The 114,399-nt window shown below is 43.1% G+C and overlaps 4 protein-coding genes across 5 annotated transcripts in view; all 4 read left to right on the forward strand.

The window, feature by feature from the left end:
- The first annotated feature begins 1,758 nt into the window (after positions 1-1,758).
- LOC115646448 (serpin B4-like) lies at positions 1,759-15,358 on the forward strand. Of its 2 annotated transcripts, none has more exons than XM_030552278.1 (8): positions 1,759-1,841; positions 4,230-4,412; positions 6,056-6,127; positions 6,798-6,941; positions 9,080-9,197; positions 9,988-10,130; positions 11,606-11,761; positions 14,394-15,358. In XM_030552278.1, the coding sequence occupies exons 2-8, from the start codon at positions 4,245-4,247 to the stop codon at positions 14,796-14,798; spliced, it is 1,206 nt and encodes a 401-aa protein (XP_030408138.1). In that variant the 5' UTR covers positions 1,759-1,841; positions 4,230-4,244; the 3' UTR covers positions 14,799-15,358. The 2 variants fall into 2 exon arrangements, with proteins under 2 accessions (XP_030408138.1, XP_030408139.1); XM_030552279.1 differs by lacking the exon at positions 14,394-15,358 and adding an exon at positions 11,858-11,959.
- A 21,086-nt stretch (positions 15,359-36,444) lies between these two features.
- Positions 36,445-49,203, forward strand: LOC115646447 (serpin B10-like). The gene is made up of 8 exons (XM_030552276.1): positions 36,445-36,609; positions 38,877-39,054; positions 39,699-39,815; positions 42,957-43,091; positions 43,505-43,622; positions 44,618-44,760; positions 46,951-47,118; positions 48,448-49,203. The coding sequence occupies exons 2-8, from the start codon at positions 38,887-38,889 to the stop codon at positions 48,850-48,852; spliced, it is 1,254 nt and encodes a 417-aa protein (XP_030408136.1). The 5' UTR covers positions 36,445-36,609; positions 38,877-38,886; the 3' UTR covers positions 48,853-49,203.
- Positions 49,204-52,597: 3,394 nt separating this feature from the next.
- Positions 52,598-95,046, forward strand: LOC115645022 (serpin B10-like). Its single transcript, XM_030549430.1, is given in 15 exon segments — positions 52,598-52,750; positions 53,642-53,818; positions 55,311-55,400; positions 58,634-58,771; positions 60,345-60,462; positions 61,084-61,226; positions 62,759-62,926; positions 64,421-64,819; positions 80,137-80,268; positions 80,270-80,314; positions 82,994-83,131; positions 88,674-88,791; positions 89,029-89,171; positions 92,726-92,893; positions 93,622-95,046. Coding segments are annotated over 14 exon segments (2,373 nt in total). The 5' UTR covers positions 52,598-52,750; positions 53,642-53,650; the 3' UTR covers positions 94,027-95,046.
- Positions 95,047-105,573: 10,527 nt separating this feature from the next.
- LOC115646452 (leukocyte elastase inhibitor-like) overlaps positions 105,574-114,399 on the forward strand; it is a 14,763-nt gene continuing 5,937 nt past the window's right edge. Inside the window, exons 1-3 of the mRNA XM_030552288.1 lie at positions 105,574-105,735; positions 108,654-108,830; positions 114,061-114,198. Coding sequence (XP_030408148.1) covers positions 108,663-108,830; positions 114,061-114,198 — 306 coding nt within the window. The 5' untranslated portion in view covers positions 105,574-105,735; positions 108,654-108,662. The remainder of the gene's footprint in view (positions 105,736-108,653; positions 108,831-114,060; positions 114,199-114,399) is intronic.

The raw sequence follows: 114,399 nt of genomic DNA on the forward strand, positions 1-114,399 counted from the left end.
ATTTTAAACAAAGCTTTTGAAATATTTTGAAACCCTTGTTTACTTTACATACAACAGTAATTTGGTTATATATTATAGACTTATAGAGAGACCTTCTAAAAATGTTCAAATGTATTACTGGCACGCAAAACCTTAAATTAGAACGTATACATGAAGACTTGGCACACCACTTCTGAAAGGTTGCTGGCCCCTGTCCTAACTCTTTGAATTCAGGGGAGAGATTAAATAAACTGGGTACACTAGTGAACCTCCAGGTATATTGAAAATATTCCCACCTGCCTGCAAGCACTTTGGAAGTCCATGCTTCTAGGAAGCAGCGCACACCTTTCTTCTTGGTTCTGCTTCCTGAATGGGAAAAGAACAAACATGAAATAATGTTACATAAGGGTTTATTTATTTTATTATACTCACTATGACTGCACAAACACATTCCATCTAAATACTGTCCTGTTAAATATAATATGATAAAGCTGTGTGCTAAAATGTAACCCCAAAGAAGTTGCTTTTATGGTATATGTCTGCACAGACACACTTTCAAGAAAAGGGCTCCTTCACACAGCTAACAGACTTGGATTTTCAAAATACAAGACCAACCTATGGAGAATGAAGGTGCCTGTTTATTTCAGAATTCCTTTTCTGCTATCTTGGAGTGAGGGAACTCTTGGCTGTACATGAGCTGTTAATTTTCATGGTGGGTCTCAGCATGAAATAAACAAACAAAAAACCCTTTGATTTAAAAAAATGTTTCTACACTTCAGCATCCAGTGCACTGAATGCAGATCAGTTTGTGTATCAAAGGATGTCCTTTAGTCCAGCCTTTAAATTAAAAAGGGTTACTAGCCCTCATCCTTCAGTACACAGAGCACTCACAGCTGCCTTGAATTAGAGAGAAGCTTCTGACATGAGAATATTTTAGCGCTCATTCCATGCATTCTTTGACAACCCCATTTTGGGAGTCTTACATCCTCCACTTAAACATTTGATATTGGTCACGGCTGGACTGGAGACCGAATACCAGGTTCAGTTTGATTGTTTGTCTGATCTGGCATGGCAGTACCTACATTCCTAATGGTTTTAAATGAGGATGTGGAGTCACAAGATCTAATTGATCCCTGCATTACTCCAGTTTTACACTGATACGCCTCAGCTGATATCTATGGAGTTACACTGTTTTAAAACTGGAATAATGCACTGGAGAATCAGGCCACACAGAACACCCATCCAGCAGAAAGACAGACATTTGTGTTGTTTGGTGTAAGTTAAACACTAGCTGTCCTTATTTTAAACAAAAGAGAGTTGCAATGGACAACATCACCAGCCATTCTTACAATAGGCTACTTGGTGTTATTTTTGCTTATCCTATGTCTAAAATACCAGCTCTTATAAGATCATTGTATTCATCTTCTAAATCTCTAAGATTTCTGTTTAAAATACATACAGTGGATCAATAATCTGATCAAACTTTACAACAATAATTTCTGGAAAGTGGTTGGGAGGAAGAGAAGCCTTAGGTAGGGAAACATATTGGGCGCTAGGAGTGAAGAATATAGGCTAGAAGGAAAGGAAGGTGCAATCTCATTTTATTTCTAAACTTATTTATTGCCAAACAAATATATGGTATGTCAACAATCAAGACAAACATTACAACAGAAAGTTCTGGAAATTGGTGGGGAGGAGGTGTAAGTGTAAGTGGTGAAACAGATAGACCTGTAAGAGTGGGTGATGTCGGCTAGAAGGAAGTGCAACTGTTCTATATATCTAAACATGTCAATTGCCTAACAAACAGACCCAGAACTTGGCCGAGGACACAAATAATTCCTTCTCTCTCAAAGGACTCTAAGGTAATATAGATATTTGTGTAGACACAATTAGCTTTCTTTGAAACTTATTCTGAATTAGTAAAACCCTAGGCAGATTAAATGATAACATCCATGTCAGGCAGTAAAACATGGCTTGAACATTTTCATCGTGAGTTTAGTTTAGATTTCTGTTTTTAGAAACAGAGTATAAGTATTATAAACTTGCAGAGTTTTAAGAAAAGATGGTGATATGGGGCAAGATGAATCAAAGGAAGAATTTTCTTGAGTAGACGATAATCTTGTTCCTTAAAGAATTGGATAAATAAGGATAAATCTCTGCACGTTGTAGTTCTTTCTCTGAGATGGCACAATACAGAAAATTTGTGGGCCAAGGACTAAATTGTTGTTCACCTGAGGGGGAAGAAAAAAGATATTTTTAGTTTGCCACCTTCTTGTTTGACTTCTCATGACAAAAGAATCCATGACTTAATATGTGTTTGGGTACTCCATAATGAACCATGTTGATAGTCAGAGAAACCTAAGAGCCCAAGGCCTGAGAACCAGATGATCAAAGGTATTTAGGCAACTAAAGATGTATATTGGTGTGTACTGGGATTTTCAAAAGCACCTAAGCAGGTTAGGCAACTAAGTCCTATTGAAATCTATCTTTAAATAATAATAAAGACCATGCATGATTTGTGTGTCAAACAAGTATTTGGATAAGGATCAATTTACAGCAGAGACTATAGGTCAGATATTCTAAGGCAGTCTGGAATTATTGTCATCTAGAAACATTTTCCAGTTTCTGAGGAAAGTTTGTTTGCCCCTATACAGAGAAAACAACACAAGCTGAAGACTAAGGTAAAATCATGGACCTACTGAATTCAACTGGAGTTGTGTGTTTGTTGTCAACTGAGCCAGGACTTCACCCCAAATCCCTGAGGGTATCAGATTCTGATAGTGAGTAGCAACTCACTGCTTGAGTAGTCCCATTGAAATGAACAGGACTACTCCAGGAGAAAGTCCTATTCAACATCTGTAAGGGTCTTTGAAATTGGACTACTATAAGAGGAAGGCACTACTCAATTTCAGTCCACATATCAGAATCTGACCCCTAGTATTTTCTTAGTCCTTAATCTGGCCAAACTTTTCACCAACTCCAATGGGAATTTAGACAGTACAAGTTCTGAATAAAGACAAATTAAGGATTTTTTTTTCATGATAGTACTGAATTCCATATTGATGTACAACATGTTTATAGGAAATGAAAAATGTTGTAAGTCCATCTGGCAAATCATTAGCAAAGGAGAACATTAAGATGGGAAATTCACAGGTTCCTGCAAACCAAAGTCAGCAGGAAACCACAACTAAATTGCAGTTGTCTGAAAGAGATACTGTTTTACAGCTATAAATATGGAGGATATTTATGCCACCGCCTACATACTGGGCTAAAGATAAAGGGGGGCCAAGGAGCACAGCACTAGCCACTTAACAAATCCAACCTGAAATGTTTTTTTTGGCCCAAACTCTTTGGTAAATTTGTGTCAAATTTGTGAATAGTTGCAGGTCGACCAAGATTACATTTTTTAGCAGATAAACTATGTGTCAGAAAAACTTCATGCAGGTCTTGTTATCTATTTGTGAAAGTCTTGGAATACCTCCCTGGGAAGAAATCAAGGGTATCCCTTTTCACAGGTAATGGAGACAGATTAGAGTATAATGTTCCTATCAGTTAACCCCAACTGGAAAAACATTGCAATAAGTAGATGTTCACACATCTTACATAGTGTATATTTCTTTTACAATAGAATAAGCTGATTCAGTGATACCTTATCACGTATTAATCAGATCATTCTCTACCCATTGTCTGTTGTTGTTACCTAGACATCAGGGGTCAAACTGGGCTCTCATTTATGCCTGGGTATATCTGGTTAACTCCTCCGAAGTTGGTCTAGCTATATCTGGATGCAAAAGACAGCCTAATGTGGCCCTGATCACATACAAACAGAAATGAAGCATCCAATAATCCCTCTCAGGAAGCCTGATTTTGAACTCATACTGCTGTAAATCATGAGTAACTCCCCTGAAGTCAGATGGGGAGATGCATCAGCGTGTTTCATTGCTCTAAGAAACTGTGTTGGTAGAAGATTTTACTCATTGTAGTGCTGTACATTAGCCGCAGAAGTGGAAGAAAATGGATAGTCTCAGTTTCCTGAGTGGAGAATTGGAGATGAGGCTGTTTTCTTAATGGGAATTCTTTTTTTAAAAGTCTGTATCACAGTCTTCCCAGCACTTCTGCCCATTTCCAGCCTGAGGCTAGACACGTGTGTATAACTAACAAGAAAGCCACAGAAACCTTCTGATGCAGTAAGAGGTTGAGAAAAGAGACTGTTGAACTCTATTGATTTGGTTTATTTTTTTCATCTGCAGCTTTTCATTTTCACAATGAGCTCCATCAGTGAAGCAACTACCAAATTTTGCCTTGACCTTTTCAAAGCACTGAATGAAGATTATCCATCTGAAAATATCATCCATTCTCCTCTGAGTATCTCAGCTGCCCTGGGCATGGTCCTTCTTGGGGCCAGAGGTGATACTGCTGCCCAGATACAAAAGGTAGGCAATAATAAGGCATTTGTTTTATGCCTTCATTTTTGTTCAACAATGGCAGACCATTACATGTGCAGTGTTACCTGAGCTCCTCAAGCCTTTTTTTCTTGTAACTAAGAGCAGTTTTCTTTTCCATGGGTAATAAAGCCTGCACAAGCAGCAATTACCCTAGTAACTGTCTGAAAGGCAATTCTACATTGAATGGAATTGAACTTTATGGAGTTGAAAGGATTCCTGGCAGAAGCTGCAGGCTGAGAACATAATTGTGAACTGGAAATAACATTTTCAGCCCAAGAACAAGAGATTTTCCCCCTCAAGCCCTGATCTTGCAACCATTCCATACATGTGTCATTACACACATGAGTTGTGCATAATGGTACTTGGGTAGGTTATTGTCTGTGAGACAATGGCCTATGTTGCAGCTTCACTTACCCTCTGCTGAGATTGGTCTGTTTTGGCCTGGAGGGATGTTTGAGCCTCTTGGCTAATAGCTCAGCCCCAGCAGAAGAGATCATCTCAGATAAAACCCAGAGAAATATTTCCTCAATATTTGCAATTTCCAGACCCTGATCTTCATTTTACTCATACTGCCTGGTGTCATTTCTGTTTTGTGCATTATATCAAAAGAGAGCCTACCATGTAGCCTACATGGTTATTTCAGAAATGTGTATATCTCAGATGCAGAGTCCTTTTTAGTTGCTTACTATGAACGTGCTGAGCATCAGATTTATTAATGCTGAAGTGTCACAAGTTTGGTCGTAGTTATAAAATATAATTTGAATATCTAGTTTAGCAAAAGTATTAACCTATTTTTTGGATCCCATGAGCCTGTATGAGTCACATTTTTCATTGGAAAAAGCTCGGATTGCACAGGAGTTAGTACTAATCAAGAATCATGTGTTATCAGTCTTTGAATACAACTGTCATTATTAGAACTTCCAGACAGATATTTTGCTGTGAAGGCTAGACAAGGGACCAAATACAGTTAGCAACTGTAAAGGAATATGCACACGAGAGGAATGAAATTAAAAAAAAAACAAAAAAAAAACAGGTTCCAATGCTATTGCCACAGAAGTCATTGGTAAAACTCCTGTCCACTTAAATATGGGCGGACCTAACTCTACATTTGACAAACAAACACTGCATTTATTGGAATTAAATGTAGCAAACTCTGAAATCATTTCCATTTGTTTTGAGATTGTTCCTTAAATGTAGGTTTTTAAATAATAAACTTTTATCCAAGTCCTAATCCTGCGATAGAATCCACTATTGCAGATTGCTACATGCCTGCAGAACACTACTGAATTTATTGCCCTATTTCAACATAGTGTAAAAAGGTGTAAAAACTGAATATTATGGCAGAAATAGGAGTGAGTTCCACAATCATAGAAATATAGCTCGCCCTTTTGGTGATTTTAAGTAGTATTCACCAACTGGCTTGCTGATTTTGATGTCAATGGATGCACTGGGGCATCCAGTGATAAAAGTTGAGAATAGCTGCCTTTTGACATCATGATGTCCATCTCCAATAGAAAGGACAGTAGGTAAGACAGACAACTGAATTTTCTCATGACAAGTTCAGTTTTATATATTGTCATAAGTAAATCAATATAGCGTATAACTGTTGCAATCTTACATTTCTATCTCAGGTTCTTCGCTTCACTGAACTTAGAGAAAATGAAAATCCAGGAACAGGAAGATCTTCAGAAGCAACAAGTGATGTTGGTATCTTAGAACAACTGCTGGTATCTTAGAACAAATGTTGAAGTTGGACAAACTCTGGAGAATTTGAACCTAAACTCAAAATTGGCAGATTAGAATTATAACATAAAAATGGGGTCTGGGGGAATGCTGTGATGGTAGGTGACAGTAGGTGGAAGGATAGAAATGTATACAAGATAGCAAAGAGTAAGGTTTAGGATTTTTTTTAATTGAAAATGCTGTACAATTATATGCTTGATTTGTGGATGCCATAATTGCAACTGCACTCACAAGTGATCAGTTCAGTTTGCATCTTGCTATTTCAGTGGGCTCCTACCATGATCATGAGCACATGGGCATGTATAAATCAGATATACAGAAAACATTTGTAACTCTATTAACCTGAACATTTTTCCCTGTTCAACAAATTCACATGTATAGTGCTCCATAAGTAAGAAGTGGAACATCCCAAAAGAGCCACGAATTGCTTAGTCCTTATAACAGAGCTTTTGCTCCATAGATCTCCAGACTATCAGAAACAAGAACAAGTCAGAGAAGGCAAAGCTAGTTAAGTTATTGAATCCGAATGGTTTCATAGGAGAACAATTATTTTTTTAAAAAGCAGTGCCTCTGTTACTCTCAGCCTTCTTCAGTCAGAAATAAACTACAACAACTTTGTGTTATTTGAAGGTTCCTGGTGATCAGTGTGATATACCTGGAGGGATTCATTCCCAGTTTAATGACATCTTCTCAGCAATCAACAAACCTACCACTTGCTACGAGCTGGCTAATGCCAACAGACTGTATGGAGAAAAGACATTCAATTTTCTTCAGGTGAGTTGCACTGAGGATCACATTCATGGCCTGTGACATTGTAGGACAGATAGGGATGAACAACATGGGCTTAGTTCAATTGAGGTCCCATTTTCTGCTGACTTGGATGGGAGGTGTATCCACTTAGGCAAGGGGTGGAGTTGATCCCATGGAGCTACCGAATAGTAGGGCAGAACAACCAGTCATCTTCAAATAAATCCATATGGTTCCAGAATAGAATGTTTAAGATAATTTCAGTCTAATGGCTTAGTTACAGGCTCTGCTCATTTGTCCCCAGTCACAGAGCATTGAAACCTAACTGTAATTAGGTGTAAGCTCATGCTCCAAAATGTCTGTTAGTCTAATAAGGTGCCGCAGGATTCTTTGCTGCTTTTACAGATCCAGACTAACACGGCTACCCCTCTGATACGTGAAAGTAAATGTTTACTATTACTATTTGCATTATGGTAGTGCCTACAGGCCAGGGTCTCACTGGGCTAGACATTGTACAAAAATATAATAAAGAGACAGTGTTATGTAAACCTTACCCTGAAAAGCTGTTTTATATAGTACATTATTGTTACCCATGTTTGTCTTCAGCTTTGTAACTATTACTTATATAATTACTTCAGTACATCAACAGCAAAATAAAGTTTATAGTCAAAAGTTGTTATAGTCAAAAAAGTAATTGTTTAATCATGGCACCAGGTACTCAGATATATATTCAGAGTTGTATTTGCTTGTGTCACTGACAAAATTAAGATTTTAATGCTTTTTACTCTTGTTAGCACCCTAGAAGCAACACAGTGATGGGAAAGTGAGCTAGAATTATTCTGGCTCATGCAAATTCAATAAAATTGCTCACTGTGTTCTGGGGTTCATGCTACATTTTTAACCAATTAATTTCACATTATTTACAAGGCCTCACCATTTCATTTGTGTGAAATTTCATAAGCCCAAAAACTTTTCTCAAATCAGCTTCCAAAATTTGCTTCTAGTTTGAAATTTCACATGGAAGTATGGTTGAAGTCATCTTTAGTTATTTTGGCTGGTGGGAAAAGAAACATTACAGGACAGTGATTCAAACATTCATGAATTACATATAAATATACAGTCACAGACACACTAGGTTAGACTGAGACAGAAGTGGCGAGACAATATATATAGGTTTCTAGTTCCAGGATAAATTTTGGATTCTACCTGTAGAACTAACAGGAAGACCTGTAGTGGGTCCTGTTCCACCAATTTCTCCTGTTCTGCAGTCCACCCACGATGGCAAATAAACTTGAGAAACCTAAGGATTGGTTGCTGCAAGAGGAGGCAGCATCTATCAGATCTTTCCACTGAATGGGAGTAGAAAGTGGCCTATGTGAAAATAGTCCCCTAGTCCTTTAGGGCATAAGCAGCCATTTAAGGACCATGAGAGGACCTGTGACAATCAGACATTCTGGTTATTCAAGAAAGACCTAGCTCCACCTTCCATTGAGTAACCAGAACCTGATGTTCTGTAAATGCCTGCTGAAGTGGATAGGTTGCAGGGGGATAAATGTGTTTATTGCATCTAAAAAACAGAGAGTAAATCAGCCTTACATAACAAGATCACATGCAAAAGCAAACACCAGCCTCACCACAGCAGAACTCCTTAAATCTGTGAGTAGTCATTATTATTTATACAGTAGTAAAACCTAGGGGCCCTCTTGTGCTAGAATGATATAGAAACGTAGCAAAGGACAGTCCCTGCCCCAAAACTTACAATATAAATAGACAGAACAGATGCAGATGTAGGAGAAAAGCAGTAACACTATTGTTATTTCACAGATGGGGAACTGAGACACAAAGATTAAATGACTTTCTCAAGGTCATACAACGAGTCTGTGGCAGAGTCAGTCAGCTGGCAGAACTTCAAAGAGTTTCAATGTTTGACTGTTTTATGTAAATGGTCCAAACCTATGTGGCCCTATATCCCTATGCGCTCCCCATTCTGCTAGTCCTCACACTGTCTCTAGCATGTACAAACACACTTTTGAATATTTTGTATATTTCTTGCAGTGCTGCAGAACTAAAAAACAGGGACATTTTATTTTATTTCATTCAAGAGACAGCCTAAAAAGAGACCTGTTTTCTGATGTATTGTTCTGACATTCTCTCTTATTGTACAGCAATACCTATCCTGCATACAAAAGTTATACCAGGCTGAATTGAAACCATCTGATTTTCGAAATGCTGCAGAGGAAACCAGAAAGCAGATAAATTTGTGGGTTGAAACCTTTACAAAGGGTAAGGACAAGTGAGCCATTGGCTGCTATTTCTTGATATTTAATAAAAAACAATGAGGTAAAGTGTACAAGGTGCTTAAAAACCTGGAGGAGAACAATATTTTGTCATAATTGGAGCATTCCCAATATGGAGCTGCAGTGGCAGCTCTCAGCAATTTGACCACCTGAGTGACCTGAAGATGGGTCATTAATTCCCACAGAGAAAACATATTTGAGGAGAACAGAGTAGCCAGCAGACTCTGGACCTAGTCCAACACCCATTGAAATCAACAGGAATTCTTCTGACAACTTCAGTGGGAGTTGGATGAGAACACCTGTGTGTCTGACTGCATGGAGCTTAATGAACTATCCAGTCAGATGCAAGAGGTATTGGGCAAGGAGAGGGGACCTTCAAAAAGTACCTTGATTTATGAGCTCCTCTACAGATAAGGTAAATGACAGCGCCCTACTAAAAATTTGATGTGGAGCCAAGATTAGTCAGGAGAAGCGAAGAATAAAATGGCCATTTTGGGAGATGACATCTGTTCTCCATTGTTCACTTGAGGCACTTCAGTGTGTCAGTGTACGGAAGCTACAGAAATGCTCTTTGTGTTCCACTTGTTCTGTGAATAGATGGAGGACTTCAGCCTCTCAGGCCTGTCAGTCTAACATCTTTCATGTGTGTCTAGTATCATGTTTATATTCTTATACACAGTTACATACACGCACTGTACATCTATGTTATTACAACAGGTAAATGGAACTAGAGTTAATGAACTGCCAACACAAAATAATTTGTCTCATTTTTTAAGGTAAAATCAAGGATCTCTTTGTCCAAGACAGTCTTTCTGCTGATACTGTGTTAGTTCTCGTGAATGCTGTCTACTTCAAAGGGCAATGGGCAGTGGAATTTAAGAAAGAAAACACCAAAGAAAGACCTTTTCAGATTAACAAGGTAGATTACGGAAATACACACATCACATCATTGCTCCTATTGTTTTACATGGTTGGGAGACAATGGGGAGCTACAGCTGGCTACTTAAATCTAGGGCTCTATTATGGCCTAGGGACCAGCTGTGGAGGTGAAGAGGGAGCTGTTTCCCAAAGCTTCTGCTAGGAGAGCGCATCATGCCTGACACAGGTACAATGCCTCACAAAGCCACCTGGGGCATAGGGGAAATCAGTGTATAAGAAGCTGAAGAATCTTCCCTTCTCTGTGGCCTGTCAGCTCTTCTATCAGGAATGGAAGTATTCAGGACAAAGCCCCACTTTCTCCCCTTCCCTTTTGGGGCTGCAGGTGCAGTTAGGTTTACTACCCATGTAAAGATTAGCACTCGTGAGCAAAGACCAACTGGCCCCTGAGCAGAGGCCTAGCACAAGGGTGCTTCTTGTACCTTCCCCTACTACACTCCTAATTTGGAGCAGTCCATAGACTGGCCTCTAATGATTTTCTTCATAGACCCTTAACTGGTTTGCTTTATATTCGGACCTCAGTGAGTTGTTCTGCTGCCACATTTACAATGACTGCCACCAAGAGATCCATTTAGTCTGTGTTCAGTTTCCACATTCTGTCACCAGACTGATCTCCCTCCTCATTAAGGTTGAATATTGAAAGTGTTTTTTTTTAAGTGATATTCTGTACATTGTCCCTGTGCTACTCCCTCTCCATCCCCATCTTGTGTGAGCAATGAATGTAGAGTAGCCAGCTTCGTAATACTTCAGTTCAGTTTCACCTTCTGTTGGTCACATATTAGCATAATGTAGCAAAAATAGGTTGGCAACACTGCAGGGAAACATTTGTTTAGCTAAAGGAAAATTGTTCCTAGTGGAACCTATTTCCATTAAATTGTTTTGTAAATGTCTATTGCTTTTAGGTTTTGTAAATTTCTGGGTCAATTTGACCTGAGAACATGCTTTTAAATGGAAATTTAAATTAAAGAAAAGATGAAAACCTTTAGTTTTAATATGCTTAGCATGGTTCTCAAGTTGGACAACCAAACTGTGAGGCACACAATATCAATGGCAACTTCTGAAATAGCATTAACTCTTTTAAACCTTTTATTCTTTTTGAGGTGGGTGTGCCGGCACAGGGAGATAATAAATGGTACCTTAGCTTTAAAGGGGCAGAGGAGAAGCAGCATGGTGGAATTCTGGATCATGGGAATGGGCTTTATGGGGTTTCCCAGTCTCCCCTCACCCAATACTTCACTGAACCCTTTCCCTTGAGTCCAAGATAGAGATGAAACTGTTGTGAGATGTTCGAAGAGGTTCAAGAGAACTTTATACCTTTCTTCAGAAGGTGATTATCTAGCCATGAACAACTACTGCAGCATTTGAGTCCAAGTGAAGATGCAATACAAGGAAAAATGTTTAAATGCTGGATGATATGTTGTATGTCTCTCACTTGTTACTACTTGTCACTGCTTTCAGACTACAAGTAAACCTGTGCAGATGATGTACCATCAGGGCACGTACAAAATAGCTACAATAGAGGAGCATCACAGTCAGGTGCTTGAACTCCCATACAAGGGTGGTGACCTGAGTATGTATATACTGCTGCCAAAAGACTACATGGGTCTAACACAGGTAAAGTTACCTATGATGAGATGATAACCTTATAACCAGATTATGAACATAGACAGACAGCATAGGACAAAATTACTTTCCTCTTCTTTGTTGCAGAGCATGCTTGTATCTATCGGGTGTCTGGAAAGTGGGCGGGCAAAGCCCGCCCACTGCTAAAGGATCCTCCCCCAGCCTAAGGGGAGGAGCCACAGGGCCACAGAACCCACTGAGTTTGGGGGACAACTAAGAAAAGAACAGGGACAGGAGTGAGGCCAAAGGGTCAGAAGGAGGGAACCTGACGGGGACATCGAGCAGAGAACCCCGGACAGCGCCCACTGCTCCTCGAAGGCGTCAAGGGAGCCAGTGGACGCCGCCCAGAGGAACTCCGCCCGGATGCCTGATCGGACCATGGAGTGGCAGAGCATGCTTGTACCTATTGGGTGTCTGGGAAGTGGGCGGGCGACGCCCGCCCACTGCTAAAGGATCCTCCCCCAGCCGAAGGGGAGGAACCACAGGGCCACAGAACCCACTGAGTGCGGGGGACAACTAAGAAAAGAACAGGGACAGGAGTGAGGCCAAAGGGTCAGAAGGAGGGAACCTGACGGGGACACCGAGCAGAGAACCCCGGACAGCGCCCACTGCTCCTCGAAGGCGTCAAGGGAGCCAGTGGACGCCGCCCAGAGGAACTCCGCCCGGATGCGTGATCGGACTATGGAGCGGCAGAGCATGCTTGTACCTATTGGGTGTCTGGGAAGTGGGCGGGCGACGCCCGCCCACTGCTAAAGGATCCTCCCCCAGCCTAAGGGGAGGAACCACAGGGCCACAGAACCCACTGAGTGCGGGGGACAACTAAGAAAAGAACAGGGACAGGAGCGAGGTCAAAGGGTCAGAAGGAGGGAACCTAACGGGGACACCGAGCAGAGAACCCCGGACAGCGCCCACTGCTCCTCGAAGGCGTCAAGGGAGCCAGTAGACGCCGCCCAGAGGAACTCCGCCCGGATGCGTGATCGGACTATGGAGCGGCAGAGCATGCTTGTAGCAGGGTGGTTACCCGCTCCTGCCCTTTGCAGCTTAAAACAGCCCAGGAGCGGGCTGTAGCTGGAGCCAGAAGCCTGGGCTGATGGTGGGAATGGCTGCAGCTGGGGGCCACGCCCCAAACTGAGCAATAAGGCTGCATAAGAAGGCCAGGGGAGCCAGAAGCAAAAAGAGTCTCTCTCTCTGGCTGTAGAGGGAGAAGGGCCTGGCTGCTGGGAACTAGACAAGGTACCTAGCATGGAGCAGGGCTGGGGAAAGGCAGTGGAGCTGGGGAACTCCTGCCTGGAAAGCCCCAGGATGCGGCCTAGGATTAGGCCAAGAGGTACTGATGTTGCAGGGTGCAATCCAGGGGCAGGCCAAGGCAGCAGGTCCAAACCTCTTTGCTGATGATGAGTGGCTGATACTGCAGTCTGCCCCAGGGCATGGGGCTAGACAATGACTGGCAGTAGCCAATATTGAAGCAAAGTGGGGATAGAAGGTGGGGGGTTCCCAGGGAGGGGAAACCCTAAAGAAAAGGGGTTGCTGCCAGGGGGCAGAACCCCAAGTAGAAGGGCACCGGGTCCAGGGAGTGACACAGGGGCCAGCTGGGACAGGTGGATTACTGGCCTGCAGAGGGCGCTCCGAGCTGGAATATTGAGCTAATTCCCGAAGTGACTAGCAGGAGGTGCTGCGGGGGTGAGGCCGCCTGTTTACAATGCTGCACGTTGAATAGTAAATCTGAAAGCAGGCTCCTTATGTTCCTGTGTCTACTGAATTTTCAGAAAATAAACAATTAGCCAGCCTTTTTATTCTCCAGTGGGGCACAGTGAGAATGTAATTAATACCTAATTGCTACATTTTTGTATTATCAACCTTTCTAAATAGTTAATACCCACACAGACCAGTCTAAAAATGAATGAATGATAAATGCATACAATATAGGTAACACATCAGCAGATCCACAGAGGCTGTCTGCCACATATTGCTGCCAGACTTAACATCTGATCCAGCTCCCTAACCCTTCTTCCATACAATTCAATTGCAAAACAGCCACTGACTTCACTGGTACAGGATCAAGCCCTTTAGCTCTAATGGTAGAGGTCTGAGCACTGAAGTTAGAAGTACCACCATTGACTCCCACTGGTGACCCAGCATTGTGGTCATTATATTTACATTTAAAAAAAGAAAACAAGATTCTATAATCAACACTGGACAAACACTTATTTGGAAATCTTTAGGGTACAGCTACATGGAGATAAAAGCCTTGTGGCTGAGGGGCTAAAAATTGCAGTGTACATGTTCAGGCTTAGGCTGGAGCCTGAGCTTTAGGACCCTGTGAGGGTAAAGGGTCCCAGAGGCTGGACTCCAGCCTGCATCCAAATGTTCACACAGCAATTTTTCAGCCGCGCTGCCTGAGTCAGCTGACACAGGCCAGCTGTGAGGTTTTTATTCCTTTGTAGACATACTCTTAGTGTACGTCATGCTACTGATCCCAGTAGTATTGTAAGAAACATGCCTGATGTGGCTACCAGAGTGTGAATGAAAAATCATTTTTCCCACCTTCTCATACAGTGCGTGTCTGGTTGATTTTGATGCATAACCACAAGATTCTGATTCCTGTGTATCTTTATACCTGCAGCTGGAAAAGGAACTTACCTATGAGAAATTATCAACTTGGATTAGCCCCAACCATTTGAAAGAAGATGAAGTGGAGGTGGCTCTTCCTCGGTTCAAAATTGAGACAACTGCTCAACTTAACAAATATTTAAAGGCTTTAGGAATGACTGATGTGTTTCACCAGAGAGTATCAGATTTATCTGGAATGGCAGAAGTAGGTCGCCTGTTTGTGAGTCACATTGTCCATAAGGCTTATATAGAGGTCAATGAAGAGGGCACTGTGGCAGCAGCTGCAACTGGAATTGGAATAAGTACAACCTCACTACGTATTCCTGTACAGTTTGTAGCTGATCACCCTTTCCTCTTCTTTATCAGACACCAAAAAACCAAATGCATTCTCTTCTATGGTAGATTTTCTTCCCCTTAAAGGAAAATCTCCAATTAAGACAAGAGAAATCCCAGGCCATGGAACTATAGTACAGAAAATACAACAGAAATGTTATTCTCTTCATTTTCTCTTTTCCTTGCACTGTATCTAGATAGTGACTCCATAGTTATGAGTGAAAATGCACACTATGCTCATGGTAGGACTGTGATACTAGCACTACAGTCTTACCTTGTCTGCTCTTTTCCTCCCCTGCAAACTTGCTTCTGGTTCTTATTTAGAGAATGTCCCATTCTCTCAGCACCTGAGGAAGGGCTCTTCTGCTAAGTCCTAGATCACTAGGAATCTCCTTGAACCAGAGCTCTGATAACTAGTAGTGAAATAAAGAACTATGAATTTTATTAATCATCCTGAACTGAATGGGTATCAACACAAGCATTGCCCAAACTCCTGCAGTGGAGAACCTGGCCCAAAGTTGTAGCAATGTAACAGGTGAATAATCAGGCACATTGTTTTCACAGTTATTGTTATTGCCCTTCTGCCACCTTTACTACTCCTGGAGGAATTCTGTGCCAAAAAAATTAAAAACTCTGTGCACAATATTTTAAAACTCTGCAAACTTCTTTTCTATTTGTGAAAAAAACACAAAATAATCATGCCAGTTTCAATTATTTTGGCAATTAATTTCAAAATATCTGTCTGCAAGTATGTCTGTAACAATACAGACAAAAATATATTCAGGAAATGTTTTTTGATGAATAGATTCCTTATTAGGCATATTCATACAGAATTTTGTGTAATGATTCATTTAAACTAAATTAATACAGAACTTTGTGTAATGATTCATTTGAAGTACACCTGTACTCACAGAGAATTGTGCTTACTTCATAAGTAATCCTGCTGAAGTGAGTAAGGACTACCATGGAGGAAAGTACTGTTCAACATGATGTGGAGCAGAGGGAGAAGGGAGAGTTGGAAAACAGAGTCTAACCCTTTAGCACTTGAATATGAAGTTAACACTGTACACTGATACAAACTTCTATAGTCAGGGTGTGAGTTAGGGAAGTTGTGGGAATTTTGTACTTCCTGATGCCTGCATTGAAAATTAACAATAATGTTGCTGTGACCCAAGAACCACTTAATACCAGCTGGCAAGGAGATGCAGAGGGCTCCAGGGTTCTCCTGATTCTCATTCTTCAAAAGAATTGTCATGTGAGTTAGAAATAAGAGTCCGTGTTGCACTCTCCATCAATGTTGTTGTGAAATGTATATGAGGACACTATGTAAGGAATGGTGTATCTATATTGAACATATGTTCTTAAAGTCTGTGTCTGAGGGTTGGTCACCGGCAAAGGTAAAAAACAGGTTTTTTGTCATACATGAAATGTTTAGCCACCTAGGTATTTACATGTAAATTGAGTGTTGTTTCATTCACAATGGGTCTCCTATTACCAGTCTGAACTGAATGCAAATGAAAGATTGTGAATACTTCAGACAGGAACTAATAGGAAGAAAAGAGCAGGGAGGGAGAACCTTATCTTGAGGTGCACCTCAATGGTTTGTTCTACTATATTTCGGGGGCAAAGAAGACACCCGGGCATCCCTCAGCTAGGAAGCAAATGGACAGCAGATTTGCCTCATGAAGGTGGAATCTCAGCCAGGCTGGGCTGAAAACTGTGGAGAGAACTTTGGGTGGGAAGTTTCTTTATCAGCAGGTCAATCTGTTAGTTACATGTAGCTAATCTATAGAAAGAGCGTTATTTTGCTTTATATGTAACCATTTGATTCCAATATTCTAGTCTTTGAGAATAAATGTATTCTTGTTTTCATTGTAAACACATCGAAGTGCTGTGGTGGTGTGGAGTAAAGGAATGATCCTGAGTTGGATCTTACAAACTGGTGTGTAGTGTTTCTTTGGGAATGGCAGGCCCAGTAATTCTGTGAGTGTTCAGTGTATCAGGGATCAGACACTGCAGGGAATGCTCAGAGGACTCAAGGGTTGAAGTGTGTCCATCACTACTTGTGCAGAGAGAACAGGGCCTGAGGGGTTCTGGAGGGTAGTGCTTGTATAGCTAGAGGCTGTTGGTTTCAGGGAGCTGATCCATAGCAGGCTCAAACATGGCTGCTTCACGCTAAAGGCAGATGGTGGTGAGATGCCTCAGAACCCTGGGTACCCCGGGGGAGCATCACAGTTGCATTAGCAGTTTTTAAAATAATTTAATTGGTTATAATTTGACTAAGTCCAATTGTTTGCCATGATTTGTGAGACTATTGTGACAGGAAACTTGGGATCTTCCAAATTTCATGTAGCAATTTCCTGTCAGTTATTTAGAGTTTAACACGAAATTAAAATTTTCTGTAGACTTGTCAGAAAAATCTAAATTGTAATTAACCAATTGTCTTCCAAAAGGGCAACTGGGGAAAACAAGTCTTTGTGCAGTGCTCTCGAGATTGTAATTTTATGGCTTTTCTTTGGTGAAGTATTATAGTTGTATTTTGCTTTTGACCTTTTAATTTGTGCAACTGCAATGCATCTATACAGCTGTCAAGTCAAGGATTCAGTAAATCACTACATATTTTATCATTTTCAGTAGTGGTAGGAAAATAAGCCAAACAGAAGTTGAAGACATACCTGTGTGCATGTGATAAGAATGAAGCAGCAAGAGTAGAACACTACTATAAATGATCACATGGTGATAGACAGTATATAGACAGCACTTGGGCATGTACTTATGTCCCACTGATTGCAATGGGACTCAAGCATGTGCTTAGCATGTATTTGTGCTGCCTGAATATGGATGCTCTCCTCAATCACAGATATAACATACACCTTCTTCTAATCATTTTTAAGGGACAAGTGAGTACTAATAATATTGATATTTTGGCAGTGCTTCTCAGTTTCATTTTCCAGTTTTATACTCCCCTGTTTCCTAATCATAAATGGTTAGTTTTAAAACACTGTTTCTTTAATAAACCAATATAATCTACCAGGACCAGTTTTTGGCATAATTTATGTCCCCTGAAAAACTATGTGTAAGCGGGGGAATGGTCCCACTATTGTGGGGAACTTTCCTGGCTTCTGCACTACCCTGGTGAAGTGGGCTGGCGAAAGGATCTGAGTCCTTGCTCCAACTTCCTTTACCCAGAGGCCTCCCTGCCCTTGAGGACTCCCCTTCCACTCTTTTGTCTGGCAGAGTCCTCGTAACCCCAACAAGGCTGGGACCAGGATTCCTGGGGGGCTCAACCCCCAACCCTGCTGTGGTCACCTAGGACAGGGGCTAGGGTGTCCCCACTCCGGGGTACTCTCTTTGCACTGCGCACCTCCCTGACCCACTGATCACATCATACAATTTAAAGCAAATACAAGTTATTTAATTAATAATTAATTTAAAAAAAGAATAAGGAAAAATGAAAAAGGTTAAAGGAAAACACATCACCCTGCTCTGTGGCAGAGAACATTACAAACAGTCTCTCTGGAACATCAGGGCAGTTCACAGTCTATTCCTTGTAAGTCCCTGGCCTCCTTCTCAGGCCCTGGCTGTGCTGCAGGGATGCTGCGGGTTGGACACTTGCTCTGGTGGTGGCCACACACTCTCAGACTCTGGGTGGCAGGAACCCTTCTCGCCAGTGTCACCCCTGCTCTGTCAGGGTTACGATCCCCCTCCAAATCTGGCCTGCAGAGCCTCTTGGCTGAGGCGTCTCCCTGTGCTGGGCCCACTGCCCAGGGTCCCCCTCTCTCTCCCGAGCTGCTCACCGCACCCAGCTCCAGACTGCTCCAGCCCCAGCTCCACACTGCTTCAGCATGGCTGCTGCTGCTGCTCTGCCTTCAGCTCCCTGGGCTGCTTCTCTGGCCTCTATGGCTCCAGTTGCTACAGCTCTGCTCCCAGGGCAGGTCTGCTCTGCAGGCTGCTTCTGTGACTCTCTCTCAGCTTTCACCTGCTTCCTGGGCTGCTTGTCTGGCCCCTCTGGCTCTGGTTGCTGCAGCTTTCCTCCCAGGGCAGGTCTCTCTCTCTGGGCTGTGCTCTGGCTTTTTTGGACTGCAGCTCTGCTCCTAGCAGCTTAGCTTGGGCCCCGTTCTGTCCTTAGCTCAGCCCCACTCAGTCTGATCCAGGCAATTCCAGCTCACATGGAGGAGGGGACCCACTCTGGCCTTCTGTCTCTTTGATTAGCCTGCCCGCCCTGTCAATCAGGCTGACCTGGAGCACTGGCCTCTCGCCATTGTTCCTGGGGACTGTCAGTCTCGGGGTCCTGATTTGCCATGTATCCCTCCCCTTTTAGTGCTGGGAGCTAGCAACCAAACACCCCCACTGAATGTTAGTAAGGGGATAACAGTCCCCTTACATATGCAAAAGAAAGAAATTGAAATCTACAAACTACTCTGTACATATTAGGTGAGAAACAAGAAAGTTGCCTTCTGCCTCTAAATTAGGGCTTGTTGCACCTCCCTAGGAACTGGGAGGGAAGAGTTTGGAGCAGGCAACAGGAAGTCAGTCTGTGCACATGGCTGGAAACTTAGCTTCAGTTGCAGTCATGACAGGTGCACCACTTGTGGCTGGGTGTGGTGTAGCAGCTCACCATCTAGCATAATATTTCTCGAATTTGGGACGTTGCTTGTGTAGGGAAAGCCCCTGGAGGGCTGGTTTGTTTACCTGCCCCGTCCACAGGTCCGGCCAATCGTGGTTCCCACTGGCCACAGTTCGCCACTGCAGGCCAATGGTAGCTGCTGGAAGCAGTGGCCAGTACGTCTCTTGGCCCCCACCGCTTCTAGCAGCTCCCATTGGCTTGCAGCAGTGAACTGCGGCCAGTGGGAGCTGCGATTGGCTGGACCTGTGGACGGGGCAGGCAAACAAACCGGCCCGGCCCACCAGGGGCTTTCCCTACACAAGCGGCTACTCCAGTTTGAGAAACAGTGATCTAGCCCCCTTCCTGACAGCTTCTATGGCCCTGGGTGGTATCTCTTCTCATGATTTGGCCTTCCTGCCAGGTCACTTTAGAGTCTCTCTCCTTCCAGAGTTTGTGTGCCACATGGACAGTGTCCTATACAGTACTGGTCAACGATCTGCCATCTTCCTCCCCTCCCAGACTCCTCTTCCACTCTATTCTTCTTTCAGACTTGCAGCTCCAAGGCTTCTCCCTGGAGTCTATTAAGCCAACTCAAAAGCAAAACACAGATTTCAGGGAAAGCAGCGGCCGGCCCTTTTCCAGGCTTGAACTTTTATACCATCCTGTGTCCACAGCCCCTCCCCCCAAGCTGTCCATTCTTCTGCAAAGTGCTAATTTTCGGGGACTACCCTCCTTAAGTCTTTGCCCTCTTTGGATTCTCAGCTCCAGTCCCTCACAAGGCTTTCTGCTTGTGGGGTGGCCTTCTCTCAGGCCCACTTCAAGATTCCCCATCACCCCTTTTCCCTCTTCCATCAGGACCAGGGTGTAAATTCCCTCCTGAGCTTCCTCTGTGCTCTACTATCCAGAAAAAACATGTAGGCTTTCCCCCTTCAGTCCTTTTCTACTCTGGGCTTCCTCCTTTTACAGAAACCACCCACATCCTTCCCCATCTGAGACTCATCTTTAACAGGCCAGGCCTACCCTCCTAGTACCACCACCTGCATGTATTGATCTCTCAGACCCACATTAAGCATTTCATCACCTGTGTGTGGTAAACACCACATCACACATCTCTGTAAACAGTTCTCTTAAAAAAGGGTAGTTTAGTTTTAGAAACATGCTGTGACATTCTGTGCCTCAAAGCACCCCATATTTACCATGATGATGTAAGCATGATATGCTTTGTACAAAGTATGCTTTGTAAGGTATCATTCTAAACATCTTGATCTGTTGAACATTAATATCCAATTGGAAGGATGTGCTGTCCTTCTATAAAAAGTTATGAAGTTTTGCTGTGTGTGTGTTACTGAAAGATGTTGTAAAGTTGGAAACACCCACAACTAGCCTTTCAGGTACAACGATGAAGAAGCTAGATAGTGCTAATGGTTCATCAACAAAGACGATGGCCCATGGAAAGGGCTTGTCCTCACCTGGGGACCCTTCACCCAGCCTATAAAAATGGCTGCTATGACTCAGCAAGGCATGCAAGGGTATGTGACCAGACCACAAACTGGGCTGGGAAGCTGGCCTGAAGCAAAGCTGGGGAGTGTCATCTTTTGGTCTTTACTCCTCCACAACTCAACACCTAAAAGAAACGCTAGAAGACAAAGTACTTTGAATAGGGGAGTGGGAAACCTAGGCTACAAAACATGCATCTCGTGCCTCAAGAATCTGTAAGCCTGCTTGTATCATCAGTCTTGGTGAGATATTGCTGATTCAGATCCTATCTAGTCTAGATGGCTTAGATTGCGTTTTGTTTGATTTCTTAGGTAACCTGCTTTGATCTGTTTGTTCTCACTTATAATCACTGTGTGTTTTTGAGTGATGTGTTAGTGAATCTTAATTCTGTTAACACACTTGGGTGAATATCTTCCTCACATTGAGGGGGAAGCAGACTAATGTAATGAGTTTGCACCGTACAGACTACTCTGCAGTGCAAGATGGCTCAATTCTGGGTTTATACTCCAGTGGGCATGTAAGGCTGGGGAGCTGGGAAATTAGCTGGGGCCTCCATTGTTGGTCCGCAAGTGGTTTAGGTAAAGCCCTCAAGTAAATCAGTTGCATGTGTGGCGCCACCTGCTGTCGTGTTGGGTGATAACAGAGCCTGGAGGGGCTGGCTGTGAGTCGCCAGCAGAGCAAGTGTGGGAGGTCAACCCAGCTAAATAGTTAGGGCGCACAGTAGTTCCAACAGCTTCCAGATTTCACCCTGGGTATAGATCCTGTCACACATAGTTCTTCTCATCTTATTACCCCACATGTGATATGTGAAACATGGTGGTAATGGTCAGTCTAGTGAGAGACAATAAGAGTGTGTGATTAACAGTCAAACAAAGGAGCACCTAGAAACAGAGAAAACATGTAGCACGTTGGGACTCAGACCACCAGAAAGCTGCCAGCCATTCAACTGCCATATTTGCAGCTACACTAGTAGATCAATGACCAGTTCAGTTCCAGCCGGATTGACTAGAACACACATGTGAAGGCTTAGGGAGCAGACTAACAGACAGCATCTCCACTTGTACTCTATACACATGTCTGTTCCGAGTCTGGGAATCTTTTGATGCTCATTTTAGGAAGCAAATGCAGACTACCTTAAATTATAGTCATTTTGAAGAGTCCCGCATCGCAGTGATGCTCTGTTCTGCTGGGAGGTGTTAAGCATTCAGCCAGGGAATACTATATTCTGTACAAAGTGACACTTTTTGAACCAACACATTTTCATTGTATTCTGCCACAACAATCACAGTGAGCAATTATCACCCCTATAGGGCTGCACACTGTACAGGTGTTAACTGATACAGTGAGCCTATGAAGTAGATTAGCAGATGAAGAAATAGCGGCTCAGAGAGGTTACCTGAGATTTGTTTTAGGCCACGCAGCAAAGAAGTGGAAGGAACTCCCAATCTATCTTAATCCACTGTTCCATGCAGCCTCTTTTATGAAAGAGCTCATAGAAGAGTCTTTAACACTATATAGGTGTGTGCTGTGTTTGACTGTGCAAATCATTCTGAACTCTAAGGAGAAAAGTAGATCCACTGATAAAGTGGTGTATTTCCTGAATGGATTAAGCTAAATTAAATTACTGTTTTCCTTGGGTTCTTACCATCTCTCTCCCCTCTTCATCATCCAACCAAGAGCAGACACACAAGTGCTGACAAAACAAACATCACACACAGCATAAGATGATAAACCTGATCAATATACTATGTCATTGACACAAGTACTGAGAAGTGGCAGAATATCCAGCAACAAAAGAGAAAATATTTCACTATTTGATGAATCAAAGAGCTTGCAGGCAGAATTAGCTCGGATCTTGTCCAAATATCAAGGGCATTTGCATACAGGATTCAATTCAAACACATCTCTTAAAAAAAATCAAATTAAACAAACCCAGAAGAATAGACATATTGTCCATGTATTTCTTTGCCTCAATTAAGTCAAAGTTATTCCAGCTCTATATCTGATAGTAACAGTGAAGTGTCAGTAATGTTTTAGTCTAAATCTCTTAGAAAAGAGCACATAACTGAGCCTAGATGAATGAAAGACACATTATTGTTTCCAAGAATTACTATTAAGGGAATAATTGATGGGCCATCTCAGCCTCAGATGGATGTTTGCCCCATCAACATTTTGGCAAAGAAATCTAAACTGAAAAGCAGGCTGCCCATATTATAACAGCTTGTGTTTGAAAGGAATTTGTGCCCCCAATTCTGGGACTACCAGGGAAACAAAACAAAAATGAAGCAGCCCCAAATCAACATTTTGCCAGGCCAAAAAGGTCTTGAACCTCAACATTTTTGAGTGAGTTTAGAGTCTGAAAAATTCTCATCACCCTAAATTAAGGAGACTAGTGTTGAGACATTTCACATCTTGTACAAATTCTAGGAAATGACTTGTGCAACCTGTTGAATAACTAGTTCCGCTATTTAAATTTAAAATTTACTGACTTCACTGCCTAAAAAGTTTCAATGGGATTAAAAGGACTGCGTTTGAGAGCACCTGTCCCAGTCAAGATGTGTTGTCTGGGCACTACTGCAGTACAAATAAACAGCAAACACTGTGTTTCTTAGCAAGTTGTTACAGGTAGATATGAAAGCTCCCATCATACTCAGCCGCAAGTATCTGGAAAAGTCACATCTGTGATAAACCAAGTCAGCCACTGGAGGTCAGTCTCTGAACAGGTGCTAAAAATCAACCAAAAGTCCTGTTCCTCTCCAAATCCATGTTCTCTAGGCCACTTTATCATCTTCTATTCAGCCCAAGCTCTAGTAGGCCACCTTTCAAACACCCTAAAATTTGGAGTTTGGATTAGGATTGGTCCATTGCAAAGACAGGAGCTAGCTGTGGAATTTTGCTCTAGCTCTGGGCTTGGACACAATGTTGGTGAAAATTGCGTTCAATCTGTCCATGGGACTATAGTGCCCAGATAATGTCTGTTATCCTACATTTCTATGTCTACAGCTATCCAAGTACCAGATCTCAGTTTCAGTGTACAATATGATTTCTAAGAGTTTGTGAGGAAGGCTACGTATATGGCTTATCAGACACAAAATATATTCTTGAGATTTTACTGATGCAAATGGCTTGTATTTAGAACTGTTCTTATGTTAAAAAAATAAAGCCATCGATTATTCAAAATTTCACACATTGTGTAGTGAAAGGGAACACAATGCCTTCTAAAATACAGGGACAGGTAAATAAAACTGGCAAGGAGTTTTCCAGTGATCTTTAGTGTATTTTCAAATAGCACTGAAGTCTCTCTTTTGAGGATTATAGAGAATGTTCACATTAAGGAAAAAAACATGTAATGTAGACAGGGCCAATGGGTTATATTTTCAGTCTTTGATTTACTAATTCTCTGAAGCAAGAAAGAGAATTAGCTTATGAGAGGTTTTCCAAGTGGACCAGCAGAAAACTGATGGCGAAAGCTATAGCAGAGTGTATCTGCCAGGGATCAAGTTGGAAGAGAAGTATTACTTCCATCCATTCTGAGCTGCATGTGAATGAAAGATGCTTTCAATCCACACTGAGCTGATTTTACAAGGCACCCATTGTTAGCTCTTCTATGATACCATATTGTTCTGGTACCATCACTCAATTTGTAGCAGATCACTTATTTCTCTTTTTTATGAGGCATAATAAGACCAAGAGCATCCTGTTCTTTAGCACAGCGGATCTCAACCAGGGTTCTGCGGCCTCCTGGGAGTCCGTGAGCCCTTTCAAGGGGGACGCGGAATCCTGCTGCTGAAGCCCTGATCTCCAGCGCCCCCCGGAGGGCTGAATCCTGGAGCCCCGGAGCCCTGGTGCTCCCTGTGGAGCAGAAGCCCTGAGCCCATGAGCAGCATTGGGGACATGGAGGGCATTGCCCCCCACTCCTAACTGCATGGCAAGATCACAGCAGTCTCAGGGGCAGTTTCTGCCCCATCTTCTCTCCCCACCCACTGGCCAGGTCAGAGGCAGAAGCTGGAGCCAGGCAGTGTTGGGCAGCTGCTGCTCTGGAGCCATTAACAGCAGCAGTGTTCCCTCTTCTCTTCTTGGTGCCTCAGGTTGAAGCTGCTCCTCAGCTCCCAGCCCCCTTTGCTCCCGCAGAGACAGCTGGTAAGAGCCCCCTGGGTGGGGAGACCTGGCTCCATGGCTTGCAGGCCCCTCCAGGAACAGGGACCACAGGGGAGCCCTCCCAGTACACAGCCTTTGAGCTACCCCTCTGCCCGCACACAGCCCCCTAGTACCTCTCTCCCTGTACCCTGATCTACCCCTCTAGTACTCGTCTCTCGACACCCTGAGCTACCCCTCTGCTCGCACACAGCCCCCTAGTACCTCTCTCCCTGTACCCTGAGCTACCCCCTGCCTGCACACAGCCACTAATACCCCCTTTCTACACACTGAACTATCCCCCTGCTCACACACAGTCCCTAGTACCCTGCTCCCAACACCCTGAGTTACCCCCCTGCCCACACACCGCCCCAAGTACCACTCCCTACACCCTGCGTTACCCCCTGCCTGCACACAGCCCCTAGCCACCCTCTCCCTACACACCCACAGCCACCCTCTGTGTGCACACAGTCCCAGCTACCCCTCCCTTTACCCTGAGCTACTCTCTGACCACACACAGCCCCTAGTCTCCCCGCTCCCTGTACCCTGCGCTACCCCCATGCCCGCACACAGTCCCTAGCCTTCCCCACGCCTTACCCTGAGCTCTCCCCCACCTGCACACAGCCACTAATACCCTCTTCCTACACACTGAACTATCCCCCTGTTCACACAGAGTCCCTAGTACCCCCTCCCAACACCCTGAGTTACACCCCTGCCCACACACAGCCCCTAGCCTCCCTGCACCTTGAGCTGTTTTTAAACTTTTTGAGCTCAACTTCCAAACTCTGAGTTATAATTTTGAGTTGCACTTCCCCACCCCCACAACTGAGACAGGCTGGGTGACCTGCTGAGGTGAGTCAGGGGGTGGAGGTGGCACTCCCTCCCTGGACCTTCCATGCAGAGGTGTCTCAAACCCTGCTGGCTCCTGTCCTTCCCCCAACCCCCAATAGAAATCAAACTATGCCCAAGGCCCCTGCCCCAAGTCCTACCCCTCCCCCGCCCCCAACTCTGCTGGGCCTTGGTATTTTTATAGCATGTTGGGGGGGGCTCAGAGAGAAAAAGGTTGAGAACCCCTGCTTAAGCAGACTCTGTGCCCCTTAAGAAGTGTAACTTGCTGTTACCTAATAGGATCTTGCAGCAGCAGGAATGTACCACATTTTCTTGAGTGTCTAAACATTTTGGGTACTTTTTCTTCACTTTCCTGTATCTTGGTCAATTGTAGAATCAGGAATAGGAAACAATGCAAGTGACCACAATATATTTAAAGATAAAAAAGAGTTACTGTACCTACAGTAATCTGTGTGGACCTAATAATGGTAGTAGTGAATTTCAACTTAAACTCTCAGCAGAAATGTACCAATTTTTTCTTCCAATGAGGCTCCAAACTGCCTCATTTTAGACTTTTGTAATTGTTCTAAGCCAGAGGTGGACAAACTACGGCCTGTGGGCCACATCTGGCCCATGGGACCCTCCTGCCTGGGCCCAGAGCTCCTGGCCCAGAAGGCAAGCCCCCAGCCCCAGGAGGCTAGTCCCCATCCCCTCTCCTGATGTTCCCCCTCCCGCACAGCCTCAGCTTGCCCCACCGCTGGTGCCATGCTCTGGGCGGCGAGCTCCTGGGGCAAGGCAGCTACAGAGCCCAGCCTGACCCAGTGCTGTGTGCTTCATGGTGCATGGTTGGCTCCAGCCAGGCAGCGTGGCTGTAGCGCTGCCAGCCGCCAGTGCTCCAAGCAACGTGGTAAGGGGGCAAGGAGCGGGGTGGGGGTGGGCGTTGGATAGAAAGCAGAGGAATTCGGGGTGGTGGTCAGGGGATGGGAATGTGGATAGGGGTCAGGGCGGTCAGAGAGTGGGAGACAGGGTGGTTGAATGGAGGCAGGCGTCCTGGGGGGTCAGTCAGGAAGGAGGGGTGTTGAATGGGGCTGCAGGGGGCAGTCAGAGGCAGGGGTTCTGTGGGTGGTCAGGGAGAAGGGGTGGCTGGATGGGGCAGGGATCCCAGGGGGGCCATCAGGAAGAAGTCCAGGAGGAGTCCAGGAGGGGACATCAGGGGGCCAGAAGCGGAGGGGATAGATAGGGGGTGCGGGCCAGGCCAAGCCCCACTCCCCTAACCGGCTGTCTATACAATTTCCAAAATCCAATGCAGCCTTCAGGCCAAAAAGTTTGCCTGCCCCTATTCTAAGCAGTAAAAACAGACTTCATTTAAGAAATACATCTCAGCAAAAAAAGTAAATAAATGTAGAAACAACCTCCCCACCCTGATTTCATTGACTTGACACACAGGCATGATTAGAAAGAGGATTTTATTGTAAGGATTGGTTTGTAGTCTTCACTAGCTGAACAATCATTTATATTGAGTCCATCTTTATCTGAACAACAACTGACAAATTGTCAATGTGTATTTTCAATCCCATATTCTTAGATATTCACACCTTTGGAAAAATTTTAGATTTGGGACAGATTCTGGCCCTATAAAAACTCTCATCCTGGAAACACTTATATATGTCTTTAATTTTAAACACATTAACAATCCAATTAAATTCAATGGGACTATTCATCTGCATGAAGTTAAGCATGTGTTCAAGTATTTGCAGGACGGAGGCCTTACTCTATAGGAAAGATATTACTTGGAGTGAGTCGGGGTGGTACCACGTGGCAGTGTCAGAACCATTCATAAAAATTACTTGGTGTTCTCTCCATTTTCTTCCCATGGCATGTTTCCAGATTGAGTTGAGAATATTCAAAGACTTGTGTATCATTGTTATTGCAGTTTCTCCATTTTTCTAGGTTCTTGCTGGACAAGCTATTTTCTCTGAAATACCAGGAATCTGGTGATTGGAGCTCTGAGTGGCTCATTTTCTTTTGGTTCAGCACAATGGGTTCTGCAAGCTCTTTCCAGTTCAACACTTACCTCTGTATGTTAGTTATTTTCAGATTCTATTTCCTGTTGTCCAGAACCCCCGTTTTATCCTCACATCCACCTCCCCTGACATCAGCCATTTCTTTACATGTCTCTTGAGCTTCTACATGGCTCAGTCTTTGCTCAGTCACATCAACTCTTTTAATAGCTTGTCTAACTTGGAGTCAATAGGGTACTTTTATATTTTTAAACTCACCCAGTCAGTTAAGCATGACATTTGGAGAGTTCTTAATGTTCTTGATGAAATCTAATTTCCGTGTTGGAGCCCTCAGCAAACTGGCCCTGGATACCATCCTCTCCCCTTGCATCCATGGGTTATTTGGTCATCATCATCAGAAGTGCACTGACTGTAGATGATCCTGACTGTTTCTACTGATTTCTTCCTCTGGAAGGATGTCCTGCTCCTATTTATAAATATTCAATAATCAGCTGAATAGTTCATAAAACTAAGAACTTGAAATCAGTTTAGGACAGGCTTTTTTGGGAGGTGGTGTTTTTGGGACCAATCAGACATGGCACTCAATCAAGATGTGTCTGCTCACTTCACTAATATGGTGAGTCTTTCAGTCCATGTTACTTTAGCTTAATGGAACAGAGTCTTTATTTTTAAAAATATCATGATGGAGGGAAGGGAGTACAGGCACAAAACACACAATAGCAAAGTGTGTAGGGTGGAAGGGGAACACATCTTTGAAACAAACTAGGAATGTGTAGCATGAAGCAAATAACAAAGCATTATTTGATCTACATCCCTATGCCAGTGCAAACTATCTAGGAATCTGCTTTTCCATTTTTCAGGCAGTGGTTTGAATTTGCTGGCATTCACAGTAGACTCCAGTGTGGAGTTCAAAGACCAAAATGTTTAGGGAGTCATTATTGCCATTAGACCTGTAAAAGGTGGTTTGTGGGAGAATCAAAATATAGGAAGCAAGAAAACCTGCCCCCTACCCAATTATCTTGGCTAGAAATGCAGGCAAATTCACCAGTTGTCTGTCTGTTTTTTCTACAAACATCTGTTTGAACCAGTCAGATATTGGGCTGCAGTTTTCCATGCTTAGTCTCTGTCAAAAGGTGATTTTTCTTGTCATTTTTCTAAAGATTAAGCAAATATCTTTGGCTATTTTCAATCTGAGAGGGTTTCTACTTTCAAATTTCTATGTGATGGTAGCTCAAAATTCAGGGCTAGTTCTTTCCTGCTCTTACAAATAACATTACTCACATGAATATAGTTACTTGCATGCATAAGTGTTTGCACAATTGGGTCCTCCATAGACAATTGGGCCCTACGGGCCAGATTCTGGCACCCTAACTCACTCCTCTTCGATAGCCCAAAAGGGAAGTTAAGCTCTGTGGCACCATGGAAACCCAATATTCGTCACTGTCATGTAATTAGGATATGTTTTGTACAAAGTATGCATTGTGAGGTATCATTCTAAAAGTCTTGATCTGTTAGCCAGTTATAGCTCATTGGCTTGTATGTGCTATTGTCGTATATGAAATTATGAAGTTTCGCTATGTATGTGTTACTGAAACATATTGTGAGGTTGAAAGCAGCCTTTCAGGTTCAACAGTAAAAAGGCCAAACAATGTTAATGGCTTCTTGAGGAAATGCACCCGGAGTTACCCCAGGAACTGTGTAAAACAGAAACCTCTCAGAGTTAGCACTGCACAATGGCAACTGTTTGACCCAGGTCTCAGCAAAAGAGCTTTCCAGCAAGTGGGAACAAGATATAAAAGGGGTACCTAACTCTCCCTACAACAGCACAACTGGAAACACCTGAAGGGCAAGGACTGAACTGTGGGAAGTAATAGTCCCAGGCTAGAAGGATTTTCAGCCTGTGTCTGAAAACCTGAGAAAGCCACAGCAGGTTGTGCCTTAAGAATCTGCCAGCCTGCTTATCACTCAGGGTGAAAATTTGTTAATTCATATCCTACCTATCTAGTGTGTTAAGCTGAGTTCGCAGTTTTGTTTGTTTACTTACTATGGTAATCTTCTTTGTTCTGTTTGCTATCACTTATAATCACTTAAATCTGTCTTTGGTGGTTAATAAACTTGTTTTTTTTTTGTCTAAAACCAGTGTGTGTGGAAATTATAACTTGGGGCACAAAGTTGTTGGATGTCTCTCTCCACATTGAGGGAGGGGGAAAATTTTATGAGCTTATCCTGTACAGTTCCCTGTGCAGTGCAAGACAGTATAATTTTGGGTTTACACTAGAGGGGAGGGTGTGCCTTTGCTACTGGGAGATGCCTTAACTGAGCCTCCCGATGCGGAGCTGATCTCAGCATCTGTCTGTGAAAGTGCAGCTGGGTGTGTTCCTGTCATAAACAGATAGTAGGAGTTAATAGAACAAAAGTACTTTATATCTCTTTTGACTGTAAAGGGTTAACAAGTTCAGTGAGCCTGGCTGTCACCTGACCAGAGGACCAATCAGGGGACACGATACTTTCAAATCTTGAGGGAGGGAAGTTTCTGTGTGTGCTGTTAGTTTTTTGGTGGTTGTTCTCTCTGGGGGCTCACAGGGACCAGACGTGCAACCAGGTTTCTCTCCAATCTCTCCGATTTGTACTTGAATTTGTACTTGTATACTTAGGCTGGGAGGGTATTCCCAGTGTCTGTAGCTGAAAGACCCTGTACTTATTCCATCTTAAATTTACAAAGATAATGTTTACTGTTTTTCTTTCTTTAATTAAAAGCTTTTCTTGTTTAAGAACCTGATTGGTTTTTTATTCTGATGTGAGACCCCAGGGGACGGGGTCTGGATCCACCAGGGAATTGGTGGTGAGAAAGGAGGGAAGGGGGAGAGAAAGGTTAATTTCTCTCTGTGTTAGGATTACTTTCTCTCTCAGGGAGAGTCTGGGAGGGGGAGAGAGAAGAAGGGGGGAAGGTGGATTTTCCTCTCTGTTTTAGATTCAAGGAGTTTGAATCACAGTGCTCTTCCAGGGTAACCCAGGGAGGGGAAGCCTGGGAAAGGCAACGGTGAGGGAAAGGGTTTACTTTCCTTGTGTTAAGATCCAGAGGGACTGGGTCTTGGGGGTCCCCGGGCAAGGTTTTGGGGGGACCAGAGTGTACCAGGCACTGGAATTCCTGGTTGGTGGCAGCACTACAAGTACTAAGCTGGTAACTGAGCTTAGAGGAATTCATGCTGGTACCCCATCTTTTGGACGCTAAGGTTCAGAGTGGGGAACCGTGACAGTTCTGGTGTCCCATGTTCAAGAAGGATGAATTCAAACTGGAACAGGTCCAGAGACGGGCTACTAGGATGATCCGAGGAATGGAAAACCTGCCTTATGAAAGGAGACTCAAAGAGCTTGGCTTGTTTAGCCTGGCCAAAAGAAGGCTGCGGGGGGATATGCTTGCTCTTTATAAATATATCAGGGGGCTTAACGTTAGGGAGGGAGAGGAATTATTTAAGTTTAGTACTAATGTAGGCACGAGGACGAATGGGTACAAACTGGATATTAGGAAGTTTAGACTTGAAATTAGACGAAGGTTTCTAACCATTAGGGGAGTGAAGTTTTGGAACAGCCTTCCGAGGGAAGTAGTGGGGGCAAAAGACTTATCTGGCTTCAAGACTAAGCTTGATAAATATATGGAGGGGATGTTATGATAGGATAGTTTAATTTGGGCAATTGATCTTGGATTATCACCAGATAGGTCTGCTCAATTGTCTGCGGGGAGATGTTGGATGGGATGGGAACTGAGTTACTGCAGAGAATTCCTTCTTGGGTGCTGGCTGGTGAGTCTTGCCCACATGCTCAGGGTTTAGCTGATCGCCATATTTGGGGTCGGGAAGGAATTTTCCTCCAGGGCAGATTGGCAGGGGCCCTGGAGGTTTTTCGCCTTCCTCCGCAGAGTGGGGCGTGGGTCACTTGCTGGTGGATTCTCTGCAGTTTGAGGTCTTCAAACCAGTTTTGAGGATTTCAATAACTCAGTCCTGGATTAGGGGTTGTATAAAAGTGGATGGGTAGGGTTCTGTGGCCTGCTTTGTGCAGGAAGTCAGACTAGATGATCATATTGGTCCCTTCTGACCTATGAGTCTATGAGTCTATGAGTCTATCTGTGTGTATGCTGGTGAAAGAGCAAGCTTGGAGAGCTTATCACAGTAGCACAGTGTAAGAGGGGAGCCCAGGCTGGTGGGTCAGGTGGTCTCAGTGGTACCCCAGTCCCAGGTAGGTGGGGAACTCGTCACAAGCTCCTTTGAATATTTGTCAGGTGTGGAAAAGGGAAAATAAGTGTGTTTCATCATTTTACATTTCTATGAAGATATGGGTCTGTTCGGAAGTGTAAACAGATGTGGGTTATTTTTAACAAAGAATGGAGGGAGGTGGAGGGAAAGAGGAGAGAGAAAGGGGAGTGAGTTCTGTATTTGAAGGCTATGCATGACAAATGCCCAGCCCCAGCTGGAGCAGCTGTACTGAACACAACATTGTCAGTGTGACACAGGGCAAGAAGCCACCTCTCAAGAAGACCTGCACCTCCCCTGTACTGTGCTGCTATTTCAGCCTCTACACTATTTAATTTCTCCCCATATAAAACACATTAGAAAACAGCTGTGCTTTCTAATAACCATAAACAGGAAAGTAGACCACTTGATAAGAACGCATTAAATAACGTGTGCTGGAATTGTTTACACTCTGTCCTAGAAAGATATAGTAAAACCATAGCCCGGTGAAGGAGGGGGCACAATTTGAAGGAGCAGAGCGGGGGCTAAAGACAATATAGGGAAGCCAGGGGTGGGAGGTATTCTTTCTCTGTGAAATTTGGAAAATACCAGCCATTTGATGCAATTTGGTTCATTCAAAAAGGCAAAATCAATTGGTTTTCAGAAATGTAAAAAAAAAAAAAAAAAGCAAAAATTTTAACAAGAGGCCCCCAGATAGCCCTTCTCAACACATCAGTGCATTGATACTAAGCTACATTGTTATAACTGGTTTCTGTTTGGTGTTCTCTTCCAGGAAAAAAAGGGGATAGAAAAAAGATCTTAGAACCAGTTAAAATAATATAACATGAAGCAGAGAATTTTCTGATTCAGCAGCAAGGCAGCTGCCACAAAGTCGCACCCTGTGACATCAAAAGAATCTCAGTGAAGTTTTTATACGTGAATATTACCTGTAAACCTATCATTAATCACAGTGTGTTTCAGTGTTACTATGCTTTGTTACAGAGAAACCCAGGCTCCCTCTCATAGTTTTAGCATTACAAGTCACCTGGAAAATTTCAAGACTGCTTGCTGATGTCTGCATCATCACTGGGACTGCATTTTTGTGAATACAAAATCTAAAGGTGTGTATAGCTAGCAAAGTAATACAGTTTATATATGAATTGCAGCCTCCCAAAAAGTGTTTGGAAGTAAATTTAGATTGTGCTTTTGAATAAGCAGAAAAACTGAACGGAAGAGTCCCCTGCATATAAATATTGCCAGTTTTGAAGATTTTCACTGAGCAAAGAAATCATGCTTCATCAGCATGAAGAAACTTTTGATACTTCAACACTACTCAATATCCATTTCCTTCTAACATGGTTTGTTCTTTAGATCTAACAGAAATCTACAAAACACATCAAACTTGAACCAAATTTGAGCCAAATAATTTTACTCTGAGAGTTCTGCATGAACAAGATTTCTCACTGGAATAAATGTGACAAATAGGAGTCATGAACAACCGTACAGATTTTGGCAAAAATTTCCAAAACCGAATCACTTGTTGGCAGAAACCAGCCACGGAAAGTTTCAGCCCCTGAGCAGTCTGAAAGAGTTGAACAAGACTTGAGGGGAAGCAAGATAAGAATACTTATAATAGAAGATGCATTGTTGCCTCAGTTTTGGAAAGAAACTTGTATTTCTTTAATTAGAGAGAGAAACACTGAACAGTGTAGAAAAATAAGTGAAGAAAAAGATTGAATTAATTGCAGGAGGAAGAGACGTAGGCAGAATGCATTATACAAGTGGAAATTTGCCAGGTCACTGTAATGATCAATATTAGTCCTGCACAGAGTGCAATGGAAGCTCAGATGACCCCAGCAGACAATCCCTCACATTTACATCCCTTCAGAAAGACAGCACCTCCCCCAACACAGTGTCTTCTAACAACATGCTGGTGGTGCCTTAATTTAGCATGAGTTTAGAGGGAAGAGTTCCACAATTACCAAATCACCAGCACCGCTTCCTACTCACTTTTGTGTTTTCCTTGGAGAACCTCAGTACATGGAAGAACTTGTGGATATTTTTTTTTATTGTTATCTTTCATCTCATCACACTGATTTAATGTATATTGTCCTTTTACTTGAGCAGAATTTTGTGTGTAACATAGATGCACTTCTCGTAGATTACATGTCACAGGAGAATAGGATTTAAGAGAAGACAGCTTTTAAAATATTGGGCTACTTAGAAATTATATTGAATAACCACAGAAATCTTTAATTTCACCTTATACTGCACGTGTGTGTACAGTGCACCACAACCATTTCCCAAGATGTAACATCCTCACTATAACACCACTGATTACACTAAGGGATGAAACTGGCCCAGTATATCTGTCATTCACCCAATGAATGGGGAAGGCTTACCAAGATGTCTCAAGCCAAATTAAGTCTCTTAAAAATGACAAACAAAACAGGTTATAATTACAACTTTCCAAAGTGCAACCAGTTCTGCAGCACCAGAGGCTAACAGAGCCCACTCCTATGCTATGCTAATTCTGTGGAAGTCAAAACAGGAACAATCTGGAGACCAAAGCTTGAAATCCTATACACAGCAGAATTACTTACTTTGATTCAGTTCCTGGTAAGTGAATATTGCTGCATCTACAGAATTTTAAGTGAGATACTATTCACCCACTTTGGCTAATAACCGCTATTGGTAAAGACAGCAAAGAATCCTGTGGCACCTTATAGACTAACAGATGTTTTGGAGCATGAGCTTTCATGGGTGAATACCCACTTCGTCAGATGCATGTAGTGGAAATTTCCAGGGGCAGGTATATACATGCAAGCAAGCTAGAGATAATGAAGTTAGTTCAATCAGGGAGGATGAGGCCCTGTTCTAGCAGTTGAGGTGTGAAAACCAAGGGAGGAGAAACTGGTTTTGCAGTTGGCAAGCCATTCACAGTCTTTGTTTAATCCTGAGCTGATGGTGTCAAATTTGCAGATGCACTGAAGCTCAGCAGTTTCTCTTTGAAGTCTGGTCCTGAAGTTTTTTTGCTGCAGGATGGTCACCTTAAGGTTGGCTATAGTGTGGCCAGGGAGCTTGAACTATTCTCCTACAGGTTTTTGTATATTGCCATTCCTAATATCTGATGTGTGTCCATTTATCCTTTTCCATAGAGAGTGTCCAGTTTGGCCGATGTTCATAGCAGAGGGGCATTGCTGGCATATGATGGTGTATATTACATTGGTGGACGTGCAGGTGAATGAACTGGTGATGGTGTGACTGATCTGGTTAGGTCCTGTGATGGTGTCGCTGGTGTAGATATGTGGGCAGAGTTGGCATCGAGGTTTGTTGCATGGATTGGTTCCTGAGCTAGAGTTACTATGGTGCGGTGTGCAGTTACTGGTGAGAATATGTTTCAGGTTGGCAAGTTGTCTGTGGGCAAGGACTGGCCTGCCACCCAAGGCCTGTGAAAGTGTGGGATCATTGTCCAGGATGGGTTGTAGATCCCTGGTAAAGAGTGATTGTTGCTTTAACATAGGCTATAGTGTAGACATAGCCTATGTTGGCAAAATTTATGTCGCTCAGGGGGTTGAATATTCCACCCCTGAGCAACATAAGTTACACCGATATAAGCACTTATGGGCACAGCACTATGAAGTGGGAGAGCTTCTCCCACTGACACAGCTTCTGCTGCTCATGGGGGTGGGTTTTTTGTATGCCGACGGGAGAGCTCTTTCCTGGCAGCATAAAGTGTCTTCACCAGATGCTCTGCAGTGGCGCAGTGTGACATGGCCTCACACTTTCTCTGGAATGAGCTTGGGGAAGGATGTCACCATCTTTTTGTTAGTTAAAGTTGCATGGACTTCTAAAGTGATGAAGCAAATTAGCACAACTTACAGGGTTAGCCAGCAAGGTCCCTTGTCTCAGAAAGAACTGTTCTATTTAAATCACAGGGGGTAGTCAGGTGAAAAATCCTTGTCTGTTCAGCAACCCTCTGTCCCTTGTCTCTCTTGGGATTTTATAATTTCACTAGTTCTACTCCTGCAATAGGTAGCCAAAACCTGAGTATCTAATACGAAAAAGCAAATATTTATAATCTAAATATATGTTCCCCTGAACCCTGTGACAAGCACACTCCCATGTATTTTTCACACATTATGGAGCAGTAAAAAGGGCACAAGGCCTTTCTCCATCTCCCTCCCTTGCAGGTTATTAACTGATGACCTCATGGGAGAAAGTGATCAGATATTGCATTATGTGGAAATCGACACATTACAAAGCAAAAGTTGTTTCAAGTAGTGCTGGTTCATGTCATTACTAGCCTGTTCCCATGAAATGCCTGTGGTAACAATGTGGCAGCCAATCCTGTACATGAGATCATTCCCACCATCCCTTTACATCCAGCTCTTATGGGATGGCTCAGTGCTTCCATAGAGATATTTCCTTTCGGCAAAACTAAACTGCAACATTCTGAGTCACTGGAAATCTTTCTGTGGGAGGGGTGAAAGAAACACTATATATTCAGCCTACCAAGTGTGTGAATTGTAACAAACCCAAGAAATACATCGAGTGCCAGACTTCATCCTTGAGCAAAACAAGGTATTGTAAAATTACTTCAATAGATTCCACATTTTCATTCTCATTGATATACTGTGATGTTAGTAAATGCATAGGAAGTATACGTGGAGGGGCTCTGGATGGAAGCAGTGTAATAAGAAACATATTTTAACGAGATAGCAGACACTGTCTAGAAGAGAAAGTTAACTTTAATTTTATCTCTTACAAAAAAATACACAAGAAGGTCAAATTCTATTGTGACTTACCTTTAGACTTGGCAGAATTTGTTTTGGTTTTTTTTTAAATTGTGCTGGATAATATCAGTGTCTATTTTTTAGTATTTTTTTAGATTTGCATGGATTTAAATTGTCACTGTTGGGTGAAATTGGGGTGTGTGTGTGTCAGACAATTGTTTCCTGACAGTAGATGTTGATGCTCAAAGGTTATGCTAAAAAAACAAGCTGTCGACATCAAAATATACAAAGTAAATATTCTTAAATCAACAAACCATACCTATTTTTATTATTCTTTTTGTAATTCATTTGTACCAAGCCTAATTCAAAAGTATAAATCACTTATATGTTCTCCAAGAAGCATTTTTCTTACTTTGAATATGTGTAATTTTGATTATGATTGATGGAAATATTTTTTTCATCAGTTTGTGTGTACAGTGAAATTGATGTTTACTGATAAAAATCTAATCCTTCCAAGCCTACTGATATTTTATGCAACTTCACTGGATGATGTGTTAATCGGGGCAGAGTACGGACCTGTGTATATATTAAAATTATTGTATTCTAGTGTTATTATTTACATCAAAATACCTAGATTATAAGCTGTCTGGGGCATGGACTGTCTTGTTCAGCATTTGTGCTGTACCAGTGGGGGTCCCTGATTCATATCTGGGGCTGCAAAAAGTAATACAAATAATAAATAATAATTGTGTATATATTTGTAAACTACCTCCTCCCCACTCTCCCCACCTCCAAAAGGAATCCTTGCCCTGAAGAGCTGGATATCTAATAACATGCATGAGTACCATGCAGAAAAATAAAATACTGAATAAGTCAGAGTGACTACAGATTGTTACAGCTGGACTGTTTCACGGAAGAGATAGGATTTCAGGAGATTTTTGAAAGACAAGAAAGGAATACATGGTATTTGACATATAGTAATTGGCAGTCTAGCTCACTGAATATAGCAAAGTGTTCAGAAACATTCTGAATGGTTGATCAATTTGACCATGTTTGTTTCTGATTTATTCACTCTTCACAAACATCCAAGTCAAAGGGCTTTGTTTGCACAAACAGGAACATTGGAATTGCCACAGACAGTTGCATCAGGGGTTCATTTAGTCTAGTATCCGGTCTCTAGCTGTGGCTAATACCAGATGCTGCAGAGGAAGGTGCAATAAGTCCCATGGTGGCCAACTATGGAATAACCTGCAATAGAGGAAGCTTATTCCTGACCCCATTAGTTGCAGGCATATGCAATGAACCATGAGGGGTTAAACCTTGTAATATTTTTTCATAGCTAAAGTAACTATTTAATGTTCTCATTAGTCCTATTACCATCTAATTCTCTCTTGAATCCTATTAAGTTCTTGATGACTCAATGATATTTGTGGTAATGAACTCCATGGGTAAATTTGTGCATGTGTAAAGATTTCTCCTTTATAACTTTAAATTTATTACCATTCAGTTCCATTAAGTTCTCGTTCTTTCATCTGTTATAAATAAAGGAGTTATGTATGCATCTACCTATTTCACTATACACTGTGTAATCAAGGAATAGAAAATTACATGCAACTCAGATGGCCAATCATACAGCAGGAATAACAGATAGCAGTTGGTTGAAGTGAGCAACCCATAGACTCCTGAGAGGGTGAAATGTGTTCTTTCAACTTCCAGAGCTTCCTTCAGTTCAAAACAAAATACTATACACAATGCGTAAAAAGCCAGCAGAACTTATTGACACAAGGTATCTTTGGGTCAGATCTATAAGTAGAATCAATATCCTCTATCAGAGGCCTTTTGAAAAGAAAAGGCTTAACACATACTGTAGAAGGGTCTCTATGAAATAACTAAAGTGAGGGAAATGTGTTTTAACACAGACACGTAGCACATGCTAAGGTCCAAATGACTATTTAGCTGCCTGCACTGAAAAGCTTAGCTCTCAGGGTAGCTGCGCCTCAGAAATTTTCAAACCACTTTAATTTCTTCAGTAGGAAATAGGGTTGGGTAGCAATCACCAGCATTATGCAATGAGCTGCCAGCTAGAGATGTATTTTCTTTTCTCTCGCTTTCCAGGTTTCAAATAATGGAAGCTCTGAGTGTGGCAAACACTGGTTTTGCCCTCGACCTTTTCAAACATGAGTGTAAGACACAAACCAACACAAATATCTTGTTTTCCCCTTGGAGTATTTCAACTACCCTGGCCACTGTGTACCTTGGAGCCAAAGGCAACACTGCAGATCAGATGGCAAAGGTGAGTTGGGACTACAGAGAATGTCAGCTTTTGAGACATGCCACTACTATTGAGTAACGTGTGTACAACAGCTGGTGCTTACTGATGTGGGTGAGGGACTCCTGTATTAAATTAGATGGAATATAGGGGCCAAAAGAGCCAAATTCGTTAACACATACATGCTAGCTTGTTGTTACATATTTTGGATGGTGCAGCTATACTTCTTATTTCTAGAAAACTGGCAGCTTTTGGTGTTTACAAGATGCTAATAGGAGACCCAAAGGTAGTGTTCCAAACACTATTAAGTCAGGCAGAAACTGGAATAAAGACCTCTTCAAGATCAGACTGGAGCCCGTGCTCTGGGATCCTTCCCCAGAGCTCAGGCTCCAGCCCAAGCCCCCGTGTCTACACCACAATTTTACAGTCCTGCAGCCCAAGCTGTGCAAGCCTGAGTGAACTGACCCCGCCAGCCACAGGTGTTTAACTGCTGTCTAGCCGTACCCTAAGTGACTAGCCTAAGACCACACAGTAAGTTGAGGCAGAGGCAAGAACAGAACCGAGATCCAGGTCTCCTGATCCCAAGTCTTCTGCTTTAACCATAAGTTCTTACATATCAAGTGATCTATATCTCACTGCATCTATTCTGTTTGCAATTCTCATTGTAGGTGCTTCACTTTAACAAAGTTGGAGGAGCTGGAGTTGACATCACAACCATAAAACCACGACGAGCCTATTCCAAAATGGAGGAGCTTCTATCAAATCCGTGTATCAGCGTTAAAAAGGTAGCTCACCAAAACAAATGTCTAAGGTGTCCAAGTTATAGGCATGTTCCCTTCTTTTTTAGACTGCCTTTCCTTCCATGTTTGAATTCACTTTGGTTTGCCTTTCTCCTGTTAAATGTACACAATGAATGAGTATGGTATTCTGAGAGGTTTCCTCCTGTAATATTGTCCCTGAGACAACAAGAGAGACATCCTTCCCTTTTATGTAAATTGCAAAGGGTGTGACTTGCATTTCCTCATTTGAGGTACTCCGCAGAGTTGTGACCATTCTCTGTGTTTCTTTGCCTTTCTCTTTTTTAAATTTGTGGGTTTTCCCTTTTTTATTATTGTTAAATTTCTAGCTATTGAATATTCGAGTGTGCTCTGCACTCTTAAGGATGTGATCCCTGCTTACAACAGCATCAAGGCTGCTCTCACACATGTAAATGCAGTGCTGGGTGAAATTAAGATATGATTGGCTCATACAAGAGACATGCATGTGAGATTTTGAGAGGGAGGGATTTTCCCCATGACAATGCTAAAGAAATACACTGCTGTGCTGAAATGTTCTGATATAGATAAAATTATTGTGCTGGGTGTAAATGGGCATAAAAATCATGTTAGAGAATATTTCCATGGCACTCTGAAAAGTCCTTTATCGGTCATTATAGTGTTAGATGGAGTGTGCTTGATTCATCATTTTTGGTGCAAGGGAGAGCAAATCACAATCCTATTCGCCACTGGTAGGATTCCCTCATGGTAGAGGAGAGATGGTCTTTTCACTAACTCCCTACCCTACAGTTAGCACCTTTAAAGTGTGGCTGGCTATACAGAAGACCTGACAGCAGATGATGGTCAAGAGTGTTAATTAATCAGCGCATTTGACAGCCAAACTCTTCCTGGCCAATACCACCCACCTTTGGGGGTCTGCTGACAAGCCAAAGACCCCACTGGTGGAGAAGGGGTTTACTTTCTGCCAGTAGGAGCTTACCATACAGACTGGCATAAAGCCCAGTGTCTAGATCTAACTGCTCCCTCTCTGTTAGCAATCAGAGCTCATACCGTTTGCAACAGGATATCATCATTTTGAGATTATGGAAGTGCTGCAGGGAACTTTCTGTGTGTTTAGAAATTTCAGATTGTTTCATAAATCCTTCACTGTCATATGCTTGTAGGATATGAATGTACTATGATCCCAAATTCTGAGCCACCCTGCAGCTTTTGAACACTGAAACAATCTTTATTTCTCTAATTTATTTTCTATAGTAAATTTAATGGAGTGTATTTCCTGTACTTGTCTCGCAACAGCATTTTTTAAAAAGACTCCAGAGATAGGGTGACCAGACGTCCTGATTTTGAGGAGTTTGTCCCGCATCCCGTTGTCCCGATATTTTGTTTCCTGGTCTTCGGTGGCAATTCGGCGGAGAGTCCTTCAGTCGCGGATGGTCTTCGGTGGTATTTCAGCAGCGGGTGCTTCTGTCTTTGGCGGCAAGGTTTATTACCTGCCACCGAAATACTGCCGAAGACCGTCCGCAACTGAAGGACTCTCCACTGAATTATCATCGAATTCCCAGACAGGTGATGTGAAGAAGAAAAAAAATGCCCCCCCCTGTGGTGGTGCCAATATTTTCCCTTTAACATCTGGTCACCTTACTCCAGAGGTGATCCTGGCAATTAGAGACTGGTAAACCTAACTTCAGTACCAGGCCAATTGGTTGAAATTATAGTAAAAAACAGAATGATCAGACACAATATGTGGGAAGAGTCAACACAGCTTTTGTAAAAGGATATCATGCCTCACCAATCTATTAGAATTCTTTGAGGAGGTCAACAACATGTGGATAAGGGTGATCCAGTGGATATAGTATACGTGGACAGTATACTTGGACTCTCAGAAACCTTTGACAAGGTTGTTCAGCAAAGGCTCTTAAGCAAAGTAAGCAGCCATGGGATAAGAGGGAAAGTTCTCTCATAAAACAGTAACTGGTTAAAAAGGCAGGAAACGAAGGGTAGGAATAAACGATACTCAGGAGGGTTACCTGAGTATCTGTACTGGGACCAGTGCTGTCCAACATATTTACAAATTATCTGGGGGGGAAAAGGGGTAAACAGTGAGTTTGCAGATAATACAAAATTATTCAAGATAATAGAGTTCAAAGCCGACTGCAAAGGATCTCAAAAAACTGGGTGACTGAGCAAGAAAATGGCAGATGAAATTCAATGTTGAGAAATGCAAAGTAATGCGCATCAGAAAACTAATCCCAGGTGTACATAGAAAAAGATGGTGTCTAGATTAGCTGTTAACATTCATGAAAGGGATCTTGGTATCATTGTGGCTAGTTCTTTGAAAACATCTGCTCAGTGTGTAGAGACAGTGAAAAAATAATGTAAGAAACCAATGGGAATGGGATAGATAATAAGACAGAAAATTACATAATGCCAGAGATAATGCCACAGAGAATGGCAACAAAAATGCTTAAGGGTAAGGAACAACTTCTATAAAAGGGGAGATTAAAAAGACAGAGACAGTTCGTCTAGGAAAAGAGATGGCTGGGGCGGGGGTGGAGGGGGATATGATAGAGGCCCTTAAAAGCACCTTGCAAAACTGTGCCCAAAATTACTGACTTCCTGCTTAACTTCCTTAAATAAGTTGACATCATAATTTTACCTCCTTCATGTGCAACAACACAAACAGTTTCCTAACACTACCAGCCAATATTGGAATCACATGTTCTATACATTTGCGGCAAACTTTCAATGTGATATATGGGAATTTTTGGTTATGAGACTTTCATAAATGCTAATGGACATCATATAGCTAAGTCTCCATGCATTGTACAGACACTGTACTATCACTATCTCTGTGCATGTGCTTTGTTTTTTAATAATCTCTCTAGTTAACTTTATATTTCAGTGTATTACAGAGCTCCCTCTTGCTCACACAGTGTCTATGGTGTGTCCACTGTCTGGAGATTTTATTGATAGGTTTAGTGCCCCTCATTCATATCAACACACAGTTCACAAAAAATTACTTTAACTGTACAGGATATTACATGCAACTGTCACCAGTGGAGCTAGGTGCAATATATGATATTAGAAGTTCATAATCACTTGCCTAGAAATCGCAGATAAATAATCAAACTATTTCTTCCTTCTTTCAAGGCCAATCTGGAGAACTCAAGCAACATCCACGCAAGGTTTCAGGCACTTAGCTCTGAAATTAACCAACCCACTAAAAATTACCTGCTTAAAAGTGTCAACCAGTTATATGGAGAGAAATCATCACTTTTCAATAAAGTAGGTGAAGCAGTTCATCTATCTGTGTAATAGGGATACAACTGATCTTTATGATTGGTCTATGACAACAAACCAGACAAGACCTAAATGCAAATATTTTAATTATATCTGCAAAATGGTTTATTATCCTTTAAGATTTATTTCTCACTGACTCTTTGTAGATACTCAGATCAAAATTACAGGTATTCTTTTTATTTGCTTTTCCTGACTGGACTGTATCTAAGCATGAACAATCATAGATGAGTAAATGATTGATAACAAATATAACTAAAAACATTTTGCTTCTCTGAAGACAGAGTTTTGTGCTCCTAGTAAACTGTGTCATAACATGAACTCTCCTTTTTATTTGGCAGTAGTTGGCACAGATATATTGCTAAATAATATGTAAGACTCTTCTCTCTCTTGCCTTGAAGGAATATTTACAATCGATTAAAAAATATTACCACACAGAGCCACGAGCTGTTGATTTCATGGGAGCAGCAGAAGAAGTAAGAAGAGAAATCAATTCCAATGTTGAACACCAGACTGAAGGTGAGCTCGGGACTGTTCTTTTACCATTTACAAAGAAACATCATGTATTTTTCCACCATAAATTGTTTATGAGGGGAGAGAGAAAACGTTGATTTATTCTGCTACATTCTGCATTTGAACCGAAACACAAAATGGCTGCTGCCTCACTGCCCCAATTGGAGGCAGGCAGATAACTACATATGAAAGTTCAGTAACACCAAATCCAAAATGACATTCCCCTTCAGTTATAACACAACTCGCACCCCAAGGGAAAACACTGGTGACTACTGCTTTCCATTTGCACAAATATTTATGATAACAATTTAACCTTCATGTGTTTGAAGGCAATAAGATACCACAGTGTTGGGCCTGATACAAATACTTACATAGCAAAATGTGTTTCATTTTGATGGGATTCCATGCAGTATGTTCGGGAGTTTCATTTTCTGTTATAGTGTCATGAAACAGTCTGACAGAAAGGGTACATTCTGCTGAAATTCCTCAGAGAAGTTTGTAGGACTTTTTTCCTCCAAAAATAGAAAGGGGGTGAAGAAGTTTCAGCACTAAGGTGAGGTTCTGCAGCCAGAGGGATAAACTCTAAACGTCTTGTATCTTTATACTGTACTTTTATCATGTGTAGGCCATACTCACCACAGTAGTATCTATAAGCAAAATTAGTTTCCTCTCCTGGGGGCCACACTGGATTCTTTTTATTTTGACACATTCCCACCTCTTCCTTTTTTTCTTCAGTCTTCTTTCTCTGTCCATGGGAGGAATGTAGATTAAGACTATCAATCAGGGTTATTACTAGCAAGAGGAAGCTTGAGTAGGGCAAAATCACTGAAGGGGACCACAGAGCCCAGCCCAATGTTTGAGGATATTTCACTATAGTCTCTTAAGACAGGAAGCTGCCCTACAAGTATGGTCTCAATAGCACATATTCCAAACTCAGTTCCTACATTGACTCCAAGCAGAAAAGCTGCACAAATATATGACTGTCTAACTATTTCCTAAAGGTAAAATCCAGGCGCTACTGCCTGTCAACTCTGTTGATTCACTCACCAAGCTGGTGCTTGTCAATGCCCTCTACTTCAAAGGAAACTGGGCAAAGACATTTAAGGATGGATTTACAAAGGAACAACCTTTCAGAATGAACAAGGTATGTAACTAAGCCATGAAATGTCATGCAACCAACAGAGGAACTGACAATACACAGAAGTGAAAGTTAGGGTTCAGGTCTGTTTTCAAGCTGTGTTTACACAGCAATGTCAGCCTCGGGTTAGTGGGACTCAAGTCAGCTGACCTGTGTCAGGGAACTCTGGGCTTGAGCATCTACATTGCATTTTAACAATAGGTTAAGAAATTTCTGACCAGTGCTTGAACCTAGGGCTCTGGCATCCACACTGCAGTGCACAGACCAGAGTCAAAGTAAATGTATCCTAAGGGCCTAATGCCCCACACCCCGTAATGTTGACACTGTAGCCTATTGCCCCCCCTGTTTCCAACTGTGAGGGTGCTACTGATAGGACTCAGGTGCCCACAAGGCACGCAGGAGTACATAAACCGCATAATGAGCTCCTTTGGTGGCTGTCTCAGTAGAATGACTGCAGTTTGAGAAGGCTTTTTTCTAATCTCAGAATTGGGCTCTCCAACTCTAGGCCAAGTTACATTGGCAGGAAAATACCCAAGTGCACCTGTAGTGAAGAGAAGTAGTATATCGGTCTCCAGGGCTATCGAACTATTGAAATGAAACTTTTCAATTCTTAATTTTTAACATTAGAAGCTCAATGAAGGTGTTTTTCTTTGGTTGCGTTTTTATTTATTCTTGCCTGTTTTTTTGAATTTTGACATAAAATGAAGGTACCTGAAGAAAGACACACATCCCAGCATGGCTGCTGCCGGCTGTGGAGTGGCAAAGTGCATCCCCATGGGCCGGGTTCAGTGTGCTCCAGCAGCCTGTGGGCTTCCTTATCCCTGCACCCACTGTATCCCGGGAGGCAGGGATCAGGGATCCCCAGGGGGCTGCAGGAAAGTTTTGGGACTACCTTCCACTCACCACCCTCACAGTACTTACTGCACCCCTGCAGACGCAGCTCCAGGGAGAGCGGGTGGGGGCTGGTAGCAAGGGACAGAGAGCAGACTGGGACCAAGCGCTGACAGGGAGGGATGACCCCCAATATCCCAGTGACTAGAAGCCAGCTCCTGCCTGTCAGCTTTGCTCCCTGCTCCGGGCAAGCTCCATGAAGCAGCAAGGAGTAGCTGGAGCAGGAAGTGGGAATGGGCTCAGCCAGGCAATAATGGCGCTTCCAGCCACTGCTTTGACTGTCTGCTTCTCTGCGCTGGGAACTCTGGGATATATCTGGAGGACTACTGGGTCCTGAGTCAAGTAAGGGCTGCAAGCACACAGGAAACCAATAGGGCTCAGACATTAGATCCCAGTTTAACACTGGCTGGGGCCCTCCAGCCCTGCAGGATCCTGTAACCCTACGTCTGAACCCTAGGTTAGCACATTTGGAGTGTGGACACAAAGAGAGGTTGCCTTGAGCCCGGGCTCAAACCCAGGCTTAAACTGGTGTGCAGACATAATCTCGGTATCAAAACTGAGAGGTTGAAATACACCTCTACCTCGCTATAATGCGACCCAATATAACACGGGTTCGCATATAGCACGGTGGCAGCGGGGCTCTGGCGGTGCTTTAAAGGGTCCAGGGCTCTGGCTGCTGCGGGGAGCCCCAGGCCCTTTAAATCACCGCTGGAGCCCTGCCACCACTACCCCGGGGCTGCAGCAGGAGGGCTCCACCGGTGATTTAAAGGGCCCAGACTCCCTGCAGCGGCTGGAGCCTGGAGCTCTTTAAATCACTGCTGGAGTCCTGCTGCCACTACCTCGGGACTGTGGCAGTGGGGCTTGCAGGTGATTTAAAGGGCCCGGGGGGCTCCAGCTGCTGCAGGGAGTCCAGGGCCCTTTAAATCACTGCTGGAGCCCTGCTGCCCCACCTCGGGGCTCTGGCAGTGGGGCTCCACTGGCGATTTAAAGGGCCTAGACTCCCTGCAGTGGCTGGAGCCCAGAGCTCTTTAAATCACCGCTGGAGCCCTGTCGCCCCTACCCCGATATAATGGGGCTTCAGCTATAATGCGGCAGGGATTTTTGGCTCCCCGTGACTGTGTTATAGTGGGGTAGAGGTGTATAAGCATAAATAGTGACAAATAAATTGGTTCTATGAAGTATCATTTTTTAGTAACCTAACTCATTATAAGTAACACAGGCAAGAAAAATTAATGTTAATATTTAACTATTTTTTTTCACCTGATCCTTTAAAAGTGGCATTTGTCCTCCTTTGGTTTGTTGCAGAATACAACTAAGCCAGTGCAGATGATGTTCCAGAGAGGGAAATTTAATTGGACTTACATTCAAACAATGCACACCCACATTATTGAGCTCCCATATGTCAATAATGACCTCAGCATGCTCATACTGCTACCAGATGACATCAGCGATGACACCACTGGCCTAGAAATGGTAAAGAAATTAATCATATTAATACAAGGAATTCAATTGTTTTTATATCCTAGATGATTATATGGCTGCTGTCTGATAGTAGGTGACACTCCATTCTGGTATTAAGAACGAGTGAAAAGATCTGGCTCAGGAAAATTTAAGGACAGATCCAAAACATTATCTAACACTCAGAGAACCTGAGCCTTTTTTGACCTATGACAAGATTTTCATAAACCCGACACGTTTTTGCACTTCTTGCTGTCATCCAGTCCTAGACAGAGAAGCCCCAAAATCCTCCAAGAAAGGCAGTTCTTCCAGCCCAAGCAAAACCAGAGACTACTAGAACACTTGACAAAAAGCCAGGATAGAGGGAAACACTTCATACTGAACAAATATCTACATCTTTGAAGGTTTCCTAGCACTAATCTGTAAGGACACCAGAGCCGGCAGTGCCCTTTCTCTGGCAAGACTCTCATTAACTTTAACTGGAGTTTTGCAAGGAGAGAAGCTCCGCTGGATCAGTTCCAAGAAGGGATAATGGAAATGCCATCATCTTCATTGTTCCTTTCCAGCTCCCCTCTTGAAAAAATACTAGGTGGCCGGATTTCCAAATGTATTTTCATACAATAAATATTTTAAATAAGGAAAACTATAACTTAGAACAACTCCGCTAACAAATAGTGACTTAAGTATATGTGTAATTAATTAACAATCATACTTTTCTGGTAGATTGCATGCAGATAAGCTAGAATGCCAGAGGCTCAACATATACAACAATATATTAACTGGGCTACTATTACGTAAATCAGACTCTGCTGCTATTACGCTACAAATATTCAACACTGAAAGTATTCACTATGTGGGATCAGGAAGGAATTTTCCTCCAGATCAGCTTGGCAATGACCCGGGGGGGGTTCACCTTCCTCTGCAGAGTGGGGCATGTGTCACTTGCTGGTTTGAACTAAAGTAAATGGTGGATTCTCTGTAGCTTTAATTCAAGGTTTGAAGACTTCAGTAACTCAGCCAGAGGTTATGGGCCTATTGCAGGAGAGGGTGGGTATGATTCTGTGGCCCATGATGTGCAGGATGTCAGACTAGATGATCATAATCATCCCTTCTGGCTTTAAAATCTGTTCAAACTTCCAGTTATTGCACTAATCTGCTGTAAGAAAACACACTGTTTTACAGTTGAGAAGACACCTGTAAACGAGCCAGAAGCTTTTCAGTGATCTTCACTATATTTGTAAACCATCTCTATAGTTTCCCCATTCAGGACTGTAAAGGACATCAATGTTAAGGAAGTTTTTTTCACTGTGTAATTTTTGATTCTCTCTTTTTAACTAACTGTAGCTAGAAAGAGACTTGACGTATGAGACATTAGCCAGATGGACCAGCTCAGAAATGTTGGAGAAAACTGAAGTGGATGTGTATCTGCCCAGGATCAAAATGGAAGAGAGTTATGACCTCAAATCTACTTTGAGCAGCATGGGGATGCGAGATGCCTTCAGTCAGGACCGAGCTGATTTCAGAGGGATGTCTGAGAAAAACGATCTGGTTTTGTCAAATGTTTTTCACAAGTGCTTTGTGGAGATCAATGAAGAAGGCACAGAGGCTGCAGCTGCCAGTGCAGCTTCTATGACATCACGAAGTCTCATTTCTGCTATTCAGTTTGCAGCAGATCACCCTTTCCTTTTCTTCATCAGGCACAATAAAACTAAGACCATTCTCTTCTTTGGCAGATTCTGCTCCCCGTAACCACTCAGATTTCTGTTGCTGAACAGGATCTTGCAGCAGCAGGACTATACCACAAAGAAATCACCTCAAGTGTCTAAATAGCTTGGGTAATTTTACTTCACTTTCCTGTATTATTGGTCAACCTTTGTAGCTTGGGGAACAACAAATAATGCAAATCATTAAGAATTTTTCTTTTCTGTTCATGTGGGTAGAGGACTTGATAATATTGGGCTACGACTCTCAAAAGCACAATAAAATGCACTGGTTGCTTTCTAAATGACTGTAAATTGCACTCTTAGTACTATACAACTATACAGTTTGCCAGAAGCTGGAAATGAGCAACTGGGGATGGGTCACTTGATGATTACCTATTCTGTCCATTCCCTCTGGGGCACCTGGCACTAGTCACTGTTAGAAGACAGGATACTGGGCTAGATGGACCTTTGGTCTGACCCAGCAGGGCCGTTCTTATGTTATAAAGCAGAAAAACAAGTTTGATATAGAGAAATGCATCTCAGGAATAAAACAATTACCTGTGCAGGCATACAAAGAGTACACAAGCAGGGCCAGATCTTCAGTAGGTGCAGATTGGACCACCCCCACTGAAGTCAATGGAGCTAGGCCAATTATACCAGATGAGGCTGTGGCCCACAGTCTCATGAATTATACTGACTTAACATAGGCATGGCTAGCAATGCAATAAAACCATTTGAATGCAAATGTTTTGTAATCTTTACATTTCTACTGGCATTTTTTCTTGTTTGCAGACAGCTTGCAAGTGTTCTGTTTCCTCTGCAGATAATATGCCAATGGGCAAGTATTGTACAAGAATCAATTGTGTGAACTATAAGAAATAAAATGCATTTTTCTTACAACCATCTGCTTTGTAATAATTTTACTTTCAGCCAGCATCATACCAGGGCAGAGGTGGCCCGCAGGCCAGATTCGGATCACCAGCCATTTTAAGCCAGCCCTTGAGCCCCTGCTGGGGCTCGGGGTCCGGGGCTTTCCTTGCTCCGGCACTCCAGCTGGGGAGCAGGGTTGGGGGCCGCTCCACACTGCTCCTGGAAGCAGCTGCATGGCCCTGCTTCAGCTCCTACGTGTAAGGGCAGCCAGAGGGCTCTGTTCTGCATGATGCCCCTGCCCCAAGTGCTGCCCTTGCAGCTCCCTTTGGCTGGGAACTGTGGCCAACGGGAGCTGCAGGGATGACGCCTGAAGATGGGGCAGCACACAGAGCTGCCTGACCATGGCTCCATGTGGTAGCCAGAGTGGGGATATGGCCGTTGCTTCCGGGTGCTGCTTGAGCCTGCACCCTCAGCCTCTTTTTGCACCCCAATGCCCTGCCCCAGCCCTGATCCCACTTCTGCCCTCCAAACCCCTCAATCCCAGCCTGAAGCACCCTCCTTCACCCCAAACTTCTCATCCCCAACCCCACTCCAGAGCCTGCACCCCCCAGCCAGAGCCCTCATGCCTCCCCACACCCTACTCCCCCTGCCCAACCTGAAGCCCCCTCCTGCACCCTGAACTCCTCATTTCTGGCCCACCCCGGAGCCCATATCACCAATCAGAACCCTCACCTCCTCCCACACCCCAACCCCAATTTCATGAGCATTCATGGCCCTCCATACAATTTCTATTCCCAGATGTGGCCCTTGGGCCAAAAAATTTGCCCACCCCTGTACTAGGGACTAGTTCTCCATTGCCTTCTTCTGGCTTTATGACAGAGTAACCTCACTGAAATCGATGGAGTCACACTGGGGCGATGGAGAAACAGGCCCTAATTATTTATCTGTAACTATCATGCAGTATGTTTATGCAGAACCCATATCTTCATACATTTTGGTGTTGGAGCTCTTTGTTCAGATTCAGCAATCAGTTACAGTGGAATAAAATACTAGAAGCACAGAGTTTTTTGAATAATTTCCTACCTTTTCTGGGACTGCTCCTAACTCTTTGAATTCAGGGCAGAGATTAAATAAGCTGGGTACACTAGCAAACCTCCAGCTCTATTGAAAATATTCCTACCTGCCTGCAAACACTTTGGAAGTCCATGCTTCTGGGATGCAGCACACACCTTTCTTCTAAGTGCTGCTTCCTGAATAGGAAAAGAACAAACATGAAATAACATTACATAAGGGTTTATTTATTTTATTATACTCACTCTGACTGCATGACCACATTCCATCTAAATACTGTCCTGTTGAAGATAACAAGATAAAGCTGTGTGCTAAAATGTAACCCCAAAGAAGTACCTATTATGGTATATGTCTACACCAGGGGTAGACAACCTATGGCATGTGTGCCAAAGGCAGCACGCAAGCTGATTTTCAGTGGCACTCACACTGCCTGGGTCCTGGCCACGAGTCCGGGGGCTCTGCTTTTTAATTTATTTTTAAATGAAGCTTCTTAAACATTTAAAAAAACTTATTTACTTTACATACAACAATAGTTTAGTTATATATTATAGACATAAAAAGAAACCTTCTAAAAATGTTTACATGTATTACTAGCACGTGAAACCTTAAATCAGAGTGAATAAATGAAGACTTGGCGCACCACTCCTGAAAGGTTGCCGACCCCTGGTCTACACAGACATACTTTCTAGAAAAGTGCTCCTTCATACAGCTAACAGCCATAGATTTTCAAAATACAAGGCAAGGTGAGGGTACCTGTGCATTTCAGAATTCCTTTTCTACTATCTCGGAGAGAGGAAACTCCTGGCAGCACATGAGCTATTAATTTTCATGTTGGGTCTCAGCATGAAACAAAGAAACAAAAAAGCCTTTGAAGTTTTAAAAAAAATGTTTCAACATTTCAGCATCCACTGCACTGAGTGTGGATCAGTTTGTGCATCCAGGGATGTTCTTTAGTCCAGCCTTTAAATTAAAAAGGGATACTAACCCTGATCCTTCAGTACACAGAGCCCCAGCAACTGCCTCAAATTAGAGAGAAACTTCTGACATGGGAATATTTTAGCGCTAACTCCATGCATTCTTTGACAAGCCCATTTTCGGAGTCTTAAGTCCTCCACTTAAATATCTAGTATTGGTCACTGTTGGAGGCCGAATACCAAGCCAGTTGGACTGTTTGTCTGATTTGGTGGCATGGCGGTATCTATATTCCTAATGGTTTTAAATGAGGATGGCGGAGTCACAAGATCTAATTGATCCCTGCATTACTTCAGTTTTACACTGATACACCTTAATTGAAATCTATAGAGTTACACTGGTTTCAAACTGGAACAATGCAGTGGAGAATCAGGCCACACACAGCACTAATCCAGCACAAAGACAGACATTTGTGGTGTTTGGTGTAAATTAAATGCTAACTGCACTTATTTTAAACAAAAAGTCTCACCACTACCAAAAAGAGAGTTGTAATGGACTACATCACCAGCCATTCTTACATTAGGCCACTCTGTGGTATTTTTGCTTATTCTATGCCTAAAATAGCAGATCTTATAAGATCACTGTATTCCTCTTCTAAATCTCTAAGATTGCTGTTTAAAATACATACAGTGGATCAATAATCAGGTCAAACTCTACAATAAAAATTTCTGGAAAGTGGTGAGGAGTAAGGATAGGTTTAGGTGGGAAAACATATTGGGGACTAGGAGTGGAGAATGTAGGCTAGAAGAAGAGTGAGCTGCAATCTCATTTTATTTCTAAACATATTTATTGCCAAACTAATATAGAGTATGTCAACAATTGGGGCATTCTTTACAACAGAAAGTTCTGGAAACTGGTAGGGAGGAGGGGTAAACGTAGGTGGCGAAACACATAGGGCAGTAAGAGTGGAGGATGGAGGCCAGAAGGAAGCACAACTGTTTTATATTTCTGAACGTGTTTGTTGCCTAACAAACAGACTCAGAACGCAGCCCACAACGCAAGTAATTCCTTCTCTCTCACAGGAATCTGAGGTAATGTAAATATTTAAATAGACATAATTAGCTTTCTTTGAAACTTCTTTTTAACTACTTAAACCATGCTTGACAGGGCAGATTAAATGATAAAAACTAAATGTTATGCAGTAAAACAGGAATTGCACATTTTCATTGTAAATTTAATTTAGATTTCAGTTCTTAGAAAACAGAGTATTATATTATATACTTACAGAGTTTAAGAAAAGATGCTGATATGGCACAAAGTAATCAATCAAAGGAAGAATTTTCTTGAGTAGATGACAATCCTGTTCCTTAAAATCTTAGATTATATAAGTAAGAATAAATCTATTCAGGTGGTAATTCTTGCTGTGAGATGGTACAACACAGCAAATTAATGGGCCAAGTACTAAATTGTTGTTCCCCTGAGGGGGAAGAAAAAGATTTGTATTCTGTCATCCTCTTGTTAGTCTTCTCATAACAAAAGAATCCATGACTTAGTATGTGTTTGGATACTCCATAATGCAACTTGTTGACAGCCACAGGACCCAAAGAGGCCAAGGACTGAGGCCCAGATTATCAAAGGTATTTAGGCACCTAAAGATGCAGAGAGGTGCCTACTGGTATTTTCAAAAGCACCAAAGCAGGTTAGGTGCCTAAGTCATATTGAAATCTTTATATAACAGTAAAGAGTGTGCATGATATGATTTGTGTGTTGTACAAGTACCTAGGTATAGATTTACAGCAGAAACTATAGGGCAGATAGTCTAAGGGAATCTGGAATCATTGTCACTTAGATACATTTTCCAGTTTCTGAGGAAAGTTAGTTTGTTAGGATACAGAGAAAACAACACAAGCTGGAGATCAAGGTAAAATCTTGGCTCCAGTGAAGTCAAACTGTTACACTCTGTCTTCATATATTTGTCTTAGTTTTCAGCAATGGACTCTCTCTCAGCATCAAACGGTAGTTTTACCCTCGACCTTTTCAAAAAGCTGAATGAATCTTTTAAAGGCCAAAACATTTTCTTTTCCCCTTGGAGTATTTCATCTGCTCTGGCCATGACTTATGTGGGGGCAAAAGGTAACACTGCAACACAGATGGCTGAGGTAGGTTGTGAAATTTGACAATGTCCTATATATATCTTGATATGATAAATGGTTCCTACACGTGCTACAACAACCTGATACTACAGTATCAAACACAATATCGTTGAAGGAATGGTGAATGGAAATGCTGGGTAGACTATAGGGAATAACAAATTCCCTGCAATTTGAACTAATTTCAGAGTTTCCCGGTAACTCTCTGTACCCCACACTGTTCAGGTACTCTGGGCCGGATCCAGTGTTCTGTTCAAAGGGAAAGCTAAAATGGAAGGTCAGGTTCTAAACTACTGGGGCAGCTCCCTGTAAAGGGGAGTTTCAGGTGGTAGCTCCTGGCCCTATTGGCTTGGGGGCTTTCCTGAGGTGAAAGGGGGCTTGGTCGGAGCACACTGATCCTGGGTAGTTGAGTGGCTCCTAGTAACTTCTCCAGGTGTCTCCTTACCTTCCCTAGGCAGAAATCTCCTTTATTTACCTCAGTTTTCTGGAATTCTTTTTGGATTGAGGTTCTCTGAATCCAACAGGTAACCCACTGAGAGGGAAATGTCCCCTACTCAGACTGAAGACCCCATCATTTCTCAACACCTTCACTAGCCCCTTCATCTCACCTGCTCCCATACTTCCCAGAGTGGTGCTGCTGGTTTGCCAGACTGGAGCTGCCCTGATGGTTTAGAACCTGACCTTCCATTTTAGCTTTCCCGTAAAACTCAATTTAACATTATTTTAAACATGTTTCTAAGATGTGAATATGATTGTTCTGTACATACATAAATGCCAATGCTGAAAACGTGGCTTGGTTCATCCATAGCTCTTCCATGACAGTCGGTTTACACTCACAATTCAAACCTTTTCAGTTTAGTCCGATTTCAATCTGTTTACATTTGTCTGAATTTTGCTAATAAAAATGATAAAGTTGCATAACCATTGTAATTTGCAGTGATCATACCTTGAATTGTGTTTTGTTGCTGCTACTACCTATGCTTTGAGCATAAGTTTATCTGATCATTACCATTTGGTGGCTCTGTCATTACACTTTCATTTGGCCATTCTGTGTATTAGGCAACTAAACTGCATTGTCTTTTTAACAGAGGTTGTAAACCCTTGGGGAAGCACTGTGCCTTTATATATTATACAGCATCTAGCACATCAATGATGCCCAATAATAAATGGAGTATAATAATAAATGGCTGAAGCCATCATGAATTTTACATAGTCTGACTATATGACTAAGTTAATTTCCACCTGATTCATAATAATGACCTGTTATTAAGCCAGCAATGAGACTGTGTGGTTGTGACCTGGGTCTCAGTTACATTCAAATCATCATTGAAAATCATAGCTATGGTGTCCTTAGCAGGCTAAATAGCAACAATCTTTGCTGACTAATTACAATAAATTGGAGGTTTTGACAAATAGGTCACAAGTAATCAATATGTGTGCACATTTGTCTTAGATAGCTGTCTTCAAGTATATTTACTATTTTTACAAACTCGGCTTGCAGGTGCTTCATTTTAAGAAAACAACAAGAACCGGAGAAGGCTGTTTGCAGGTGACAAGAACTTCTCGTGGGAGGCCAAAGAAAAGGAAGATGGTATTCTTTAGAACCAAAATATCAGAGAAACAAATCCGCTGTTCTTCTGGGAATAGGAAAGTTCAACAGTGTCACTAGTTTGAATCAGGCTATTGGTTGGTTGTTTTCAGCCTACATCTATATTGCTCCCCCCACCCTGAAAAATCATAGTTAATAACCAATTAAGGTTGCTTAAGTGCAAAACACACTCACTCAAACCTTCAAAGGCAGGAAAGGCACCTTGATTCATACTCCTGAACAGCAAGGGGCAAGATTAGAAAGGCAAAGGCACAAAATGAGCTCAAACTAGCTATGGGAATAAAGGGAAACAAGAAGACTTTTTATCAATAGATTAGAAGCAAGAGGAAGACCAAGGACAGGGTAGGCCCACTGCTCAGTCAGGAGGGAGAAATAGTAACAGGAAACTTGGAAATGGCAGAGATGCTTAATGACTTCTTTGTTTCAGTCTTCACTGAGAAGTCTGAAGGAATGTCTAACATAGTGAATGCTCATGGGAAGGGAGTAGGTTTAGAAGCTAAAATAAAAAAAGAGCAAGTTAAAAATCACTTAGAAATGTTAGATGCCTGCAAGTCACCAAGGCCTGATGAAATGCATCCTAGAATACTCCAGGAGTTAATAGAGGAGGTCTCTGAGCCTCTAGCTATTATCTTTGGAAAGTCATGGGAGATGGGAGAGATTCCAGAAGACTGGAAAAGGGCAAATATAGTGCCCATCTATAAAAAGGGAAATAAAAACAACCCAGGAAACTACAGACCAGTTAGTTTAACTTCTGTGCCAGGGAAGATAATGGAGCAAGTAATTAAAGAAATCATCTGCAAACACTTGGAAGGTGGTAAGGTGATAGGGAATAGCCACCATGGATTTGTAAAGAACAAATCATGTCAAACCAATCTGATAGCTTTCTTTGATAGGATAACAAGCCTTGTGGATAAGGGAGAAGTGGTGGATGTGATATACCTAGACTTTAGTAAGGCATTTGATATGGTCTCACATGATATCCTTATCGATAAACTAGGCAAATAAAATGTAGATGGGGCTACTATAAGGTGGGTGCATAACTGGCTGGATAACCGTACTCAGAGAATAGTTATTAATGGCTCCCAATCCTGCTGGAAAGGTATAGCAAGTGGGGTTCCACAGGGGTCTGTTTTGGGACAGGCTCTGTTCAATATCTTCATCAACGACTTAGATGTTGGCATAGAAAGTACACTTATTAAGTTTGCAAATGATACCAAACTGGGAGGGATTGCAACTGTTTTGGAGGACAGGGTCAAAATTCAAAATGATCTGAACAAATTGGAGAAATGGTCTGAGGTAAACCGGATAAAGTTCAATAAAGACAAATGCAAAGTGCTCCACTTAGGAAGGAACAATCAGTTTCACACATACAAAATGAGAAGAGACTGTCTAGGAAGGAGGATGGCAGAAAGAGATCTAGGGGTCATAGTGGACCACAAGTTAAATATGAGTCAACAGTGTGACACTGTTGCAAAAAAAGCAAACGTGATTCTGGGATGCATTAACAGATGTGTTGTAAACAAGACACGAGAAGTCATTCTTCTGCTCTACTCTGAGCTGGTTAGGCCTCAACTGGAGTATTGTGTCCAGTTCTGGGCACCACATTTCAAGAAAGATGTGGAGAAATTGGAGAGGGTCCAGAGAAGAGCAACAAGAATGATTAAAGGTCTTGAGAACATGACCTATGAAGGAAGGCTGAAAGAATTGGGTTTATTTCATCTGGAAAAGAGAAGACTGAGGGGGACATGACAGCAGTTTTCAGGTATCTAAAAGGGTGTCATCAGGAGGAGGGAGAAAACTTGTTCACCTTAGCCTCTAATGATAGAACAAGAAGCAATGGGCTTAAACTGCAGCAAGGGAGATTTAGGTTGGACATTAGGAAAAAGTTCCTGTCAGGATAGTTAAACACTGGAATAAATTGCCTAGGGAGGTTGTGGAATCTCCATCTCTGGAGATATTTAAGAGTAGATTAGATAAATGTCTATCAGGGATGGTCTAGACAGTATTTGGTCCTGCCATGAGGGCAGGGGACTGGACTGGATGACCTCTCAAGATCCCTTCCAGTCCTAGAGTTTATGAATCTATGAACGTAACATGCCAATGACTCTGCACCTCTCCAGGGAACTCCCTTCCACCTCACACATGTACAGATGGACGACACACACACACAGAGTTCCTCTAACTCACATTGCAAGGCAAAACCTGAACTCTGACCTCAGAGACTGGATAGCTACAGACATATCCTAAAGGCATATGTGCAGTTGTGAAGGTTATGATGTGTTGCTATAAAGAGGGAAAGCATGATGTGGAAGTTAAGGTGGGAATGGGGTATGTGACAATATATTGAGTCTAGGAAAGACTTGATAAGTGTCTGTGGGAAGGTAGGAGAATGACCAGGTGCATGTGGTGCTGGAGAGATGGGGGAGGGGAGACAATACCCTTATTTCCCCAGCAGATGCATTCTGATGAATCTGCCTTGGTTCATTAGACCGGAGGGGGGAGCTGCCTGAGGTGTTCTGCTCCTCAGACAGCTCTAAGGACAAGCCCTTTTCCTCTCAGCATTTTCAGAGTGGGTCAGGGATAGGGGTGGATGTTCTCCCTGAAGATGTCTCAAAAGCCTCTGTGCCAGCATTTTATGCAGGTGAACCAGCTGTAGTTCCTCAGCAGGGAATCTCTGGCTGCTGAATTAAAGATGGCTTGTTAGACAAGGTCTTCTGCTTTTAAGAGAAACAGAGGCCTCCATCTCTCACCTTCTAAGTCCCCTAACTTGCTCCCCTTTTATAATCCCTCAGTAATGGCACCCTGTTGCTGCTTCTAGTGCTGAGGGAAAGCTACCCCTCACCCCCAGCACAGCTGTGCTCTATCAGAGATGTGATTTCCACCAGAGCTGTGTGACCCTGTGTTGAATGACACAGTCTTCATGGTGCAGGAGTGGAGCTCAAACTTTAAGTCTCACCTAAGCTGTAGCTAGAAGTACTCATCCGATGATGTTTGTAAAAGTCTTCGCAGCAAGGGAGAAACTGACCTGCTCACTGTCCAGTGAAAACAATCTGATTACAGACAATTCAGTCAAAGGCAGAGTCAATAAACAGAAAAAAAAAGAGGAATCTGCCCTCCCCTTCCCCTAGTAATTTCTGTTAACTGTAGTAATCTTAGGACTTACAACATTTTAATAAAGAAATGTGATTTCCAAGTTCATTGTGTCTCTTTTAAAGGTATCTGAGGACTGCAAAGCTGAAGACATTCATTCTGAGTTCCAGGCATTAATCTCTTCAATCAACAAACCCCAAAATTCTTACTTGCTTAAAACTGCCAACAGACTGTATGAGGAACAGACTTTCCAGTTTCATAGTGTAAGTTGAATACTTTTACTAATCTGAAGAGAAAGTTTTGAAAGATATTTATGACACTCAATACTGATCAAAACCCAAGATTATTAATAGAGCAGATTGAAAAATTTCCAAAAGAACAATTTGCCAATGGGAAATGCTGATGTGATAAAACTGAAATGTTTTGTGGGAACATATAGATTTTGTCTAAATTTCTGATGAAAAATTATCAAAACTCTTCGATAAAGTCAAAGTGCTTTGTTTTGACATTATTTAACTTTTATATTAGATAGTATACATTTATATTATTACTTATAGTTCATATTATATAAAGTTAAAACAATAAAGTTGAAACAAACCACTTCAACCTTATTAAAATGGAAAATTTTCATGCATTCTAAGGCCAGAACGGACCACAACCATCATCTAGTCTGACCTCCATAGAACATCTCCAAAATAATTCCTAGATCAGATCTTTTAGAAAAACATCCAGTCCTGATTTTTAACTTGTCAGTGTTGGAGAATCCACCATAAGCCTTGATAAATTGTTCCAGTTGTTAATTACTCTCACGGTAAAAAATGTACATCTTATTTCCAGTCTGAATCTGTCTAGCTTCAACTTCCAGCCACAGGATTGTGTTATACCTTTCAGAGTAGCAGCTGTGTTAGTCTGTATCTGCAAAAAGAACAGGAGTACCTGTGGCACCTTAGAGATTAACACATTTATTTGAGCATAAGCTTTCGTGGGCTGCAGCCCACTTCATCGGATGAATAGAATGGAACATATAGTGAGGAGATATATATATACATACATACAAAAGTTTTTTTCTCCTGCTGATAATAGCTCATCTTAATTAATTAGCCTCTTAGAGTGGGCAACTCCCACCTTTTCATGTTCTCTGTATGTATATAGATCTCCTCACTATATGTTCCATTCTATGTATCCGATGAAGTGGGCTGTAGTCGACGAAAGCTAAATGCTCAAATAAATTTGTTAGTCTCTAAGGTGCCACGAGAACTCCCGTTCTTTTTGTTATACCTTTCTCTGCTAGTCTGAAGAACTCACTGTTATATGTTTATTCCCTATGTAGGTACTTACAGAATGTAATCAAGTCATCTCTTAACCTTCTCTTTGTTACGTAGATTGAGCTCCTTGTGTTTACCACTGCATTTTCTGTTCCTTTAACCCTTCTCGTGACTCTTCTCTGAACCCTCTCCAGTTTATCAACATCCTTCTTGAATTGTGGGCTCCAGAACTAGACACACAGCATTCCAGTTATCCTTATTATTAGATCATTTTGATATTTCCTAAAAGAATGTTTTCAGAATTATCATTTCACAGAAAATTTCAAAATTTTAACTTTTTGTTCTGATTTGGGATAAATGGGAATTTCCAGTGGAATTGAAATAGAAATTCAACCAGCTCTAATTATTAAATATACTGTGCCGTCGATCTTACTTTTAAATTTTATCTAGCTTAAGCTGAATTGTACTCTCTTTAGTATTGTAGTAGTTATGTTGTACAGCAATCTGAATTTTTTTAAGTGATGCCATTTTGAATTTACTTTAATAGCAAATTTTCTCTCCTACCTTTCAGGAATATGTAGAATTCGTTAAAAACTATTACCATGCACAGCCCCAAGCAGTTAACTTTACAAAAGCTGCAGAACAAGCCAGAAAAGAAATCAATTCCTGGGTAGAAAGCCAAACTGAGGGTAAGCTAAGGACAAACAATCAGAACTTTGCTCTTCTCCCACTATAGTTGCTAAGTCCTTTTGGGTAGGTGGCTCCATTTTTACGTGTTCCTCCTGTAATCAGGCACTAGTGGAGCTAATGTGGAAATTGAGGAGGGAGAGGTGGACAAATGAACAGCTGAACAGTTTCAAGCGTCTAATTCAGAGTTTTTTGAATGCAATGGAAAGACTCCCATTGACTTCAATGAGTTTTGGATAAAATCCCAAAAGAAAGAAGGGAACCGCCTTTAGAACCTGATTTCCTTTAAAGAATCAAGAGCTCCTGCAGGGTCTCTGGTCTCATGGGCCACCATCACTGCTAAAACTACAGGAGCAGGATTTATGACCATGGACTCTCTTTTTCATGAGCCTGATTCTTCACAGCCTAGCGCCTTGTGCTGTTATTTACTCCTGTGCAGAAGGAGGGTGAAATGGGTATAAAATGCTACCATTCTGATTTGGCAGAATTTGGAAACTCACTCAGAGATCAGGGGTTCTGAGGCACACACATTCTCAGTGGATAATTAAAGAGAAAGCAAGATTAGAAATAGCCACTTGCTGTACTGCACTGAAATAAAAACACGATTCTTCTTCCTTTGAAAGGGAAAATCCAGAATCTGCTGCCTAGAGGTGCTGTTGATTCCAACACCGTACTGGTCCTGGTTAATGCCATTTATTTCAAAGGAAAGTGGGAAAAGAGATTTCTGAATGAAAACACGTCTGAGAATCCCTTCAGACTGAGCAAGGTATGTTCCACTTACGTTCATGCCGCTGAACAGTAAGAAACCTCCATATAGCATGAAAATCATTCACCCACGGTTCATATTCCATCGTAAAACTACTGGTAGCTCGATGCATGGCCTAAAGTAAATAAACGTGACAATTTTAATATTTAGTTAGTAAAATTACTACATAGTTTAAGCAAAGATTTGAAAAATGGTTTTTAGCTTCAAGAGGAGACTGTTGGGCCTTATGTTATTAGAAACATTAGTGAATACCATGACTACATGTGAATACCCCGTTAATGTGAAGGCTCCGCAGTTCTATAGACTATAACATTTTCAAAGGCACCTATGGGATTTAGGAGCCTAAATTCCATTTTTCAAGTGACTTACGAGCCTAACACTCATTTAAAGTCAGTGGGACTTAGATTAAGGCTACAAAGAACCGTTGTGATAGTCTAATCTGACCTCTTGCCTAACACAAGTCACAAGACTTCTCGGTACTAACTTCCTGCCTCAAATCCAATAACTTGTGCTTGAACTACTGCATATCTTTTAGAAAAATAGCCAATCTTGATTTTTTAAATGTCCAGTGATGGAGAATCCAGCACAACCCTGGTAAGTTGTTCCCATGGTTAATTACTCTCACCATTAAATATTTGTGCCTTTATTTCTAGTCTGAATTTGCTTGGCTTCAACTTCCAGCCATTGGTTCTTGTTCTACCCTTATCTGCTAGATTGAAGAGCCCTATATTATAAGTTTCTGTTCCCCATGTAGGTACTTATAGTTTATGGAACTCAGGAGTTGCAAACACATAGGAAGTGAAATTGTAAAGGACTTCATGAAACTCCTGCAAACCAAAATTACTTCTCGTGCATCTAAATATAGCACCCCCACCCCGACCCTTTGCACAGCACTGCTCCATAACTGAAACTAAGTGAACTTCCTGAATCCCTGAAACTTTACAGACACTGAGTATTTGTATTTATTATCCATGCGGCATCATTAATATTTATAGAATTCACTCTACAGCTGCTACTGCTAAGCCAGCAGAAAGTCAGCCAAAGGCAGCATTTTTCTTTTCTGCCAGGGTGGAGAAGAGACCAAAGTAGCCCCTGAATGCAGTGACCTTTCTCCTTATACTTAGAGGTTCCCCAGAATTTTCAGTGTTGGGAGCTGTGCGCCTCCCCCAACTCTGTCTCCTCAAAGGTCTTTCCTGTAATAGGAACAAATGTCAGGAAACTCAATGAGGTGATCCTTGCAGAATTTTCTGGCTCCTCTGTCCCACCTTCTATGAGTTATTACACATGTACTGGGGAACAGTGGAAGATGAGTCCAGGTCATGGAAAACAATGCTTTGAGACAAACAACAGGACAATTAATATTTTCTAATGAAAGCACTGTTAAACCATGCAATCAACTTTGGTTCATAAATCTGTATTCAAACTTTTATTCTTATTTCATCTGAAGCAAGTCATACATATTTACTGATAACCCATATGTTTTAAAGAAAGAAGTAATATTTATTTTCTTATGGAGATATATAATTTCACAGACCAAGACTAAACCAGTGCAGATGATGTTTCTAAAAGATAGATTTCCAATATGCTACTTGGAAACAATGAAGGTTAAAATTGCTGAGCTTCCATACGTCAATAATGACCTCAGCATGCTCATCCTATTACCAGATGACATTGAGGATAAATCTACTGGTCTGGAACAGGTAAAACCATTATGATATATTGCTGGTCCACAAAAGTGGAATTTAACATTTCTTCAGTGTGAGACAGCTATGGGATAATGCTCAGAATGAATTTAGCAACATCCTGTACATTACTGCAAATGGTTGTAGACAAAAGTATGGCATACATGTGCCTTTTTGTGAGCAGGATAAGAACTGTGAAGTGAAACTTAGCAGTTCTGACGATGACCCCACCTAGAGGTACAATGTTAAGGGGTATGTATCATTGGCATCAGGGGTGGCTCCAGGCACCAGCCTGGGGTGGCAACTGCAGGCAGTGGCCTGTCGGTCACCTGTGGGAGGTCCACAGGTCCCGTGGTTTCGTCGGCAATTCCACGGCGGGTACACTGAAGGCACGGGACCAGCGGACCTCCAGCAGGCATGCCACTGAAAGCCACCTGACTGCTGTGCTTGGGGTGGCAAAATACATAGAGCCACCCCTGATTGACATGACGTATTATTATCTAGATGAAATCCAAAAGAGCACAAGGAATTTTCCAGAACAAATAGACCAGGTTTGTATCCCAGAATAGCTAACAGCCTAGTTTCAGATGTGATGCAATGAGAGAGTAATAAATCATGAGGAAGTGGGGTGAGGAAGAAGAAGGCTTCTAGCAGGGGGATAATTGGTTTCAACATGTGCATGTCTTGTGGACTCCATAAAGTCATACATGTATTTAGGGAATACTTGATTTTCCAGTGTGATATGCAGGATTTTCAGCATTCTGTTGAGATAACTGCATTAAATGGGAAGTGTAGTACTTGCTATACATTATGTGGTGATTCCCCTAAACAAGAATTCCAAACTGGTTGTTGAAGCCAGTTCTTTTGCCCTGACCACAATCGGACTCTCGGGCCCCTTGCAATTAATGCTCTTCCAAGAGCTTTACTCCCTTTCCCCCTGTTTTCTGGACTCTCTTTATCTAGTGAAATAGGTAATTAGTAACCCACCTTACAAGGACCTAAGCTCCTCACAGTTGGTTCTGAGTGCCTCAACTCAATGGGAACCCAGAGATCTCAACATGAAAAATCAGACGCACCATTTGCAAGAACATCTGGGCAAGGACCATATCCTCTTACTTGTCCCCATGAACACCAATCATATATAATTGCGAAGGGACAAGTCTTCCTTGCAAGCACATGTAGATGTTATATTAACATTAACAGGAGCACTATATGTGCATAAGAGGGAAACATTCCCATGTACGTTTAAATAGAAAAAACAAGGAACTCCTCTATGGACCCAACCCTGCATGTAAGGTCACCTCCCATTTAGATAAACAGGAGCATACGTTACTTAGCACCTTGCAAGATCAAACCCTATTTGCATGTAGCACATCCTATAATGAGGGCAATAGCCATGGATGGTAGCAATACATGTGTTTTGTGCCTTTATGATGAGCTTTTTTCATTTACTCATGATTCCCTTTTTGCTTTTTAATTTTCTAAATCCCTCTCTTTCTTAACTCACTGTAGCTAGAGAGGGAATTGACATATGAGAAATTATCCAAGTGGACCAGCCCAGAAATGATGAAAACGTCTGAAGTGGAGTTGTTTCTGCCCAGGATCAAATTGGAAGAGAGCTATAACCTCAAATCCACTTTGAGCAGCATGGGGATGAAAGATGCCTTCATTCAGAGCCAAGCTGATTTCACAGGGATGTCTAACAATAACGATCTGTATTTGTCACAAGTTTTTCACAAGTCCTTTGTTGAGGTCAATGAAGAAGGCACTGAGGCTGCAGGTGGCAGTGCAGTCGTTGTAGCAGTGAGAACATCCTTAAATTCTGTAAGATTTAAGGCAGATCATCCTTTCCTCTTCTTCATCAGGCACAACAAAACCAACAGCATCCTCTTCTTTGGCAGATTCTGCTCCCCCTAGAATGTATTACTCTCTGCTACCAAATAACATCATTTGCTCACCATGCAACTGGGAAATACAAATTGAAGCCTGAAATTCAAAGCTTAGATCTAGTTGGTGCTTTTAGTTAGAGCCCTGAACATAAGCTGCCTCCATCAGAAGTAACTGTGCCTCAGAGACACGCTGAGGCACATTTTCTTCTGTGCTCCTCTGCTGTACTGAGCAGACTGTAATCTACTGCAGCCCCTTACAGAGCGCAGCATACTACACACTGCACTGAGCCTGCTCTCCTGGCTAGTGTTATGGGGGCCAGAGTCATGGCTCTGTAGTCTCTGTCCCTCCCCACCTATTTCTTCATAGGAGAGGAGAATACACCTCAGCATTCATGCCATGACTGCATCCCCATACTTGCAGACAAGATGGGAGCAGGTCTAAAGCAGTCATGCAAAATGATTTGGGGGAGGATAATTTATCTTAATCTCTGCTACTGTCGCCCATGGACACATTAGACCCAGCCACAGTGAAGTGCTTAATAATTAAGTCTCTTATTCACAGGTATTGCAGGTCTGTATACAAAGGGTGACAGAAAACACAGTAAGTTCTGTTTGCAAATCCCAGGCACAAGGCCAGTTAATGATAGCAATTCAGCATTAACTCTGAATTTCATAATATTTGCCTTGAGTTGTATTTATGAAGTTTTTCTCAATGAAAACATATTTTCTTTTGTTCTTTCAGAGTGTTAAAATAGAAATTTAACCTCATCACATACTGTCCACAGCATTCCATTTAGAACCATGCCATTCTGTCTAAATGACAGATGCTGGACCATTGAGGAGTCAGTCTGCTGGACATACTTTGTACCTTCATAAGTGCTAAGAGAGTTGTTCAATCAGTAACAACACTCCTCATAGAAGCATAGGAAAATCAACATTAGGCCAAATCCTCCACCCACTGATTTCATTAGGAGTGTGATTTGGCTGACTGAAGTGTTATCATATAGACAGTAATGAGTTTGTTAGAGATTTTATTGTCTGACATGTAATAAACTTGGAAGTGTACAAAAAAATTCCATATCTTTAGTCTAAATTTTCACTTTGAAAATTAACATTTTGGAAATTATTGTAATTTCATAAAATCTAAGGCAAAAGCATGTGAAATTCAGTGCTCCCTAGAGGCTCTTTAAACTACACATTTATATTTACTAAGACCATCCTTTACCTCCCTAAGGGCCCAATTCAGTTTTTAGTGCTGTCAGAGGAAGGACTCTGGATGAGGCACTAAACATTCTGACAATGCTCTCTGACAATGTTGGCACAGAGTCAGTTAACTGGCCTAGCCTCCCCAGCCAGTGAACTTGTCATCTTTGTCCATTTCATGACCTGCAGCTGTTTCTAGAGGGCTATGCAGGTGTGTCATGTTGCTCATCCTAATGTTTGTTCCTGTGCCTGATCTTTTAAAAATATTTGTAAATTAGTTTATCTAACAATTCTGATGGGCACAACTGATATGAAAACTTTCACCAGCATGCCTCTCATCTGACTATAATGCTCATGGACATATGATCTAAAGTCTGCATCATTCATGTATTGTTAATGTAATTACTGGTTGTAATTTGCACCCATTCCTAGATACCTGTATCACTAATAAAGTAGAAAAATAGGTTTTCATTTCAAGAATGCAGTGTAGAAAAGATATTCCTGTTATTTACCCAAATTCCAATGTGCTTTTAGCTGATATTTTACTCCGTAACTCTAGTGTATGATTTGCACTTAAAGCAATAAAAAAACACTGAGGTTATGTTTCTACTGTCAGATTGGTGATTTAGTTGATTATAGATAGTGGAGAGTTCGGGGGGCGGGGAAGTTGTCAGTACTGTTTTGTTAGGATATGATATTCTAAGCACTCTTAATATTTACAGTATGTTTTCATTGTTACCATTCCAAAATAATCGTTATTTAACTAGAATTGATTATGCCTAATGCTTAATTTGTAATGAAAGAGGTGCCAGGGCTCAAACAATTTTTTTTTAATTTTCTTATTTTTTATTTTTTCTACATACATAACAGATGCAGCAAGCCCAGAGGTGCCAGCACTGTGAACTGTCAAGCCTAGAGGTGCCGGGGCTCAGCCCTGGCAAAACCTGGCACAAATTAAGCATTGTTCATACTCAGCTGAGACTTTTAAAAATATCATTTTCTTTGTCTGCATTAGGCTGCAAAATGGTGTTTAAAATCATGTTATTTAAAATGTTAGCTAATACATTTGGTAGACACATCCCCTTTTCCTAGTCTAGACAGGGCCTTAGTAACTTGTTTCTATGAATCTGCCGGGAGCATGTATGAAATTTAACCCTAACAGAACAACTCAAAGCAGCAAAGAAGGCAGTGTGTGCAAGCTTCCCTGAACATAACTAGCTCACTAATACAAAGAAAAATACTTACTTTTTTTCTATATGTACCCAAATACAGATATATAAATACAGATTCAGACAACAAACCAAATTCAACCTTGGCATGTACACTGAAGCCAGTGAATTTGAATTCTATTACTGCAGGACTTAGTTTGGCCCAGATTAGATGCTGAAATGTGTTTGTTTTGTGACAGCTGCTTGTGACACCACTGGACCTGAGTTTTATTTGTTCAGCTGCTTAACAAGCCCATTTTCACAGTACTGCTGTACTAGAGTCACAGATGCTGACCAGAACTATTTGTCTAAGCCAGCAGGGTTTATGCTATCTGAAAGAAAGACTGTAAAACTGATTATACCAAAACAAAAATTAATAAATCTTACTTTTATAGACGAGTGTACACATCCATATAAAATACCATAATGAACCAGTTGTGCTCCTCCTTCACAAGTGAAAAATACTCTCTATGCACAAATATCAGGGAGTAGCTGTGTTAGTCTGTATCCCTCAAAACAACAAGGAGTCTGGTGGCACCTTAAATATTAACAGATTTATTTGGGCACAAGCTTTTGTGGGTAAAAAACCTCACTTCTAAATCCTCACCTCTTCAGCTATCTGAAGAAATGGGTTTTTTCCCCACAAAAGCTTATGCCCAAATAAAACTGTTAGTCTTTAAGGTGCCACCGGACTCCTTGTTCTCTATGTACAGTTTACACAATATATATTTGCAGCCAAATCCACCTGACAGTACTTTCCCCTTTCTGCTCCTGTCTATACAAACGAAAATAGATTTTCTTTTCCACTCACATCACTGTCCTTTGGTTTTAGGCGTAAAACCTTATTAATTTTTTATTAATTATTATTATTATGGACTTAGATCTTTTGTTCTGGTAGGGAAAAAACAGCGGGGGGAGTGGGGTCACTGACTTTACAGCACAGCGTAGAGGTCCCTATTAAGTCCCCCTCCCCGCCTGAATCGTTCCAGCATGTCTCTCCTCCACCGAGATCTCTATTCACCCAGCAGCGGCAGCGCTACTAGGGGCTTGGAAAGTGGGGCCGCGTTGAACCTCATTAGGCAAAAGGCAGAGGAAGGGCACCAAGGTTCTCTCGGCACGAGCAATGAGCACGTGCACACGCTCGGCAGTGGCACAGCCTCGGACGACGCGATTGCACGTAACTCTGCCAGAGAAACATCGGTCCTGCAAGGCAGCCCCTACCTCGCCCTAGGCAGCTGCTGCAGGGAATTGGAGACCGGCGGAGGCATGAAACGCCCCGTGGGTGGATCCCGGCGCTTCCGGGCTCTAGGAGGGAGGGCGGGATCCCGGGGGTTGCCGGAGCTAACACAAGCCCGAGGCCACCGCCCCTTTGCCCGGCGCCACTGGAGCCGCTTCAGCGACCATCGCCGACGTTCGGCTCCCTGCAGCAGCCGCCGCCCGATACCGCCCCATGGTCAGTCCCGGCCTGGCGCCCTCTGCCGCGGGGCCCGCCTGCGTGTGGGGCGGGTCCTGCCGCGCTAGCTGCCTCAGGCGCGGGGGAAACCGCGAACCGCGGGCGGGGAGCGGGGCTGGGAGTTGGGTTTCGTTTCCAACCCGGGGCCGCTCGGTGCTGGCGGGCGGGGAGGAGACGCCGGGAGCCGGAGTCCGCCCTGGGCATCGGGCCGCACGGTTGGTTCAAGCAGCCGAGGCCGGGGGGGCCCGTTGGTGCCCGGTGAGTTTGTTTCTCGTCAGTGGCTGCTCCTGCTCCGGGGCTGGGACAGTCTGTGCGCTGGGAGCCGGGCACCGAGCTGCGAACCCGCCGTGTGATGGAAACCACCGCAAGCCCGGGGGGGGGGGGTGGGCGGGAACGGGGGGCAGGTCTGCCTGCGGGTGCATGGGGGGGGGGGCGGAGTCAGGCTCCTAAGAGACCAGACCCTGAACCTTGAATCCGGAGCTCATAACGGGCACCTCGGGGCCTTTCCCTGCCTGGACAAGGTGGCTCTGCCTGGGGCTTCCCCCTCCCAGTAAGCCCGGGTGGGGGAGGAACCCTGTGACTCTGTGCACCTTGCCCTGGGTTTTGCCCCGCCAGCCAAGGACCCTCCCCTGGTTCCCTTGCCGGTGGGGTGGGACGGAGCTGGTGGGTGTGGTGCACGCAGCACAGGTTGCTGGTACTTGGGGTTTATTAAATCCCTTGCACGTACAGGGGCCGGGTCTTGGCTGCTGATTCTTGTGGGACAGGTCCCTGCGATGGGAGGTGCCTGGCACTGCCATTTACTGAGCCAGTAAAACAGGGCTCTTGTCTCTAAATGACTACCCTACAGCACTGGATTGAAGAAGTCAATAAAGCTTGCAGTGAACATACCACGATTATTTTCATAAGCTCTGTATAGTGGCATAAATCCGCACTACCCATGGCAGAACTGAGCCTAAAGATTTTACAATCTGCTGCAAGGCCCGCATGTTGTTTTGGCTGGTATTTCAATAAGTATATAATATAGCCCTATTAGTCCCATGATACAAGAGAGACAAGGTGGGTGAGGTAGTAGCTTTTATTAGACCAACTTCTGTTGATGCGAGAGACAAGCTTTCCAGCTATACAGCGCTCTTCAATACCTTTCTGAGACCTGAAGAAGTTTGAAAACTTGTCTGTCTGACCAACGGACGTTGCTTCAATAAAAGCTATTGCCTTCCCCACCTTTTCTCTCTAATAAGTCTATAAAACAGATAGTACAAATTCATTGGAATATGTGCGCCTGAATTACATTTTAATTGAAATGTTCGGATTAATTTTTTCTTACTCATGCTCATTCTGGGTTCCTCACTTTCTTTTTCTTGTTTTACGGATAGAGCTAACTGTATTTCTGAAGGTATGTGACATTGTGGTCACCAGATAGCCTTATATATTATTTCAGTGTAAACAAGCCTTTTCTGTTTGAGGGCTTGGGGATAGCCACTTCTGGGTACACACTTTAGGCCCCATCCTCAAACAAACCCCGCATAAAGGCCTATTCACTGCTTCATGGAGTCCTACCAGGCTGCAGAGGTCCAGACATGCAGACTTACTGTAAGATTGTGGCCTTAGTTTTTAAGATAACTGTATATCTGCGCAAACATTACAACTTGTTAAATACTGTTTTTGCCTTGGCTCCGATTACACTCCCACACAAGGGGAAGTAGATATAGATATGCATAAACAATTTTTTTATTAGATGAATTTTTAAAACTCAAAACTATTCACAGTATTCAGAGAGTAGAGAAGAGATTTTTGACATTCATTTGACAAAAACTAATCAGTTGGTTGGCTTGTAGATGTCACATTTAGAGTGGGCCTTAAGGAAGGATTTAAATATGGGGATTGAAGTTGCTTTGCAGACTAGCTCAAGAAGGGTGTTTCATGCATGGGAGAAGTACCCACATGGAAAGAAGATATTTGGTAGTAGAGGTTCTTTAATTCAGCAGACAGAGGCATAACGAGATCCTATAGCTGGAAGGTGAAGTTTAACAAAATCAAATGGAAGGTAAAGTGCAAATTTTTAAGAGGGAGGATAATCATTGGAATAATTTACCAAAAGACTCGATGGCTTCTCAGTCAGTTCACATTTTTAAATTAAGAGATGCTGTAGTTCAACCACAGGTTATGGAGTCGATGATGTCCTAGTGAGCATGTGTGAAGTATCTTCACATGCTCATAAGGAGAGTGAAACTCTTAGGGTTATGCAGATGGTCATGAGAGACCACTATGATCCTTAAAATCTGAGTCCTATACTAACTTGATGTTTGCTAGCGTTTGTAGAGTGGAGGGAATGGGGCAGTTTAAGCATGGGGTGTTGTTGGAATGAACAGCCAAAGAAGGTAGAACAGTTATGCAGGGCCTTGAAGTCAAGACCAAGAAGCTTGAACGTAATGGAACACGAGCAAGCCCTTTGATAAACAAATCCCTCACATCTCATTTCCCATACCCACTCCATAACTTTTTTTGCTTGATTCAACTGGATTTCTTGACTAGGTATACGTTAAATACAGTATTTAAACAGATGGACAACCCGATACGCACCACTACCTGACACATGTCTCGGATGCACTGTGATGAACTATATGAAACGAAGTCCTCTGTTAGCATTATAGCCTCTTAATATCTCTGATAGTTTTTAAATGTAATATCAATTCTAAAAAAGATAGCTCTTATTTTCATGTATATGCAGTGAGCAGTTATAAAATACAGTTGATTTTCCCCCCTACTCTTGATTTCAACTTCAGTAACTAGAGGAGAAATACACTCATAGACTCATAGACTATAGGACTGGAAGGGACCTCGAGAGGTCATCGAGTCCAGTCCCCTGCCCTCATGGCAGGACCATATACTGTCTAGACCATCCCTAATAGACATTTATCTAACCTACTCTTAAATATCTCCAGAGATGGAGATTCCACAACTTCCCTAGGCAATTTATTCCAGTGTTTAACTACCCTGACAGGAACTTTTTCCTAATGTCCAACCTAAATCTCCCTTGCTGCAGTTTAAGCTCATTGCTGTTTGTTCTATCATTGGAGGCTAAGGTGAACAAGTTTTCTCCCTCCTCCTGATGACACCCTTTTAGATACCTGAAAACTGCTATCGTGTACCCTCTCAGTCTTCTCTTTTCCAACTAAACAAATCCAATTGTTTCAGCCTTCCTTCATAGGTCATGTTCTCAAGACCTTTAATCATTCTTGTTGCTCTTCTCTGGACCCTCTCCAATTTCTCCACATCTTTCTTGAAATGCGGTGCCCAGAACTGGACACAATACTCCAGTTGAGGCCTAATCAGCGCAGAGTAAAGCGGAAGAATGACTTCTCGTGTCTTGTTTACAACACATCTGTTAATGCATCCCAGAATCACATTTGCTTTTTTTGCAACAGTATCACACTGTTGACTCATATTAAGCTTGTGGTCCACTATGACCCCTAGATCTCTTTCTGTCATACTCCTTCCTAGACAGTCTCTTCCCATTCTGTATGTGTGAAACTGATTGTTCCTTCCTAAGTGGAGCACTTTGCATTTATCTTTATTGAACTTTATCCGGTTTACCTCAGACCATTTCTCCAGTTTGTCCAGATCATTTTGAATTTTGACCCTGTCCTCCAAAGCAGTTGCAATCCCTCCCAGTTTGGTATCGTCCGCAAACTTAATAAGCTTACTTTCTATGCCAACATCTAAAATCGTTGATGAAGATTGAACAGAGCCGGTCCCAAAACAGACCCCTGTGGAACCCCACTTGTTATACCTTTCCAGCAGAATTGGGAGCCATTAATAACTATTCTCTGAGTACGGTTATCCAGCCAGTTATGCACCCACCTTATAGTAGCCCCATCTAAATTGTACTTTCGTAGTTTATCTATAAGAATATCATGCGAGACCGTATCAAATGCCTTACTAAAGTCTAGGTATATCACATTCCACCGCTTCTCCCTTATTCACAAGGCTGTTATCCTATCGAAGAATGCTGTCAGATTAGTTTGACACGATTTGTTCTTTACAAATCCATGCTGGCTATTCCCTATCACCTTACCACCTTCCAAGTGTTTGCAGATGATTTCTTTAATTACTTGCTCCATTATCTTCCCTGGCACAGAAGTTAAACTAACTGGTCTGTAGTTTCCTGGGTTGTTTTTATTTCCCTTTTTATAGATGGGCACTATATTTGTCCTTTTCCAGTCTTCTGGAATCTCCCCCGTCTCCCATGATTTCCCAAAGATAATAGCTAGAGGCTCAGATACCTCCTCTATTAACTCCTTGAGTATTCTAGGATGCATTTCATCAGGCCCTGGTGACTTGCAGGCATCTAACTTTTCTAAGTGATTTTTTACTTGCTCTTTTTTAATTTTAGCTTCTAAACCTACCCTCTTCCCATAAGCATTCACTATATTAGGCATTCCTTCAGACTTCTCAGTGAAGACCGAAACAAAGAAGTCATTAAGCATCTCTGCCATTTCCAAGTCTCCCGTTACTATTTCTCCCTCCTGACTGAGCAGTGGGCCTACCCTGTCCTTGGTCTTCCTCTTGCTTCTAATGTATTGATAAAAAGTCTCTTTGTTTCCCTTTATTCCCATCTGCAAATTTGCAAAACTATAAAAACCTGTGGCAGCTGTCATGATTGTAGGATTTGTCTTATTTAGACTGCGACCATAGATCTAGAAAGTTTTCTAAATCCCAAAAGAATTGTCTGTTGTGGCATGGAAACATACATTGTAATGCAGGGAGTTATCCTACACAGCACAGAGCAAAGGGGAAATACGAGAAATGCTGTTGTATGAAATCACAGAAATTTATTCCCTCTGACATGTAGCAATCTGTACCAGCACGCATACAGACTCCACTGTTTGGTAAACTAAAAAAGCAGCTCCATCATCATAGTCATGAAAGGAATCTGATAGACTAGGCCTAATAGTAGGGGCCGTGATATGCATAGACCTGTACACCACAGAGAGATGTTTTCCTCTAAGGGAGAGAGAGAAGAGTGTTCTTTTCCTAATAGGATTATTGTAAAATGGAAAAGGGCAGATGATTCAGTTACTTGGTAACATTGCCCTCAAACCAGATGGTCAATTAATATCTAAATCAAGCGGAGTCAAACTGTATTCCTGCTATTTCCAAGTTAGAACTATCTCGGAACCAGAATGAGTGTCCCTTTGTACGTTGATTATCTGTTTTAGGGTTTTGATAAACTTCTGTCTTCAGTAATAAGACAGCATGATTAAGAGAGATTGGTCTTGTAATATTTGGTCAGAGGGTTTAGGAGCTAGCAGATCTGTGGTTTGCTTTCTTGTCTCCTAGTTTGGAGTCCAGGAGGACAAAGAACAAGTGCCAGTACTGAGTCTGTTGTTTTTCTGTAACATAATAAATTTAATTTCAATCAACTTGTGATTTAAGTTCAGGATGCTTTTAATAGTGTTCAAAAGGTACATGATGCAAAAAACAAATAAGCAAAAAGCACCGCAGGAATTAAAACTTTAAAACATGTATCACATCTACATGAGAGAGGGATATGCAATTCCAGTGCAGGGAGGGGGTGAATAGGCTTACACCTCATCTGTATCCTCTGGCCCTTTTGTGTAGGTTAGAGTATCCCACGGGGCTTACCTAATTTGTGCCCTATCTGTCTTGGATTGATGGGCCTTGTGGCAACTGGGGAGCAGCCAGTACATAGGAATGCACTAGTCAAGCCTTCTCCCTCCCCCAACACACCATCTAATATTGAAAAATATGGAAAGCAAAAATAAGATTGTCCATTCTCTCTTACTTTGTATAATATAAAATAGAAGAGATCTGTCTTCCCCTCCCACCTCTCAATTTTCTTGATAAGTGGGATGTGAGCAGGTCATTCCAAATGTGGCCACAGGGGCTTTGTGCAGCCACAGACCACCTGGGTGGTGATGGAGGAGGGAGAGCAAAGCATTATCCCCTCTCTTCCTGTTGCTCCTGGATGTACTACACTGCACTGCCTCTGGAGACAGGTAGGGCACAAGGCTGAAGGAGGAAGGTGAGTTCTCGACCTATGGGGCAGGGGCACAGTGGGGGTCAGGCTTCAGTCCTGGGGTGATTGGGCAGAAGGCTTGGGTGGTGGGACTTAGGGAGCCTGGCTGTGTGGACCAGAGCTTCAACCATGGGGTTTTGTGCCAAACACCTGGCTGCAGCTGAAGTGTTTTGGGGGCTGACCCCTAGCTCTAGCCACATAGCCTAGGCCTGTGGCCAGGCCCATAGGGCTTCAGGCTCCAACCCCTAGCCAAGCGGCAGTAGGCTCCGATCCCTGGCTCTGACCGTGTGGTGCCAACCCCTGGCTGCATGTTCTGACCTCCCAGCCCTGGCCGCTGACCCTGGCCGCGAGCCCTGGATGCTGACCCCCTACCTCCAGCCCTCGATGCCAACCCCTAGCCCCAACTGTGCGACAGCAGGCACTGATCCTGGGCTCTGGTGGTTGCTGTTCCTGGGCGTTAATCCCTGTCAGTGATCGCCAGCCCCAGCTGCTGATCACAGGAGCTGGCCCTGATCGGTGACCCCTGACTGTACATCACTGGATGTCAACTCTGGGCTCTTGCAATGCAGATCTAGCCCTGGATGCAGATCCCTGGTGGCAGGCACTGACCCCATCTTCATGATGGCAGGCTCCGACTCCAAGCCCTGGCTGCCGACTCCTAGCTCTGGCCTTGAAGCAGTGGCCACTGGTCCCAGGTGCCAGCCCCCTCTGTGAGTGCTGACCTAGCCTCTGGTGGGAGCGGCCCTGCGTGCCATCCCCAGCCCTTGTCACGCAGCAGCAGGTGCTAACTCTGGCTCCAGCATGTGCTGGCCCTGGGCCTGAGCCACAGCTCTGGGGCACATGGGCAGCAGGTTCTGGCTCTGGCTGCGAGCACCGACTCCCAGCTGTATGGCCACCGATGGCCCCGTCTGGTGGCAGGACTCACCACCCACCCCCATTACCCCTGGGTCCCCTGCTGCTCACTTGGCTCTGCATCCAACCTCCCCCCTCCCTACATTGCCCCATGTCCTGATGCCTTCCTGGTCCCCCATCCATCCCCCCCATCACTCCTAGCCACTGCTGTTCCCCATCCAACCCCTCCATCCAGGGCTTAATTTGTCCTGGGGCTTGCTGCGAAAAGTGATATTAACAAACACGCAAATATCACTTTTCACAGCACTATTTTTATTGAGTCTGCACCACATGCACAAAAAAAACTACCATAAGTAAATTACAATGATTTGACTGTCTGTGCATATATATTTATTTTTCCTAAAGTGAATAAAGTATTTCAGGAAAAAATGTCAGTGTGACCGCCAGCAAGAGGTGGTAGCTGCACTCTGAGGCCACCAAAAAACTTTGGTGAATCCCTGAATTCTAGTCTCTGATAGAGGCCCAGTCAGTACATGTAGTCAGTTAGACCAATGACAGAAAAATAATCTAAGTGTAGCCTACTACACTAAGCATACAGCAAAGTATGTCTGAAAGTGGAAACTTGGGAAATTTGCAAGGACATGATGGTATTTTTCTTCAAATACTTTAAAAATCATTGTTTAGGTGTTAGCTGATGGAATCAAAACTGAAAGCGTTGTCATTAAAAATGCTATTTAAAGATTTTTAATTTCAAAATTCTGGTAGTACTGGGTTATTACTTTCTGACAGCTGAGAGGAGGAAGATGTGGAGTTACTTGTCTTAGACCACAGTGAAAGTCCACGTCAGAACCAGGAATAGAGCTCTGATTCCCAGTCTTCTGCTTGGATTGCTGGAACAATACAACTTTTAGATGGAATATTACATTGAAAATCTGCTGTTACAATAGTTCAACTGGCTAGCATTTGTTTGTTGTGTGGTATCTAGTAGAATTTTTGCTACTGTAGTTGTAACATACAATGTGATTGGAGTGTGTTTTCCAGTAAGATGACTCCAGTAAGATGAGTAAACTTAACTGCATTCTGTGCAGGGCAATGTTTTTTATTTTTTGTAAGTCCCACAAAGTAACAGCACTAAATATTATTCTTAGTTCAGTGTTGTAGAGTAAATGCCCTTCTTATTGCTTGAGCTCTGATAATTTTCAGAGTACACCTCAATTTTCTAAAGATCAATAAGATAATGTAGTGTAGAAAAAAAACCCATCCTCGTTAATCTCAAATTTAAATTTTAGTTAATCATTCTCAGTGAAACAGAAAAAAAATCTCCAACTAAATGCTTTTTCTCTTTGTGAGTGCCGGAGGGCAGTGGAGACTGCTGCTCTTTTGTACTCTTACCTGAGTTTAACACAGCCGCTGTCATGAGTCAGTTACAGTAACGTACAATATCAAACAAATATACATTGACAGTTTGGCAGGCTTGTTGAATAATGCCGCGGTTAACAGCAAAGCTGATAGCAAGCATTTTTTCTTAGGTTGAAACAAGAATTTAGTAGGATGTGTGTTTTTTCCTCTATTTATGTTAGAGATGGTGAGTCAAGAATGTGAATTTGGTGTAGGATTGTGTTTTGTAGCAATAAACATACCAAAGTTAATTGCTGCCTTAGGATAAAAGATTGGAGAGGTTTTGAAGTTTTTGTTACTGGCTGAGATCATAACTGTGGCTGTAAATTCTTATCTGTAGTTAATCATTGTTATCTCAACTGCTCATGTTGTAGATGGCTGGATCTGTAACTCAGGTTAACATTTAACCCTTCCCCACTTCCTCCAGGTGGACTGTTTGCACTTATTTTCTAACAACCTCAGAAGTGCAAGTGTTTACCTGTGTGTGTGGTGTAAAATTCTCTATGGATTCTTCTTTTAAATTCAGTCTAAGCTTTACAGTGCACAAGTGTCTCATGTTGCAGTGATACTTAGGGTAACCAAACATGGACTGAATCAGACTTTGAGTTTCTGGTAACACTGCAACAGGAACCAATTTGTAATCTCTGAATGTTATAATGACCAACAGTAATTCCTCTCCCCTTTTTTTGAAGATTCAGTGGGGCAATAGGATGGAGTCTGGGATCTAGGACCCTCCCACCTTATGGGGTCTCAGTGGCTAGACTTCAGCTTGAGCCTGAATTCAACACTGAAGTTTTATAGCCCTGGAGCCCTAAGTCAGCTGACCCACGCTAGCCACATTTATGCCTCAGGACTTTCACTGCAGCGTAGGCATAGCCTGTGTGTCTTGCCCAAGGCCCCACAGGAAGTTTGTAGCAGATCAGGGAGTTGATACTGGGTCTTCTGCCTCCAAAATAGCTCTGTAGTCAACAGTCGATCTTTCTACAATAATGATTTCTTTGCTACTGTGCTGTAACTGTGCACTTGAGAAATCCCCTAAATAGCTGAATAGTTTTAGAATATTTTTATTACAAAGTTGCCTTGACAGTTTTGCATAGACTCTCTAGTTTCTTTTAGCTTTTTATTGCCATATCAGTAACCAAATAAATCCCCCACACAATTAATTTAAATTAGTATTGCCTGCTGATTTTAGGTTCTGAAAATACAAAACATTATCAATCAGCTCTAATTCATAGAATAATAGGACTGAAAGGGACCTTGAAAGGTCATCTAGTCCTGTCCCCTGCACTCATGGCAGGACTAAGTATTATTTAGGCCATTTCTGACAGGTGTTTGTCTAATCCGCTCTTAAAGATCTCCAATGGCGGGAGATTCCACCAACCTCCCAAGGCAATTTATTTCAGTGCTTAACCACCTTCACAGTAAGAAGTTTTTTCCTAATGTCCAGCCTAAATCTCCCGTTCTGTAATTTAAGCCCATTGCTTCTTGTCCTATCCTCAGAGGTTAAGAAAAAACAATTTTTCTCTCTCTTCCTTGTAACAGCCTTTTGCGTACTTGAAAACTGTTGTCACATCCCCTCTCAGTCTTCTCTTTTCCAGACTAAACAAATCCAATTTTTTAAATCTTCCTCATAGGTCATGTTTTCTAGATCTTTAATCATTTTTGTTGCTCTTCTCTGGACTCTCTCCATTTGTCCACATCTTTCCTGTAATGTGGTGCCCAGATTGGGAGATTTCCAGTAATTTCTTTATGCACAAGTATATTTACAATGAGGAACTACTGGGCAGCGCATAAAAAATAAAGCCATTATGTTATGGAGATTAGTAAAAAGACTGTAACGTAGACTCCTTTTCACTGGCTATTGGACTTAAACAACCAAATTAACTTCATATAAGCTACAGAACAGGCCTCACATGCCAAACAGCCTTTGTTTTATTACTATGTGTGTTCTTGAATGGGCACATGTTTACTACTCATCTTCATTAGACTTTCTTTAATCCTAAAGATTCTCTCTATACAATGTGAATTAAGGATAATACTCTTCTAAAATCCTCTTGTCATGATTGATGTCAGTCTCCCAACTGGTTGAATGAGAAATGCTGGAAGCAGAATTTCCTGCTTGGTCACTGACAGACAGGAATAGAGGGACTGAGACTATAAAACAAAACCAGTGCTGAACAATTGCCCTCTAACTGAGGAGTCAGGAATGGAAGAGAAAGGATGTTAAAAATGACAAACAAAGAAGGGGATGAACACTTGAAGAGAGAAGATTACAATAAAGAGCTCTTCTCTTACGTGTGTTTCCCTCACCATCACAACCTCCTACTGTGCCTGTTATATTTTCCTATTTCTCTTCCCATTTTGCCTCAATTTCCCATTTTTGCCTCAATCTCCCTATCTCTGCAGAAGTGGCACCCCACCCCTCTGGAAACATATAGTCACAGGATCCACTCTGCTGTGAAATAGAAGACAACGCACTATCCTAGTGGCCTAGAAAGCAGCGAGAGGTAATATGTGGGTTTACCACTAATAGCGTGAATAAGGCAGGTGTTTATAGAACTTTACACCCAAAATCAGTTTTTAGTTGACTAAGAAATTGCCACCCAGACCATAAAGTAGATGTAGTGATATTTTACACTAAAGAATCTAATATAAATTCAAATAATTATGTACCACAAGTTGGATTAAAGTAAATTTTGAGGCATTAAGTATTGCACAATTGTGACTTAAACAATGTGCCTCCAGTAATGACCATTAAATATAAAACAAACATCTGCTGATAAATTTGGATCACCTGTCTAAATATGAAATATAAATTGTATTCATGTGACTAGATAGTTCTGTAAGCTAGATACTTAGTTCCTGAAAACAGTGTATAATGTTACTGAAAATGAACATGAAATCTTACAAAAATTGCAAAGTTTACCAATCTCTAAGTTGTCCCACTTGTTATCTGAAGGCTCTTATATAAACTCAGATTTTGAGACACAGAGAGAGAGAGAGAGAACAACATGGTCCTTAAACTATTGACATTGTGCAATATCCTGAGATGGTGTAAACCCAGTGTAGTTCCACTAACTTCAATGGAGTCATGGTAATTTATACCAGCTGAGAATATGGCAAATTAAAATACTCCTATTTTAAATCTGTATCTTATGTGATCTTTCTTGTGTTTCATCTTACAGGTTCTAACCATGGATAACCTCAGTAAATCAACACCCACCTTTTGCACTCAACCTATTCAAAAGTTGAGTGAACCTGCCAAGACACAGAAACTTATTCTTTTCTCTTTGAGTATCTCCTCTGCTTTGTCCATGTTTTTTTTTGGGTGCAAAAGGCAACACTGCAGCCCAGATGGTAAAGGTATGTCTGGATAACTTGAACCACTTAACACAGCTTTGCTCTAGAAGCTGAACCACAGATCTCTGTTGTATGTTCTGTACCTATGGAAACTCTCATTATCATCCTTGTGTGCCTGAGAGTAGAATTTTGGTGGCACCATACAGCTGAGGTACCTTGAAGAAGAGAGAGCTGTCTAGCTGCCTCAAGAGGTAGAAAAGAACTTCTTCAATTACATTCTCTGGGATTAGTATCAGATTATACTAATCACCTAAATATATCTTAAAACATAGCCAGGAGTATTTTCTTAAAATCAGCCCTGCTTTAAGATGTCATGTTGGGCAACCAAAAAATCACTAGTCGCTTTTGAAAATGTAGGTCTAGTTCATTAAACTCTTAATGCCAACTCCTGCTCCAATGAGCACTCAGAATCTCCAGAGAGAGAGAGGGCCTAAGGAAGAAGAGTTGGGTGCCAAGTATGGATCCTTGAGGTCCCCCTGAAAGGTCAAGCAAAGACCTAAGAGGAGAACCAGGAAACAGTGTCACAAATGCGAAGGGAGAACAAGATTTAGAAAAGAAGAGTGATGAACAGTGGCAAAATTGACAGGAGTCAGGGAAGATGAAGATGGAGTTGAGGCCCTGAGATCGGGTTGCAAAGAGGTTATTGGAGGGAAGGACTTCCATATTGCAGCTACATCCTTTTAGGTACTCTTAGCTTGTGAACTTTTAGTATAGTCTACTAAGAGTCTTGGGTTGGGAAGTATAAATTTCAAAACTAGATTTATAGCTGGCCATTTAGAGCCTTATACAATATTGGGGCTAGGGGAGGGGAAGATTTTGTCTAAACTTGCAGCTTCAACAATAAAATCCGGTGGAGTTGAAACTGATTCCTTATAATCTGTAAGGACTTTTAGAATTGGCCTGTATATGTCTTTTGTTTAGAATGATGAACTACCACACTAGCAGAAGTTGCTAAAAATTACATGTACTAATAAGTGTGAACATTCTTTTGTTCTGTGTCAGTAAAATCTCTTGCTCAAAATATCAACCAGTATAACAGCTCTGCAATTGTCATGGAATTCATATTATGGCATTTTTTAGCAGTTAATACTTGGAAGCAAACCCAACTTTTGGGAGGTAGTATTTTTGTAAAAATACTATCTTTTTAGTGTCACTTTAACTCAAACTGACGATGAATTTTAAGCTTTGATACTAGGGTTATTTATTTAAACTACAATGTTTAAACAAACATCGAGACAAATTCTGCTGTTGCATTGGTGTAAAACTGGAGTAACTATTAGATTTCAGTTAATTGTATCAGATTTACACTTATGTAAATGAAAGCAGAATATGGCCTGATCTTGATTTTAAAACCATTGACCTATGAGACCTGACGTCAGTGAATTTAGCCCAGAGACTTACTTACCATGGGTCTGCTGCAGAGTTATCCCAGACTGCATTTGGTTGAATTGGGCCTGTTGTGTCCTATGGGGACAGTGCCTTCAATAAGCTGCCAGTCTGCCCTGTTGGCTGTTTGGCCTTTTGGGAAGCCTGTGGGGTCTTGGGCTATTTTTGTCACTTTGGGCATTTGCCTGCCCATATGTAGTAAAGCACTGTAGAGCTAACGTTTCCCCTTAAAAAGGCCTTTTCAGGGTGTCTTACTTCACTACAGTGTTTCATACTAGAAGAGCCACCATTCTTGATCTCTATTAAATAAATCTTGCTCATATTAAAGCAAAGGATTAATGTACTAGAGCACTAGGTCATTCCATAACATTTTTTCATTCCACTAACAATTAAGCTCCAATAAGAGCCAGATCTGTTCTTGAATGTATTCCCAAGAGAACCTATGCTAACTATTATACTATCAATCTATTGTGCTATCTTAGTGAAGAAGAAGAAGAAGAAGAAAAAGAATGGGGAATAGAACAATGCAAACATGAAATGATGCAACAAAAATCCATTGTGGAAGGCAAAATGGAGGCCCTGTTGCAAAGGCAGCAGCATCCTATGGGAGTGCTTGAATTGAAGGCATAGTTCCAAAACATTGCTGGAAGCTTTGGGGAAAGGACTGTTGAAAGGGATTCCATCAAGTTAAATCATACCTTGTCTGAATTTTTTTTAACCTCCTAGTGTTGCAAGTAACAGTTAAGATTAGGGGAAATTAAGGGATATTTCCCCCAATTTGCATACTTGTGCATTTGACAGCATTTTGTGTTTCACTCTTTCTTCCATAGAGACATTTTCCCTGTTTGTCAGGTTCTTTCGCCCAATGAAACAAATTAAAATAAAGTAATGATAAACCTACAAAAATCAACACGGGGAGATAGAAACAACTATAGGGCCCGAAGCTACTTTAAATTCATGTTTTGAAACTGAGTAGATTTCAGGTTGATGGATTTTCTTTTAAACTCTCCAGAACTGTTCATTTTATATGCCCTAAAGCTAGAATGGAGTGAGGGGTCTCTTCAAAACAGCTATGTTTATTTCCATGGTAAAATGTTTTATCATGAAATTTCTCTCTTCTAATTTGCTCCAAAAGCGTTGTGTAATGGGAAATCCTTTCTCTTTTAGGGCTGTCTTGGGTGTTCAGGCTGCAGCTTTCATCTCTAAGCTGCTGAAAGGCATTGTACTAACCTGTCCCAAAGCACATGTTTCAGCACATGTGGGTCATGCTGAGTGTATTCCTGTCTCTTTCTACAGGTGCTTGCTTTGGACAAAGCTGAAGAGATTCACGATGGATACCAGTCACTTATTTCTGAAGTTAACAAACCAGGCACTAATTATGTGCTTAGGATTGCCAACCGGCTCTATGGGGAAAAGACGTTTAAATTTCTTGCAGTAAGTCAAACATTCAGCTTGTTTTTGTGTTATAACACATTTGTTAGTTTCAATTTCTGAGTGCAAATAAAGGTGTTGGCTTTAATCTACAGGCACTATATAGTTCAATATCTGACTAACCAAAGCCAGTCTCCTTATAAAATCCATTCATGTGCTCAGCTGATTGTATGACAGTCCCTAACTCTGAACTCTTGAGAACTGGAGCAATGTGTTATCAATGGAAGATCCATCAAACCTCAACTCTTCAGCATTCCATTAATCACTTGGGCATTTTCGGCTGGCAGCTAAGATTTTAAGTATTTCTTTCAGATGCTGGGCTAGGATGGCAGGGACAGGGAGGGGAATGGGCATTGTTGTATGATGTTTTTAGGGGTTCCCCCCCTTAAATTGGACAGTGCATTCAAAGAACAGAGCCCACGATTATTTTTTCAATAAGATAAAAGAGACATTAGAAATAATCTCAGCTAACTCTTTGGAGAAATAGATACTATTGTGTACAGTTCCCTTTTAAAATGTATCCAAAAAAAGTGTACCACTGATTTTCACCTTACTCTTTCTGATACCCTTTTTTCATCTCCAAAAATTAAGGGGTAGTTGAAAGTCTCTCAAGTTTTAGATTCTAAAAAACAAACTTACATTTTCAGTAAGGCAATCAACCTTACTCTCCTCAATTTACAGTAATTTTATTACTAAAAGGGATTGCCAGCATAAATTGGCTCAGATAAAGACTTCTCTTCTCAATTAAAGTTAAAACCACAGTGATTAAATATTTAAACTTGGCATCTTTGTCATTTTGTCCACAAAATAAGATCCAAAATACAAATTGGAGATACAGCATGATTTTGACCTGGCCACATAATTACTGACCTATTGATATTTGCACAGCAGGCCTTTTATAAGGCTGAACAGCAGGTTATTATGGTCCACACATACTATACAAAAAAGATACAGAAATAACCCTCTTTGAGATTTCACTTCTGAACTAGATCAGGTTTGGGTTATTCTGGAAGGGTTACAAAAAACTTTATCTAGAGACTGATTTACAAAGCCTTGTACTCTCAGACCAAAGCAAATTGATTGCATCACTTTCACCATGCAGTCTTTTTGATCTGTCAGTAAGGGTATGTCTACACTATGGGATTATACCGATTTTACAGAAACCGTTTTTTTAAAACAGATTGTATAAAGTCAAGTGCACACAGCCACACTAAGCACATTAATTCGGCTGTGTGCGTCCATGTACTGAGGCTGGTGTCGATTTCTGAAACGTTGCACTGTGGGTAGCTATCCCATAGTTCCCGCAGTCTCCCCCGCCCTTGGATTTCTGGGTTGAGATCCCAGTGCCTGAGGGGGCAAAAAACATTGTCGCTGGTGGTTCTGGGTACAGCCTAACCCCTCCCTCTGTGAAAGCAGCAGACAACCGTTTCGCGCCTTTTTTCCTGGATGAACTGTGCAAACGCAATATCACAGCAAGCATTGACCCTGCTGAGCTCAAGACAGCAATCATGGACATTTTAAACACCTTGCACATTATCGTGCAGTCTGTGCTGAAACAGGACCTGCAAAACCAGGCGAGGAGGCGGTGGCTACGGCAGCGTGGCGATGAGTGTGATGAGGACATGGACAGAATTCTCTCAAACCGCGGGCCCCTGCGTATTGGAGATCCTGCTGGTAATGGGGCAGGTTCTAGCCATTGAATGCAGATTTTGGGCCTGGGAAACAAGCACAGACTGGTGGGACCGCCTAGTTTTGCAGGTTTGGGACGATTCCCAGTGGCTGTGAAACTTTCGCATGCGTAAGGGCACTTTCATGGAACTTTGTGACTTGCTTTCCCCTGCCCTGAAACGCCAGAATACCAAGATGAGAGCAGCCCTCACAATTGAGAAGTGAGTGGCGATAGCCCTCTGGAAGCTTGCAACGCCAGACAGCTACCGGTCAGTCAGGAATCAATTTGGAGTGGGAAAATCTACTGTGGGGGCTGCTGTGATGCAAATAGCCAAAGCAATCATTAAGCTGCTGCTACGAAAGGTTGTGACTCTGGGAAACGTGCAGATCATAGTGGATGGCTTTGCTGCAATGGAATTCCCTAACTGTAGTGGGACAATTGATGGAACCTATATCCCTATCTTGGCACCAGGGCACGCAGTACGTAAACCGTAGGAGGTATTTTTCAATGGTGCTGCAAGCACTGGTGGATCACAAGGGATGTTTCACCAACATCCACGTGGGATGGCCAGGAAGGGTTCATGACGCTCGTGTCTTCAGGAACGCTACTCTGTTTAAACGACTGCAGCAAGGGAATTACTTCCCAGACCAGAAAATAACAGTTGGAGATGTTGAAATGCCTGTAGTTATCCTGGGGGACCCAGCCTACCCCTTGATGCCATGGCTCATGAAGCCATACACAGGCAGCCTGGACAGTAGTCAGGAGTTGTTCAACTACAGGCTGAGCAGAATGGTGGTAGAATGTGCATTTGGCCATTTAAAGGCACGCTGGCGCACGTTACTGACTGGTTTGGCTGAGGTCAGAGCGAATGTCCCATTTGTTATTGCTGCTTGCTGTGTGCTCCACATTCTCTGAGAGAGTAAGGGGGAGACCTTTATGGCAGGGTGGGAGGCTGAGGTAAATCACCTGGCCGCTGATTACACGCAGCCAGACACCAGGGTGATTAGAAGAGCACACCAGGAAGCGGTGCGCATCAGAGAAGCTTTGAAAACGAGTTTCATCACGGGTCAGGGTACGGTGTGACTGCTGTATTTGTTTCCCCTTGATGAACCTCCCTCCACCCCTTGATTGACTCATTCCCTGTAAACAACCCACTCTCCCCCTTCAATTACAGCTTGCTTAAGGAAATAAAGTCATTATCATTGAAAATTCATGTATTCTTTATTAATTCATTATAAAAAGAGGGAGAGAATGGACAAGGTAGCCCGGGTATGGTTTGGGAGGAGGATAGGAGGGAGGGAAGGAAGGGGCCACTAAAAAAATTTCAAAGTAATGACAGCCTTTTGGTTGGGCTGTCCACGGAGGTAGAGTGGGCGGGTGCACGGAGCCTCCCCCCATGCGTTCTTACACGTCTGGGTGAGGAGGATGTGGAACATGATGAGGGGTGAGGGTGGTTATATAGGGGCTGCAGCGGCACTCTGTGATCCTGCTGCTGTTCCTGAAGCTCCACCAGATGCCAGAGCATGTCAGTTTGATCACGCAGCAGCCCCAGAGTTGCATCCCACCACCGCTGATCTTCCTGCCGCCATCTCTCATGTCGAGCGTCCCTCCTGTCCTCACATTCACTGGCATCTTTCCTGTAATTTGATACCATGTCCTTCCACTCATTCTCTTTCATTGCAGGTCACTTCCGTGATTTCCGAGAACATTTCATCTTGTGTCTTTTTTTTCCGCTGCCTTATCTGAGATAGCCTTTGGGATGGAGTAGGGAGGCTTGAAAAATTTGCAGCTGCATGAGGGAGGGGAAAAAAGGGAGAGAAGTATTTAAAAAGATACATTTTACAGAACAATGCTTATACTCTTTCACGGTGAACAACACTATTCACCTTTATATAGCATATGTGATTTCACTACAAGGTCGCATTTTGCATCTTAATATTGAGTGCCTGTAGCTCTGGTGTTAGAGATCTCACAGACGCAGGTCCCGGCAGCAGAATTTGGCTTGCATGCGGCCATGGTAAGCCATTGTCTTTTGGCTTCTGCAGCCTTCTTATATCCAGCACCCTCCTTTACCAAATAGCAAGCAAAGCCCATTCAGTGCTGCTTCTTTCCTGTTAACATGCAGCAGCAGAAACCAGCCCCCTCCCCATCCAGTTCTCTGGGATGATCGCTTTACCCCTCCTCCCACCACGTGGCTGGTATCATGGAAGATCCCTGCTAGCCAAAAGTGAAAAAGCTCGGCGCCAGTCACCCGCCCGCCTTCCCCCTGGTTGGCTCCCTGCAGGGAAGGACTTCTTTTAAGCAACAGGCAAACAGCCCAGTAGGAATGGCCATCTCTGTCCCCTTAATTAAATTCCTGAATTTCAACAAGGTTACCATGAACGATATCACTTTCCTGAGGATAACACAGTGAGATAAAGAACGGCTGTTGCTTGAATGCCAGCAAACACCAGGACCATACGCAGCTAGGCTTTGTCATGCAATGATACCAGGTTACTTGCTACATGCATGGCATGGTCAATTGTCCTACCATGGAGGATGGAATAAGGCTGCCCTGCCCAGAAACCTTCTGCAAAGGCTTTTGGAGTACCTCCAGGAGAGCTTCGTGGAGATGTCCCTGGAGGATTTCCACTCCATTCCCAGACATGTTAACAGACTTTTCCAGTAACTGTACTGGTCATGAATGCATCCCAAGTCCTTGGGGCAAATTAATCATTAAAAAATGCTTGCTTTTAAACCATGTTTTATATTTACAAAGGTACACTCATCAGAGGTCACTTCCATGGCTTCATTGTGTGGGATAGTGGCTTGGGAGGGCTGGGAGGGTAATTCTGTCAGGGTGAGAAAAAGCTCCTGGCTGTTAGGGAGAACAGAGTGCTGTGTGCTGTCTGCAAGCTCGTTCTCCTCTTCCTCCTCCTCATCTTCCCCATCCGCAGAATCCTCAGCCTTAGCTGAGATTACCACCCCCACCTCGGAATCCACGGACAGGGATGGGGTAGTGGTGGCGGACCTCCCGAGTATTGCATGCAGCTCAGCGTAGCAGCAGCATGTTTTCGGCCCTGCCCTGGACTTTCCGTTTGCTTCTTTGGTTTTCTGGTAGGCTTATCTGAGCGCCTTAACTTTCACATGGCGCTGTACTAAGTCCCTAGTGTAGCCTTTCTGCATCATGGCCTTGGAAATTTTTTCAAATGTTTTTTCATTTCGTCTTTTGAAACGGAGTTCTGTTAGCACGGAATCATCTCCCCATACAGCAATCAGATCCAGTACCTCCCGTGCGGTCCATGCTGGAGCTCTTTTTCGATTCTCAGGAGACTGCATTGTTACCTGTGCTGATGAGCTCTCCACACTGGCCAAACAGGAAATGAAATTCAAAAGTTTGCAGGGCTTTTCCTGTCTACCTGGCGAGTGCATCTAAGTTCAGATGGCTTTCCAGAGCAGTCACAATGGTGCACTGTGGGATCCACCCAGAGGCCAATACCATTGAATTGCGGCCACACTAACCCTAATCCGACATGGCAATACCGATTTCAGCGCTACTCCCCTCATCAGGGAGGAGTACAGAAATCGGTTTTAAGAGCCCTTTATATCAATATAAAGGGCTTCGTTGTGTGGACGGATGCAGGGTTAAATTGGTTTAACTCTGCTAAATTCAGTATAAACGCATAGTGTAGACCAGGCTTAAGACAGCTGCTTGGACTAAGAATGTAATAATAGAAAATAAAATGCTCAGCTTGAGAAGAAATGATGACAAGTTGGTGTTAAGACTGAGACTTTCTGAAGGGATGGAGGAAGAAGAGGTAGATTCTATGACTGAGTCTTCTACAACAGCACGTCAGAAAAATATATTGTTAAGACATCCTCCTTTGTTTGTCCTAGACATTTATAGACTCCTGCCTGAACTTCTACCATTCGGAGCTAGAACAACTTGACTTCTCTAGGGCTGCAGAAGATTCCAGAAAACACATAAATGCCTGGGTGGAAGAAAAAACTGAAGGTAAGTAACTTACACTGTGGAACTCTGCTTTTCTAAACAGTCAATGTCTGCTTAAAAAGCATATGGCCATAGGAAAGATAGAATAAGGGAGGGAGGGGAAAAACAGAACTGAATCCTTCAGATTAAGATGTAGTTCTTGTCTTGTGCAGCGGGTAGAGGATACTGTTGTTAACAACACAACTAAGTAGATAGGTGTGTACCAGCTAAAAACTATGCTTCCTTTAATGTGTCCTAAAGGTAAAATCCAGAATCTGTTGGCTCAGGGTATTATTGATTCGATGACCAGACTAGTCTTGGTGAACGCCATCTACTTCAAAGGCAACTGGGCAACCCAATTTGACAAAGATCGCACAGTGGAAGGGGAATTTAAAATTAACAAGGTATGAAGTAGGAAAATGACACTAACTTTGTACTGATTTTCACCCAGAGAAACAAGAAATGCTTTTAATCAGGATTGCCCTAAGTACACTTTACCACAACTTTCTATTCTATCCCATCCCACCCCCTCAACACAACCCCTTTGGTTAGTTTATTGTAAACATCTTTGAAACTACATTTTCAATTAAATACATTAACTTAGATGTATCCCTGGTTTCCTTCTTTTGCTTTCAGCGGCACCTCTCACTGTATCTTTTCATTGTTGGAGGGAGGTAGCCTTGAACATGAAAGGGAAGAATGTGAATAAACAAGTGTCGCATTCCATAAATTGTTCAGTGGTTAGAGAACTTGGAAGTCATTTAACCTCTCTGTCCTCTAACATGCTGCAGTTTTGTGTGCAGAACTACCACAGAATTATGGTTACAGAAAGTGGTTCCCTCTGCACCAGTTTTTACCCAGTGATAAAATTGGAACATGAATAATGCTCAAGTACCTCATGTCTTGTAAGGTTGGATTTGTAAAATATGTGGCGATAGCTAATTCTCCTCACATCAGTGTACATCAAGAGTAACTCCACGTAGTCAATGGAGCTAAAACAGCTATACTTAGACTGTAAGCTCTTCAGAGCAGGGTCGGTCTTCTTGCTAGCACAGTGTGGGCCTCATTCATAACTGGGATTCCAAGGGGTACAATCAGTGGTGAGCTGGAGCCAGTTCACATGAACCAGTTGTTAAATTTAGAAGCTGGTTTAGAACCTGTTGTTAAAGGGGTGGGCAAACTCTGGCCCGTGGGCCACATCTGGTCCACCTGAACTCCCAGCTGGGGAGGCTCCCCTGGCCCCTCCCTTGCCTTCCCCCTTCTCGCAGAGCCTGGTGCCAGCGCTCTGGACTGCTCCTGGGCAGCTCTGAGCTCCTGCTGCTTTTGAGCAGCAAGGTAAGGGGATGGGGCAGCGAGCTCCAGTGGGTCACGTGGTATTGATGCACACTGCCTTGAGCAGCATGCCAAGGGGGCCGGGCTGGTGCTGGGAGGAGGGGTTAGATAAGGAGGCAGGGAGTGGTTGGAGGGGGCAGAGGTTCTGGGAGGGCAGTCAAGGGATGGGGAACAGGGGTTGGGTAGGCGTGGGAGTTCCAGGGGTCTGTCGGGGTGGTGGTGGATGGGATCGGGGCAGTCAGGGGACAGGGAGAAGGGCGAGTTGGCTAGGGGGTGGAGCCCTAGGGGGGCAGTTAGGGTGGCCGAAAACTGGGAGCGAGCGAAGGACCTGCGGCTGAAGTGCCACCAAAGACCTGGTAGAGAACCAGTTATTAACATTCTGGCAGCTCATCACTGGGTACAATAGTATAAAAAAGAAGTGAGAAGAATTGGGTCCTTATTGGCTACAAGCAGAAGGGAAGATGCTTTTACACATGGAACACTTCAGTTTACAGCAAGCTTTGAACAAAACAACATCACTTTTGCTTTAAAATGGATTCCACCATTAAATTGATACACAGATTAGATCAGGTTCCTTTTTTTTAGCTACTCACATCACAGTGTGCAAATCGCCTCATCTTAAAGTGCATCCACTCTACCCCAAGGCATAATACAGTCTGACTGTGGCGATAGGCCAGCCCTTCTTCTTGGAGAAGCTCATCCATCCTCATGAGGCTGTCTACAGATAGCACAAACAGGGACTGGTAAGGTGACTCTGAAGAGCTCAGCCCATTTGCATACCAAGAAACTGAATGAAATGTGAGCCACCCTTTGTGACTTGTACCCATCCCTTCCTGGATGAGTAAAGACATTCAGGAGTGCCTGGAAGCCCTCTGATCTCTTAACGTCATGTGTTAGAGAACTTTATCGGCCAGCCCAACAAGTTGTTAGGCCAGCACTCCAGATGCCATGAGTGGAAACCACAGACTTTACTAATTACTGCTTGGGGTCTAACCTTCCTATTTGTGGATAATGTAATGAAAATGCAAGTGGATACACCTACTTAACCATCTGTATAGTGGACCTTCCCAAATCTGGGCTTCGGACTTTGATAGGTAACAGACAGTACAAGTAGTGTTGATGGATGACCTGCTCTTGTCCATGGATAAGAGACATACATTCACACTCTTAGAGCTCTCTGAAGCATTTGATAGAATGCTATTGTCCTGCCTTAGACCTACTGGGGAGTTGGTGCCAATCTTTCCCAGAAAGAGCCCTCACTTGTGAAGTTGCTTAGTTCTCCTTTTTCTTCTTCAAGGATGGGGGTGGGGGGTATCAGTACTATGCTGACTCCCCATTAAATACAGGGTCATATTAAGGTTTTGACCCTAATCTTCAAAGCTGTCTATGAAACTGGCCTGAGCTACCAGAGGACTGCATTTTCTTCATGACAGGGAATATAACCTTTAAAGGAATTCATTAGAAGAGAGAGAACTGTCAGTCACAAAAACTCGAGTGGAAGAGGGCAGATGACCCACAGCTATGGAATTCACTTTATAAGGCATAGGAATGACCCCAAATCTCAGTGCTTCCAGAACAAACTGTAAAAATCACTCTTATCTTCAGCCTGCTTACCCTGACTAGTTGTAAAGAACTGTCAGAAATAGAGTTCAGATAAGCATGCAGAAATCCAGATGCTACCTGAGCTTTTCGGCTCCTCTGTGGTATCAACCATGAACACTCTCAACAGCCTTTCCAGCACACTAATAGCCATTCTCTTTTTCTACTAATAGCCACTCTCTTTAAACTACTCACAGGATCGCGGTTTGTTTTTGCTGCCTGCTCCTTTCTTAAGACCCATCAAGATCCTTAAGAAAATCTGGCTTTGTGCCCCTGTCCACTCAATCTCTCCTTTTCTGTATTAACAGGCAATAGCAGTGCTGGCTGTACTTGCCATTTAGCATTCAGAGGTTTGAAATCTCCTGCCTACTAACCTTTTAGATTGAAGCTTTGGAAAAGTTGGATTAATGGCCTTAAAGTTTCAGGCTAATTCTTATTTTCTCATCTTGAATTATAAGAAAATAATGAAATAGCCTGACTAGCTTGTGCTCCATAAGAAAAATGGTAGGAGATAGTGGATTTCAAAATGGTCATTTCAAACCATTAGTGGCTTTATAATTTTAGGATTTAATTTTAATATCACTAAAATATTTGACATGTCTTTTGAGCCTAAAAGAACAAAATATTTAAGCTGAAGATGTTCCCTGTCCATTTGAAGCAAAGATTTAAAATATGTCGGTAAATTAACAGGCTTGAATCCAGGTATGAAACTCTTTAGGCACAGAGGTCCAGTGTTTTAACAATTTTGTTGATAGGAAGCTACACACTAAGCAACTAATACACATGTTGTTTCCTCAGAATAAATCTCAAAGGACTAGGCATTACAAATGGGAAATGCCTGATAGAATTTTGGCTCATTCCCTGCCACCCCAGAGGGCAATGGGTAGGACCATTCCCTACAATATTTTCTAGTGCTCTGTCCAGCCTAGTTTCAGATGTCCCATGTGATTTGAATCCCAGTTCTTCTGGTTTAGTACCAACATGCTGGCTTTGTAGTACTTGTTGACATTGACTTTTTTTTTTTAAGAATGAGACGAAACCAGTACAGATGATGTTCAAGAAAGCTAAATTTAACATGAACTACCTAATAGACTTTCAGACCAAAATCCTTGACCTCCCTTATGTTGATAATGAGACTAGTATGATCATCCTGCTTCCCGATGAAATCCAAGATAATTCCACTGGCCTGGAACAGGTAAGGCATTTGTACTGAATTAAAAACCTCAAATCCTGCCAGAAAGAGCACTTGACTAAATTTCATTTAGATCTGTGAATTCAAGTCCCAAGCTCTGAACTTTCTTGTATTAGCACAGGGTGGGAGAGCTGAGGAGATGTTACATCTGTCCCCCAAGAGCTGGGAATACCATGTGTCACTGTCAAATAAGCCCAGCTCTCTCTGATGTCCAGAGAAATGTTAAATTGTGAAAGGAGAGACTTCTTGACCAGAGGAGGGGTCACCAGGGATTGGGATGAAGCCAAAACATAGTGACAGATGGATTGAGATTCTAGAGAGCTCCATTCGAGGTCTACTGATTTCCTTTCTGTGCTATATTGTTACTGAGTTGGCAAGGGATGGCAAAATAGTAATGCCTCTCCCACAGTAGTCACCTCTGCAAAGTACACTTCATTACTAGTGACAACGTGTAATTGCATTAACTTGTCACCATGAAAGATGGGCTTGTGACGGTACTTGCATATTGCTCAGTGGGGCTCTGATCCTAATAAGAGAGCCTTTTGACTGTACTAATATAAGAATGTATCTGAATGCTATTTATTTTTTGCTTCTGACTACAGAAGTAGCATTCACTCCAGACTAGGAGAGGATGCTAATCCCTACTGTGTAAACACACACAGTGATCATTATTTTGTTAGTCTAAATTCCTGGCTTTTCTTTCTCTTTAATTTTGACCTTTTTTCCTTTAGCTGGAAAGAGAACTTACCTATGAGAAACTTACAGAGTGGATACATCCAGAAATGATGGACTATAGTGAAGTGGAAGTGTTTTTACCCAGATTTAAGTTGGAGCAAGCTTATGATCTGAAGCCTGTTCTGAAGAGCATGGGAATGGCTGATGCATTTGATGAAAACAAGGTGGATTTATCTGGAATGTCAGCCAGCAATGACCTATTTCTGTCTGAAGTTGTTCACAAGTCCTTTGTGGAGGTAAACGAAGAAGGCACGGAGGCAGCAGCTGCTACTGCAGCGGTGATCACTATGCGATGTGCACTGATTGTACCACAGTTTACTGCTGACCATCCTTTCCTCTTTGTTATCCGGCACAACAAAACTGGCAATATTCTGTTCTATGGCAGATTTTGTTCCCCCTAAAAAAAAAAAAAAAAAAAAAAAAAAAAGTTGCAGCCCTTAACACAGTAAAGCTATTTCCATTTTACTATCTTGGGATTTTTTTTTGTACTCTAAGCAACAAGCTTTGTACAGATGCTGTACATTACATGGTGCAACCCTAAACAGCCTTCTCTCTTGTGCCTGAAACAGCTTTTTATAGACCTCTATTCAAATTTAAGCAACAGTTTTAAATAACAGGATCATTTAATATTTTTGCCAAGTGGTAAGACTTAAAATGGCATTTGCCATAGTTCACTGTAAAGCACCCCTTGTATTCCATATACCTTAATAAATGCAGGGTTCCTTAACTTGAGCCCATTTTTAGCCATGACACCTTGTTTCCTGCATCCCTCCATCTCTGTACATATTACCGTAGAAATTTGATTCTCATACTTGGGGTTTCTTAGCAGCAAGTGGTAAGATCTCCTGGGGAGAGGAAAAAGAAAAAAGACTGACTTCTGACTGACCTTCAAATGCTTTTTGCAAATTTCCCTTCTCCCTCTCTCATTTTCCAGACTGGTTCCTTCCATGTCTAGCTATGCAGCCATCTAACAGATTTTTATGAATGGTGTTTTCACAACTGTTACTCTTGGGAGAAAATTGAGCAAGTACTTATTCAAGACAAGGAATGAAGTCAGCTCTACTGAAGTCAATAGTAAAACAACTTCTTGACTTCAGTGGGGTCAGAATTCCACTCTGCATATGTCTTATCACTAGTTAACCTGGGTTACACTAATATTTTTAACACTTGTGAAATAGGACAGACCTTTCTATCTATAGCAAAGATTATAATAAAAAGCACATACAGTAAATTAAATGTGAAAGCTCTCATTTGTATTTAGTGTAACAAACCATGAAGACAATATGTAACTCAGCAGTTCGTATATCTTTTTCACCCTAGACTGATAATGCTATAAACTGTCCCACCATAATGGCTTTATCCAGTGATTTTGGTATTGCTGTTTCTGCTCCTTGAACCAACAATAAAAGAACTGATGTGAAGTGCTGTGTGGTTGGGTTTTCTTTGCTTTTAATTGTGTAGTTCTTCAGCTGGAGTGTGATTGAAACAAACTGTATGAATTTTGCCATCGATAACTAGCAGAGACAGGCCCTGCCATTCTAAGACTGCACTAGCAGGGCTCCCACCTCCAATCAAGTCCAATATGTATTCCTTCCTTTAGAATACTTGGCTGCCAAGAACATATATGTAAATAGAGGCAAAAGGGTGGTTAACTTGGAACATAGATTTTAGTGGTGTTCTGAGTGTTGCAGCTAACTCAGTTTCAGTGTCCAGTTAGGTTTGCCAACAGCACCTCCATAACCTGGCAGAGTGAAGTCTGAGTAGGTAAGGAATTAGTGTCAATGAAAACCTCGTTGTTGAAAACAACCTTTCACTGTATTATAAATTGCAGTAAGATACCAGTCCTGGATTGTATGCAAGGTTTTCATTCCCTCCGCCAACTACAAATCGTGACCCTTCACAATCGGCACCACTACAGGCACTAGGACAGAGTCCAGCATTATCCACAAAACTGTAGGAAGTAGAAACACTGACTTGACTTTAAAGGTGGTGAAAAGGAACAGGCCCTGTGGGCAGAGCCAGGGCATTATAAGCTGCCCTGGAAGCAGACAGTGGATATGCACCACAGCAGTTCCTTAACTCTGGAGAAATTGAGGGAAACCCTCTTACCAGCTGAGCCAGTTTTCTGTTAAAATGTATTTCATTATATGTATTTCAGTAGTGCCTAACTTCAACAATTACTGGGGGCCCATTGTGTTTGTATAATGTCTAGTACAGGGAGTCAAAACAGAAGAAGGGGGAAGTAAACTGACCTGTCCAGAGTCACAGCAGGTCACTGGCAGAGCTGGGAGTAGCACCCACATTTCCTAACTTCCAGTCCAGTGCCCTGTATCTTAGGATTTGGCTACACTTGCAGATGTGCAGCGCTGGGAGTTACAGCTGTCTTCGTACAGCTGTGTAGGGAAAGCGTTGGAGTGTGGCCACACTGACAGCTACCAGCGCTGAAGTGTGGCCACATTTGCAGCGGTGTTGGGAGTGGTGCATTATGGGCAGCTATCCCACAGAGCACCTTGTCCCATTTTGGCACCGTGGGTTGTGGGAAGGGGGTGGAAGGGGCGGGTCATTCTGCTTCCTGTCCCAACACCCCGTGATGCATCGCTTCACATCCCAGCAATCCCTGTTTTTCCGTCCACGTTTGGCGGCATCTTTACTCTCAATGGTTTCTGTGCAGCGCAATTTCTGTGGGAAATGGAGCCCGAACTGCTGAGGAGTATGCTGATGAGTCTCGCCAGCACATCACGTTTGGCAGTTGAGCTATTCCTTAAGACCCAAAATGATGAGGAGTCCAACGACGATAGCGAGTCGCCTGATGCGTATGACGCTAAATTGCTTCTGGCATTCATGGAAATGCTCAGCACCATGGAACGCCGCTTTTGGGCTCGAGAAACAAGCATTGAGTCGTGGGATCACATCATCATGGAAGTCTGGGATGATGAGCAGTGGCTGCAGAACTTTTGGATGAGAAAAGCCACTTTCATGGGACTGTGTGAGGAGCTCGCCCTCACCTGCAGCGCAAGAACACGAGATTGAGAGCTGCCCTGCCGGTGGAGAAGTGGGTGGCTATTGCAATCTGGTTCCTGACCGATCGGTAGCTGTCTGGAGTTGCCAGATTCCAATTTGGAGTGGGAAAGTCGACAGTTGGAATCGTGTTGATGCAAGTTTGCAGGGCCATTAATCGTAACCTGCTCAGAAGAACCATGACTCTGGGGAACGTGTGGGACATTGTGGATGGCTTTGCACAAATGGGTTTCCCTAACTGTGGAGGGGCGATAGATGGGACGCATATTCCTATTCTGGCACCACCTCACCTAGCATCCGAGTACGTTAATCAGAAGGGGTATTTCTCTATGGTTCTCCAGGCACTTGTGGATCACCGTGGGCATTTCATTGACATTAACACAGGCTGGCCTGGAAAGGTGCTCGATGCACGCATCTTTTGGAACACTGGCCTGTTCAGGAAGCTGCAGGCAGGGACTTTTTTCCCAGACCGGAAGATCACAGTAGGGGACGTCAAAATGCCCATTGTGATCCTTGGAGACCCCGCTTACCCGTTAATGCCTTGGCTCATGAAACCATATACAGGGAAGCTTGACAAGAGCAAGGACCAGTTCAACTACAGGCTGAGCTGGTGCCGAATGACTGTGGAGTGTGCTTTTGGCCATTTAAAGGGGCGCTGGCGATCTCTGTATGGGAAGTAGACTTGGGGGAAAGCAGCATCCCGTGGTTATATCCGTGTGCTGTACCCTCCATAATATTTGTGAAGGGAAGGGTGAAAGATTCAGTCAGGCATTGACCTCTGAGGTTCAACGCCTGGAGGCTGAATTTGCACAGCCAGAGAGCAGGGCTACTAGAGAGGCCCAGCACAGGGCTGCAAGGATTAGGAATGCCTTGAGGAAGGAATTTGAGGCTGAAAACCAACAGTAATGTTTGGTGCCTTGCATGGGAGTGAAGTGCAATCGTTACAATGTTAGTAAGAATCTGTGTTTCCTAAGCTGATTTGCAGTGCCTGTTTCTTTCCTGGGCTAAGGTATCTTTGACTTTCTGCAATAATAAAGACTGTTTTCGAAGCCAAGAATTCATTTATTGAAAAGAAAATAACTTTCTTGACAGACACACAACATTTTGGGAATCTAAAAGGGCAGGGGGGTGGGGTGGGGAACTGTACAGTCACACGTTGGAATATGTTCTGTTTGGAGTGCTGTGCAATGACTGCTGCACTTCAGGATGCCTATACTGCATGGTGATGGGGGTTGAGTGCAGAGGGTAAGGGTCGTAGTTCTCAGGGCTGGTTGGTGAACGTACAGGTGTTGGAGGCAGCTGGTGGTGGTAAGAACCTGGATGCTGGGGAAGGGTGTTTTGAGCTGACATTGGGGCACAAGGGAAAGAGCTTTGGGATGGAGGAGGGGGGGCGGTGCACTAGTGCTCTGCCTGCATGGCTACGAGCGCCTGGATAGAGTTGGCTTGGTGCGCCAGGATGCTTATCATCTGCTTTGTGCTTTTCTTCCTGGCCGCTGCGTTTTTCTGGCGGATCTTGCTTTCCCTTTCCCTTCAGTCCTGCAGTTTTTGATTCTCTGTGACAGAGTGATCCATAACTGCTTGCAGCATGTCTTCTTTGCTTTTTCGCAGCTTCTTCCGGAGGTTTTGGAGTCTTTGAGCTGTTGATAACATGGGCAGCAGAGATCTCAAGGGTGCTTATAGAAAGACAAAAAAGGCAACACTTAACAGAGGCAGTATTGTTCATATCAGACAGTTATTCCCACACAGTGAAGGAGTTTACAGTCTTCACAATAACATAATTTTCCCATACCAAAGAGAGCGCACATAACCCACAGGAGCCCCGAAATGGTGAGTAAGGGGGACTGATTGCGTCAGGGCTGTACTGTCCTTGGGGTTTCTGCGCGTTGGGGAAAGCAAACAGGGCACCTACACTGAACACTCTCCCAACATTTTCCACAGGAGTTGATCCTGGAAGGTATCTTGCTGCTGCGGGTCACCTGGGAAGGGGGAATGATTGCTTCAGGGCTGTACTGGGGTTTCTGTGCATTGGGGAAAGCAAACAGCTGCAGCGGACATCTACACTGAACACTCCCCCAACATTTTCCACAGGAGTTGATCCTGGAAGATATCTCTCTGCTGCAGGACACCTGGGAAGAATGGGAGGGTCTTGTACAGCAATGCAGATTCCGCCCTGGCCCCTATGCAGCTTTTCTGTGTCTTGCAATAATCCCCCCCACCCCTTGCGGCACAGTGGCACGGACATGTTAGCTTGACTGGGACAAGGACCACAATGGCTCTCCCAATTAACTTGCGCAAGTGCATTGCCCACACTCTGGCTGAAACTTTTGAAGAGATTACCGAGGCCGATTACTGCGATGTGATAGACCACATCAGTGGGCTATTCGACATCTAGGCATGCATACATGCAGAAACCTCCCTCCTCTCCTGAAAAATTTCCATCCTGAAAATAAAAGCCGCTTACCGGGAACCCGCTCCTCTGTTTGTCCTCCACCAAGTACCGGCTGCTGCGACTGGCTAGCTTCCTCCTGGCTTGAGAAGAGCTCCTGGCTGCATGCCTCCAGGGACTCTGGGGTGTCTCCCCCCACCCCAGTACCCTCACTTTCACTTCCCCCCGTTCCTACCCCCCCCCCCCGCTCTGAAGGGTCCATTGCGGTCCTCGGATTGGCGGTGGGGTCACCCCCAAGTATCGCGTCCAGCTCTTTGTAAAAACGGCAGGTTGTGGGGGCAGCACCGGAGCGGCGGTTTCCCTTGCAGGCTTTGCAGTAGGCACTCCGCAGCTCCTTTACTTTAACCCTGCACTGCAGCACGTCCCGGTCATGGCCCCTTTCCAGCATAGCCCTTGATACGTGCCCAAAGGTATCGTAATTCCTCTGGAGCACAGCTGGAACTGCACAGCTTCCTCCCCCCAAACACTGATGAGGTCCAGCAACTTGCCATTGCTTCATGCTGGGGCTCGTTTGGCGTGTGGAGGCATGGTCACCTGGAAAGATTCACTGATTGCACTCCACACCTGGCTGAGCAAACAGGAAGGGGATTTTTAAAATTCCCAGGGCATTTAAAGGGCGGGTCACCTGAGGCCAGGGCAGTAGAGTTCGAACTGATGAGCAGAGTGGCTGAACAGGCATTCTGGGATACCTCCGAGTACCTCTGGAGGCCAATAACAGCGCTTTTGGTGGCCACAGTGGCGGAGCAGCGCTGCATCACCAGCGCTGAAGTCGTTATTCCCTAGGCCGAGGTGGAGTACAGCCAGCGCTGTAGCCAGGGAGATACAGTGCTGTATGTGCCTTGCAAGTGTGGACGGTGAGTGAGTTGCAGCGCTGTAAAGCCACCAGCAGCTGTAAAGCCACCAGCTGCAACTCTCCAGTGTAGCCAAGCCCTTAGATCCATGCTGCCTCATTGTCACCACAGAGCCAAACATCATTGGTGGCAGATGAGTTGCTCGCACTTCCATCAGCAATGATTTTTGGCCCATAATTCTTTCACTTGGCAGGGAAAAAAATGGGAGACTTGTTCAGTTAGCTTCATTTATACTATTGCCTGCAACTTCTTTTTTTTTTTTTAATTGTCATCCATTACTCAAATGCAGTAGAAATTCTGTGCTAAAAAATTAACATTAGCTCAGAATTTAAGTTGCTCCATATGACTAAATTAAACAGAGGGCTAGTGCTGCTTTACTTCCATGGTTTGGGGATTTTAAAATCCCAGAGTCACATGCTTCAGTGTCAAGTTCCGAGACAGTGAAGAGAGAAAATAAAAGCAAGGGCTGTTTGCAGTGGGGTCCTGACCAAATCCCAACGTGGGTTAAGGCATTCTGCAACCTACATTAACCAGTTCTTCGGTCTATTCTAAGCTAACGCTCCTAGGCAATACTGAAAATCTGCTTCAGTTCAGAGGTGACTGCATTTCTGTGGTAGGTAAAGTGATGCCATAGACTGGCTAATTGTACCTTTCTTGATAATTAACTTCATCTCAGTCTTTGGTGCATTCTAGATGTTCTCCATATTAAGTAAGGGGAAGTTTAGGGAATACTGAAGTAATCTTTTATAAAAGATAAAGCTGACAAATTTAACGGGGGGGGGCACTGTCTAGGAATCACTTAATCCATCACTGAAATATACCCACCTCTGACATAGAGTGCTGCAGCTACTAACAGCACATCATTTACCACACACAACTTAAGTGCGGAGCAAAAGAGTTAGCTACATTACAGGCTCAATTAATATTTACAAAGTTCTCTGACACCTCCTAGATGAAAGGCAAAGTTGGGGGGGGGGGCGGGGAGTGACTTGTTCAAAGTAACAGCCGGTCACTGGCAGAGCTGGGAATACCACCCAGGCCTCTTGATTCCCAGTGCCCTATATCTTAGACCAGGGGTCTCAAACATGTGGTTCCCCGTTCCCGGCCAATGGGAGATGCTGGGGCCGGTGCCTGAAGCAACAGCAACACATGCCCCTGTGCCCTTGCTCCCCCACGTTCCAGCCGCTTCCCAGAGCAGCACAGGGGCAGGGCAGGCAGGCAGGGAGTCTTCCCTGCCCCCAGTGCACACCAGGCCAGAGCCCACCCCCTGAACCCCTCCTGCAGTCGAACCCCCTTCCCTGAGCCCCTTGCTGCACCCTGCACCCCGCCACACCCCTCCTGCACCCCAACCTACTGCACTGAGCCCCCTGCTGCACCCCAACCCCCTGCTGTACCCTACACCCTGACCCCCTCCCTGATCCCCCTGCTGCACCCTGCACCCCTCCTGCACCCCAACCCTCTTCCCTGAGCCGCCTGTCACACCCTGCACCCTGACCCCCGCCAGTCCCCACACCCCTCCTGCACCCCCTGGGGGCAGGGAGGGGGCAGAGTTGGGGTGGGGATTTCGGGGAAGGGGTTGGAATAAGGGCAGAGAAAGGGTGGGAAGAGGCGGGACCTCATGGAAAGGGCAGAGTGGGGGCAGGGCCCAAGGTGGCAGGGGGGAGGTGTCAGTAATGTGGCCCTCGGGCCAATGTAATAGTCCTCATATGGCCCTTGTGGTCATTTGAGTTTGAGACCCCTGGCGTAAGGTATTCTTCAACCTAACAGCCCCCTACATTAACCCGTTCTTCAGTCTCTGATGTAAACTAGTGCTCGTATGCAGTATTGAAAATCTGTTCCAGCTCAGAGGTGACTCCAGGTAGGTGAAGTGATGCCATAGACTTGCCAATTGTGCCTTCATTGTACCTTTAAGATAACTAACTTCACCTCAGTCTTTCTAGCTGTTCCCCATAGTAAGTAAGGGGAAGATTAGGAAATACCGAGGTACTCTTTTATAAAAGACAAAACTGACAAGTTTAAGGGAGACTACTGCCTAGCAATCATTTAATCCATCACTGAAGTATACCTATCTCTGGGGTAGAATGCTGCAGCTATTAATAGCACATCATTCACCATAAACAGCTTAAGACAGGAGCAAAAGAATAAGCTACATAACAGGCTCAATATTTATGAAGTTCTGTGACACCTCTTGAATGAAAGGGAAAGCTGGCAGTGAGATTTCTCCCCCATCCCCAAAAGAATATCAATCTCATCTCTTATAGCATAAAATCCTACAAACTTATTTAGTTCTACAGATTTATTTGAGGTCACAATGTGAAATATTGTTGCCAATAGGTTGGCCTGAAGCTTACATGAAGTTTTGGCATTTTTTAGACTTCTGTAAGAACATTTCTCCATAGGGGTCAAGGAGCTGTATATTGCAGAGTTTGGGCCTCTTCTGGGAGAATTTCCTCTCTCTGTCTCTGGTAACTAAAGGAAATATTGTCCTCTTTAGGTAATAATATATTTGGAGAGATTTATCCACCATTTGTGTCTATTCAATAAAAAGCTACACTATTAACACGCTGTACTGAACTGACAATACTGCAAGCTGTAGCGTTTGTTTTGGACCAGTAGTTAAGTATTTATAAGAGTGAGGTCTGCACTCATGGTTACCACTTATACTGTGACAACACTCACTGAATGGTTCCAAGCAGAACGGGAGCCCCATTGATAGGCACTGTACAACCTCAAGAAAGAAAGTCTCAACAACATCTAGGCAGGGAGGGGAAATGGGCTATGCTGTGAAAGCACAGTGATTGGCTGCTAAGCACGCATCTTATTAATTCCATGGGGGCATTTTTTGTTTTTAATGTAAACTGTCCTTGGTTGGTCTTGATATAACCATAGTTAAGCACTTGAAAAAGCACCTCCTCAGCTGGTGGTTTAGTTACCTTTCTGAGGACAGCTGTCCTATACCCAACACGTAAGCTGGGCTGCTTCACTACTTGCCTTCTGCTTTCCTCTTTGGGCTGACTAAAATATCACTTCAGCCAATCAGAAGAACCCTTCAACAACTGTGCTGACTATACAGTCCCTGGAACTCATCTCACCAGCTGGAAGAGAAGGGAAGACTTCCTAGCTGGCTGTTCAGCAAACACGCAGCTATTGTAGGTAGAATAATGGAATTGGAGACTTTAAAAATTGAAGGTTGTTATTGCAACAGAGAGGGGAAGGGTGCTCTTGTCATCTTCCTGTCAAAGGCGGGCTATTACCTAATAAATGGTCACCTGAACATCAGTAGTGTCTCTCCTGTAAGGTTAACTCATGAAGGCCTGGATAACATTTGTTGTTTCCTTAGCAGTGTATTTCCTTTACCTGATGATGTCATGGCCAGCAGTACCCAGTGTGATTCTGTGCACTCAGAGAGGCAAAGGCAGCACTGCAGCTGAAAAAAGGCAGGTAGCTCCAGGGGCCCAGTACTTTTTGCCTTTTAGTCATGCAGCCCCATGAACTCTTCCAATGTCATAACTACCAGATAAACAAACTAAATTAACTTGAACAACATTTACTATAGCATAACTATGAACACGGTCTTACCACTGAGCAAAAAAGGGAAAAATTAACAATGGTAGACTGAGTTACTAGACCCTGTATTACATCATAGTAAAGAACAGCAACATAAAGAAAAGGCAGTGGTTGAAAAGGTGTTTCTGGGGGAGACAGCCTGCTCCCTCACCAGAGGCAGAAAAAATTGTCCACATCATTGAAGCATGAATAATACTAGTACTCTAGATCTGTGCACCTTTTTTCCAGCCTGCATTCTGCTTCCTGCAGAGTTCATAAAAACCCACAAGCAAGGGCTCCTCTCTCTGCCTTCTCAGAGGAAAACAAAAGGTTGGCATATCAGGATAAGGGGTGAGAGATCTTTTCTACAAATCTTGTCAGTCGCATTCATCTGAGGGAGGTAATAAACCTCTGACAGAAGCTGGGAGGGGAAGACAGCAGCAGATTTCTCCAAAATGCCCTGTTCTGTATACTCTCCCCTGAAGCTCTGGTACTCACCACTGGCAAGAGACAAGATATTGGAATCAATGGACCATTGGTTAGACCCAGTGTGGTTGTTCTTATGCACATTCCTCCCTTTTGAAACTCTTTTTAGGTAAATTTTAAAGTCGTTCCCTCTCTGATGAAAGATTTTGCAATTTGTTTTGAGGGGTTATTTCAGTCTGTCCTCATTGTATTATTACTGTTTCACATCTAAAGGTGTTGCCAAACTCCTTGTGGTGGAATTATTTAAAGCTGTTGTAGTAAATATACGGGGCTAGAAATCAGATCTGTGAGATATAGACCTTAGGCAAATTACTTAACCGGTTTCCAACACCATTCACCTATTTGTAAATAATCTTTGTGTTACAAAGTTGGTTTACTTATTTGTAAAGCATTTTGAAATCCTTAGAAGGAGCTAAAACAACACAAAGTAGTACTGTAACAACCAATTTCAGCCATTTCTAAATCCAACTGGAGAGAGAGGAAACTGTGGTCACAGTACAAGATTTTTTTGTTTGGAAACTGTTCATTCTTCAATAAAGACATTGAGCCAAATTTTGCACTGTAAATACAAAACTAGTGTAGTAGGTCTGTATTTACAGTGCAGGGCCAAGAACAAAATTCAAGACAGACACTGCAGTTAGATAGTAGAGAAAAATCACAGTTATGGCTGTATTCCACTAGAAATTCAATGTGGCTGTGGAACCTGCTACTACTAGGCTGCAACCTGAGCTGCGCCTGGGTGGGAAGGGCTTCTGGCAACTGGTGAGGAGAAAGGTGCCCACTCCCTGCCAACCCTCAGGCAGCAACTTTCCTTGTTTCACAAACAGAAAACTGGGACACAGACAGCAGGAAAAGGCAGGATGGGAGAACACAACAGTCTGCTGTTTTCTCTCAGTCTCAGCCCCTTTCCTATACTATCTACTACTCGATTCATTTCAAGTCTGTTTATCGCCCCTGGGCAGCCCCACTCCTCTTTCTTGCAGGCACAACACATTTCTCTTCTCCTCTTCCTCATTATGAGCTTTCTGTTCTCTAGTTCTTCTGTCTCCTGTCTTGTCATATTTCCCTTTTCTCTTCTGAACTTAAATTTTCTTCTTTTCTGCCTTCCCACCATTTCTTGCTAACTCGCCCCTTCCCCTCCCACCTACTGATGCTGAAGCTGAACCCACCCCCTTACCCCTCTCTTCTGCCCACCATTTGGCACATTTGCCCACAAAGGCCTTAGGGACCCTACCACCAACCTCGCCCTAGTGACACCCCAGTTCTAGCAAAGGCAGAGGTGCTGAGAATGCTGGTCTAATAAAAGCTATTACCTCCCACACCTGGTCTCTATCCTGGGACCCCCGGGATACAACAACCATGCACGCAAACCCAGCCAAACAGGCTTTCGTGCCTACGCTCTTCCACCCAGCTGCAGCTGGTTCATCTCCTCCTCCATTCCCCACTTTCCCCTCATCCTCCCGTCCCGATCCATGCCCCCACCCCGGCTGCCCCTGTCCCTCGTGCAGAGGTGGCCCCTCCCCCGGCAGTCACAGCGCACCCAGCTGGTGCGGGGCTGGCGGCCTTGGTCCTCCCCGAGCAGCCACATCCTCCCTCGGTCGGGGCGTTTCCCTCCCCTAAGGCTCGTCTGCAGCCCAGCCCAGCCCAGCCTGCACACGCTCCCCGCCCCGGGCCTGGCTAAGCACACAGGGCTGTGTCACCGGTTCACGTGTCTCTCCTACGGCCTGGAACCAGTGACTCCTCAGCTGGCTGCAGCCTGCAGGGTAAGAAACAGCAGCGACGTGAATTTGTCCCAGTCCGAGAGCAGAGGAGGGGGACGCTCATTGGCTCCGAGAAACGGGGCTAAGGGGAGGACTCTGCGCCATGTGCTGGGGACCCAGCAGGCGCCTGCAATCTGCCCCCCTCCAGCGTATTAGAAATGTGCAGCTTGGGCTGGTCCCGAGCACCTCGGCCTGTTCTTCCTTCCCCCTCACTGCGTGCCCAGAGGGAACACGGAGACAACCCTGCAGGAGAGACAAGCCCACAGTACCTGCTTAGCCTCTCCCACCCGCCCCCAGGGAGATGAAGCTGCTTCGCAATAGCCTGCCCATTGCAAGTTTTCCTGTTCCTCAGCCTTCCAGGGAAAGCCCTGGATTCAACTGTTCCTCCTCCTCTTTCCTTTCTTATGATTTTCCTTCTCGATTTTCACTCGCGGGCAGAAGCAAAACGGGTGCAAGTCAGGTTTAAATGACGTATGAGTGTCCACACTTAAAAGTGGCACCAGTTAAACATCACAACTTCAGTGTGTGGACAAACCCCCAGAGGCTAGAAAGCCTGTTTGTGGTGTAGCAAATGGTGGGGCAGTGGCATGATTCATGAACATTGCTATAATTATTTATTTTAATAAAACTTAGTTTTGTTCCACCTATGTGACATGACATGGTTGGTTTGTTTTTAATCTGTGTCTGAAAAAAATCAATTTTTACCATATTTGTTAAAGACTGAGGCAAATACCTACAGTGTTGGGAGAAAGTAGAAACACTCTCTTTTGCTTTGAATTCATTTCTAGTGGAGAATTAGAGCAGAATTGCAGAAGTTAAGAACATAACAGCCACAATGGGTCAGACCAAAGATCCATGTAACCCAGTATCCTATCTTCTGATAGTGGCCAGTGCCAGGTGCCCCAGAGGGAATGAACAGAAGAGGTAGTCATCAAGTGATCCATCCCCTGTCGCCCATTCCCAGTTTTTGGCAAACGGGCTAGGGACACCATCACTGTCCATCCTAGCTAATAGTAATTGAAAAGTTTTATAGGACAGTCAGTACCTTTCGGAACCTGAATGTTTCCTTGCTGTCAGTTGAAGGGGATAATCATAGATTTTAGAGTTTGTGTAGAACTACCATAGCAGGGCACAGTTTTATAACATGGTTTGGAGGGTGTGTGTGTATATATGTATGTATGTATGTATTTGGGACAAAACCATGTTTTAACAATATTCCTGATCCTGAGTAACAGCTCTGATTTGTAGTGTCAGCTATATAGACTATTAAGTTTAAAATAAATTTTAGAATGAAAAGGAATTATAAATGGCTATATCCTGCAGTGCTTACTGCCCCTGAAATCAGTGGGGGATTTGCCTGCAGGCAGAAGCTGTCAAAAGAAATTGGGCAAGTTAAATCAATGGACAAAAGGATTTTGCAGCGTCAGGCCCGGGCTTTGTATATCCTGTATTTCACTTTTGATTTCAAAACTCTCGTGTACACATTTGGTTCCATTCTTGGGCTCTGATCCTGCAAAGATTTAGGCGCATGCTAAACATGATACACACTGAGTAGTCCCAGTAAATTTGATGAGTTCTAACAGTGCATGAAGTTAAGCAGATGTGTAAGTCTTTGGAGGACTGGGACGTTCATTTGGTGTGGTCTGCTTAACAGAAACAGGTCTCAGCTGAGATAGAGATTTAAGAACCTTTCACCAGCTACTATACTGGATGCCTAAGGGCTTATCTACATCACAAAGTTGCAGCGCTGGTGAGGGGGTTACAGCGCTGCAACTTAGGAGGTGTACACATCTGCAGGGCATCACCAGCGCTGCAACTCCCTGTTTGCAGCGCTGGCCGTACTCCCGTTTTGTCTCGGGTGTAGAGGATCCAGCGCTGGTGATCCAGCGCTGGTAATCAAGTGTAGACACTTACCAGCGCTTTTCTTGACCTCCGTGGAATAAGCAGGTATCCCAGCATACCTGAGGAAGCCTCTGGTAATCAAGCTGGTCTCCTTCCCCGGTTTGCTCTCGCGTTCCCCGAACCCCGAGCAAGCAAGTCTCCTTCCCTGCGGTTTGCAGGGTGGTTCGGGGAACGCGAGAGCAAACCGCGGCGAAGCTGGTCTCCTTTCCCGGTTTGCTCTCGCGTTCCCCGAACAAGCAGGTCTCCTTCCCTGCGGTTTGCAGGGTGGTTCGGGGAACGCGAGAGCAAACCGGGGAAGGAGACCAGCTTCGCCGCGGTTTGCTCTCGCGTTCCCTGAACCACCCTGCAAACCGCAGGGAAGGAGACCTGCTTGTTCGGGGAACGCGAGAGCAAACCGCGGCGAAGCTGGTCTCCTTTCCCCGGTTTGCTCTCGCGTTCCCCAAACCCCCCTTGAAGCCGCCCAACAGCGCTGCAGTGTGGCCACATCTAACACCACTTGCAGCGCTGGTTGCTGTAAGTGTGGCCACTCTGCAGCGCTGGCCCTATACAGCTGTACTAATACAGCTGTAACAACCAGCGCTGCAAAATTTTAGATGTAGACATACCCTTAGTGTATTACAATTAATAAATCCACTGGTGGGAAAACAAGGAGTTCACCCACCAGTTGTCTTGACTGTGTCTAATTTGTGAATTTGGAATAAGAGGACTATAATGTCCATTCCTGCACCCTCCTTAACCTTAGTTTGTTCCAAATTTAGAAATAAGAGGCTACTGAAGTTTATTATATAACATCTGTAAGGTTGTAATCAGAATGTCTGGGGTAAGCAATCTACTAGCTGTTATATCTATTTATGTGAATTTGTTAACGTGTGAGGAAGGTAAACTGAAGTTAATATTCCTGATTTCCATATGGTACAAATGCTCTTTTGTTAGTTTCACCTTTGCTTGCGTGATGCAGGGTATTTAGTTTTTGAAAAATCACTACCTGGAGCCTTGATTGCACTTATTTTATTTTTCAGCTTGTAACCATGGAGAAACTGAGTAATGCAAACACCCATTTTGCTCTCGATCTGTTTAGAAAGTTGAATGAAACCAACCCAACAGGAAATATCTTTTTCTCGCCAGTCAGTATTTCTGCTGCACTGGCCATGGTCCTTTTAGGGGCTAAAGGTAACACAGAGACACAGCTGTTGAAGGTCAGTGAAAATTTCTTTCTTGTTTAGATTTTTAATGTTATAGAAAATAAGTTTTAAGAGAAAAATGTAAGAATTCATTGACCCTTCTTATTGTTTCTCACTTAATTCAGTCACTAATTAATTTGATCAAAACCTCTGGAAGCAAATTATTTTTTAATTTGTTTTTATGCCCTTTGATGATAAGAGCAGGGCTGCTCCAGACCCCCAGTTTGAAAGGGCCCACAAACTGAGTGGTGTTACAACCTAGTATGCCAGGTCACAATGCCTGGAGAGGGGAGCAACACCCACTCCCACAGGACAGGAGTCATCACTGTGGGGTGAGTGCAGGGGGGGCTCACTCTCCACTCCCCCTGGCCCCCAATAATTTTTATTTTTTTTTGGAAGGGAGGGGAGCCTCTGTTTCAGATTTTGCCCAAATCCCCTGTGCGACTCTGACAAAGAAATCTGTGATTTTGTAATACATAATGTTATGCATACTGCTGTCATGTTTAAAAAACAAAAACTTAACCCAGCTCCCCCTACTTAAATTTAAAGTGTCATAATAATGATAATGCATGATGACAATATCTTTGCATGAGATCATGAATTTTGTTAAATGACAGGACTGTTATCTCCCACAAGACACATACAACGGATGTGAATCTTACTTCAATCCAGTCACAGTTAATGTTGTTGCAGTGTTGTTGTAGCCATGTTGGTCCCAAGATATTAGAAAGACAAGATTGGACCAACTTGTGTTGACGAGAGAGACAAGGTTTTCGAGCTATACAGAGCTCTCCTTCAGGTCTAGAAAAGGTACTCAGCATGTCACAGTTAAATACAAGCTGGAACAGATTGTTTAGCGTAAGTAGTTAATGCATCTTTCAAGGGACCATTCAAGATGAAGTGTCCTGTTAATACCCCTGCAGTCAAACGACAAAAAAGGGGGAGTAAGTGGCATATTGTTGTAATAAACCATAAATCTTGACCTCTCAGTCCCCATCCTCAAACGAAACCTACACAACACCTTCCAAAGACAAGCCTACGAGCTTAAATTCATAACTTTGCCAGACACCAAAAATCATGATCTTAATAAAGACATTGGATTTATGGTTTACTACAACAATCTGTAACCCACTAGCCCCCCTTTTTATTCTATGACTACAGGGGTATTAACAGGCTGCTTCACTTTGAAAGGCCTCTTAGAATATGTAGAAAAAAAAATAGGAGTCCATGTGGCACTTTAGAGACTAACAAATTTATTTTGGCATAAGCTTTTGTGGACTAGAACCCACTTCATCAGATGCATGAAGTGAAAAATACAGGAGCAGGTATAAATACATGAAAGGATGGGGGTCGCCTTACCAAGTGTGAGGTCAGTCTAAAAGAGATATATCGTTTAACAGCAGGGAGAAAAAATAACTTTTGAAGTGGTAAGAGAGTGACCCATTATAGACAATTGACAAGAAAGTGTGAGCAACAGTAGGGAGAAATTAGCATTGCGGAAATTAAGTTTAGGTTTTATAATGACCCAAACTCTCCCAGTCTTTATTCAAGCCTAATCTGATAGTATCCAGTTTGCAAATTAACTCCAGTTCTGCAGCTTCATGTTGGAGTCTATTTTTGAAGTTTTTTGTTGAAGAATTGCCACTTTTAGGTCTGTTATTGAGAAACCAGAGAGATTGAAGTGTTCTCCTACTGGTTTTTGAATGTTATGATTCCTGATGTCAGATTTGTGTCCATTTATTCTTTTGCATAGAGACTGTCTGGTTTGGCCAATGTATATGGCAGAGGGGCATTGCTGGCACATGATGGCATATAGCACATTGGTAGATGTGCAGGTGAAGGAGCCCCAGATGGTGTGGCTGACATGCTTAGGTCCTATTATGGTGTCCCTTGAATAGATACATGGATAGAGTTCTCACCGGAGTTTGTAGCAGGGTTTTGTTCCTAGGCTGGTGTTTTTGTTGTGTGGTGTGTAGTTGCTGGTGAGTATTTCCTCACTAGGGGGCTGTCTATAAGTGAGGACTGGCCTGTCTCCCAAGGTCTGTGAGAGTGAGGGACCGTCCTTCAGGATAGGTTGTAGATCCTTGATGATGCGCTGGAGAGGTTTTAGTTGTTGGGTCTGTCTTGTAGTAGGTGACTTCTCGGTACCCTTCTGGCTCTTCCAGTCTGTTTCTTCACTTCACCAGGTGAGTATTGCAGTTTTAAGAACACTTGATAGAAATTCTGTAGCTGTTTGTCTCTGTCTGAGGGGTTGAAGCAAATGCAGTTGTATCTTAGAGCTTGGCTATAGACAATGGATCATGTGATGTAGTCTGGATGAAAGCTGAAGGCATGTAGGTAAGTATAGTGGTCAGTAGGTTTCTGGTATAGGGTGGTGTTTATGTGACCATCGCTTATTAGCACTATAGTATCTAGGAGGTGGACCTCTTGTGTGGACTGTTCCAGGCTGAGGTTGATGGTAGGGTAGAAATGGTTGAAATCATGGTGGAATTCCTCAAGGGCCTCCTTCCTGTGGGTCCAGATGATGAAGATGTCATCAATGTGGCGTAAGAGGACGAGAGCTGAGGAAGCGTTGTTCTAAGTCAGCCATAAAAATGTTGGCATACTGAGGGGCCATGCGGGTACCCATAGCAGTGCTGCTGACTTGAAGGTATAAATTGTCCCCAAATTTGAAGTAGTTGTGGGTGAGGACAAAGTCACAAAGTTCAGCCACCAGTTTCCCGTGATGGTATTGGGGATGCTATTCCTGATGGCTTGTAGTCCATCTTTGTGTGGGATGTTGGTGTAGAGGGCTTTTACATCCATAGTGGCTAGGATGGTAAACTACCTATTTAATCTTCTATTTGGCTGTGACACTGAATACACAGAGCTCTTCAGGTCTGGGAAAGATATCTCGAAAGCTTCTCTCTTTCACCAACAAAAGTTGATCCAATAAAAGATATTCTCACCCACCTTCTCATTCAGAGTCAAGACATTATCAGTCTCATATCAAAGAATGAGATCAGCCGCAGTAGTAATATTCAGCACATCCAGGGCCGGCTCCAGGCACCAGCTTAGCAAGCAGGTCTTGGGGCTGCCACTCCGGAGAGGGGCAGCAGGTCCAGCTATTCGGTGGCAATTCGGTGGAGGGTCCCTCACTCCCTGTCGGAGCGAAGGACCTCCCGCTGAAATGCCGCAGATCGCGATCGCACCTTTTTTTTTTTGTCGGCTTGGGGCGGCAGAACCCCTGGAGCTGGCCCTGAGCACACCTGCAGACTAATATTTTCAAAAATAGGTGCCTAATGTTCTAAATAAGGCCCTGAGTGGAAATTATTTCCTTTTCAGCATTTAAGTGCTTAAGTTGTGAAGGCTTTAAGCACATGCTTAACTTTAAACACTTACTGAATTTGCTATATTTTGTGCCTGACGGCCCTGATCCAGAGTCCACAGAAGTCAATGGAAAGACTCCCTTTGAGTTCAATGGGCTTTAATCAGGCACTTCCACATAACTTTACATTAGCCACATTTTTTAATAACAAAAGCTTTAAGGCGTTCAGTTTTGTTTTATTACTGTGGCTGGCCCCAATTCTAGTGAAATCAGTGAGAGTACTCAGCGGGGATTAACAAATATAAGCAAGGGTTGAAGAACTGAGCTCTTTGTGTCCAGCCTGTATCAAATTCAGCCAGTAAAAAAGCTGCATTGACTAGTGCAGTGAAGATTTCCTGAAGGTTAAATTCTGGTTTTAGAGATGAGAGATTTCAAAATTAGTATTTATTAATTTTAAAATATAAAAAAAAAATTCTGGATGGCAGCATTGGTACTAATTTCATGTGGGATTTATTGCTTAAGAGAGATTCAGCTATTCATGGTTTTCTGTTTTATTGGAATGGCACGTGGAGTTGTAAAAGGGTATGTTTGAATTCACTCTGCTGGGGATCACAATATATTTGCTTAAGAATATTGTCTCCTTTGTATTGTTAGCTTTAGGAGGGGCTCTTTTATGATATTAGGCAGCATTGAGTTATCCATTAGAACAATAAAACTATTTCATCACTACTTGTCAGGCCTGAACTTTGTACAGAAACTAACTCCCATTCTATCATCTAAATTAAACTAACAGCCCAACCCAGGTTGAACTATTCAGAGCAGAAATAGCATGAAAACCACTCAGACAAGTTTCAACATGCTAATCTGTGATATTCTATGTTCTAATTCAAAGTACTTTGTAATATTTGTGAAATACATTAACTGTAATCGGGGGGAGTGGGGTCAGAGAAACATGTGGGAAAGGTTATAGCTACCAAAGATTTTAGGATGCATGTGGATATTTGTTTCTGTAGGTCATGGACCCATTTCATAATGCCTTAATACTGAATCTTTTCACCTATACAAAGCAGATTGAAACTTCCCAGGATACCTAGGCCTGATGCAAAGTCCATAATGAGCTTTGGATCAGGTCATAGAATATCAGGGTTGGAAGAGACTCTAGACCATGTCCTACGTGTGGTCTCTGGTTTAGTTTAGCTTTGTCCAAATATTTCTCTGTGCTTTGAAGGTCCTTGATACGGTCTCGTCGGCCCATCTAGATTCAGGTAGATCTCTCCATAGTGCATATATCCTGTTGAATAACTTATCTCTGAGAATCACTCTGAGAGAAAATATGCCCTTAAAGAGACACTACAGTTAAATACAGTAACGTATTTAATTTTTAAATTATCAGACATTAATAATATGTGGCAGCATTTATATTATCATCTATTAAAAATAAAAGAAAATCATGCTAAATCAGATCAAGCTCACCTTACTCACATGTTCAAATAAGGTGTGGGAGAATAGATAGGGCTTGCAATATGCTCTGAGGGAGCAAAAGCAAAAGAAGTGAATTTGAGAACTGAAGGTCCCTTTGTTGGTAGCACCTTGCATACAGAATTTAGTATCTAGGGACTAATATCAGTGTCCAAACAGATCTCTATGGCTGGATGGCTCATAGGGGGAGAGCTGCCAAACATTATAGATTAAAATAAACAGCTTGAATTGTGCCCAAATATAAACTAGTAGACCGTGCAAGTGACTGAGCACAGGTGATACATTTGTGTTGCCATTAAGTCAACCACTAGATTTTGCACTAGCTGAAGTTTTCAGATAGCTTACAATCAATCAGAAGGCAAACACTGTTTGTTTGTTTTCCTCCTTATTCAAAGGGCCTGATCGTTCAAACACTTACTACCAAGTATTCTGTATTAATTGATAATTTTTTTAATCTAGACCCTTCATTTTGATGTTGTTGAAGAGCTTCATTCAAGATTTCAGACCCTGACCTCTGACATAAACAGAAGTGGAGCTTCCTATCTGTTGAAGCTTGCCAATCGGCTTTATGGAGAGAAGACCTACGGTTTTTTAGCAGTGAGTTGATGTGACAGAATTCCTGTAGAATTTTTCAAAACTCAATCATCAGTTACTTCCCATTTCTGTTAGGGCCTGGTCCTGTCCCTCTTGAAGTCAGTGGCAAAACTCTCACTGGAACAGGATTTATATAAAACCTTAATACAATTTGGAATTAATTTAGTAAACTGCATAACTGCCTTGTTATTGATTGATTCCAAG

Source organism: Gopherus evgoodei, chromosome 2 (genome assembly GCF_007399415.2).
Source record: "Gopherus evgoodei ecotype Sinaloan lineage chromosome 2, rGopEvg1_v1.p, whole genome shotgun sequence".
Lineage (NCBI taxonomy): Eukaryota > Metazoa > Chordata > Testudines > Testudinidae > Gopherus > Gopherus evgoodei.

Bases quoted from the DNA above. Each gene is read 5' to 3' on its own strand.
- LOC115646447 (XM_030552276.1), top strand. From the start codon at position 38,887: ATGGAAGCTCTGAGTGTGGCAAACACTGGTTTTGCCCTCGACCTTTTC. The intron at 43,092-43,504 runs GTAGGTGAAGCA...CTTGCCTTGAAG, and splicing joins AATCATCACTTTTCAATAAA to GAATATTTACAATCGATTAA. The intron at 44,761-46,950 runs GTATGTAACTAA...GGTTTGTTGCAG, and splicing joins AACCTTTCAGAATGAACAAG to AATACAACTAAGCCAGTGCA.
- LOC115646448 (XM_030552278.1), top strand. From the start codon at position 4,245: ATGAGCTCCATCAGTGAAGCAACTACCAAATTTTGCCTTGACCTTTTC. The intron at 6,128-6,797 runs GTTGGTATCTTA...TGTTATTTGAAG, and splicing joins CTTCAGAAGCAACAAGTGAT to GTTCCTGGTGATCAGTGTGA. The intron at 6,942-9,079 runs GTGAGTTGCACT...CTTATTGTACAG, and splicing joins AGACATTCAATTTTCTTCAG to CAATACCTATCCTGCATACA.